Here is a 131344-nt window from a genome sequence, read left to right on the forward strand (position 1 = left end):
CCCCTCTTCCATTAAGTCACCTTACAGAAATGCCCTTTTCTGCCGTTACCGTCCGGTCAAAGGGGTTTGACCGTCCGATGAACAGTAACATGGTGAAAAGTAAATTCAAAAAAATAGCAAAAAAATCAAAAAAATCTGAAATTTTGTGGGATCGAAGATACTCAAGGGAGCAAGGTGCGTATAAATTTTGGCATAGTTTGGACATTCCAGGAGCTCGTGTCAAAGGAAAAACTTTAAAATGTACGCTATAAATAGTAAATTCAGAAAAAAATAGTAAGAAAATTCAAAAAAATATGAAAAAATTTGGCATCAAAGAGGCTGGGGTGCGCAAAGTGCGTGCAAATTTTTGTTGTGTTTCGACACTATAGGAGCTCGTGGAGAAAAAAACTATATTTGGCGCAGAAAAAAACTCTAAAAAATGCACTATTTTGTTTTTTTTTGCTAGAGCACCTCGCATGTCATTTGATCAAAAAAATTGCAAGCGCCTTGCGCACCCAAGCCTCTTTGATGCCAGAAAAATTCATACTTTTTAAATTTTTCTTGCTATTTTTTTGTAATTTACTATTCACAGCGTATAGATTTACATTTTTTCCTTTCCCATGAGTTCCTAGAATGTCCAAATAGCTTGAAAATTTGTACGCACCTTGCGCCCTTGAGTATCTTCAAGCCGACAAATTTTCAGATTTTTTTGATTTTTTTTTGCTATTTTTTCAAATTTAATGTTCACCATGTTACTATTCACTAGACGGTCAAAGCCCTTTGACCGGACGGCAAGGGCATTTCTATAAGGTGACTTGACAGAAGAGGGGTATTTTTGAGCATACCTGAAAATTAGGGGCAAATGCCAGGTGGTGGCTCAAGTTAGGGGGAGAAATGGAATTGTCCCTATATTATCTGTTTTGGATGTCTGATGGGCTTTATTATGCATTTTTATATTATTTTTGGGACTAACCTACTAACCAAAGGCCCAGTGCAAATTGCTGTTTTTTTCCTATTTCGGTGTTTCATAGAAAAGGAATATCAAACAGAATCCAAACGGAATGAAACCTTCAGGAGAGTTATTTTTGGAACAAATGTGATCCAGGAGACTTGGAGTGGACGTCAAGAAAGAAGCGAGGAGGCCACGAGGTAGGAGGGTGCGCCCCACCCTCGTTGGCCCCTCGTAGCTCCACCGACCTACTTCTTCCTCCTATATATACTCATATACCCTGAAAAGATCCGAGAGAACCACGAAACCCTATTTCCACCGCCGCAACCTTCTGTACCCATGAGATCCCATCTTGGGGCCTTTTTCGACGCTCCGCCGGAGGGAGAATCGATCACGGAGGGCTTCTACATTGTAACGCCCCGAGACCGATGTGCCACGTGTCTTCCAGTTATTCGCTGTGGTTGCCTCGTCATTTGCTTGCGTGTCATGCATCTCATATCATGTCATCATGTGCATCGCATTTGCGTACGTGTTCGTCTCATGCGTCCGAGCATTTTCCCCGTTGTCCATTTTGCATTCCGGCATTCCTATGTCCTCCGGTGTCCCTTTCTACCTCTTTTCGTGTGCGGGTGTTAAAAGTTTTCGGATTGGACCGAGACTTGTCATGCGGCCTTGGTTTATTACCGGTAGACCCCCTGGCAAGTTTCGTGCCATTTGGACTTCATTTGATACTCCAACGGTTAACCGAGGGACCGAAAAGGCCTCGTGTGTGTTGCAGCCCAACACCTCTCCAAAGTGACCCAAAACCCACCTAAACCCCCTCCATCATCTCGGTGGTTCGATCATGATCGCGTGGCCGAAAACCGCACCTCATTTGGAGTCTCCTAGCTCCCTCTACCTATAAATATGTGTCTCCCTCCGAAATCTCGTGCACACGAAACCCTAAAATTCCCTCCGCACGCCGCCGGACATGTCTGCCCGCCGCCGGACGTGTCCATCCCGGCGCCACGTCACCCCGGCCAACCGGGAGGAGACACTTCACCGCCTCCGTCGCCTCAGCCAACGAGAGGCCGCCACCTCAGCTCCCTCCGTCGCCACGGCCCGCGGGACCAAGATCGGGCCCGCGCGAGCCCGCAACTGCCGCCGCCTGGCTCCCGTGCCCGCACCGCCTCTCGCTCCCTGCCGTGCCGGCGAGCGCCGCCCCGCTGCTCCGGCGACCGCCCCGCATCGCCGCTGCTCTGGCAGCCCAGCTCCGCCCTCTCCGGCGCTGACCACCGCCACCTCGCCGTCCCTCGCTGCCTCCTATCTCTCCAGCCGGCGAGCCCCTCCTCTCCGGCAAGTCCCACATTGTCGGCTCCGGCGAGCTCCGCTATCTCCGGCGACTACAGTGACTTCGGTGATCTCCTTGGTTCGCATGCCGGCCGATCCGGATCTGGATCTGGAGACTTTGGATCCGGTTGACCTCTTTTGCCCTAACCCTAATGTTTTATGCATTTTTCATCATGGTATAACTCTGCAACCATTGCTCTGATTCGTGCGTGTAGCATATCAAAATGTTCGTCTCGACGAGTACTTCATTTGAGCTCATCTTGATGTCCTAACTGTTGTTGGAAGAGGGCTATGTGATGTTAGTTTCAGATTCTTATCAGCAAATGCACTTTTGTCATTTTTGCCATGATTAATGTGTGCATGCTATGATCTTGAGCTCTTTATGAGTTTTGAAGTATGACATGCCATCTTTACAGGGGTGTATGCCATGTATTTTTGTGATCTCTGTGGTGACTAGCACAAGCATGCAAAGTAGCTTACTTATTGTTGCTGATTTCAGGGACTTGGAAATATTCTAAGTCTCTGCCCTGTCCTTATTTTTATGCCATGTGTTCATGTTGTTACCTAGTGATCCGTGCATCTTTTGAGCATGATCAGTAAGGATGTTTTGTAGATATTGTGGTGCTCTATCAATCCATGTCTTTGTTTGCATTTATGGAGCACCCTAGGTTGAGTCAATCGAGCTCTACTTTTGCTATAAAATATTCCTGGCAGATTGTTAACATGTTTAGCACTTTTCCCGAGGTTGTTGTAGTTGATCCATGCATGCTATGTTGTTGTTCTTGCCATTTCTAGCTTCTATGCCATGTCTACTTGCTGGGTGTATGCTTAGTTTGTCTTGCAATGCTTTGTGGTGAGTGCATCGAGCTCGTAAGCATGCCTACTTGTTATCTGTTTTGCCATGTTCCAGTTTTTTGCTAAGTCTGAATCTGTTAACGATAATTGCTATGTTCACGTGGTTGCAATTATATTTTCTGATCCCTTTTGGCTTATGGTCAGTAAGGGACTTTTGTTTTATGCTTTGAGTCACTTCATGCCATGACTTGCTTTGCCATGATATGTTCCTGTGGCATGTTGTTATCTTGCTCTAAACATTGCTTCCTGATGTTAAATTCCTGACAGGTTGTTATCTTCACTAAGTCTGTAACCTGTTATCTTTTGCACTTTTGCCATGCTTGTTTGAACCTGTTATTGAGTGAATTAGCCGTAGCTCAATGTTCATCTTTTGTCAAGCATCTTGAGTGGATCCCTGCCATGTGTTTTGTTGTTATGTTGGAGTGCTGTAGCATGTTGTTCTTGATGTATTTAGATGGTCTCGTGTTGTTAATCGTAGATCGGTGCCATATTTGTTTTGCTTGCCATTTCCAAACCGTGCATCCGATTCCAGTGATCTTTATATCGATTTCGACCGAAATCAACTCCTCTTTCTAGTGGCACTCTTGGTTTTCCAAGTTGAGTCCAGGTTCAATCTTTCCTTTTCGTAACACGCATATGCATCGCATACCGCATCCCGCATACCATGCCATGTTCTTGTGTTGGTTGTTTACTATGTTGTTTGTTTCTTTCCGGTGTTTCTCCTTCGGGTTAGTTCCGATAACGTCACGTTTGTGAGGATCCATTCGACTATGTCCGTTTGTCTTCTTCATGGACTCGTTCTTCTTCCTTGCGGGATCTCAGGCAAGATGACCATACCCTCGAAATCAATTATATCTTTGCATGCTAGTTGCTCGCTCTATTGTTATGCCTATTCTACGATACCTACCACTTGCTTATGATGCCTCCTATATTGCCATGTTCAGCCTCTAACCCACCTTGTCCTAGCAAACCGTTGTTTGGCTATGTTACCGCTTTGCTGAGCCCCTCTTATAGCGTTGCTAGTTGCAGGTGAAGATGAAGATGAAGTTTGTTCCATGTTGGAACATATTATTGTTGGGATATCACAATATCTCTTATTTATATTAATGCACCTATATACTTGGTAAAGGGTGTGTAACGCCCTCGATGCGGCTATATCTCCCACGTGTCGAGGCACGACTTAGAGGCATAACCGCATTGAAAGCAATGTCGCAAGTTAGGCAATCTTCACAACATCCCATGTAATATAGATAATACAAGGGGAGATAACGTAGTTGGCTTACACTCGCCACGTCAATCAAGTACATAAATAGCATTACAACATTCAAACACTCATGGCCCGACTATGGCGCCAAAATAAAAGATAAACCCAACATGCAACACGGTCCCGATCACCCCAACTGGGCACCACTACTGATCATCAGGGAAAGAAACATAGTAACGGCGTGAGTCCTCGTCGAACTCCCACTTGAGCTCTAACGCGTCATCTGGAGCGGAGTCGTCTGGCCCTGCATCTGGTTTAATAGTAATCTGTGAGCCACAGGGACTCAGCAATCTCGCACCCTCGCGATCAAGACTATTTAAGCTTAAAGGAAAGGCAAGGTAATATATGTGGAGCTGCAGCAAGCGACTAGCATATATGGTGGCTACCCTGTTCGCAAAAGAGAGCGAGAAGAGAAGGCAAAGCGCGAACTAATAACTAGAGAACAACCTGCGACTAGCATTACTCCAACACCGTGTTCACTTCCCGGACTCCGCCGAGAAGAGACCATCACGGTAACTCACACAATTGATTCATTTTAATTAAATTAAGGTTCAAGTTATCTACAACCGGACATTAACAAATTCCCATCTGCCCATAACCATGGGCACGGCTTTCGGAAGTTCAATCCCTGCAGGGGGTCCCAACTTAGCCCATGACAAGCTCTCACGGTCAACAAAGGAATAGACCTTCTCTCGAGACATTCCGATCAGGATCGGTATCCCGGTTCTACAAGACACTTCGACAAGTTAAAACCAATCTAGCAACACTGCCCGAATGTGCCGACAAATCCCGATAGGAGCTGCACATATCTCGTTCTCATGGCACACTCAGATTGTCCTAGGTACGGGTAGGCCAGCCCAGAGTTGCCCCTGGTGGCCACCGGCAGCTGACAGGTGGACCAACACTCAGAGGAGCACTGGCCCGGGGGGGGGGGTAAATAAGATGACCCTCGGGATCCGAAAACCCAAGGGAAAAAGAGGCTAGGTGGCAAATGGTAAAACCAAGGTTGGGCATTGCTGGAAAAGCTTTATTCAAGGCGAACTATCAAGGGGTTCCCATTATCACCCAACCGCGTAAGGAATGCAAAATCCGGGAACATAACACCGATATGACGGAAACTAGGGCGGCAAGAGTGGAACAAAACACTAGGCGAGAGGCCGAGCCTTCCACCCTTTACCAAGTATATAGATGCATTAAGTTAACATGGCAATATAATGATATCCCAACAAGTAAATAATGTTCCAACAAGGAACGGCCTCCAATCTTCACCTGCAACTAGCAACGCTATAAGAGGGGCTGAGCAAAGTGGTAACATAGCCAATCAACGGTTTGCTAGGACATGGTGGGTTAGAGGTTTGACATGGCAATTTGGGAGGCTTGAAAGCAAGTGGTAGGCATCGTAGCATGGCATAGCAAAAGAGCGAGCATCTAGCATAGCAAAGATAGTAGTGATTTCGAGGGTGTGATCATCTTGCCTGCAACATTGTCAGAGTTGACTGGATCCTCGAAAGCAAACTCAACGGGCTCCTCGTTAGCGAACTCATCTCCCGGCTCTACCCAAACAAGACAAACAAGCAACAAGGACACAATCAACCACGTGCGAACTCAAACAACATGATGCAAAGATGGTATGCTATGCGGGATGCGATATGTGATGCATATGCAAGATTTGAAAGGAGTGCATGAACCTGGCCTCAACTTGGAAATCCAAGTGTGCCACTGGAAAGATGAGATGAAATCGCTTGAAAACGATATAAAGAACGCCGGAATCGGAGTCACGGTTTGGAAATGGCAAGCGATTCAAATATGACACCGGTCTGCGATTTACAGCAAGTAGCCATCTAAATGCAACAAGATGAACATGCTACAGCACCCAAACATGGCATCAAAATACATGGCAGGGATCCACTCAAGATGCTTAACAAAAGTCTAGCACTGAGCTACGGCCAATTCATATATTAACAGGTTCAAACAAGCATGGCAAAATGCATTTGGTAAATAGATTTCAGACTTAGTGAAATTAACACTTGTCTGGAATTCAGATCAGATAGCACTCTTTGGAGCAACAAAACTACATGCTACAGGACCTGAACATGGCAAAGTAAAGCATGGCATGGAGCTACTCGAAGATCTTAACAAAAGTCCCTTAGTGACCTTGAGCCAAAAGGGATTAGAAAATACATTTGAAAGCATGTGAACATGGCAAAAACATAATCAGTTCTCAAACTTAGTGAAAACTGGAGCATGCTGAAAACAGATAACAAGTAGGCATGTTTACGAGCTCGATGCACTCACTACAGAGCATGTCATGACAATCTAAACATACACCCATCAAGAATACACAAAATACAAGCTAGACATGGCAAGAACAATGACATAGCATGCACGGATCAACTACAACATCATCGGCAAAATTGCTAACAAGTAGACAATCTGCCCAGATTCACAAAATGACAAAAGTAGAGCTCGATTGACTCAAGCTAGGGTGCTCCATAATGGCAAACAAAGACATGCATGGATAGAGCACTACAATATTAACAAATCATCCTTACTGATCATCCTCAAAAGAGGCACGGATCACTAGGAAACAACATGAACATATGGCATATTGAAATAAACAGATCAAGGACTTAGTGGAAATGCTAAGTCCCTGAAATCAGCATTAACAAATGCTCCACTTTGCAAGCTTGTGCTAGTCACCACACACATCACAAAAATACATGGGTTGCACCTCTGGAAAGATGGCAAAACATATAACAAAACACATGAAGAGCTCAGGGGCATATCATGCACACAATAATCATGGCAAAAATGACAAATATCTAATTGGAGCAGAAGATCTGACAATTATCTCAAGTAGCCTACTTCCAACTGCATTTCGGGCATCAAGATGAACTCAAATGAAAATGATGCAATGAGATGAAATGATGTGCTCTCTGATACGAACATTTTGATATGCTATATGCCCAAAACGGAGCTACGGATGCAAAGTTACGGCACGATGAACAGGAGCAAATTATTAGGGTTTCGGGCAAAGAAAGTCAACCGAGACGGGATCTCAGATCCAGATCTGGCGCGCGTGTACTGTAGCAGTGGTGCGGTTGCCAAAGTTTGCCGGGGAGCTTGGGGCTCGCCGGAGTCGTAGGAGGCCGCCGGAGGAGGGAGAGACGGCCGGGCGGTGGTGGCCGGCGATGGCGATGGCGGTGGAGGTCGGGCGGCGGATCGGCTTGGCGGCGGAGCGGGCCGGGAGGCGGCGCGGCGGCCGGACCCGACGAAGACGGCGGCGACTGGAGGAGCCGATGTGTGGGGCGGCGCGCGGGCTCTCAGGCGGCGTGAGGCGGCGGCGATGTGGGCCGGGAGGGCCCCGTACGGGCCTGCGGGCCGGCGGCGCGGGAGGCGGCGATGTGGGGTGCTCGCGCCACGTGGCGCGCCCCGGTTGGCTGCGGGCGGTGGCGGATGCGTCCGGCTCCGTCCGGATGTGTCCGGGTGGCGGCGGAGACGATTTTTTTAGGGTTTGGACGGGGGCATATCCGGATTTTCGAGGAGGGTTCTTTATATAGGCATAGAGGGAGCTAGGAGAGTCCAAATGAGGTGCGGTTTTCGGCCACGCGATCGTGATCGAACGCTCTAGATGATGGAGAGGCTTTTGGTGGGTTTTGAGCCAACTTGGGGGGGTGTTGGGCTACAACACACACAAGGCCTTTTCGGTCCCTCGGTTAATCGTTAGAGTATCGAACGAAGTCCAAATGGTACGAAACTTGACAGGCGGTCATGCGGTCTACCGGTAGTAAACCAAGGCCGCTTGGCAAGTCTTGGTCCAATCCGGAAATGTTTAATCCCCAAACACGAAAGAAAGGTAGAAATGACCACCGGAGGAGAACGAAGCGCCGGAATGCAAAACGGACAACGGGGAAAATGCTCGAATGCATGAGATGAACACGTATGCAAATGCAATGCACATGATGACATGATATGAGATGCATGACAACGATAACAACACATGGAGACAAAGACCCGAACCCGAGAAAAATAAAATAACTTAAGGCCGGAAACGGCAAGAGTTGGAGTACATATTGGGTAAATCATATCCGGGGTGTTACAGGGTGGAAGGCTTGGCCTTATGCCTGGTGTTTTGTTCCACTCTTGCCACCCTAGTTTCCGTCATACCGGTGTTATGTTCCTTGATTTTGCGTTCCTTACGCGGTTGGGTGATAATGGGAACCCCTTGACAGTTCGCCTTGAATAAAACTCCTCCAGCAAGGCCCAAACTTGGTTTTACATTTGCCTCACCTAGCCTTTCTTTTCCCTTGGGTTTCCGGAGCCCAAGGGTCATCTTTATTTTAACCCCCCCCCCCCCGGGCCAGTGCTCCTCTGAGTGTTGGTCCAAAATAGAGCCCCTTACAGCGCCACCTCGGGGAAACTTGAGGGTTGGTTTTAGTTGTACGGATTGCTCATCCGGTGTGCCCTGAGAATGAGATATGTGCAGCTCCTATCGGGATTTGTCGGCACATTCGGGCGGCTTTGCTGGACTTGTTTTACCATTGTCGAAATGTCTTGTAACCGGGATTCCGAGTCTGATCGGGTCTTCCCGCTAGAAGGAATATCCTTCGTTGACCGTGAGAGCTTGTGATGGGCTAAGTTGGGACACCCCTGCAGGGATTTGAACTTTCGAAAGCCGTGGCCGCGGTTATGGGCAGATGGGAATTTGTTAATGTCCGGTTGTAGAGAACTTGACACTTGACTTAACTAAAATACATCAACCGTGTGTGTAGCCGTGATGGTCTCTTTTCGGCAGTGTCCGGGAAGTGAACACAGTGTTGGAGTTATGCTTGAACATAAGTAGTTTCAGGATCACTTCTTGATCATTAATAGTTCTCGAACGTGCTTTGCCTTCTCTTCTCGCTCTCATTTGCATATGTTAGCCACCATATATGCTAGTGCTTGCAGCAGCTCCACCTCACTACCCCTTTCCTACCCATAATCTTAAATAGTCTTGATCGCGAGGGTGTGAGATTGCTGAGTCCCTGTGGCTCACAGATACTTCCAAAACCAGTTTGCAGGTGCCGATGAAAGATTGCTGAGTCCCTGTGGCTCACAGATACTTCCAAAACCAGTTTGCAGGTGCCGATGAAACCGTGCAGGTGACGCAACCGAGCTCAAGGAGGAGCTCGATGAAGATCTTGTTCGTTGTGTTGTTTAGTTTCAGTTGATCAGTAGTGGAGCCCAGTTGGGACGATCGGGGATCTATGTAGCATTTGGGGTAGTCTTCTTTTATTTTGGTTCCGTAGCTGGACCTTGTGTGTATCTGGTTGATGTAATGTTATATTCATGTATTGTGTGACGTGGCGATTGTAAGCCAACTATGTATCCCTTTCCCTTATGTATAACATGGGTTGTGTGAAGATTACCTCACTTGCGACATTGCTTTCAATGCGGTTATGCCTCTAAGTCGTGCTTCGACACGTGGGAGATATAGCCGCATCGAGGGCGTTAGATACATCAACACCATAGCCTCTCCAATGATGTGTGAGTAGTTTACCACAGACCTTCGGGTCCATAGTTATTAGCTAGATGGCTTCTTGTCTCTCTTTGGATTTCAATACAAAGTTCTCCTCGATTCTCTTGGAGATCTATTCGATGTAATTCTTTTTGCGGTGTGTTTGTCGAGATCCGATGAATTGTGGGTTTATGATCAAGATTATCTATGAACAGTATTTGATTCCTCTCTGAATTCTTATATGCATGATTTAAATATCTTTGCAAGTCTCTTCAAATTATCAGTTTGGTTTGGCCTACTATATTGATCTTTCTTGCAATGGGAGAAGTGCTTAGCTTTGGGTTCAATCTTGTGGTGTCCTTTCCCAGTGACAGCAGGGGCAGTAAGGCACATAATATATTGTTGCCATCGAGGATAAAAAGATGGGGTTTATATCATATTGCTTGAGTTTATCCCTCTACATCATGTCATCTTGCCTAATGTGTTACTCTGTTCGTATGAACTTAATACTCTAGATGCATGCTGGATAGCGGTCGATGTGTGGAGTAATAGTAGTAGATGCAGAATCGTTTCGGTCTACTTGTCACGGACGTGATGCCTATATACATGATCATGCCTAGATATTCTCATAACCATGCGCTTTTCTATCAATTGCTCGACAGTAATTCGTTCACCCACCGTAAATTATGATATCTTGAGAGAAGCCACTAGTGAAACCGATGGCCCCCGGGTCTATCTTCCATCATATTATTTTCCTATCAGTTTGCTATTTCTTCCATCTTTTATTTTGCAATCTTTACTTTCCAATCTATATCATAAAAATACCAAAAATATTTATCTTATTATCTCTATCAGATCTCACTTTTGCAAGTGGCCGTGAAGGGATTGACAACCCCTTTATCGTGTTGGTTGCAAGGTTCTTATTTGTTTGTGCAGGTACAAGGCGACTTGCGTGTAACCTCCTACTGGATTGATACCTTGGTTCTCAAAACTGAGGGAAATACTTATGCTACTTTGCTGCATCACCCTTTCCTCTTCAAGGGAAAACCAATGCATGCTCAAGAGGTAGCACTCTACAATCCAATTAATCTCTCACATTTTGGTTCATCAAATTGGGGGGCTCTATGCAAGGCCTATGGATTTAAGGAGGATATGCAAATAACCTTTGATATTCGTCCTGAAGATGACAGTGAAGATAATATTGACATTTGGGTGGATGTGGATATGCTTCTAGTTCTACCTCTATGTGAGTTTGTTAAACAAATTTCTTAAGTAACTTATATTGTTTATTTCAAAATAGTTTGTGTTCATCCCTACTAATCTTGTTTATTTATGGTTGACAACTTATTCCTTATCTTTAAGAAATACTTGAAAGTTTGTACAAGATGTACTACACTTATGGCCCCGAGCTAACTTGTGATGAGAAAGGATCTATTGTCTCATTTATAAATGATGTTGAGACTTTTAAGACCAATTATCATATCAACCCAAATTTAGTGGATACGTGCCACTAGTCCATGAGTTGCATGATGGTAATTTCATTGCAAAAAACATGGTATGATTTTGTTAACTATGGTTGCATACATTCTTCTTAAGTAAACTACATTGCTAACTGTGTATGTTACTATTATGGTGTTCAACAAAAGCTCCCGAAGGAGGTTGTGCCTGACTTGATGTTTACCGAAGGTCATATTCATATGGTTAATTAGCTTACGACCAACTCCACCGACGGCTTACAACAGCACATACTATATTTCTTTAAAAGATGAAAGCCTCAATATCAAAGAATGGAGCAGATTAATGAATATGCGCAAGCAACCAATTGGATACCATATGAATTTGGGCAAGCCACAAGTTGGAGACAGGTGGATCTCCATTCTTCATTTTGGACATGGACTAGTTTACCTGTTTTATGCTATTTTACCTAAGAGAGGGGAGTAGGTCCTAGGTAGTAAGAACAATTAGCTAGTGTTGATTGTGACTATGATGATGATGAGTTATGTGCTAGAATGTGTTAGAATGATGGGTTGTTATATGACTTATAGGTGATGATGATGATCATTTGTTATGATGATGAGGAGTTGTTATATGACTATGATGATGATGATGATGATGACTTGTTTGTTATGACGACGACGATGATGATGAGTTGTTAATATGATGATGAGTTATTATATCATTGGGTGGAAGAGAAATGGATTAGATTCAAGACGATCCACCCACTTGAATCTAATCCATTTTTTCACCCAATGATATAATAACTCGTCATGATCATAATGATATAACAATCTCTAAATTTCTACTATATGAAAACTTGTATAACAGTGTATAAATACAGTATAAACAAAAGAGAAATGTGATACAGAAGAATAGTAGTAGCGCCAGATTAGGGCGTGCTTAGTAATTAGCAGTAGCGGGGGCAATACCAGCTCTACTACTAAAAGTTAGTTGTAGCGCCCTAGCAGTAGCGCTGGCAAAAAAACCTCACTACTTCTAGCACTACTGGAATCAGCTTCTTTTTCGTCCGCCATGGCGGACGGCAAAGGCACAGATCCTGGACGGCAAACTCCTTTGTCGTCAGCCAGCGGACGGCAAACTGTCCGTCTAAACACGTGATAGCAAAGGCATTCTTTGTTTTCCGCTTTGTAGAAACGGACGGCAAAGGATTGTGCCTTCCGCCATCCGAGGCCAGCAGACGGCAAAGAGAACGGATGAAAGTGGTGTGGGGTGAGAGCCGTTAGGGGGTTAACGGCACTCTTTGTCGTCCGCCAACAAACGACAAAGAGGCAAAGCTCTTTGCCGTCAGCTGACAGACGGCAAAGAGCTTAGCTAGGCCAGCACTAGGAAGCTGCCATGTGGCCAGCTATACCGTCTACCAGCAGACAGCATAGATGGACCTATTTGCCAGGCCTATTTGGTCACTTTGTCGTCTGCTAGCAGACGGCAAAATGACCAAATAGGCAGCCAGTGTTCCCAGTTTGCACAGGTGACTGCCACATGTCCTCTTTGCCATCTGCTAGCGGAGGGCATAGCTCTTTGTCGTCCGCTAGCGGGCGGCAAAGAGGCTATATATCCCCTGTTTTTATTTAAATCCAATTAATTAGACATGGTTTCAAACACAGATATACATGCATACATATCCAACAGCATGTCCAACAACATATTTTATCAAATCCAACAACATAGTTCAACAAAGTCCAACATATCCATATATACATGACCAGAAACAAGTTTCCAACAACATATCCATATAGACATATATATCCAAACAAGTTTTCATAAACAACAAGGAAGCACCAGAAGAATAGTACACTCCATGAATCCAAGCTTCGTCATGTAAAGCAAATCTGCAAATTGGGAAAGATGAAAGTTAGAAGAAGAAGAAGAAGACTAGTTAGAAGAAGAAGAAGAAGATTTTTTTTCTCTTTCTTTTTCTCCTCTCCTCTTCTTTATCTTCTTCTTCTTCTAACTAAGGTAGGTAAAAATGCCATTTTATTGCTAAGCTAGGTAAAATGCTAAGTGTAGGTCATTTTAGAGCTAAGCTAGGTAAATAGGTCATTTTGGAGCTTAGTAAGGTTCTTATGTCATTTTCAAGGAAAATAAGCTAAGTCTATATCATTTTGGAGGTAACAAAGATTATCATGCCATTTTTGACCTAAGTATGCTAAGTATGTCATAAATGAACTGAATAAGCTAAGTATAGCTCAATTTTTATCTAACTTAGGAAATTATGCCATTTAGGAGGAAAATAAGCTAAGTATCCATTTGTAAAGCAAAATACTAGAGAAAACTTACCCTCATCACAACAAATGTGAAGAAGATCGCAACTAAGGTAACAATTGATCCAACGGCATAATGATACCAAGCCTCATTATGAATGGCATATTTTCTAATCTTCTTAAGCTTCAGGCGCATTGCATCCATCTTCAAGCGCATTGCATTCATCTTCATCTTGTGATCATCGATGACATAGGAAACATACAACTCCAACGTCATCTTCTCTTCTTCAATTCTTTTAATTTTTTATTTCAAATACTCATTTTCTTTTTCAACTAAATTTAACTTCTCGACAAGAGGGTCAGTTTCAAATTCCGGTTCACATACCTCCTAGATTAAAATATCTCTATGTCAACTTGATGGCCATAACTGTCATAAATGTGAAATGCAACAAATAGTTATGAAAGAGAATTTACCACATCCGAATCATAAAGCGGGCGAGGGCCGACGGGGACGGACATCAAGACCATGGCACTATGTATAAGAAACAATCATACAAAGTAAGAAAATTATACATACCAACTATATAAATCATACAATCATACAAATAACTATATAAATCAAGTACAACATAAAATTTTGAATACCTAATAATAATCTGGATCGTCGAGTTCAATAAATGCTCCGGGATCAATAAATGCATCATCATCATCACTATTGGTAAGGACGTGATCATCATCATCATTAATAAATGCATCATCATGTGGAAGGCCACCTTTACGTAATCGTTCAAGCATTGACAGGTCATCTTCAGCAGTAACTTCTTCTTCTTCCGGCTCTTCTTGTTCCGGCTCAGGGGTGAAGTCGGATTCACTATCGTTGTCTACTTCAATGTTCTGGGGTGGAGTAGAGCGGTTCTTGAAACGTTTTTTGGAAAGACGTGTTTCTTGGAAGAATTCTCCTTGGTCATATGTGTCTTGGTTAATGTGAGGTTCATAATCTTCTTCATTGGGGGGAGGTGGTCTAACACGTGGCGGCACTTCATAGATGACATCCCAACCACTGAGATTTGGATCACTTTGACAGGCCCGCAGTAGATAGAAAACTTGGGTTGCCTATTGAGCCGTAATATAGACATCAGGAACATCCAAATGGGTGCTTTATTTGATTTCGACTAGCCCTAAATGTTCATCGGTCCTTCTAGTATCCCTCGGCTGGAACCAATAACATCTGAAGACTACGACGTTTGGTGGGTTTTCACCATAGAATTGAAGTTCATAAATTGCTTCAACTCTTCCATAATACTCGATACCTCCTTCGCGATAGTAGAGACACGGCAATTTGTAGACTTTCGGTCGGCCATAGATAGCTCTTTGACATACGTACGAAAGCGATACCCGTTGATGTCGTATTTGTCAAATGAACAGACCTTATAGTCAAAACCATTAGCTACTTGTCTCAATTCGGCATCCATAATCTCTGAATTAGCCTACAAGTTTAATACGAAAGGATTGTTGCATTAGTCGCAAATTAGCCAAAGAAATGAAATGGTCTAATGGAGATTACGGTTATTTTGAACCAAGAGATGAAACCAGGATATTCGCCTCCTTGCTTTGCTAGAAGCTCATACTCTTCGACGGAATCGTTTTGGATCACCGATCCATACGAGAATATGGTGGCGCATCGACTGCATCAAATATCCAGGAATAAGAGCAATTCAAAGGAATTAGAAGTTGTGAAACAATGTACCGAGAACTTACTCGATGTACGGTCGCACTTCTGTTAGGTTGTTGAAGAGATACAGCGAAATGGTCCGCCATTCTTCAACATCAAACGATACTGGTTTCCAACCACTGGCTGGTGTGAGATTCCCTTTGAATAGGCTGAGGTTGGATCGACCCTTTTTAGGGTCATCAGCATTGTACCGAGGCTTCGGATTATGCAAATGACGATTTTTGGCTTCGTAGTGTGCTGTCATGAAGTTTGCCGCCTCCTCAGTGATGAATGCCTCGGTCATTGATGACTCACATCTACGTTTATTTTTACATTTTGCTCGAAGCGTCTTCTGCATCCTCTCAGTTGAGTAGCACCAATGATTTTGCACGCCCCTCCCCCCAATCTTGCCTCGGTCGGGAGATGCAAAATCAAGTGTTGCATTGGATTAAAGAAGCTTGGCGGAAAGATCATCTCTAACTTGCAGATCAACTCCAGCGACAACTGTTCCATTTCTTCTAGGAGTCCAGATGATAGTTCTTTCGCACAAAGAACACGGAAGAAATAGCTCAGCTTTGCCATTACTAGCCATTCATCCTCAGGGATGAAGCCACGCAACATCACCGGCATTATCCGCTCAATCCATATGTGCCAATCATGACTTTTTAGACCAAATATTTTCAATTTTTCAAGACTCGCTCCCCTCTTTAGATTTGCTGCATACCAATCGGGGAACATCAACTGCATTTTCACCCACAAAATAATTTCCCTCATAGATGGCCTTCCAAGATTGAACCATGCCTTTGGCTTCGTCCAGTTCTGCTTTCCTTTCGGTTCTTGCATGTTTTGTAACGGTCTATCACATAGCTCCTGTTGATCGACTCTAGCCTTAGTATTATCCTTTGATTTCCCCTCTATGCCGAACAATGTACCAAAAATGGCTTCCGCGATATTCTTTTCAGTGTGCATCACGTCGATGTTGTGTGGGCAAAGGAGGTCTTTGAAGTAAGGCAGGTCCCACAAGCATGTCTTGTGAGTCCAGGCGTGTTCCTTATTATACCCCTTGAAATACCCTGGACGCTCTGGATCTAGCTCGAGAGCGTTTAACTGATCTAGGGTTTGTGGGCCTGTGAACGCAGGTGGTGCAGAGTGTTTGACAACTCTACCTTTGATGAAGTTCTTCTTGTCTTTCCTGAACTTATGGCGAGAATCTAGAAACGGTCTATGCAAGTCGAAGCAACTATACTTGTGCCCTGCCATCAGCCAACGAAACTCAAGAGCTCCCTTGCATGTGGGACACGGGAACCTTCCATGCACACACCAGCCAATGAATAGCGCATACGCCGGCAAGTCGTGCGTCGAGTACATGTACCAGACACGCATTATGAAGTTCTGTTTGCTAAAGGCGTTGTATGTCTTGAACCCATTATCCCAAGGTTCTTGCAATTCGTCCTTAAGCGGCTGCATGTACACATTCATATTCTTCCCCGGATAGTTGGGCCCTAGAATTATCAACATCGGGAAAAATGTTCTTTCTTTGCATAATCTGCCCGGGGGGAGATTGAGTGGAATGACAAGCACGGGCCAACAACTATATGGGGTTGCCGCCTGACCAAACACACTGAACCCATCCGTGCTGACGGTGACTCGAGGATGCCTTGGTCTGCCTTTTTTCCTTATGTAATGCATCGAAGCGCTTCCACGCTTCACCATCCGATGTGTGCACCATCATCACATTCCCATCTGCGTCTAGTTCGGTTCTTTTGCCTGTTTTGTGCCATGTCACCTGTCTAGCCGTCTCTTCGACCATGAAAAGACATTGAAGTCTTGGTACGATTGGCATATACCAACGAACATTAACGGGTATTTTGGTTTGCGTCTTCTCACCCATACCGTTGTCTACCACAACATACCTGGAAGAATTGCAAATGGGACAATAGTTCAAGTCCTCATACTGAAGCCTAAATAAGACACATCCTTTCTCACAGACATGTATCTTCTCATAGGGCATCTTAAGAGCACGGAGGATTTTGTCTGACTGGTACAGGTTTGCAGGTAGCACATGGCCTTTGGGTAGAAATCATCCGAATATTGTCATCATCGCGTCGTAGCATTCTCTGCCCAAGTTGAATTGAGCCTTCAAAGCCATTATTTGTGAGATGGCATCCAACTGACAAAGCTCAGTGTGCTTGTGGAGAGGATGTTTTGAGGAGTCCAACATTTCAGTGAAGGCCTTTGCAGATTCCTCCATCTCCTCGTCTGAGTCCCGAGCATCGTCAAAGTCTTGCACCATGTCTGTGATCCCGGTACCATGCTCGTCAGTGCGACGACGAACCACCTCGGCTCTGGCACATTGGGCAGACTCACCATGTAATGTCCAGACTATGTAATCAGGCGTAAAACCAAACTTCTGCAAGTCTTTACTCATTTCAAGCTCATCCCTCTTTTTATAGTTGTCGCACCGGGCACAGGGGCACCAGCTTAATTCCTGGCCATTTGCAAATGCGGCTCTAACAAACCCCTTGGTTTTTGTTAACCATTCATCGGTCCAAACTTTTTGACTAGTGTAACCGGTGTACATCCACGCACGATCACTCATATTGACTTCCTACTGGACACACAAGAAATATATACATAATTAAGCAAACCATATCCATCAGTTAATGGAGTTTGTCGGTTTTATTACGTCCATGCAACCTACACGCTAATAGGTAAAGATAGGTCATAATCCCACCCGAGTATGTGTAGATTGGGTTCATTTTCCCATGCTCTACTCCAGATCTGACACAAAATTTCGGCAGCACCTCCCCACTGTTCTCCTGATACACGTCTCGGCAATAGGTAGAGAGGATGTGTACCCGGAGAACTATTGGGGAACGTAGCAGAATTTTAAAATTTTCTACGCATCACCAAGATCAATCTATGGAGTCATCTAGCAACGAGGGAGAGAGGAGTGCATCTACATACCCTTGTAGATCGCGCGCGAAAGCGTTCAAGAGAACGGGGTTGATGGAGTCGTACTCGTCGTGATCCAAATCACCGATGACCTAGCGCCGAACGGATGTCACCTCCGCGTTCAACACATGTACAGTTGGGAAGACGTCTCCTCCAACTTGATCCAGCAAGGGGGAAGGAGAGGTTGATGATGATCCAGCAGTACGACGGCGTGGTGGTGGAAGCAACGGTGATCTCGGCAGGGCTTCGCCAAGCACAGGGAGACGGAGGAGTGTCACAGGAGGGAGTGGGAGAGGCCAGGGGCTAGGGTGCGGCTGCCCTCCCCCTCCCACTATATATAGGGTCCCTAAGGGGAGGCGTCGGCCCTAGGAGATCCAATCTCCAAGGGGGCGGCGGCCAAGGGGGTGGCTTGCCCCCAAAGGCAAGTGGGGCGCCCCCCACCCCTAGGGTTTCCAACCCTAGGCGCAGGGGGAGGCCCAAGGGGGGGTGCACCAGCCCACTAGGGGCTGGTTCCCCTCCCACTTCAGCCCATGGGGCCCTCCGGGATAGGTGGCCCCACCCGGTGGACCCTCGGGACCCTTCCGGTGGTCCCGGTACAATACCGATTACCCCCGAAACTTTCCCGATGGCTGAAACTTGACTTCCTATATATAAATCTTCACCTCCGGACCATTCCGGAACTCCTCGTGACGTCCGGGATCTCATCCGGGACTCCGAACAACTTTCGGGTTACCGTATACTAATATCTCAACAACCCTAGCGTCACCGAACCTTAAGTGTGTAGACCCTACGGGTTCGGGAGACACGCAGACATGACCGAGATAACTCTCCAGTCAATAACCAACAGCGGGATCTGGATACCCATGTTGGCTCCCACATGCTCCTTGATGATCTCATCGTATGAACCATGATGTCGAGGATTCAGTCAATCCGTATACAATTCCCTTCGTCAATCGGTACGTTACTTGCCCGAGACTCGATCGTCGGTATCCCAATACCTCATTCAATCTCATTACCGGCAAGTCACTTTACTCGTACCGTAATGCATGACCCCGTGATCAACCACTTGGTCACATTGAGCTCATTATGATGATGCATTACCGAGTGGGCCCAGAGATACCTCTCTGTCATATGGAGTGACAAATCCCAGTCTCGATTCATGCCAACCCAACAGACACTTTCGGAGATACCTGTAGTGTACCTTTATAGTCACCCAGTTACGTTGTGACGTTTGGCACACCCAAGGCACTCCTACGGTATCTGGGAGTTGCACAATCTCATGGTCTAAGGAAATGATACTTGACATTTGGAAAAGCTATAGCAAACGAACTACACGATCTTTGAGCTATGCTTAGGATTGGGTCTTGTCCATCACACCATTCTCCTAATGATGTGATCCTGTTATCAATGACATCCAATGTCCATAGTTAGGAAACCATGACTATCTTTTGATCAACGAGCTAGTCAACTAGAGGCTCACTAGGGACGTGTTGTGGTCTATATATTCACACATGTATTACAATTTCCGGATAACACAATTATAGCATGAACAATAGACAATTATCATGAACAAAGAAATATAATAATAACCATTTTATTATTGCCTCTAGGGCATATTTCCAACAGTCTCTCACTTGCACTAGAGTCAATAGTCTAGTTACATTGTGATGAATCGAACACCCATGCAGTTCTGGTGTTGATCATGTTTTGCTCTAGGGAGAGGTTTAGTCAACGGATCTGTCACATTCAGGTCTGTATGTACTTTACAAATCTCTATGTCTCCATTTTGAACACTTTCACAAATGGAGTTGAAGCGACGCTTGATATGCCTGGTCTTCCTATGAAACCTGGGCTCCTTGGCAAGGGCAATAGCTCCAGTGTTGTCACAGAAGAGAGTCATCGGGCCCGACGCATTGGGTATGACTCCTAGGTCGGTAATGAACTCCTTCACCCAGATTGCCTCTTGTGCTGCCTCCGAGGCTGCCATGTACTCCACTTCACATGTAGAGTTGGGGAACGTAGTAATTTCAAAAAATTTCCTACGCACACGCAAGATCATGGTGATGCATAGCAACGAGGGGAGAGTGTGATCTACGTACCCTTGTAGACCGACAGCGGAAGCGTTAGCACAACGCGGTTGATGTAGTCGTACGTCTTCACGGCCTGACTGATCAAGCACCGAAACTACGGCACCTCCGAGTTTTAGCACACGTTCAGCTCGATGACGATCCCTGGACTCCGATCCAGCAAAGCGTCGGGGAAGAGTTCCGTCAGCACGACGGCGTGGTGACGATCTTGATGTTCTACCATCGCAGGGCTTCGCCTAAGCACCGCTACAATATTATCGAGGATTATGGTGGAAGGGGGCACCGCACACGGCTAAGAAAACGATCACGTGGATCAACTTCTGTGTCTAGGGATGCCCCCTGCCCCCATATATAAAGGAGCAAGGGGAGGAGGCCGGCCGGCCCCTATAGGCGTGCCAGGAGGAGTCCTCCTCCTAGTAGGAGTAGGACTCCTACTAGGAGGGGGAAAGAAGTGGGGAGGGAGAAGGAAAGGGGGGCGCCGCCCCCCCTCTCCTAGTCCAATTCGGACCAAGGGGGAGGAGGCGCGCAGCCCACCCTGGCGCCCTTCTCTCTCTCCACTAAGGTCCATATGGCCCATTACTACTCCCGGTAGGGTTCCGGTAACCCTCTGGCTCTCCGGTTTTCTCCGAAATCACCCGGAACACTTCTGGTGTCTGAATATAGCCGTCCAATATATCAATCTTTATGTCTCGACCATTTCGAGACTCCTCGTTATGTCCGTGATCACATTCGGGACTCCGAACTAACTTCGGTACATCAAAACTCATAAACTCATAATATAACTGTCATCTAAACCTTAAGTGTGCGGACCCTACGGGTTTGAGAACAATGTAGACATGACCGAGACATGTCTCTGGTCAATAACCAATAGCGGAACCTGGATGCTCATATTGGCTCCCACATATTCTACGAAGATCTTTATCGATCAGACCGCATAACAACATACGTTGTTCCCTTTGTCATCGGTATGTTACTTGCCCGAGATTCGATTGTTGGTATCTCAATACCTAGTTCAATATCGTTACCGGCAAGTCTCTTTACTCGTTTCGTAATACATCATCTCGCAACCAACTCATTAGTTGCAATGCTTGCAAGGCTTATGTGATGTGCATTACCGAGAGGGCCCAGAGATACCTCTACGACAATCAGAGTGACGAATCCTAATCTCGAAATATGCCAACCCAACATTTACCTTTGGAGACACCTGTAGAGCTCCTTTATAATCACCCAGTTACGTTGTGACGTTTGGTAGCACACAAAGTGTTCCTCCGGCAAACGGGAGTTGCATAATCTCATAGTCATAGGAACATGTATAAGTCATGAAGAAAGCAATAGCAACATACTAAACGATCGGGTGCTAAGCTAATGGAATGGGTCATGTCAATCACATCATTCTTCTAATAATGTGATCCCATTGATCAGATGACAACACATGTCTATGGTTAGGAAACATAACCATCTTTGATTAACGAGCTAGTCAAGTAGAGGCATACTAGTGACGTTTAGTTTGTCTATGTATTCACACAAGTATTATGTTTCCGGATAATACAATTCTAGCATGAATAATAAACATTTATCATGATATAAGGAAATAAAATAATAACATTATTATTGCCTCTAGGGCATATTTCCTTTAGTCTCCCACTTGCAACTAGAGTCAATAATCTAGATTACACTGTAATGATTCTAACACCCATGGAGCTTTGGTGCTGATCATGTTTTGCTCGTGGAAGAGGCTTAGTCAATGGGTCTACTACATTCAGATCCGTATGTATCTTGCAAATCTCTATGTCTCCCACCTGGACTAGATCCCGGATGGAATTGAAGCGTCTCTTGATGTGCTTGGTTCTCTTGTGAAATCTAGATTCCTTTGCCAAGGCAATTGCACGAGTATTGTCACAAAAGAGTTTCATTGGACCCGATGCACTAGGTATGACACCTAGATCGGATATGAACTCCTTCATCCAGACTCCTTCGTTTGCTGCTTCTGAAGCAGCTATGTACTCTGCTTCACATGTAGATCCCGCCACAATGCTTTGTTTAGAACTGCACCAACTGACAGCTCCACCATTTAATGTAAACACGTATCCGGTTTGCGATTTAGAATCATCTGGATCAGTGTCAAAGCTTGCATTAACGTAACCATTTACGATGAGCTCTTTGTCACCTCCATATATGAGAAACATATCCTTAGTCCTTTTCAGGTATTTCAGGATGTTCTTGACCGCTGTCCAATGATCCACTCCTGGATTACTTTGGTACCTCCCTGCTAGACTTATAGCAAGACACACATCAGGTCTGGTACACAGCATTGCATACATGATAGAGCCTATGGCTGAAGCATAGGGAACATCTTTCATTTTCTCTCTATCTTCTGCATTGGTCGGGGATTGAGTCTTACTCAATTTCACACCTTGTAACACAGGCAAGAATCCTTTCTTTGTTTGATCCATTTTGAACTTCTTCAAAACTTTGTCAAGGTATGTGCTTTGTGAAAGTCCAATTAAGCATCTTGATCTATCTCTATAGATCTTAATGCCCAATATGTAAGCAGCTTCACCGAGGTCTTTCATAGAAAAACTCTTATTCAAGTATCCCTTTATGCTATCCAGAAATTCTATATCATTTCCGATTAGCAATATGTCATCTACATATAATATCAGAAATGCTACAGAGCTCCCACTCACTTTCTTGTAAATACAGGCTTCTCCAAAGTCTGTACAAAACCAAATGCTTTGATCACACTATCAAAGCGTTTATTCCAACTCCGAGAGGCTTGCACCAGTCCATAAATGGATCGCTGGAGCTTGCACACTTTGTTAGCTCCCTTTGGATCGACAAAACCTTCCGGTTGCATCATATACAACTCTTCTTGCAGAAATCCATTCAGGAATGCAGTTTTGACATCCATCTGCCAAATTTCATAATCATAAAATGCGGCAATTGCTAACATGATTCGGACAGACTTAAGCATCGCTACGGGTGAGAAGGTCTCATCGTAGTCAATCCCTTGAACTTGTCGAAAACCTTTTGCGACAAGTCGAGCTTTGTAGACAGTAACATTACCGTCAGCGTCAGTCTTCTTCTTAAAGATCCATTTATTCTCAATTGCTTGCCGATCATTGGGCAAGTCAACCAAAGTCCATACTTTGTTCTCATACATGGATCCCATCTCAGATTTCATGGCTTCAAGCCATTTTGCGGAATCTGGGCTCATCATCGCTTCTCCATAGTTCGTAGGTTCATCATGATCTAGTAGCATGACTTCCAGAACAGGATTACCGTACCATTCTGGTGCGGATCTTACTCTGGTTGATCTACGAGGTTCAGTAGTATCTTGTTCTGAAGCTTCATGATCATCATCATTAGCTTCCTCACTAATTGGTGTAGGTGTCACAGAAACTGGTTTCTGTGATGTACTACTTTCCAATAAGGGAGCAGGTACAGTTACCTCATCAAGTTCTACTTTCCTCCCACTCACTTCTTTCGAGAGAAACTCCTTCTCTAGAAAGTTTCCGAATTTAGCAAACAAAGGTTTTGCCTTCGGATCTGTGATAGAAGGTGTATCCAATAGTTTCCTTTGGATATCCTATGAAGACACATTTCTCCGATTTGGGTTCGAGCTTATCAGGTTGAAGCTTTTTCACATAAGCATCGCAACCCCAAACTTTCAGAAACGACAACTTTGGTTTCTTGCCAAACCATAGTTCATAAGGCGTCGTCTCAACGGATTTTGATGGTGCCCTATTTAACGTGAATGCGGCCGTCTCTAGAGCATAACCCCAAAACAATAGCGGTAAATCAGTAAGAGACATCATAGATCGCACCATATCTAGTAAAGTACGATTACGACGTTCGGACACACCATTACGCTGTGGTGTTCCGGGTGGCGTGAGTTGGGAAACTATTCCGCATTGTTTCAAATGTACACCAAACTCGTAACTCAAATATTCTCCTCCATGATCAGATTGTAGGAATTTTATTTTCTTGTTACGATGATTTTCAACTTCACTCTGAAATTCTTTGAAATTTTCAAATGTTTCATACTTATGTTTCATTAAGTAGATATACCCATATCTGCTTAAGTTATCTGTGAAGGTGAGAAAATAACGATATCCGCCACGAGCCTCGACATTCATCAGACCACATACATCTGTATGTATGATTTCCAACAAATCTGTTGCTCTCTCCATAGTACCGGAGAACGGTGTTTTTGTCATCTTACCCATAGGCACGGTTCGCAAGTACCAAGTGATTCATAATCAAGTGGTTCCTCAAAAGCCCATCAGTATGGAGTTTCTTCATGCGCTTTACACCGATATGACCCAAACGGCAGTGCCACAAATAAGTTGCACTATCATTATCAACTCTGCATCTTTTGGCTTCAATATTATGAATATGTGTGTCACTACTATCAAGATTCAATAAGAATAGACCACTCTTTAAGGGTGCATGACCATAAAAGATATTACTCATATAAATAGAACAACCATTATTCTCTGATTTAAATGAATAACTGTTTCGCATCAAACAAGATCCAGATATAATGTTCATGCTTAACGCTGCCACCAAATAACAATTATTTAGGTCTAATACTAATCCCGAAGGTAGATGTAGAGGTAGCATGCCGACCGCGATCACATCGACTTTGGAACCATTTCCCACGCGCATCGTCACCTCGTCCTTAGCCAATCTTCACTTAATCCGTAGTCCCTGTTTTGAGTTGCAAATATTAGCAACAGAACCAGTATCAAATACCTAGGTGCTACTGCGAGCATTAGTAAGGTACACATCAATAACATGTATATCACATATACCTTTGTTCACCTTGCCATCCTTCTTATCCGCCAAATACTTGGGGCAGTTCCGCTTCCAGTGACCAGTCTGCTTGCAGTAGAAGCACTCAGTTTCAGGCTTAGGTCCAGGTTTGGGTTTCTTCTCTTGAGTAGCAACTTGCTTGCTATTCTTTTTGACGTTCCCCTTCTTCTTTCCTTTGCCCTTTTTCTTGAAACTAGTGGTCTTGTTGACCATCAACATTTGATGCTCCTTCTTGATTTCTACCTCCGCAGCTTTCAGCATTGCGAAGAGCTCGGGAATAGTCTTATTCATCCCTTGCATATTATAGTTCATCACGAAGCTCTTGTAGCTTGGTGGCAGTGATTGGAGAATTCTGTCAATGACGCAATCATCTGGAAGATTAACTCCCAATTGAATCAAGTGATTATTATACCCAAACATTTTGAGTATATGCTCACTGATAGAACTGTTCTCCTCCTTGCAGCTATAGAACTTATTGGAGACTTCATATCTCTCAATCCGGGCATTTGCTTGAAATATTAACTTCAACTCCTGGAACATCTCATATGCTCCATGACGTTTAAAACGTCGTTGAAGTCCCGATTCTAAGTCGTAAAGCATGGCACACTGAACTATCGAGTAGTCATCAGCTTTGCTCTGCCAGACATTCATAACATCTGGTGTTGCTCCAGCAGCAGGCCTGGCACCCAGCGGTGCTTCCAGGACGTAATTGTTCTGTGCAGCAATGAGGATAATCCTCAAGTTACGGACCCAGTCCGTGTAATTGCTACCATCATCTTTCAACTTTGCTTTCTCAAGGAACGCATTAAAATTCAACGGAACAACTGCACGGGCCATCTATCTACAATCAAACATAAACAAGCCAGATACTATCAGGTACTAAGTTCATGATAAATTTAGGTTCAATTAATCATATTACTAAAGAACTCCCACTTAGATAGACATCCCTCTAATCCTCTAAGTGATTACGTGATCCAAATCAACTAAACCATGTCCGATCATCACGTGAGATGGAGTAGTTTCATTGGTGAACATCACTATGTTGATCATATCTACTATATGATTCACGCTCGACCTTTTGGTCTCCGTGTTCCGAGGCCATATCTGTATATGCTTGGCTCGTCAAGTATAACCTGAGTATTCCGCGTGTGCAACTGTTTTACACCCGTTGTATTTGAACGTAGAGCCTATCACACCCGATCATCACGTGGTGTCTCAGCACGAAGAACTTTCGCAACGGTGCATACTCAGGGAGAACACTTCTTGATAATTAGTGAGAGATCATCTTATAATGCTACCGTCAATCAAAGCAAGATAAGATGCATAAAAGATAAACATCACATGCAATCAATATAAGTGATATGGTATGGCCATCATCTTCTTGTACTTGTGGTCTCCATCTCCGAAGTACCGTCATGATCACCATCGTCACCGGCGCGACACCTTGATCATCATTGTAGCATCGTTGTCGTCTCGTCAATCTTATGCTTCCACGACTATCACTACCGTTTAGTGATAAAGTAAAGCATTACAGCGCAGTTGCATTGCATACAATAAAGCGACAACCATATGGCTCCTGCCAGTTGCCGATAACTCGGTTACAAAACATGATCATCTCATACAATAAAATTTAGCATCATGTCTTGACCATATCACATCACAACATGCCCTGCAAAAACAAGTTAGACGTCCTCTACTTTGTTGTTGCAAGTTTCACGTTGCTGCTACGGGCTTAAGCAAGAACCAATCTTACCTACGCATCAAAACCACAATGATAGTTTGTCGAGTTGGTGCTGTTTTAACCTTCGCAAGGACCGGGCGTAGCCACACTCGGTTCAACTAAAGTTGGAGAAACTGACACCTGCTAGCCACCTTTGTGCAAAGCACGTCGGCAGAACCGGTCTCGCGTAAGCGTACGCGTAATGTCGGTCCGGGCCGCTTCGTCCAACAATACCGCCGAACCAAAGTATGACATGCTGGTAAGCAGTATGACTTATATCGCCCACAACTCACTTGTGTTCTACTTGTGCATATAACATCAACACATAAAACCTAGGCTCGGATGCCACTGTTGGGGAACATAGTAATTTCAAAAAAATTCCTATGCACACGCAAGATCATGGTGATGCATAGCAACGAGGGGAGAGTGTGATCTACGTACCCTTGTAGACCGACAGCGGAAGCGTTAGCACAACGCGGTTGATGTAGTCGTACGTCTTCATGGCCCGACCGATCAAGCACCGAAACTACGGCACCTCCGAGTTTTAGCACACGTTCAGCTCGATGACAATCCCCGGACTCCGATCCAGCAAAGCATTGGGGAAGAGTTCCGTCATCATGACGGCGTGGTGATGATCTTGATGTTCTACCATCGCAGGGCTTCGCCTAAGCACCGCTACAATATTATCGAGGATTATGGTGGAAGGGGGCACCGCACACGGCTAAGAAAACGATCACGTGGATCAACTTCTGTGTCTAGGGGTGCCCCCTGCCCCCGTATATAAAGGAGCAAGGGGAGGAGGCCGGCCGGCCCCTATAGGCGCGCCAGGAGGAGTCCTCCTCCTAGTAGGAGTAGGACTCCTACTAGGAGGGGGAAAGAAGTGGGGAGGGGGAAGGAAAGGGGGGCGCCGCCCCCCTCTCCCAATCCAATTCGGACCAAGGGGGGAGGAGGCGCGCGGCCACCCTGGCGCCCTTCTCTCTCCACTAAGGCCCATATGGCCCATTACTACTCCTGGTAGGGTTTCGGTAACCCTCTGGCTCTCCGGTTTTCTCCGAAATCACCCGGAACACTTCCGGTGTCCGAATATAGCCGTCCAATATATCAATCTTTATGTCTCGACCATTTCGAGACTCCTCGTTATGTCCGTGATCACATCCGGGACTCCGAACTAACTTCGGTACATCAAAACTCATAAACTCATAATATAACTGTCAGCGAAACCTTAAGTGTGCGGACCCTACGGGTTCGAGAACAATGTAGACATGACCGAGACATGTCTCCGGTCAACAACCAATAGTGGAACCTGGATGCTCATATTGGCTCCCACATATTCTACGAAGATCTTTATCGATCAGACCGCATAACAACATACGTTGTTCCCTTTGTCATCGGTATGTTACTTGCCCGAGATTCGATTGTTGGTATCTCAATACCTAGTTCAATCTCGTTACCGGCAAGTCTCTTTACTCGTTTCGTAATACATCATCTCGCAACCAACTCATTAGTTGCAATGCTTGCAAGGCTTATGTGATGTGCATTACCGAGAGGGCCCAGAGATACCTCTCCGACAATCGGAGTGACGAATCCTAATCTCGAAATACGCCAACCCAACATTTACCTTTGGAGACACCTGTAGAGCTCCTTTATAATCACCCAGTTATGTTGTGACATTTGGTAGCACATAAAGTGTTCCTCCGGCAAACGGGAGTTGCATAATCTCATAGTCATAGGAACATGTATAAGTCATGAAGAAAGCAATAGCAACATACTAAACGATCGGGTGCTAAGCTAATGGAATGGGTCATGTCAATCACATCATTCTTCTAATAATGTGATCCCGTTGATCAGATGACAACACATGTCTATGGTTAGGAAACATAACCATCTTTGATTAACGAGCTAGTCAAGTAGAGGCATACTAGTGACGTTTAGTTTGTCTATGTATTCACACAAGTATTATGTTTCCGGATAATACAATTCTAGCATGAATAATAAACATTTATCATGATATAAGGAAATAAAATAATAACATTATTATTGCCTCTAGGGCATATTTCCTTCATGTAGATCCCGCCACAACGCTTTGCTTGCAACTGCACCAGCTTACTGCCCCACCATTCAAAATATACACGTATCTGGTTTGTGACTTAGAGTCATCCAGATCTGTGTCGAAGCTAGCATCGACATAACCCTTTACGACGAGCTCTTTGTCACCTCCATAAATGAGAAACATATCCTTAGTCCTTTTCAGGTACTTCAGGATATTCTTGACCACTGTCCAGTGTTCCATGCCGGGATTACTTTGGTACCTTCCTACCAAACTTACGGCAAGGTTTACATCAGGTCTGGTACACAGCATAGCATACATGATAGACCCTATGGCCGAGGCATAGGGGACGACACTCATCTTTTCTCTATCTTCTGCCGTGGTCGAGCATTGAGCCGTGCTCAATCTCGTACCTTGCAATACAAGCAAGAACCCCTTCTTTGACTGATCCATTTTGAACTTTTTCAATATCTTGTCAAGGTACGTACTCTATGAAAGACCAATGAGGCGTCTCGATCTATCTCTATAGATCTTGATGCCTAATATATAAGCTGCTTCTCCAAGATCCTTCATTGAAAAACACTTGTTCAAGTAGGCCTTTATGCTTTCCAAGAATTCTATATCATTTCCCATCAACAGTATGTCATCCACATACAATATGAGAAATGCTACAGAGCTCCCACTCACTTTCTTGTAAATGCAGGCTTCTCCATAAGTCTGCGTAAACCCAAACGCTTTGATCATCTCATCAAAACGAATGTTCCAACTCCGAAATGCTTGCACCAACCCATAAATCGAGTGTTGGAGCTTGGACACCTTGTCAGCATTCTTAGGATCGACAAAACCTTCCGGCTGCATCATATACAATTCTTCCTTAAGGAAACCATTAAGGAATGCCATTTTGACGTCCATTTGCCATATCTCATAATCATAGAATGCGGCAATTGCTAACATGATTCGGACGGACTTCAGCTTCGCTATGGGTGAGAAAGTCTCATCGTAGTCAACCCCTTGAACTTGTCGATAACCCTTAGCGACAAGACGAGCTTTATAGATGGTTATGTTACCATCCGCGCCTGTCTTCTTCTTAAAGATCCATTTATTTTCTATGGCTCGCCGATCAACGGGCAAGTCAGTCAAAGTCCATACTTCGTTTTCATACATGGATCCTATCTCAGATTTCATGGCTTCCAGCCATTTGTCGGAATCCGGGCCCGCCATCGCTTCTTCATAGTTCGAAGGTTCACTGTTGTCTAACAACATGATTTCCAAGACAGGGTTGTCATACCACTCTGGTGCGGAACATGTCCTCGTGGACCTACGAAGTTCAGTAGCAACTTGATCTGAATTTTCATGATCATCATCATTAACTTCCTCTCTAGTCAGTGCAGGCACCTCAGGAACATTTTCTTGAGCTGCGCCACTTACCGGTTCAAGAGGTAATACTTCATCAAGTTCTACTTTCCACCCACTTATTTCTTTCGAGAGAAACTCTTTCTCTAGAAAGGACCCAGATCTTGCCTCCGGATCTGAGGTAGAAGGTATACCCAATAGTTTCTTTAGGGTATCCTATGAAGACGCATTTCTCCGATTTGGGTTCGAGCTTTTCAGGTTGAAGTTTCTTGACATAAGCATCGCATCCCCAAACTTTTAGAAACGACAGCTTAGGTTTCTTCCCAAACCATAATTCATACGGTGTCGTCTCAACGGATTTCGACGGAGCCCTATTTAAAGTGAATGCGGCAGTCTCTAAAGCATAGCCCCAAAATGATAGCGGTAGATCGGTAAGAGACATCATAGATCGCACCATATCCAATAGAGTGTGATTACGACGTTCGGACACACCATTACACTGAGGTGTTCCAGGCGGCGTGAGTTGTGAAACTATTCCACATTTTCTTAAGTGTGTGCCAAATTCGTGACTCAAGTATTCTCCCCCACGATCTGATCGCAAGAACTTGATTTTCCTGTCACATTGATTCTCAACCTCACTCTAAAATTCCTTGAACTTTTCAAAGGTCTCAGACTTGTGTTTCATTAAGTAGACATACCCATATCTACTCAAGTCATCAGTGAGGGTGAGAACATAACGATAGCCACCGCGAGCCTCAACACTCATTGGACCGCACACATCAGTATGTATGATTTCCAATAAGTTGGTTGCTCGCTCCATTGTTCCTGAGAACGGAGTCTTGGTCATTTTACCCATGAGGCATGGCTCGCACGTGTCAAATGATTCGTAATCAAGAGACTCCAAAAGTCCATCTGCATGGAGCTTCTTCATGCGTTTGACACCTATGTGACCAAGGCGGCAGTGCCACAAGTATGTGGGACTATCATTATCAACCTTACATCTTTTGGTATTCACACTATGAATATGTGTAACACTACGCTCGAGATTCATTAAGAATAAACCATTCACCAACGGAGCATGACCATAAAACATATCTCTCATATAAATAGAACAACCATTATTCTCGGATTTAAATGAGTATCCATCTCGAATTAAACGAGATCCTGATACAATGTTCATGCTCAAAGCTGGCACTAAATAACAATTATTGAGGTTTAAAACTAATCCCTTAGGTAAATGTAGAGGTAGCGTGCCGACGGCGATCACATCGACCTTGGAACCATTCCCGACGCGCATCGTCACCTCGTCCTTCGCCAGTCTCCGCTTATTCCGCAGCTCCTGCTTTGAGTTACAAATGTGAGCAACCGCACCGGTATCAAATACCCAGGAGCTACTACGAGTACTGGTAAGGTACACATCAATTACATGTATATCACATATACCTTTAGTGTTGCCGGCCTTCTTGTCCGCTAAGTATTTGGGGCAGTTACGCTTCCAGTGACCACTTCCCTTGCAATAAAAACACTCAGTCTCAGGCTTGGGTCCATTCTTTGGCTTCTTCTCGGCAGCTTGCTTACCGGGCGCGGCAACTCCCTTGCTGTCCTTCTTGAAGTTCTTCTTACCCTTGCCTTTCTTGAACTTAGTGGTTTTATTCACCATCAACACTTGATGTTCCTTTTTGATTTCCACCTCTGCTGATTTCAGCATTGAATATACCTCAGGAATGGTGTTTTCCATCCCCTGCATATTGAAGTTCATCACAAAGCTCTTGTATCTCGGTGGAAGCGACTGAAGGATTCTGTCAATGACCGCGTCATCCGGGAGATTAACTCCCAGCTGAGTCAAGCGGTTATGCAACCCAGACATTTTGAATATGTGCTCACTGATAGAACTATTTTCCTCCATCTTACAGCTGAAGAACTTGTCAGAGACTTCATATCTCTCGACCCGGGCATGAGCTTGGAAAACCATTTTCAGCTCTTCGAACATCTCATATGCTTCGTGTCTCTCAAAACGCTTTTGGAGCCCCGGTTCTAAGCTGTAAAGCATGCCGCACTGAACGAGGGAGTAATCATCAGCACGTGACTGCCAAGCGTTCATAACGTCTTGGTTCTCTGGGATGGGTGCGTCACCTAGCGGTGCTTCTAGGACATAATCTTTCTTGGCAGCTATGAGGATGATCCTCAGGTTCCGGACCCAGTCCGTATAGTTGCTGCCATCATCTTTCAGCTTGGTTTTCTCTAGGAACACGTTGAAGTTGAGGAAAACGTGGGCCATTTGATCTACAAGACATATTGTAAAGATTTAGACTAAGTTCATGATAATTAAGTTCATCTAATCAAATTACTCAATGAACGCCCACTCAGATAGACATCCCTCCGCGCCATCGATTACGGCTCTTGGGGGATAAACGAGTTTTACCAGGCTAGTGGGGGCGCATAGTTTCGGCCGCCCTCATAAAGGGACAAGGTTTAACCTTTTTCTACCCACGCCTTCTTCCTCCTTGCTCATCCACTCTTGCGCACTCGAGCACCAACGCCCAAGCCCACATCCTTCCCCTCAACCTTCTCCAATCATGTCCAGAGCGGGAGGGAAGTGGATGGCTTCCTCCGTTACGGAGGAACACATCAAAAAGTTGAGCGGAGCCGGATACTTAGCCGCGAATATCGCGCATGCCCGCTGCGGGGCAGATCGTCCCTACCCCGGAACCTCATGAGAGGGTAGTTTTCCACCACCACTTCCTCCGTGGACTGGGGTTTCCCCTTCATCCATTCGTCCGTGGTCTCATGTTCTACTACGAGCTGGACTTTCACGATCTGGCCCCGAACTTCATCCTCAACATTTCGGCGTTCATCGTCGTCTGTGAGGCCTTTCTCCGCATCCGCCCCCACTTCGGTCAGTGGCTGAAGACCTTCAATATTAAGCCGTAGGTGGTGGGCGGCCAACAAGCAGAATGCGGCGGAGCCATGGTGGTCAAGATGCCCAATGTTATATGGCTCGAAGGCTCCTTCATGGAGACCATAAAGGGGTGGCAATCGGCGTGGTTCTACATCACCGAGCCGCGCGACACCAACTGGGTGGCTGCCCCCGAATTCCGATCCGGATTCCCTACACGGCTCACTTCCTGGAAAGAGAAGGCCTTGTCATGGGGTTCATCGGTGGAGCTGGACGGACTCCAGAAATGTATCCTAAACATGGCAAGCAAGAAACTCAAGCTTGTCAACATAGTCCAGGTCATGCTCATCCGCCGGATCCTCCCATGTCAACAACGAGATTTTAACTTCTGGGAGTTCGACCCGACCCGGCACCAAACTCTGAGCGAGCTCTTCGACACGATGCACAAGGACGTCTGGAGGGTGCCGTTCAAGGGCGCCGAGGTCCCTCCCTCTCTTACAGAGGACCGCGGGCTAAGCGCGAAGCGCCGAGCGCATTCAGTGAGTTCTATACATCGGGTAGGATTTTTACGTCCCTTTGCTTAACCATGTGCGGGATCTGAGTCTCCGCGCCTTTGACAGGACTAGGTGGAGACGTCGGGGCAGATTAACTGTCCGGCCCCTCTGCCCAAAGACACTGGGGACGCTCTCCTGACGGAGATGCTGACTTCGGCTCCTTACAAGGTGCCGGAGAAGACCAAGAAGGCCAAGGGAACCTGGAAGAGTTCCCGGCGCCAGGTGATATCGGACTCATCGTCCGATAACTCCGCAACGCACTCCTCCCCCGAAGATGAGGAGGAAGATGAAGATGCTCCCCCTCCAGTCGGGGGAGACAAGAAAAGGAAGGCCGCCCCAACTAGGGAGGCCGAAGGGTCCAAGAAGGGAAGGACTCTCCTTCCGGACTACTCCACCACCACCACCGAAGGCGAAGATGAGTGGCTGCTCAGGGCTAAGCCCCTGGCGAAGTCGTAAGTATTCGGCTACCAGAGTAACTCATAGCATACCTTTGTAGCACTGCCTCTCCTAACGCCGAATTATGGCTATGCAGACCGCCACGAGCCCGTATCGACGTATCGTCGGACGGCTCCCTGGGCTCGTCGGATATGGATAGCGATCCACTTCCGACCGCCACCTCCCCTTGCCCTACGGACAACGCCGAGGTATTGTCTCAAGAGGCACCGGGTCGAGGGGAGACAGTCCTGGAGGCGCCTCAAGGCGACCTTCCGGACTCCGGGAGCAGAGGGAGCAAGGCTCCCGAGGGCTCCGAGTTTGGCCCTCAGCCGAACACCGCGCCGGAACCCCCAGTGGTTCCGGACTCGGGCAGGCGGCCTCCTTCCAAAAGGGGCAAGACGCCTGTGCCAGTGACCTCTGCCCATCCAGAGGCACCAGACAATCTGTTGGGAGCGCTTCACATCGCTTCCGTCGATGAAGAGCACCGTACTATAATGAGTGCGGTGATCAAGAAGGTTCAGTCCGCCAAGAGCGGACTGACTGAAGCCTGTGCCAGCCTTCTAACAGGCTTTGAGGTAAGTTTTTGAAATATAGGAGAAATATTACCGCATAGACAGTAGCCCATGATGCTCTGTTCGGTGTTCACAAAGAAAAGCCGAACAGAGGATCAAACAATATCGCAGGAGTCTAATATAAGTATGTCTATATGTGTATGCAGGCTTCACTGCTGGCCTCTGCCGCACTGACTGCGGAGGTCGTCGTACTAAAGCAGGACCTCAAAGGGTCCAAGGAAGAGCTCGGCATTACCAAGAGGCGGCTCGAGGAGAACAAAGGTAAGTAATACCTAGTCTATAGATGTGTATATATAAAAAAGATGCGATTGCAAAATGACAGGACCATCATAAATTTGCCAGGGGCCACTACCGAAGTGGCGACCGTGAAACAAGCGCTATCCGAGGCCAAAAACAAAGCGGCCAAGGAGTGCACCGAGCGAGAAAAGCAAGAGGCACAGGTGGGCGAGGTGCAACAAGAGCTCCAGGCTCTCATGACGAAGCACGAGGCGTTGGAGCTTGACTCGAAGACGCGAGAGTCTGAGCTTGCCGCGGCCCTTGAGAGCGCGAAGAATGCCAAGGTTGAAGCCCAAAAGGCCCTCCGACGCTTTTATCCCCCAAGTGTCTTTGGGCAGAGGGGCCGGACAGTTAATCTGCCCCGACGTCTCCACCTAGTCCTGTCAAAGGCGTGGAGACTCAGATCCCGCACATGGTTAAGCAAAGGGAAGTAAAAATCCTACCCGATGTATAGAACTCACTGAATGCGCTTGGCGCTTCGCGCTTAGCCCGCGGTCCTCTGTAAGAGAGGGAGGGACCTCGGCGCCCTTGAACGGCACCCTCCAGACGTCCTTGTGCGTCGTGTCAAAGAGCTCGCTCAGAGTTTGGTGCCGGGTCGGGTCGAACTCCCACAAGTTAAAATCTCGTTGTTGACACGGGAGCATCCGGCGGATGAGCATGACCTGGACTATGTTGACAAGCTTGAGTTTCTTGCTTGACATGTTTAGGATACATTTCTGGAGTCCGTCCAGCTCCACCGATGAACCCCACGACAAGCCCTTCTCTTTCCAGGAAGTGAGCCGTGTAGGGAATCCGGATCGGAATTCGGGGGCAGCCACCCAGTTGGTGTCGCGCGGCTCGGTGATGTAGAACCACACCGATTGTCACCCCTTTATGGTCTCCACGAAGGAGCCTTCGAGCCATATAACATTGGGCATCTTGCCCACCATGGCTCCGCCGCATTCTGCTTGTTGGCCGCCCACCACCTACGGCTTAATATTGAAGGTCTTCAGCCACAGACCGAAGTGGGGGCGGATGCGGAGAAAGGCCTCACAGACGACGATGAACGCCGAAATGTTGAGGATGAAGTTCCGGGCCAGATCGTGAAAGTCTAGCTCGTAGTAGAACACGAGACCATGGACGAATGGATGAAGGGGAAACCCCAGTCCGTGGAGGAAGTGGTGGTGGAAAACTACCCTCTCATGAGGTTCCGGGGTAGGGACGATCTGCCCCGCAGCGGGCAGTCGATGCGCGATATTCGCGGCTAAGTATCCGGCTCCATGCAACTTTTTGATGTGTTCCTCCGTAACGGAGGAAGCCATCCACTTCCCTCCCACTCCGGACATGATTGGAGAAGGTTTAGGGGAAGGATGTGGGCTTGGGCGTTGGTGCTCGAGTGCGCAAGAGTGGATGAGCAAGGATGAAGAAGGCGTGGGTAGAAAAAGGTTAAACCTTGTCCCTTTATGAGGGCGGACAAAACTATGCGCCCCCACTAGCCTGGTAAAACTCATTTATCCCCCAAGCGCCGTAATCGATGGCGCGGTTGGGTTACCCACGCCCGTATTGATGAGAATCTCGTAATAAGGGGGACACGAATTCTGCCTTGACAAGACGTGTCAAAAAACTGCCTCGCGTTATGTGTGGGGCTAGTTAAAGGAAACGATTTGAATAATCACCGGGCCATGGCATAACGTCATGTTGCCGAAACAAGTCAGCAGATTAGATTTGTGGAAATATTATTCTCTCTACGGTGGAATGTGGAACTTATTTTGCAGGGTCGGACACTATCCTTGTATTCAAATTTTTCCGTGGTGTATTCGGAGGAGGAACCCGCCTTGCAATGCCGAAGACAATACTGCACGCCGGACTCATCGTCATTGAAGCCTGGTTCAGGGGCTACTAAGGGAGTCCTGGATTGGGGGATCTCCGGACAGCCGGACTATATCCTTTGGCCGGACTGTTAGACTATGAAGATACAAGATTGAAGACTTCGTCTCATGTCCGGATGGGACTCTACTTGGCGTGGAAGGCAAGCTAGGCAATACAGATATGTATATCTCCTCCTTTGTAACCGACCTTGTGTAACCCTAGCCCTTTCCGGTGTCTATATAAACCGGAGGGTTTTAGTCCATAGGACAACATACAATCATACCATAGGCTAGCTTCTAGGGTTTAGCCTCTCCGATCTCGTGGTAGATCAACTCTTGTAATACCCATATCATCAAGAATAAATCAAGTAGGACATAGGGTTTTACCTCCATCAAGAGGGCCTAAACCTGGGTAAAACATCGTGTTCCCTGCCTCCTGTTACCATCCGCCTTAGACGCACAGTTCGGGACCCCCTACCCGAGATCCGCCAGTTTTGACACCGACACCTATACTAGCAAGTTTCATCGGCACGAAGACCGGAACATAGCAAATGAAGGGGGGAGGAGGAGATGGCATTTGTGCTCACCAACAAACGCAGGGGCGGAGCTCGTCGAACACTAGACCCTCGCAGCGACGAAATAACTGCACATTTAAATCGAAAGATGAGTAACATAGCAAGTATTCGACAACCGACGGCCACATGTACCTCGCACTGACGATACTTGCTATTTACGGTACCATCGACACCGAGGAACCCCCTAACCCGCTCGTTCCCGGGTAAACTAAATAGCAACTACCATCGATGCAAGTTACATGAGGCGGTCGGCGTTGAACACTAGATCCACATCCCACAAGTGAAGCCGGCGCCCGGCGTCCCGTAACAATAGTTCTAGTGGCTGATGACGGTCGAACACCTTGGCGAATTTGTCTGGCAGCCTCTACAATGAGGATTAAAGCCAAGTTTTGAAATTTCAAACAACCAAACCGACTTGAGTTAGTTTGGGTGTTTTAAGTTTCAACACTTAGCTTTCAATCGTCATCTTTGAGGCTGCCAGACAAATTCGCCATGGTGTTCGACCGCCATCGACGCCGAGAACTGTTGCTGCTGGACGCAGGACCCCTGTGTCACTTGTGGGACGTGGATGTAGTATTCGACACCAAAAGCCACATGTACCTTGCACTGACGATACTTGCTATTTAGGGTATCATCGATACCGAGGAACCCCCTAATTAACACGCTCGTTTCTGGGTAAACTAAATAGCAGCTACCATTGGTGCAAGTTACATGAGGCGGTCGGCGTTGAACACTAGATCCACATCCCACAAGTGAAGCCGGCGCCCGGCGTCCCGCAACAATAGTTCTGGTGGCCGATGACGGTCAAACACCTTGGCGAATTCGCAATGGTGTTCAACCGCCATCGACACCGAGAACAGTTGCTTTGGGACGCCGGACGTCGGTGTCACTTGTGGGACGTGGATGTAGTGTCGGGGTGTCTTTTTCTTCTTCTTCTTCTTCTTCTTCTTCTTCTTCTTCTTCTTCTTCTTCTTCTTCTTCTTCTTCTTCTTTCTCTTTTTTTCCTTTTCTTCTTCTTCTTGTTCTTCTTCTTCTTCTCCTTCTTCTTTCTCCTCGTCCTCCTCCTCCTTCTCCTCCTCCTCTTCTTCTTCTTCTTCTCCTTTTTCCTCTTCTTAAACCTAGCACTAACCTAAACAAAACATGAAAAAAAACTCCAGCACTAACCTAAACCTAAAAACTCAAAACTACACCTAAACCTAGCACTAATCTAAACCTAAAAACTCAAAACTACACCTAATTAAACCTAGCACTAACCTAAAACAAAACAAGAAAATAGAGAACAAAAAAACAGGAAAAAAACAGAAAAAAATTACCTCTTGCTCCGGCGAGGTCGGCCGATGGGGCGGGGCGGCGCAGAGGCCGCGGGGAGGAGGACGGCAGCGGGGCGGGGCGGCGCAGGGACCTTGGGGAGGGGTCCGGCACCGGGGCGGCCCGGCGCAGGCCTCTCCGGCGACGGGGCGCGGTGGGGCTCCTGTTCGCGGGGGGAGGGTTGGACGACGACGGGGCTGGCCGGCGGCGGGGGCGGGGCTGGCCGGCGGCGGGGCTGGGTCTGAGGGGCGGGGCTGGCCGGCGGCGGGGGCTGGGTCTGGGGGGCGGGGCTGGCCGGCGGCGGCAACGGAGGAGAGAGGCGGGCGCGCGGGAGGGAGAGAGAGAAAGAGAGAGAGGGGAGACGGCTCGGCCCGTTAAGTGGGCCTTATTTGCCGTCTGCTAGCAGACGGCAAAGAGGGCCACCATTAGGGCTGGCCCACATCTCCTCTTTGTCGTCCGCAAGCGGACGGCAAAGGAGTAACATTGTCGTCTGCTAGCAGACAGCAAAGTAGTCACCTCTTTTGCCATCCGCTAGCAGACGGCAAAGAATCTAACCTAGCCACGCCGTGCCCTATGGGGCCCACCTGGCTCTTTGTCGTCTGCCGTCTAGCTCTTTGCCGTCAGCTGCCCGACGGCAAAGAAGCAGCTGACGGCAAATAGCAGTTTTGCCATCTGCACTTTCTTTGACGTCCGCTTTGTGGAAGCGGACGACAAAGAGCCTCTTTGTCGTCAGCTGGCAGACGGCAAAATGCCAGATTCCAGTAGTGTATGCTGGTGGTTGTTTATATGCAGATGTCATCGGATAGTGAAAGTGATGATGACACAAATTATGAATGAAAGAAAGTTATGGTTTTCCAATATCAACATGATATGGACATGCGTTCTTCGGGTGTGTCATCCATAGTTGGGAAGTATTGTAAAGTTGGGTCATGAAGACCGACCCTAGGATATCTAGGTTGAGTGGTTTTGAATGGTTGCAAGAGACTATTGGCACATCCGGAGAGACGTATACAATGTTGAGAATGAATGCAAATGTGTTTTTTGATCTTCATGACATATTGGTGGAGGAGTATGGGTTCGTTACCACTTATGAGTCTCTAGCTATGTTCTTGTGGACCTTGGGGGTGTGTGAATCAAATAGGAGAACCCAAAACCGTTTCAAACATGGAGCGGATACGGTCCACCATAAATTCCATGAGGTTATACAATGTGTGGTCAAGATGTCATCTCACTACATTAGGCCTCAAGACCCTAATTTTCGCATCGTGCATGATAGGATTAAGTGTGACAAAAGGGCTTATCCTCATCTCAAAGACTGCATTGGTGCAATAGATGGGACACATATTAGGGCTTCTATTCCGGAATGACCTTCAAAAGTAAGGTATACTAGAAGAACGGGTGCAACAACTCAGAATGTGATGGCAGTATGCAACTTTGATATGCATTTCACCTACGTTTCAATTGGACAACCGGGTTCTATGCATGATACAAGTGCTTTATTCCATGCAATTGAAAATGACAAGGCCACATTCTCACATCCTCCAAAGGGTTAGCATTTCTTGATATTGCAGCGTATGTAATATATCCTCTAATTCACACGAATGTTTGTTGTTATTGCAACTTATTTCTCATAACCTTGAACTCACAATCATGCTTGTCTTTTTTTGTATAGGCAAGTATTACCTAGTAGACGCTGGCTATCCTAACAAGGATGGCTATCTAGCATCGTACAAAGGAGAACGATATCACGTCCCCGACTTCCAGAGAGGTGCGCCCCCAACTACTTCTAACAGGGATCCGGATTGTGTTCCGACTATTTTAGATAGATACAAGAAGTATGTTATTCCTCTAAATGCATCGGATGCTTCAACATCGGCGGAAAGTACTCCTAATATCGATTTGTTTAGGCATGAACTAGCTACCGCCCTTGCTCTTAGTTGGTGAAGTAATCATGCTCATGTCTTTAGATGGGTGGCCATTTTGATTTGCAAACTTATATGCAAATGAAGCTTTTGTTCTATGGCAAAGGACAAGACTTGTTGTTATTCTATATTATATAACTTGTCTTAACTGGGATAACATGTAGTAACTTGTACTGACTACTTTGTACTCTCCCTATTGCTATAACACAGTACATGATTGTAGGATAATGGATAGACTCCACTTGTTTTGGACTCACCCAAAATCGGGCTATAACAGAGTACGTGATTGTAAGATAATTGATAAACTCGACATGTTTTTTACTCACCCAGAATCGGACTGCATGCCTCTCTGTACATCTCTCTGTGCACTAAAAATTCGCAGAACTTAGTGCCTGTGGAAAAAAATGAAGTACTTTTCAGCCCAGATGTTCTCTGCCTACTGCCGCCCAGCCCCTTTTATCTCTAAAAACCAAGCCAGGCCCTAGCTGGGCTGATTCCAGCCAGCCCAAGCTATAGCCGAACAGGCCAGCAGCCTCCCCAGCAGGCCAAATCGCTGGGAGAAGCTACGACGTGCAGAATGGTTTTTTTTTTTTTTTGAAGTCGACGTGCAGAACGCTTCACAAATCGCTAGGTAGAGTAAGAAGCTAGCGGAAAATCCTATACGCCGCTCGCTGCGTCGTAATGTCGACGCTTCGCACAGGGAGGGGTGCGCGAGCGAACGGCGCAGTGGGCCGGCCCAACTTCTAGCAATGCTTTTTTCTTCTTCTTTTCGTTTTTAGTTATTTCTGTTTCTTTTTTCTTTTCTTCTTTTTTTCTTTTTTCTGCTTGTTTTCTTTCTTTGGTGTGTTATTTCTTTTTCTTTTTCTTTCTTATCTTTTGTTAAAAATATATCAAATTTTGTTTGTGTTTCCATAAAATGTTCAGTTTTCAAAAAAAATGTTCTCAAAATTCAAAAACAGTTCTCTTTACACAAAAAATTCAAAAATTTCTAAATTCATATCATGTACCAGATTTCAATTTTTTTGTTCACATTTTCAAAAAATGTTCGCGCTTCCAAATATGTTTGGTATTTTTCAAATTTGTTCTTCGTTTCAAAATTTGTTCTCAATATTCAAAAAATGTTCATGCTTTAAGACATTGTTTGCGCTTCCAAATTTGCTCTCCATTTCAAAATTTGTTCTCAAGATTCAAAAAAATGGTCATGCTTTAACAAATTCTCCGCGCTTCCAAATTTTTTCGCCGTTTCAAAAAATTTCTCAAGATTAAAAAAATGTTCGTGCTTTTAAAAAATGTTCATGTTCAAATTTTGTTCTCGATTTCAAAATTTTGTTCACTAAATTCAAAAAATGTTCGGGATTTTAAATTTTTGTTCAAAATTAAAAAGTATTCAGAAAGTTTCAACATTTGATCATTTTTGTTCGTAATTTCTTAATTTGGTCCATAATTGAAAAAAGGTGTTTGAAAGGAATTTTTGTTCGTAATTTCTTAAGCAACGTTCAGTTTTCGCCACTCCTTCTTTAAATACGGCACTACAAGTTAGCCAACAACTATCTTTGGTCGCACTAGCAAAGCTAGTTGCCTGCATAGCAGGAGATCAACGGTTTGACTTCTAGTTCTCGCAACGGCTTATTTTTTGCTCATTTTTCTGCCCGATCGCTCGCTTCTGTTCAGCCGCAATGGGCTGGCCCAGTTCAGGCGCGCCCTGTGCGAAGCGACCGCAATTTGCCGCAGAACGCGGCGAATAGGAGCTCCCGAAGCTAGCTTCAGAAGCTGATTTCGAGAAGTTTTGGAAGTTCAGAGATCAGAACATGCCCTTAGTAGTGATGGAGTAGCGGGATGATGTGTGTAACTTCATCGACGTAGTTGCATGAGTTTGTATGGATTTAAGATATGATAATTGAGGTGTTCGAGTGTGAGAAGGCAAATTTGAGGCTTGACCAGTTAGTGTTCGTGGACACGTCTGGGTTCGTCCACGGGCGTTTGAGGGGCTGGATTTGCAAAGCCCGACAATAGATGCTCTTAGTATCGAAGTCTTGTCGAGACCAAATCAACTGTAAAGATGGATCATAACAACATTTTAGGTGTGGGTGTTTGGAGTTTGCCGCCCCTGGTCATACGCTTGATCATCCACATGTGGTGAGTCAGTCGTTATAAGTGAAGCAAATATTAAAGAGTATTCCCACAAAAAGAATGTTTAAAGAGTAAAGTGTATTTACGTGAAGTGTGACTCTTTTTTATATAATCTTAGTCCTGAACTCTTAATACGGCTATCGTCTGCGCAATCCAACGGCTGCGGAGGCGGCGGAACCGATCGGATCATCACCCGAGAGACACGTAGCACGCACCTCAATCCTGACACTTGAGAGGAAGAAAAATGCATGCCCACACATGGATCAGTTGAAGTGGAGACAGACTAACAGCTAAAGGGATGCTTGCACCTGAAAAGTTAATTAAATTGTGTCCGGAAAAAGCAGAATCATGGAGAACACATGCTAAGACTACCACAGTGGGAGTAACTTCAGCAGTAACATCGAGTGCAACTCAGCAAATTTGCTTATGTGGCAATGAGTTAATGAGGAGATAGGTAGTTTGAGTAACTTAGCTAGTTACTTTAACATCACATGTCCCAATGCAATATGAGTTTATAACCTAATAAATGAGGCTTTGCATGTTACTATACTTATGTTACTACTATGAAGGTAGTAACATAGTCTAGGAATATGTGTATGTTACTAGTGTATGCAACTGGAATTGTATCATAAACTTTGCAATTAGAGTCGCAATACTAATCATCAATCTCATCAACGTACTAATAATGCTGTAATGGAAACATGATACTCATGTAGCAGTAGCACACGTCTTCACACGAACCATGTCAGACTTATCACGGCAAGTACTCGGCACTACAACTAAAGTTTCCCACAGCTTCTTCCATGGTTTTTTTTTTAAATAAACTATACCCATCACCGGTTTCATTTAAAGAAAAAAGAAAAATCTGGTCTATTTTTGTGATACAAGTCATTATTTTCCGTATACTATGTACTTCCTCCGTCCGGAAAAGCTTGTCCCTTAAATGGATGTATCTAACACTAACTTGGTGCTAGATACATCCATTTGAGGGACAAACTTTTCCGGACGGAGGGAGTACTCTTGTGGGAGGGCAGAAAGGTTCGCAGTAGGAAGAACTATTGAATTTATTAAACCTCTGGAGAAGGGATACACACTTGAACATGACTGTCAAACTGCACAATACCAAACTAGATAGATCCTTCCCCCTTCCAAACAAGGATGTCTAAACTGAACAATACCAAACTGAGCCGCAACACTGTCATGCCTGCCATGCCACATCTCCCTCATGGAGTAACCCATGCACCTTGAAATAGTTGGCTTACTGTTTTGCCTAAAATCCACTCCAGATCTGAAGACGAAACAGCTGCCTTGCCAGCGACATGAGAGATTGCCTCCTTTGCTCCCTTGTAGCCACATTCGGGAACGACGTAGGGGAAGTCACTGCAAAGAAGAATCCCCGAATATACCATCACACTCATGGAGCTATAGGCGTATAGTGAAAATAGTCTGATGCGATGAAACTGCCATTGATGCGCTGATTGAACTCACCTTCCCCACATTATTCGGTTAGCTCCATAGCTGGAGATCACCCGAGAAAGAAGTTGAGACGTGTCTTCATACGGATAAGCTTCTCTTGTGATCCGGAAAAGAGCACTGTATTTGACGTAAACCTGTTGAAGTCAAGTAATGCGTCATTGCTTCTGCTCATTCAGGCCCCGGACATCATTCTATCTCTTTGCCTTAATTCTTAGTACAGTCACTTGACTATCACCAAGTTACTCCACCTCACGAAATGTTTTTGTTAATCCCTGATCCCTTTGTTCTGGTACTAGAAAATACCAATACTAGCTTTGACATATACTAGAAATATTCCCGCATAAAAAAAGATAAATACTGGAAAGAGCTAACTTGCACAAGATTTATTTTTCAGAGACTATTCATAATCATGCAAGAATATGAATCAGAGTTAGTTGAGCTGACTGTACAAGGGAACAGAATTAAGGAAGGTAGGTACCTGTGGGAATCTGGATAAGTTTAGAAATGAAGAGAATGCCTTTTCTTCATCATCATTCCTGCATGTTGATGCAGAAGAAGTTAATACAGACGACAACATGGTGAGAATTAAATTCTTCCAGTTTATGAACAAGCAGACACACAAGCTTACGTTGGTGGCTTGCAGAAAGCCATGTGATCAAATATAACAGTAGTTGCAGGATAATCCGTACACAGCTCCTCTATTTCCTGAATATATGAACTGATCCCCTGCATGAACAAGAACAATAAAGAATAGGAAAATATCAAGTTCATGGAACAGAAGATTTGAATTCTTTTACGAAGTAGCCGGGGATTTACATTTCAGCGGATACTAACACATAACCGTAACTACTCCCTCCGTCCTCTAGTGTAGTGTCAAAAACGCTCTTATATTATGGGACGGATGGAGTAGCTTTTAATATTGCATCAGTTCTAGCTGCTTAGTGACACAACCAATGATCTCAAGCGTGCATTTTTTTTTGGCTGGAACCTTACTGGAGCCTATGATGTGAACTAATCTTCTGTCAATCTGCTAATTGTTTTATGTAATTACAAAGTTTATAACCACTAGCAAATTTGCAGCAGAAACGCATAATACGAAACCTAAAATTCAAGTGCAGCCATTACATATTTGAGTACACATGCATATAGCATAGGAATGTTTTTTTTACCTTCATCACCATTATTCCAACTGGTGCTCCAAGTTCTCCAGCCTTGGCAAACAATGACCTCCCGACCTCATTAGTCATCTATTTATATGATAAATTTTGTGTTCACAGTCATCTATGCTCGTAAAGCAAAATTCAGAAGTACAAGAAAGCTGCTTCTACAATAAAGCATAGTTACACATTTGCAAACCTTTTGACCTGAAGGCCATAAGTTCGGGTTGAAACGGACAGCACGGTATTTTTCCTGGTGAGAAGCAAATGAAATGCATGTTAGAAAGTAGGATGGACCTTTTTTTATGCTCAGAAAGTTCAAAAAGATTGTACTTGCACAATCAGATGTTCAAGCTGTTTAATGCCGCTCCCATCATCTGCAGGATTTGCGAGGCAGCAACCAATAAATTTTGATGGATACTTCTTCAACACACTACAGAGAAAAATTATAATGCTGAGACATATGAAAGCAGGAATTTCACTGAACTTTTCATATAGATACAAATCATATGACTAGTACAGTTGATATGGATGCAAGAAAAGTTTACCTAGTCACTAAAGAGTGATCAAACATATGATTAATAGGTTGAACAATGAGTGCGCCATCAACTCCAGCTTCATCCATACACTAGGGGAAAGAGAAACAGTTCAAAATAATAATCTGACCGGCATATTAGTCTGAAGTCTCAACAGTTTAATAAAAGAGAAGTGCCGGAATAAAATATGAAACCCATGTTGGAATTAATATTTGCAATACACAGTTAGCAGCTAAGAAACAGAGGTCCTGTCGATACTCGATACACAGAAATTGGGAAGGGGGCATTGGGTGTTTCTTTTCCTCGTCAAATTGCCAAGCTCCAAATAGCTAATTTAGGGCATCTCTAGCCGATCTCTTATAATTTAACTCCTTATATGCCTCCTTATACTTAACTCCTTATAATTCGAGGAGTTAAACGGTGGCTGGAGGACCTAACCGAATTCTCAAATTTAACTCCCTATAGCTTACATTTGGTTCACGCATTCCGTCGAACACTTGCAATGCAGCACTCGACGCACACTAAACCTATGGAACAAGAAAAAGAGGGCACCTCAGCACCCTATGGTCTATGCATTTGTTCAGCCAAATAACCAGTACCACGCAACCATGCCCCAATTATCAGAGAAAACTAAATCATTCCAGGATGCGGTCTACTATCATCATATCCATCTACTGACTACTTTCTTTCGATGAACCATCCAAAGCTACATCCACAAGCAAAGAGGAACAGTGGAGACCTCGAGCAAGAAGTCCACATCACCCCGGAGCGTCGGCTCCTGGCCCGGGAAAAAAGGGTAATTCTCGGCAGCCTGCACAACCACATAAATCTCATCAAGGAAAGGGCCAACAATTGGGAATTGGTGTACGTCCGTCCGTGGGGTGCCTTTTTTTACCTGCAGCGGCGAGGCCCAGACGTGGAGGTGGGAGTCCACGACCTTGCACGGAGCGGAGCCGGCCTTGCCGGAGGCGGCCATGGCGGCGGCGCAAATGGCGGGTGTGGAGGAGAGGAGCAGCCTCCTCCTCGTTGTCGCGGGTGTGGGTAGGATAGATGATAGCAGAGTGCGGGAGGTGGTGGCCAGCGGGGACAGGAATCTGTAGGGCGCGGCCGCTGCTGATGAGGAGGCCATTAAAGCCGAGGGATGGTGGTGGCCTCTGGTCTGGTGTGGTGTCAGGTTTTATGTGAGTGTGGTGTTTTTCCTTCTTCTTTCAAACACAAACAAACTTGAAAATGATCAAAATTCATATTTGTATGTTTCATGAGCATTTAAAAAAAATATACATAGACTTTTTTTGTGAGAAAATGCAAATATACCTGACATAACGTACAAGTGTGTAAATTTTCAGGATGAAATACATAAAAATGAGTGCTACATAAAAAACAAGTACGCGGCTTTTTAGTACATGCACTATTCATCCTAAAAGTCCACGGGTTTTTTTTTGGAATAACTTGCATTTCAAGTTATTTCATCATGAGATTTTTGTCACATTCCTAGTTCTGGTATGACCTAGACTAGCTAGTCATGTGTGCATCATGTTTATATTTAAATAAATTTGAATTGGGGACATGTGAAAGCCTCAGAAATCATTTCTGAAAATGACCAAGATAAAAATTGCTTCAAATAAGTCCAAGAAAATGTTCCTGTGAATCTATGGAAATATTGACGAGGGATAAAATTCGAACCAATATTTTTAGAATCTCAGAAACAATTATTTGGGGCCTTTGAATTAATCCAATAAATATTTAAATTGGATCTATATTTATTATATAATAAATATATGTTCAATAATTCTGAAAATTGTTGTGTGGCTTTGGATAAGACCACTTAACTTACACAATTATTTTCATGAAGTTTCAAATTGATTTGGTATTTAAATCAAATCAAAACAAACAGCAGAAAATTAGAAAACAGAAAACTGAAAGGTTTAGAAAGAGAGAGAGGGAATACCCGGCGCTTACCTAGCCGGCCTGCAGAGCCACCAGGCCCATCTGCCAATCGTCTCCCACCTCTTGCCAATGGACAGGAGGGCGCGTGCTCGCCGCGCGCCAGCACACGCGCGAGGCCACCTCCTACTTCTGCCGACACAGGAAAGGCTCCAGAAGCCACCACGCGCCACCCCGGTCCCTCTCTCCCGCCGCTCGTCCTCATCCCCTTCTCTGTCTCGCTCTTCTCCCCACAGCCGAGCGCTGTCGTCGCCACCGACGCCGTTCGCCGCGGCCACAGCCACCGCCTCACCTCCCCGACGCATCCCAAAGCTCCGCCTCGACCTACTCTTCCCCCTCACCGCGCCAAGCGACGCCGGGAGCCCTGCAGTGACGCCCTCGCCGTCGTCTTCTTCCACCGGACGCCGGAGATCGGCTTCGTCGTTTCGCCCGCACCGGACCACCCCCGAGCCCATTGACCGTCCCTGCGTGTTCTCTGTGAGCCCCCGCATCTTCTTCCCCTCATCCCCTGCTCACGACTGTGCGGTAGCCGCCGTCTCCATGAGCTCCAAAGCTCGCCACCGCCATACCTCATCGCCGCCGTGGGCTGAGCTTGAACCGCTCGCGGCTGTGCACCTAAACGTGCTCCCGGTGCCTCCAGGAGGCCAAAGCAGCCACCAGATGGCCCCCTAGCACCTCGTAGCCCCGTGCCCGCATGCGCCCGTACTCCGGCCGCCGCCCGGCTCGCCGCCACCGCCGCTACATGCCACCCCAACACCTACCGCTGCCACCACTTGATGCGCGCCACTGCGTGCATTCAAACGCAATAGACCGTGACCAAAATGATGCCCTGTGGCTCATTTCCTAGCCCCTCCGCTGCGCCTGTCGTCGCCGGCGTCGAGCCGCCGGCGAGTTGACCTCGTTTCCCCTGGGTCAACGACCGATGTGCCCAGGCCCTTGCTTAATTAGTGTTAGGTTTAATTAGTGCTAATTAACTTAGTTAACCCACTGACTCGCTGACATGTGGGCCCAGCCCTGGTGACATTTAGTTAGTGTTAGCTTAGCGCTAATTAACTCAGTTAATTAACTGAGTCACTGACCAACGGGCCCCACTGGTCAGGTTTGACCTGGACCGGGTCAGTTGACCTGCTGAGGTCAGCATGACACAATGCTGACATAGTAATAGGCTTTTCTGGATTTATTCTTATTCAGGAAATTCTAGAAAATAGCTAAAACTTCTAAAATTCATAGAAATTAATCTGTAACTCAGAATGAAATAAGTTATATATGAAAAATGGTCAGAAAATCCAATCTATCCATCTGTACTGGTTTCATGCATGTTAGAGCAACTTAACCTTGTTGTTTAGGTCAAACATGTTAATGCACTTATATGAACCCATAACTTGAGTTTGTATTTGAATCTTGGGTTCAAATAAGCTCAAAACCTTCTGGTTGTAGTTGCATTAGCCCAACACACTCATATTGCCATGTCATAATCATGCATCATATTGTGCATTGCATTGATTGTGTTTCCTCTCTGTTGTCGGTGGTTGTCCCCTCTCGATAGACGTATCCCGACGATGAGTTCGATGACACCGATGAAGAACTATACTATCTTCAGAAGTGCCAGGCAAGCAAAACCCCCTTGCTCATTCCGATACAATCCCACTCTCTCGCTCCTGCTCTCTTTTACTGCATTAGGACAACAACGATTCAATTGTTACATGCTGCGGTAGTTGAACCTCTTTCCCCTGCATGATCTGTCATTGCCACAGTAAATAGATGAAACCCACTAGCATGAGTAGGAGTTGTTTGAGCCCTGATGTGCCTAGTAATTCATGTTTGTTTGTCATGCCTGCTATTGCTTAGAGTTGTGTCAGGTCTGATTCATCGGGGATGAATTGGAAAGTTGTGAACATGTCCTACTGTGTGTGAGCTAAGTGTGTTGAACATGATTTGGTAAAGGTATCGATGAGAGGCCATGTAAGAGTACATGGTGGGTTGTTTCATTGGAACCGTCCTTAAGCACTGAGATCTGTATGTGTGATTTAAGAATCAGCTACTACCATGCATTGGGATCCTTAATTGACCCTCTCGGCTTCTTAACCACCATAGTCCTCTGTCCAGGAGTTGCAACTAGTTTCTGGTGTTTATAGGATATGTGTTGGTGGCCGTGCGTAGCGCTGACCCCAGGGGTGGGCTATGATGCGGTAGATACACCATGGCCGGGCATGCCGGGCGCCCGTTTGGTGTCTCAAAACCCTGTACACACCGTTCGGGGCCGTATGAGGAAACCTCGGCCAGACTCCTTGCGGATGGAACCTGGATAGGCGATAAACCTAGACTAGAGACTTGAGTGTTTAGGTAGGCCATGGCCGACACCCTCGTTGGGCTTCCGCTTGAAGGTTGTCGAGTACATGTCGTGTAAACGGCGGTAAGTGGTGAGAGCGTGTGTGAAGAAATACACCCCTGCAGGGTTAACATCATCTATTCAAATAGCCGCGTCCGCGGTAAAGGACTACTTGGTTGCCTATACAGTTCATAGACAAGTGAAAGTGGATACTCTAAAATGCGCAAGATAAGCGTGAGTGCTATGGATGGCCTTCTCGTAGGGAGACGGGAGCGGATCCATAGTGGTGTATTGATATGGTGAATATGTGGACTCGTGTGCGCCACCTCAAAAGAGTTGCTTGCAGTCGTAGTTCAGGTTAGTCACTGAGTCAAAGCTGGCTTGCTGCAGTTAAACTCCACTACCCCCTTTGTTGATACCGATGCATCTGTAGTTAGCTCTGATGTAAGTCTTGCTGGGTACATTTGTACTCACGTTTGCTTAATTTATGTTTTGCGGAGAGACTTTAGTCTCGCTAGTAGTTCCATGTGGACTTCGACGTTTAGCTTGTTACCTCAGCTACGATCTTGTGCCCTCGGCAGGATCTGGTAGATAGTCAGACTTCTCAGCCTTTTTCATTTGTAAATGTCTGTACTCAGAAATGTTAAGTTTCCGTGTGTGCTTTGACTTGTATACTCTGAATGTTGGGTCATGAGACCAGTGTTTGTAATATCTCGCTCCTCGGAGCCTGATAAATAAATACTTGAGTCATAGAGTTATGTTGTGATGCCATGTTGTATTTACACATATCGAGCATATTGTGTGTATGATTGAAATGCTTGGTATGTGTGGGATCCGACAACCTAGTTGTTTATCCTTCGTAGCCTCTCTTATGGGGAAATGTAGTCTTGTGCTTCCATGGGCCATAGTAGTCCGCTACAGCCCGGTTCACCGGAGTCCTGCTAGCCCAGTACTACTACTCCGGAACACTTGACTGGCCGGCATGTGATTCACTTCGTTCCTGTGTCTGTCCCTTCGAGGAAATGTCACGCGGTGACATCCGGAGTCCTGTTAGCCCAGTGCTACACCCCGGATTCGCACGCTGCTGACCAGCATGCTCGATGTTGATTCATGTATGTCTGTCCCCGTAAGTTAGTGCCACTTTGGGTTCACGACTAGTCATGTCGGCCCAGATTCTCTATCATATGGATGCTAGCGACACTATCATATACGTGAGCCAAAAGGCGCAACGGTTCCGGGCCATGGTAAGGCGACACCCGTGAAAATACCGTGCGTGAGGCCGCAAAGTGATATGAGGTGTTACCGGCTAGATCGATGTGACTTGGAATCGGGGTCTTGACAATTTTACATATATGCACTTCAAAAAGTGAAATTCGAATTTTAGTACATGTTCTTTTTTACAAATTTTTCTGGATTTTTTTGAAACTGAGAAATTTAAATTTTGAATTTTTAAAAAGTTCCGGCCTCCATGAAGGCCGGCCTTCAAAACTCCCTACTCGAACAAAGTACTTTATTCATATAAGAAAGATACACATGTAGTGTGACATAACGGGCTTTGTAAAACAGAAAAATAATAACCCTTAACCCCAACGAGTTGCTGTTGACGAGAACCACCCAAGCCGAGAAGAGCATCGCTGCAGTGATGTTTGACGCTTCAAACCCCAAAGATCACGCATACCCTAGGTCGGCCGGAACAAATTCACTATTTAACTGGTTCCCTCGCTCCACTCGACCGACCGCTAGCTCGCCAACAGTACGAATGTAAATAATATGAATAATTCCAACGGATATGATTGCGGATACGAATTTTGAATTACCTGATATGATATCTATAATTATCCAATGGATATTTTTGCCATGGATTGTACCAAAGTGTCCCATGCCTTCCATGCCATCACCTCCCATGGCACTCATGTTGCCTCTCATACTTCCTGTGCCACCTTCCATTACGCTCATCAAACCACTTATGAATCCTCACGTTCCTCCCATTGCACCTCCCATTGCACCTCACATGTCGTCACCCATCGCACCTCCCATGCCGCCACCCATAATGTTCATGTTCATCGTCATCATCATGGACTTCCTCGCCAACATTTGATCTTTACATAGCTCAACATAAGCCTTTTGCTTCGCGTCAAGACCTTTTTTTTCTTCTTTCTCCTCGGTCGCCTTGAGAGATTCTCAAGCGCCACCTTCCTCTCCTCTAGCTCCACCTTGCATTGCTTGGCCGTCGCCCTCTTCTCCTCGGCGGTCGCCCTCTCCTCATTAGCCGTCTTCCATAGCTCGGCCGCAGCCCTCTCCTCTATTTCCTTCAACACAAGAGCATCTTCTCCTTGCATCCTCCTTTCTTGCCGAGGCTCTATCGAACATGACAAGGAGGGTAGGAGCAACGGCGATCGTTGCGGGGTCAGGCACGATGTCAAATGCCGGCAAGGGAGGCGGGGAGCCAGTCATGTGCGCGTGGGAGGGGGGGGGGGGTATGACAACCACGGAAGTACCATATATTTGCATTACTTGAAGCCTTTTATTTGGCTGCCCATAATTTTTACACTATTATAGGGCGGCTATTGGAGATGCTTTAACTTCTCTGAGTGGAAGGGGGATTGGTCCCCAGAATTCTTCAAACGAGGAAATCAAAAGGAGAGGGGGTGGATTCATAGTCCAGCGTAAAAAGAGAAAAGAAACGCACGTTCTCATCAGAAAACTGTCCCGAAAAAGAATCATGGAGTGCTGCGACAATCATCAGGATAACTAATCATCATGGGGTAACGAAAATATCATATCCGATGCACAAAAAACATATTCATGTAGCACAACCTCTTCGCATCTTAACACGAACCATGTCAGACTTATCACGGCAAAACCAACCGTGTTTAGATACAAGTACTTGGCACTAAAACTAAAGGTTCCCATAGCATCTTCCATGGGTTTAAAACAAAAATCTATACCCATCACCGGTTTCATTTTAAGTCGAAATGATTGGGCAGTGATATACTGTACAAGAGGGCACATGGCAAAAATTTGGCACCACGCCAATGCTTTCGTTGGGCGCAACACTAAAAAGAATAGCAATGGCTAGAGAAAAAACATATATCTATTGGGTACCGAACTGACAAACCCAAAGGCGGAATGATGTGTTGCTACCAGCACATCCGCTGGCTCAATCACTACTAATCCGGGGGATGATCGTGAAAGGCAATATCAAAACCCATTGCCACTGAAAGGTTGTTGCTGCTCCCCAGAGTGGCTTGATTTCCTAGGCCTTGTTTGCTTCGGAGTCGAATATGGTGAGCTTCCATCGTAAACCCCATGGACCCGTGGTAGACCCGTCGCATCAGAATCCAGGGAATAGCCCCTCTCGACTGTCTCCGCTTCAAGCGGTATCTCGTCCAAAGTCTGCATCAAGAAACACAAGGCACAAAACAGGTCAGATCAAGTATAGTGCGTGACATAATTAGATGGAGATCCGACCAGTTGCGGAAACATACTTTGTAGGCTTGCTGAAGGACCTTAAGAGTATCGCGTATCTGCCTCCTCTTTGTGGTTATTTCGTCAGGTTCTCTGAGAATGTCCCCAAAGAGCTCTTCTCTGCATTGGTATATATGTAAGTATCAATAACTATAATGTACAGCAGCAACAGGAACTAATTTTGCTCTGTTCACCAGACATCATTCAAAATTTCAAGAGTACAAAGTGCCTTCCTCACCTATAAAGGGTAGTTATAAGGAAATTATGCAGCTCCCTTTTCGTGTGATTAACCTGCAAGACAAATCAATCCCTTAAAGAACTGAACTGAAAAACACAACATACTTGGTACTAAGCATTCTGTGCAGCTTCCAGCCACTATGGACTGAGTCACAAGCAAGGAAAAGAAAGAACGGAAGAGATCTGATCAAATCCACATCTTTCTAAACAAAAATGTGTTTTAGAGCAATCTGTGCAATCAAGCTCACAATTAAAACAAATGCTTAAATTAAGAGGAAAATTTAATCATGCTGCAAAGCCACATTAATAACCATGCCCAACAGTGTTTGATAATGCCTCCCAGGGTGTTGAACCTTGCTTGGCAGTAACTGAGACCAGAACATTGCTGGGTTTAATATTTACATTGCTGTGTTTAATATTTATGTACTGTCCCTCTTCTATGCTTACTATGCAACTATGGAAATGGTACAAAAAGAACGTACACAGAAACAGTCATCATACCAGAAAATATAACAGATTGTGCACACAAAAAAAGGTGCAGTAGGCACTCTTAAGTAAATAATTGAGTTGCAAGAATCTTACCAGAAAATGCATAATTGCTTTTGGTACAAAATCCTCGACATTTTTCCTGACTATATTGTAGTATGACTGCAGCAGCAATTTTGTGATTGCTATTTCAAGGTCCTCCTGCTCAGAATGACTTTCTGAAGGCTTGAGGACTAGCGGTGGCTGTTTCACAATGGTCTCCATCAATCACTTAACACGTTCAAATAACACTGGTAGAAAAACTAAAAGAGCATGAATAAGATAGTTCACCTCTTTTAACTGTATTGAAGAGAATGAATGTTCCAGGTTGGGAGTAGCTGAAGCATAAGATTTGTTCGTTGAACCACCTCTTGCTGAAGAAGGTGCGCGGTCTTCGCTTGAGGTGAATATTGAGCCCCAAAAAGAAGTGCTTCCACTACCTGGAAAATAAGCGGTTAAGTAAAATGGGCTGAGGTGGAATTGTACTACTCTTCCAAAAAACACTAAGCTGACATACTGCACTCCAATATAGCAGCATATACATAATCAAAGATACATATCATTTCTAAGACACCCCTTACCTGAAGAACCTGGTCTCTCTGCCTCAGCAGCCGATCGTACCCCCTGCTAATAATGACCACAACAGCAAAGGAGCACAATCTCAGAAACACTCCACCAAATCAGTAGTAACCTTGCTGATTAAAAAATAGCAAGGCAAAAAACCTGGATCTGGTCGGTGATAACTCCATTTACACCAGTGGTTCTACCCAATAATGCACGTGCTTTTTGGGTTTTTTCAGAAGCCTGTGGCCTATCTGCATCTACTCCATCCTGCAATGTAGTACTGTTAAATACTAGGGTGTAGCTCAAAAAATGTGGACTGGTTCGAATTACATATGTAGCTAATGAGTGACAAGAGCATAACTTAGTAAGAGAACATTCATCTGTATATCAACTTGCTAAAGCGTGCCAAAAATATAAATCACATGCCCAAAATCCTTATATAGCACCAGAAATTCTAACATGTACAGCTAGAGTTGGTGTGGCATCCACGCCTTCTCCAAATGATATAAATGGTACACTGACATGTTGATGTGATGATATCCACTGTGGTGGAGCATATAACAGGGTCATCATGAATTGCACTGAGATCATTATAATGAAAAATTCAACATAGTAGAAACATTTATTGAATAATTTCCAGTTTAGCTATATATTTATAGGAATCTTGCCATCGTATATAAGAAACACTATATGCAAATGCATCACTAATTAAGTCTTCTTATAATTCCAAGTTCTGACAGTACATGTCAGTAAGAAATGGAAGCAGTGTGTATCAGTTAAAAAACTCATTTACAAGGCATCACTTGCATAAATTACTTATCTAATACTTAAAAACATATACATACTCTTCTAACCACTGTTGCAGGCAATCTAGCGGCTCTGACTTGTTGCTGTGCTTGTTCTACAGCCTTGCTACCACCGATGAAACTTGGGTGAGATGTGTTTATGTAATCGGCCTGCACAGTTAATATCATCTCAAGTAAAAATAATGAAAAAAGACCAGATATCAGAACAACGAAGGAATAACAAAGGGAACAAATTAATCAGAGCAGAGACTCGCAATAATTTTACAAAATAATCGGTGTTGGGGCTATTAAATAAGAGACGCAGAATTGTGGAGGTGTTTTCATCACTGTATATGGAAGCTCAAGTCAAATAGGGTCAATTCTCATATGTGTTTGTTAGTAGAATCCTTATAAGGCAAGACAGTGTTTACCTCCATCTCAATTATGTGTGCTATCATATCTTGTGCTGGCTTAAGCCCATCCCGTAGAAACTTCCCAATTACTTCATCCATGCTCCTTCTGAGTATAGGAAACTGCTGCAGCTCATTGCTAAGGCAACGGTGGCTCATCTACAGCAGAACAGAAGTTAGCAAGAGAAGTAATAAAATATAGAAAGCTGAAAGTTATTTAACGTTATGTGCAAATTTAACCAAATAGATGCTTAAATTTCAGTTTCCAAGATTTTACAGCTGGACTGACATACCTTAACCAGTTCCTCATATATGAAATCTGCACACTGCAGACTTGGATCAAGCAATCTACTGATTTGCCTGCGCACAAGGACTTCAAATGGCACCTGACAATTTTTTAGCAAAATGAATTATTATCAGCTCAAATGACCAGTATCCAAACCATCTACTCCCTCCGTTCCTAAATATTTGTCTTTCTAGAGATTTCAACAAGTGACTACATACGGAGAAAAATGAGTGAATCTACACTCTAAAATATGTCTATATACATCCGTATGTGGCAGTCCATTTGAAATCTCTAAAAAGACAAATATTTAGGACCGGAGGGAGTATATTAACACAATTCTTACGCGAAGGGCACAAGTGCATCATACCTCAGGTACAAACAAAGCACTCCTAGGACCAGTTGCATTCTGTATAGCCATGCGGATATCTTCATCAGTGACATCCTCGCAAGGGTCAACACCCTATAAAAGACAGAGCTTAGATCTTAATGATAATGGATATGATGAATGCTACGATGTAGCATAACGGAAGATTTGGCAACAAAATTACAAACCTCTAAGCTTTTGACAAAGATAGATTGAAAAATATAGTGAATTCTTGCTCCACCAGAAAGCTCGATTGTTGATATATCTTCATTTTTTCCTTCTACCATAGACGAGAAAGCTGCAGCACACACATGTTATTTAGATTTACAAATAACGAAATATAGCATAATATACATGACTGAAGCAAAGGAGCCAGGAAGGTGGTCATGGTTCAGTTATTACCATCACAGTATTTAGCTAGAATGTTCAAAAGCTTAGCGCCTTGCCCAGCCTGCAAAGATGAAACATAGGGATTGATCATCAAGGCAAAGACCAAAAGAATAACAGAAGCATGATTAAGCAACCAGATTTTACTAGCTGCTAAACCAACCTACTCATATACAAATGTTAACAAAAGAGGTATGTTTCTTATCACTTTGACCAAATAAAATTAATTCACCAGACCTTGGACTCGACTGGGTCACCATAAAAGGCATGCTCCTTAGCAATAGCTGTCAATTGAGAACTTATGCGAGCCTTCAGTCCAGGCAGAATAGTTCTTATATGTTGGACCAAGATCTGAAACCATGTAGATGTATTATTAGTTAAATCACAGCATAAATCTGAAAGTCATATAACATGGGATACAACAGACATCCGCTTCACCAAAATACCTGGTTTAGCTTCTTTGCTAACTGTGGTATCCCACAGTGCTTAGCAAGACCGTTGTATGCCTGAAATGAGTTACATTTCAGAATGATGAAATAAAAAGAAGAACACAAACTGAAGAAACAGTGGACTTCACTGCAGCATACCGGATGAGTACGGAAGAAACTTTCTTCTCGGGCCAGAGCCTGCTTGACACTGACATCTGAATTGATATCCTACATCATTTAGCACAATATACATTAGAAAACTATATAAATGAAAAGGAAGAAAACTTATGTATCACCAAAGACAGTGCTGTGCAATAACAAATTACGTTCAAGACATTCCTACAATCAATACTTACTAGCACAGCATTCTGAAAATGATCTTTGATACACGCTCCGTTCCTAAATACAAGTCTTTTTAGATATTTCAATGTGGACTACATACCAAGGAAAATGAGTGAATCTACACTCTAAAATGCGTCTATATACATTCGTATGTAGTTCCTATTGAAATCTATAAAAAGACTTGTATTTAGAAACGGAGGGAGTACATATAAATAGGGGGCTGTTTGGATTGGAGCCCTGGGCTGCCCGTCCAAAACATTGGTCGTTGACCAGATTTGGTTGCCCGTTTGGATGACTACCCAAAAATTGGCGCGCCCAGACCACCTCAGTTTCTCTAGTTCAATCCTACGCCAATTCGTTGGCGAGTTATCGGCGGCAGATTCGCTCGCCAATCTTTTGGCTAGCCCAGGTTTGGCGGGGCTGGCAATGGCACGAACCAAACAGCCCCTAGGTGTTAAGTTCGCCATTTCTTTTACACCAGGTGTTAAATTCACCTAAGTTAGTTAGGGTTGTTAACAACTATTTATCGACAGGCAACAGTCCACAATGACACAAAATTAGTAAATTACTTCATCTGAAAATGAGCACAGCGACCACAAAGTTGGGCCACTACCAAACTTGCAAAAGAAAGCGATGTCATGAGGATATTAAGTTATTGATGCATGATCCTTAAACTAGCATGCTGCAAACTGAAGTACCTGCTGGCTGCGGTTTACGACACCAACATAACCAAGTCGTAATGGGATGACATTTCCCAACAAAAAATTCCGGGCATCAGTGCCCCTGTCCATTATGTCCAACTGGAAGAAAACAGAAGAGCAGTACAGATCAGAAGTTGGGTGACATTTAAAGGAGTATATTTTAAGGTTCAGGGGCAAACCTTTGTGATAACACCAATTGTTCGAGAACCTACATGAACAAAGAATCCACCAAGTAAGATTTGCATCTTAACAGAAATGGGGTCTATCAAACTAAACACATGACTTCGAGAGGCATACATACCATCAGGATCAGCTTGCCGAGCCATTTGAAGAGCATCAGAGTTCGCTAAATCTGCATTTGCTGGAGAAACAGCCAATATGATGCATGTCTTGTGCTTGATATATGACAATATCATAGTCCTTATTCTGGCCTCGATGTCAGTTGGTTGGTCGCCAACTGGCACCTTGGTAATTCCAGGCAGATCGACCAAAGTGATGTTGAGAACATTTGGCGAATAGATCTTCAGACGTATCTGCCTATCTGAGACGCCCTTGTTACCGCCAGCCTCCCTGTCCGTTTCTGCCTGCATCGATGTTGAGTTTTATCATTAACAGGTATTACCATGATTCTAGTTATTAAAACCAAGTCAGTGCACTACACGATTCTCTGCCCCAGATTATAATTTGTCACTAAACTTTCCAGCACTTCTTTCAAACAAAGAATAGAGTAATTGAACAGTATCAGCCGTTGGATCAACGTCACTGAATATACACAGCAATAATAAAATTTCGAAACAATACTATCATTCGAGGATACCGTTAAGACGTTCAATGTTCAAACGAACAATATACCCCAGAATGCAGCAATACATAAAGGGCACTACATATATCCAAAAGAGGGCAAACCATAGGCTGTAGAAACAACCACAACCACTAAAACTAAAATCGCCCCAGAAAGCAGCATGGACCTAGCATCAGCACAACCAAATCATGATACGGTGCCAAATAACTGGAATTACCACAATGCCTACCCAAAAGCATCATCTCCCAACCCAAAAAATATGGCAAGGCAGCAACAGCTGTGCTATAGCATATAATATACTCATCAAAAACCGCCACCAGCTTGGGCATGATTCGTCCAAACAACCACCAGCACCGCAACTACACAATCGTCTGCAACCCCGGTAATTAATCGGCCGCAATGCAGTACTAGAGCTACCATGCTCGCGAGCACGCCAACCGCATGACCAAATCAACCTAGCTACCATCGGGTCCCCGTTCCATCTGCGGAGACGGACGGATTAACAGGAAGGAGGGGGGGGGGACCTGGATCTCGCGCCGGATGTCGGGGAACTCGTAGAAGCGGCGGCCGGGGTGGTGCAGGAACTCGCCCCACTCGTCCCTCTCGGCGTCGGCGGGGCGGCGCGGCTGGTGCACGAGCTGCAGCACGAGCGGGCGGCGCGTGCAGATGTCGGAGCCGCGCGGGAGGAAGTCGCGGCCGACGAGCGCCTCGAGGACGCTCGACTTGCCGCTGCTCTGGCTGCCGACGACGGCCACCTGCGGCAGGTCGATGGTGGAGCTGCTCCCCAGCTGCGAGAAGATGTCCTGCAGCTTGTTGACGATCGGGATCACCGAGGAGCCCACCACCGCCGCGGCCTCGGCCGCCGCCGCCGCGGCCGGCGACGGCGCGGAGGCGGCGGAGGAGCTGTAGTGGTCGTCGGCCATGCGCCCGCCTCTAGGGTTTTGGGGCGGGAGGGGGGGGAGGGGAATCCCTAGATCGAGAGGGGGGAGGGGGAGCTCGGCGGCGTCCGATTTGGTTCCCCTCTCTGTCTCTGTATTTTTGTGGTGTGGGGCTGCGGATTCGAATCGGGAGGTGTCGAGGGGGGTATCCCGTATTGGGGCGGGTCGGGTCGGGGAAGGAGAGGAGAGGGGAGGCGGGCGGGCGAATTGACCTTTATAGCCCCCATCTTCTTGGCTTAGGGAGCAAGAAGAACGTGGTTCGTTTTCGGGCATCCGATCCAGCCGATGGAATGATGGGTCATCCATCCGTCGTGGTCGTGCTCTTGCCGTTTGCCTCGCCGTCAGTCCTGCACTTTTGCTTGCAGAGGAAGACACCGGGAGCTGTTTTGGTTCGGATAAGTCCTCCGTTCCAAATTACTTGTCTTGGACTTGTCTAGATACAGATGTATCTAGACTCATTTTAATGCTAGATACCTCCGTATCTAGACAAATCTAAGACAAGTAATTTGGAACGGAGGGAGTAGTTTTAATCGCCAACAAGTTATCTATTGTACTCGCAGTAGATAATTTGATTAACTGGGTAATTATGTACAAGTAGCACTACATCTCTTTGTGCGAGTCATACTTCATTGTTTACATGACCTGACATGCAAGAACGATGTGTCATCTACCGTCTCAAAAGAAAAGAAAAAAGTTCGTTGTCGTACTAGTACGATTCTGTACATGTCCTGGCACACAAGTTTGATGGAACGTGTGGCCATGGATGAAGTCGTTGCATTGCTGTGAAAAATCAGCATCATCCGCGTACTAGCGTTGGTCAGTTACGTGGGTCGAAGGATGATAAAATGTAGTGCAAGTCTCTGCCAGACCACCTGTGAATGGTAGAACGGGGAAGGGTCAAGGGTGCGTCGCATTTCTTGCGCGGCGGGTCTCGCCGTTGAAGCCGACCCCGCACCCTGGCCGGCGACAGCAACTTCCTCGCGGGCGGGCGCGCGCACGAGGGGCGGTGGTGCGTGCGCCATCGCCACCGTCCAGGCAAAGCGGCGGCGAGATGGACGGTCCACGGGAGTCCAGCGCGCTCTTCTCACTGCTCCTGGAGACCTGGAGTAGTACGTGACGGTGATGGTGCGGCCATTGACTGTGTACGGCCCACCACCAGGGCGACCCTGCTGATGGCGACCTCTTCGTGGCGCCCACCAGTGCCGAGACACCGTTTTTCTTCTTCTTCTCTTCCGTTGTTTGATTTGAGGTTGCAGCTGTGTTGTGTATTGAACAATCGAGAGAAGTGATCATTGAAGACGTTGATACTGGAGCTGGCTGGCACGATCGTTTCCCAGATCACGCACCGTTGTCCCCCGCTGGAAGTTTTTCTTTTTTTTAGAAATCCGCTGGAAGTTGTTGGGCCTCCGAGCGCGGTGCTGGGCTGGACGTACGATCCAAACCCATGACTGATTGAGACCACCCTTGCCTTATGTAGGATCTATTTCTCGCCAGCTGCGAGACATAAGTTATAGTCTCGCCTATGGCGCGGCGCTACTACGTCGACACACTATTGTAGGTGCCTGACGATTTTTCCTCCTTGTGGCTTTCTTTATCTATTTTTCAGGTTTTTTTGTTTTCTATTTATTTTGGTTTTCTTTTTTTGATTTTCATCGGTTTTCTTCAGTTTTTTCCATACACATTGTGTATTTATTTTTCGTATACATTAGGAAAATTTCTTATACACAAATATTTTTTTTAGATACATGATGATGTTTGGTGTCTACTTTTTTCATGCACATTGTACATATTTTTATATATATGAAACCAATATACGCATTTAACAATTCTCAAATACAAGATTAACATTTTCTAAATACATGTTTTGAGGGGAAATATTCGATTACATGTTAGACAAAATTCAAATACAGACTGTAACTTTTTTGAATGATACAAAACATTTTTTACATTGTGTATTTTTTTAAATGTCACAATTACCTAGACATTTTTAAAATGTAACATACATTTTTAATGGTATGATTTTTTCACATTATATAATTTTCCCAAAAATGTCACGTACAGTTTTTTGAAACACAAGAACATTTTTAAAATGCCACATGCTCTTTTTGAATGGTACAAACATTTTCTAAAAACTGAGCCACATTTTTTTTACTGCATGAACATTTTTTAAATGTGTGGTGAACACTTATAAAAACTTAACTAAATTAATTTTGCATAACATGAGTATTTAGTATTTTCCTTCAAAACATAAACAAAAGTACAGAAAAAAAAGGAAAAAACACGCGTGTGACGACAACGTGACGAACCCACATGGCTACCGGTCTGCCCCACTACCAGCTCCTTGTAGGCGAGTCGAGATACTGTAGGAAGTGTGTCTAGAGAGGAGTGAATAGACTAGTTGCCAAATTTAAATGACTCTTTTCCCATTTAAAATTCTTGGCATATTTTAGCTTTAGCTAGCAAATCAAATAACACACACACACATGCAGTTCTAGAATATAGTGAAGGAAATATGCCCTAGAGGCAATAATAAAGTTGTTATTTATATTTCCTTATATCATGATAAATGTTTATTATTCATGCTAGAATTGTATTAACCGGAAACTTGGTACATGTGTGAATACACAAACAATCAGAGTGTCCCTAGTATGCCTTTACTTGACTAGCTCGCTAAACAAAGATGGTTAAGTTCCCTAACCATAGCATGTGTTGTCATTTGATAAACGGGATAACATCATTAGAGAATGATGTGATGGACAAGACCCATCCGTTAGCTTAGCATAATGATTATTTAGTTTTATTGCTATTGCTTTCTTCATGACTTATACATGTTCCTCTGACTATGAGATTATGCAACTACCGAATACCGGAGTAACACCTTGTGTGCTATCAAACGTCACAACGTAACTGGGTGATTATAAAGATGCTCTACAAGTGTCTCCGATGGTGTTTGTTGAGTTGGCATAGATCGAGATTAGAATTTGTCACTCCGTGTATCGGAGAGGTATCTCTGGGCCCTCTCGGTAATGCACATCACTATGAGCCTTGCAAGCAATATGACTAATGAGCTAGTTACGGGATGATGCATTACGGAACGAGTAAAGAGACTTGTCGGTGACGAGATTGAACTAGGTATGATGATACCGACGATCGAATCTCGGGCAAGTAACATACCGATGACAAAGGGAATAACGTATGTTGTTATGCGGTTTGACCGATAAAGATCTTCGTAGAATATGTAGGAGCCAATATGAGCATCTAGGTTCCGCTATTGGTTATTGACCGGAGATGTGTCTCGGTCATGTCTACATAGTTCTCGAACACGTAGGGTCCACACGCTTAACGTTCGATGACGATTTGTATTATGAGTTATTATGTGATTTGATGACTGAAGATTGATCGGAGTACCAGATGAGATCACAGACATGACGAGGAGTCTCAAAATGGTTGAGAGGTAAAGATCCATATATTGGAAGGTTGCATTCGGACATCGGAATGGTTCCGAGTGATTCGGGCATTTTTCCGGAGTACCGGGAGGTTACGGGAACCCCCCGGGAAAAATCATGGGCCTTATGGGCCATGGGAGAGAAGAGAGGACATCCCACAAGTGGAGTCCAAATAGGAAGGGGAGGGGGCGCCCCCCCCCTTTCCCTCTAGCCCCTCCTCTCCTTCTCCATTTCCCCCTCCGTAGAAAGGAAGGAGGGGGCCGAATCCTACTTGGATCGGGAGTCCAAGTAGGACTCCTCCCTTGGCGCGCCCCCTCTAGGGCCGGCCTCCTCCTCCCCCCTCTATATACGTGGGAGGGGGGCACCCCAAAGGCATACCAAGTCTTCTCTTAGCCGTGTGCGGTGTCCCCCTCCACAGTTACACACCTCGGTCATATTGTCATAGTGCTTAGGCGAAGCCCTGCGCCGGTAACTTCATCATCACCGTCAACACGCCATCATGCTAATGAAACTCTCCCTCGTCCTCAACTGGATCAAGAGCTCGAGGGACGTCATCATGCTGAACGTGTGCTGAACACGGAGGTACCGTACGCTCGGTGCTAGGATCGGTTGGATCGCGAAGGCGTTCGACTACATCAACCGCGTTACTAAACGCTTCCGCTTTTGGTCTACAAGGGTACGTGGACACACTCTCCCCTCTCGTTGCTATGCATCTTCTAGATAGATCTTGCGTGATCATAGGAATTTTTTTGAAATACTGTGTTCCCCAACATATAGGCAGCGGAAATTAGACATTCCAAGTTATAGTAATGTGGAGAGTAGAGTTTGTAGATACACCAACGTAATGCTGACACGGAAGATTTTGACCCGTGGTTCCGATAGGTGGTGCGATCATACGTCCATGTTGATGGAGGCTTCGATCTCAAAAGATTATGGTTGCAAGATTCCATGGAGTAATCGAGTCCACGAAAAGCTCACCCACAAAGGGTCCACGATGATCCCACCATGACTTACGTCCATGAATGACTAGTTTCACTTAGGGTAGATCTTCATGAAGCAGGTGATCTAGAAAGCCAACCACCTGACTTTTGCCTCAAATTTTTGTGCCTCAGCCTTCCCAATGGCAACGTCGTGTAACTCCTCATCGAGAAACTCCATGTTCTTTAACATCTCTTCTAGATTGATCCTTCCTTGCCCGACTACGATGAAGAATCCCTCTATGTTGCCATGGCGGCGCACTAGGTTTATCACAAATTCGACATTGCGAAAAGCTATTCCTTGTTTTGCCTTTTTTATGCAATATAGCCGGTATGTCACTAATTGAGCATTGGAACGAGTATTTGCAAGCAATAAACAACAACATTAATTTAAAATGCAAATTTGTGCAAATAAAATATTGGGACAAATAAAATGCAAGTTTTTGCACAAATAAAACATTAATATATTGGGCAACACGCACATGACATAGATATCAGTAGCACCCTTACAACTTAGCACAACATAGCACGACATAGACCAAAGTGCACGGTAGACACGGCACAACATAGATCAACCCTAACACACAACAGGACCAACACACAACACCGAACACGAGCTGGACCTACACCACCAAGTTCACTTCGGGTGCCCGTTCACTCCTCATCCTCAATGTTGCACGCGAGTGTGTTCATGCCATTGGCGGTGGGGAAGATGTTCTCGAAGTTAGAGAAGATGTTGTGGGTGGTGAAGGCGATGAAATCGCACCCACATCAAAAGACTTGGCCGAGGAGGAAGGAGGCACCGAAGGGGTTGATGAAGTGAGCAAGGAGCCCAATTATAAGGGTTTCGTTGCCACAAACCTCTTCGAGGTGGAACATCACCGGAGAGCCTCGTGGGAGGTGGCGGTAGCCGGCCCCAACGAAGAAGTTTGCTAACTCCCTTTGCCCCCTCCACCTCGTGGGACGGGATCTGTCTTTTGCTTTGGCTTTTGGTGAAGAAGAAGGGGCACAGATGGATGTGAGATCGAGTGAAGAGGAAGAGGTAGACAAAAGGTGTTTAAATAGCCGTGGTGCACCGTTTCACCGCTTTCATCGTGGCACTACCCTCCCCTAATAATGACAATAATAGCCCAACGGAGCCCTAGGCATTTTTCACACTGAATCGAGGCATGTCGATCGGTAAATCGAGGTTGCACTAGTTGCCCTGATGCAATGATTCTGAGTGGCTCTGCATCGAGCGGTTACTGCATTGGCCGGTGGAGCGTGCTTGTGGTTTTGCGGCTGGCATGCGTGGCCGCGTACATGTTGGGTCGGGTAGCTGCACACGCAAGCATGGCAACGTGGTGGTTGCACGTGCATGCATGGCAGGCCGAGCCGGTGCCCATTCTACGACGAACGGACCAAAGAACGACGACCCAATGGTCTGACGAGCGCGCCCAACCGAATCCATGCATTTGAAAAAAAAAGTCCAGCCAATCAGGTCGCAGAACCAGCCTCTCACGGATTGCCCATGTGAATTTTTAAAGTTATTTAGGCCAGAATAAAAAGTTCACATGGCTTCACATGAGTCTAGGGATTTTTTTTATATTTTCAGGATTTTTTCTGAGCTTATTTGGATTTATTTAGGCCCCAAAACCCTCTCTCAGTACGTAAATAAAGAAAACCCTTTTTTTCCAAGACGAAACAATATCCAGCCCAAGCGCTCACTGTCCGGCCCACATCCACTTTGGACCCACGGCCGTTGTCGCTTGCCCCTCTTTTGCCGCTGCCAGACGGGTTTAGAGTTAAGCATGGCATATTTTGTCCAAACGATCCCAATAATAGGCATGGACATTTTGCACACTAGATGTCAAGGTTTTTTTTTGGCTCATTTAGAGAAGGTAGAAAAAACTTGCTTAGAAATGGGGTTGTTTACCCTAGCATTGGAGCTCATTTGAATCACATTTTTCATGACTATGAGTTTTACTTCACAAAAGTGCTCAGATTGATCACCTAACATGCATACTACTTGTGAAAGCATTGAAACATCAATACTCATCAAAGTATAAAGTTAAAATCTGGCTCAAATTTGAAATCTAGCACATAGTTTTCAACGTACAATACACATCAAAGTAAATAACATTACATCACACAAGTTGAGACTCATAGACTAATCGACACTGGAGTTTTCACTACTAGTTTTTCTTACCACTCTATTTCTTTTTCGTCTTCTTCTTACCACTGCTTGTTTTTAATTATACAACACACATTTCAGTAATGCTCTTGGTTTTCTTCACTTGAATAGCTTCAGCTTCCACCACAACAGCAGGAATACTTTCAGTTTGCACCATAACATCCAAAAGAGGCTCAGTTTGCAACACAAGAGCTTGAATAGCTTCAGTTTTCACCACAACATCCAAAAGACGCTCACTTTGCAACACAACAGCTGGAATAGCTTCAGTTTGCAACACATCATCCAAAGTTGGCTCATTTTGCAACACAACATCCAAAACTGGCTTTGCAACACAACATCCTAAATTGTTTCATTTTTTCCACAATATCTAAATCTGGCTCATTTTACACCACAACATCCAAATTTGGAATAGCTTTAGTTTGCACGGCTTTACCATTAAACATGATCTACACACATCTCTTTTTTATACAATCATTGAGTTTTACCTCTTTTGTTGGCCAACAATCTTCAACAACAAGGGGCTGACATGCACGTCTCCTCCTCACAAACAAAGCATGTCATTTGGTTAGTAATTAAAAAAAGTAGCCAAATAAAAATAACTAAAACATGAACATACTTTGGCCTTTCAGGAGTGTAACGACATTTCGGAGATCCTTTAAGGCGCCCAATTTCCTGGCACCACTTGCATCTATTATTTTTTAACCTTTTTGGGTCCTTCTTGGCTTTGTATCTTTCTTCCCTTCTTGCTACCCCACCTTTCTCAAACCATGCCTTGAATCTACTCTCTTTAGGCCCACCAACCTTTCTTTTCGTTATGGGAGGACACATGGAAAATTTGATTTCCACTTCTGGCCACTGAGACTGATTTGTGTTGGAATTGGAGTTGCATACGCAGCCTTGAATCTTGCTACTGAGTAATATTCATGCAAATATGATTGCATGTTTATCTTCAATTGGGAGGCCAAGAAAAGTATGGCATTCTCACATGGTTTCCTAGTGTTTTGCCACTCGTGGCAAGTGCAGACATGCATTTCAGTGTTAACAACATGCCTCCTTCCAGTCTTGGTATCTCTAACTTCAGCACCCCACACTGAAGATTTTTAAACGGACAAATGTGCAAGATTTTTGCTTCTATTATACACTGCAGAAAACTTATGCCCTTGCAGACAATCACCAATCATTCTCAATTCCCACAAGCGCATGATCATGATCCTGATTTGGACAACCATGTCATGCACAGACAAGTTTCTTCACTACTTCACTTTGTTGTTAAAATTTTCTGCCAAGTTGTTGTTGATATGGTCACATTTGATGGCAGTGTTAAATCTTGACTTGTACCATAGTAGAGAATGGTAGGTGTTCACCCATGGACCAAACTCAGTGCATGCTGCCATTATCTTACCAAGATGATATGAATGTGTAGTGTAAGATCTTACTACTGGCCACTGCTACCTCTTGAGCACTGCGTTGGATTTCCCCGAAGAGGAGAGGATGATGCAGCAAAGTAGCGTAAGTATCCCTCAGTTTTTGAGAACCAAGGTATCAATCCAGTAGGAGGCTACGCGCGAGTCCCTCGTACCTACACAAAAACAATAGCTCAACGCAACCAACGCGCTTAGGGGTTGTCAATCCCTTCACGTTCACTTACGAAAGTGAGATCTGATAGAGATGATAAATAATATTTTTGGTATTTTTGGTATAAAGATGCAAAGTGAAAAGTAAAAGGCAAAGTAAAAAAAGCAAAGCAATAATAAAAGTGATAGAGATTGATATGATGAGAAAGAGACCCAGGGACCATAGGTTTCACTAATGGCTTCTCTCAAGAGCATAAGTATTCTATGGTGGGTGAACAAATTACTGTTGAGCAATTGACAGAATTGAGCATAGTTATGAGAATATCTAGGTATGATCATGTATCTAGACATCACGTCCGAGACAAGTAGACCGACTCCTGCCTGCATCTACTACTATTACTCCACTCATCGACCGCCATCCAGCATGCATCTAGAGTATTAAGTTAAAAACAGAGTAATGCCTTAAGCAAGATGACATGATGTAGAGGGATAGTTTCATGCAATATGATAAAAACCCCATCTTGTTATCCTCGATGGCAACAATACAATACGTGCCTTGCTGCCCCTTCTGTCACTGGGAAAGGACACCGCAAGATCGAACCCAAAGCTAAGCACTTCTCCCATGGCAAGAAAAACCAATCTAGTAGGCCAAACCAAACTGATAATTCGAAGAGACTTGCAAAGATAACCAATCATACATAAAATAATTCAGAGAAGATTCAAATATTATTCATAGATAGACTGGATCATAAACCCACAATTCATCGGTCTCAACAAACACACCGCAAAAACAAGATTACATCGAATAGATCTCCACGAGAGAGGGGGAGAACATTGTATTGAGATCCAAAAAGAGAGAAGAAGCCATCTAGCTACTAACTATGGACCCGTAGGTCTGAAGTAAACTACTCACACTTCATCGGAGGGGCTTGGATGATGATGTAGAAGCCCTCCGTGATCGATGCCCCCTCTGGCGGAGTTCCGGAACAGGCCCCAAGATGGGATCTCGTGGATACAAAAAGTTGCGGCGGTGGAATTAGGTTTTTGGCTCCGTATCTGATCGTTTGGGGGTACGTGGGTATATATAGGAGGAAGAAGTACGTCGGTGGAGCAACAGGGGTCCCACGAGGGTGGAGGGCGCGACTGGGGGGGCAGGCGCCCCCGCTACCTCGTGGCCTCCTGTTAATTGGCTTGACGTAGGGTCCAAGTCTCCTGAGTTGTATTCGGTGAGAAAATCACGTTCCCGAAGGTTTCATTCCGTTTGGACTCCGTTTGATAGTCCTTTTCTTCGAAACCCTAAAACAGGCAAAAAACAACAATTCTGGGCCGGGCCTCCGGTTAATAGGTTAGTCCCAAAAATAATATAAAAGTGGATAATGAAGCCCAATAATGTCCAAAACAGTAGATAATATAGTATGGAGCAATCAAAAATTATAGATATGTTGGAGACGTATCAGCCACATGCACCTAAATTCTTCTCCTCTGATTTTTTTGATAAAATTCACCCACTTATGGTCGAAGCACTCCCTATGCTCACCAGGGAAAAAAAAATCATGACTGCACTTTCTAGCCCTTTACATGCATTTGTGTGGACTGTCAAAGGTAACACTGGCCCGATTGGAAAAATTCATGAACCATGTCAATGGAACCTTTGTCTCTAACTAAAACAAGCCAATAGCATCAGGAAACATCCAATTATGGCCATCTAGAGCATTGCATGATGCCAATTGACCTTCCACTTGCCAATCAAAAAAAGATGAGTCTATGCTAAAATATGGACGACACCCTAGTTTGATGCCATCGATGCAAGGCTTTAAAGCTATAAAGGACTTAGAGAAAAAGACTTTGCCATCCTCTGTTACCTCATTATCTATCTCAACAACATTGTCAGGTGACCTCTTCTCCACCTCTGCTTTGAAGTTATAAAACATCCTAAAGGTATTTTCCCAATCACCACATAATTATTTCATTGCCCTTTGTTTTTCCTTTCACACTATGGTATATTTTAGCTTAATGGGGTATTGCTTTTCTAAGTCTACTAAAAGTTTCTTTGTAGTAGTTTTTGGTTTCTTGGCTAAAATATGAGTGATCTTTTCTTCAACCCAAACTGTGATGTCATGGTTAATACTCTCTGTGAACTTGTAATACGATTATGTTAATGTGTGGTTTGATTAATCCTGGTGGTACTTCTATCAAGTTGGCGTCTAGCAGATATGTACCACTTGCAAGGCTTGGCACTTCCATCAAAATCTCTGCTCCTCGCATAAAACTTCTTTCTATCACTCCACTAATTCTTGGCATCAAACTCATGTTTGACTACATAAGTCTTGAAACACATCCTAAACTCATCCATGTTTGGCTACAACTTCCCTACTTCAATAACAAGGTTTCCTTTGTCATAGACATTTACTAGCTCATCATCATGCGCATCATCTACATTATGTGCAACATCTTCCACCAACTGTCCATCCACATCTTCAGATGAATCTCTGTTAGCATCAACAAGCAAACTAGATTCACCCCTTTCCTCCTTACCTCTATCATCTACTAGAATGCTAAGTTTTTTGGCCATCTTAGTGTCAGCCATTGGTGTAATGACCAAATCAGCAGGGTCATCTAATTCTATCCTTTGGTTTAGAGGAATCTTGTAGGAATTTCATAGGATAGGATTTCCATAGGAAAAATTCCTTTAGAGCCCTTTGGTTTGTAGGAATGGAATCCTATTTCTATGGAGAAATTCTTCCTATCCTCCACATTTCATAGGAAAAAAAACATTAGTCTAGACTCAATGGAAAAAATATCCTATGATGTGAATCAAAGGACATCTTCTTTCCTATTTCTACTCATAGGATTTAAGATACATGACATCTTATTTTCTATGACTTTCCTATTCGTATGATTTTCCTACCATATGAACCAAAGGAGGCCTAAATTCACACAAGCAACCCTTGCAGCACCATGATAGCCTTCTTGTGCATTTGCGTCATCCCCTCGGCTAATATTGTCACTAAACCGGTACATATGGGCATTATCTCCCTCTGTGTAGCGCAATCATTATCTAAACATCTGCGAAGCCAACTTTGAAGGCACATATCCAACCTTAGAATCTGATTTCAGATCAATGAGCTCCGCATTAAAGGTAGCCTGTTTGCTTGTCCAGCCGTCTTGCCGGTTGACATCCTCAATTCTCATATACCCGCCCTTCCAATTTTCGAACCATAACAATGCTACCTCTCGCTCTGGATTCCAAAAGATACTCTCTCCAATTTTCTCCATCACATTCTTCACGGCCTTCTCTTTCATGCTCTGTAGGTCTTGCTGCAAATTCAACCTCCCATTTTAGAATTGTATCTCTCTCTATGTTCCACATGCTACCATCACCTAGCTTCGACTTAGATGGAAAGAATTTGATCATGAATTCGAAGGTCCGCGCACCATCCCCCTATTTGTCAATGGTTGGTAGTGTGAGGTAGCGGAAGCAGACGAGGCCCAAATCGCATAGGTTGGAGAAATGTGCATTACCTATCCGAAGTTGTCTCTGGCGGCTCCACCTCGTTCAACCCACCAGTGCCTCCCATAATCTAGATTCTAAATCGGTCAAAAACAAAGACGACGCGGTCAGATCTAAATCGACATAGAGTGGAAAATAAGTGGGACCCACCTTCCTTAACATAACCTCGCCCTGTTGACGACTGTTTTATTTCCCCGTCGGGCCTTGACTGTTTGGCCTTTCTGAAACATCGTACGAGAGTTATTCTGTCCAACTGTCGCTCTCCTTCCAATAGGCGTGAAAAATGTCAAACTGTGGCCTTTGTACACTTTGCAAGCGGGAGCAAGAGTTTGTTGACCACCTTTTCTACAAATGCCGCTTCTCTATCTGCCTATGGGGATTAGTCAAGGACTGGCTGCAACTGGTGAGCATCGATACATCCTCATGGCACCTCTCGGACAACATCGAAGAGTGGTGGGTGGGCCTCTCCGACACATCTACCCCCAACAGGAAGGCGATGGCCTCGCTCACCATGCTCGTCGCCTGGACCATTTGGAATGAGAGGAATGCGCGAGTGTTCCGTCAGAAGAGTGCCCCACCGATAGTCCTACTCGCCAACATAAAGAAGGAGGCCATGCTTTGGGTAACTGCGGGTGCTAGAAAGTTGGGATACTTGATGACGCGAGAGTAGTTGGTCACATTCATTTGTGTTGTTGCGGCGCTGTCTGTGTTGTAACACAACCATAAACTCTATTCCTCTTATTAAATGAATGAGGTAAATCTTTTGCCTCTCTTTAAAAAAAATCACACATTGTAGGAGCTCCAGCTTGGCCCACACGAGCTCCACGTACGGGTCGCTCATGAAGTTGATGGTGGAGCTCAGGACAGGTTCAGAGACGTTTCCTCATCCAAAAAAAGATGAGGTAGTAGACCCGGTGCACGGTCTCGCAGTGGCGGTAGGCGAGCAATGCTACATTCACGAGGGCTTTACGGGCGTTTTATGGGGCTACGCTGACGTGGGTTGCACTAATTGGGCATTAGACGACGCCGACCCATCCTGAAAATCAAGAGGGTTGAGATTAGTGAGAGGGGAAAGGAAAGCCCGTTGATTAAGTAAAAATAGTCCGTGAGTGTAGCATTTTTGGCGGTAGGCCATGGCTTCGGGCTTCCACATCGACGAAGAGCGGTGGTCGAGGAAGTAATCGGTCTTCTCGCCAGCGAAGAAGCTCTCACGGAAGAGGCCCAACAGGGAGCCCCGCCGCGGGAACGCCTCGTTCACCGACGTGATGATAACCGTCCGGTTGCCCGTGGCCACATTGGGCAGAAGCTCAGCCAAACCTGCGAAATTGGACTGGGCATCCTGCGCACTGGATGATACAGTATTACGAGTATTATTGAACATTTAACGCTGGATGTATTTTCCTGGAAAAGATTACACACGTTATTGGAGAAAAATGTTCAGCAATAGACTCAAATATTCGCTAAGGATTTAAAAGATTTTATGCGTTTCTTGCTAATTAAATCATTGGTCACGAGTTAATGTTGTATTCCTCCTTCACTCTACTCAGTTTATTGTTTCTGATTCCGTATTTCTGTTGAGACAAGTCCTTTTGCACATCCTCATTAAATTTTAGATCTAGTCAAATCCCACAATATTTCGATCGATTTTCTAATCAATTGAGAGTTACAAGGCTGATTTGCAGTACTCTACTGCTTAACCGTGCAGGCATGCATGCATGCACGCGGCCGGACCTGGTCAGGGTCAGCGCTGCCTAGCTCATGGACTCCTCGCACTGGGCGGGGGCCGTCCACGTGCGCCCGCTGTCCCTTCTCTCCGGCGGCGCTAGGCTCGTGTAGTTCTTCCAGTCGGCGGCCATGTTGGTGAGGTCGTGCACCTTGTTCTCGAGCCCAATGCAGCAGTTGGCGTGCATGGTGCACACCCGGTCCATCTCGCCGTGGAGCTGGCAGAAGCCGTCGAAGAGCGCCGTGTCCAGGAACACGAACCTGATCCGCAGCTCGCCGCCCGCCAGCTCGCCCTTGATCTCGTCGAACACCGCCTGGTCGTGCTGGGTCGGCGGGAACCGCGACCGCGCCGCCCGCCACCGCCTCACCATCTCCACCGTGCGGTTGGTGGACTTGACGTAGTAGAAGCCGGTGTTGGGCGCGTTCGCCAGGGACTCGGCGTCGCCGTTGAACCGGTCGGTGGAGATGGCCATGTCGGCGTAGAGGCTGATGTGCCGGAACGGGTTGCGCAGCCACATGATGTCCACGTCGGTGAAGAGGTAGCTGTAGCCGAGCTGGAGGACGCGCTGCTGGAGCTCCAGCTTGGCCCACACCAGCTCCAGGTAGCTCCTGGTCATGAAGCGGTTGGCGGAGCTGACGTTGGCGGAGGTGACCTCGAGGAGGTAGCAGTGCGGGTGCACGGCCTCGCAGTGCGCCAGCGCGCCGGGGTCGACGGCCACGATGAGGGTGTGGTTGAGGAGGTGCGCGATCTCCTCGCCGCTATTGAAGCCCGCGCGGAAGAGGTCGAGGAGGGAGCCCGGCCGCGACCACGCCTCGTTCACCGACGTGATGATCACCGTCCCGTCGTCCGTGGCCACCCTCGGCAGCAGCTCCGCCAGCCCCGGGAACACCCTCTCCTCCGTGTCCGTGAGGTTGGCATCATGGGTCATCATCTGCTCATGAGCCGATGACCATCCATTGTTGTTCCCCAAGGTGTAGGTGGAGATGCTGGCCAGCCGCTCGCCGACCCGGTCGGAGGCGAGGAGGAAGAGCAGGAGCGTGGGGAGGAGAGCCCCGAGGAGGAACGAGGCCGAGTGGCTTCCGCCGCCGCCGCCGTGCTGCTTTCTCGGGCTGCCAACCATGCCCATCACCACCAAGTAGGCAATCGACAGGGGTACGCACGGTACGTTGTGGCAGCAGACACGAATGGAAACTGCGCGCCACTGTCGCACGTACCGCCGTCGATCTGCAGGTGCTTTAAAAGGAGACCTCTCTCGGCTCCGCAGGACGGACGCGCGTTGATCGCTTCAAACCTCAAAACGACGACCATATATACAGCCTGATGCGTGCGTGCGAAATAACTAGTCTTCCTGCTTCGATCCGACGTAGGATTCGGCCCTCTGTGTCAACGTGTGTCTTAGTCGTGATTCGGTAAAACAACGGCACACGCCACATGGTTTTGTACAACTTTTCAACGAATGCTAGCATGGAGTTACGTACGTGCTTTGATCTATCTCCAACAAGTAACCGTCAAACTGGCTTAATAAGAGCGTTTAGATAACTACTTTAGTGATCTAAACGTTCTTATATTAATTTACAGAGGGAGTACGTACTAGTCAATATAATTAGCGCGCGTGCCAGTTCTCGATCGACCGGCCGGTCTCTTCCAGAGTTGGAAATGTTCCGGCCGGGCGGCCAGATCCTGGAAGGCAAAAGTCGCGGAGCCTCGGGGTAGAAGGATTGAAGCTTGACAGCAAAGTTCAAAGTCTAGTCAACCTAAGGTGCAACGTTTCCCTCTTTGGCGCCTCTTTCATGGGCTGCCTTTTGACAATGACAACGGTTCAACGCGTCCATTCGTGCTAGTATGAGAGAGCTTTGCTGTACCTACGGACTAATTTTACAAGGATTCAAGAGGAAATTTTTCTGTGGATGCATTCAGTTCATAGGAAAACCGTACACGAACTCCGTAGGAATACTATCCTATGTGTTTTGAGAAAACTAAACATCCATTCAAAGCTTTCTTTTTTTTTACATAAGAACGGGGACAGACAATTCCTTAGGATGGCATTTATCATCCTATCAAATGTTTGTACTACCCCTAATTCCTACGTTTTAGTTTCCTCCAAACCAAATGAGCCCTACATTGTGGATGCTCAAGGTGGAAGTCTATATGTGGGTTCATGACTGAAGTTTTTTTACCACACTCTCTCTTCGTCTCTTTTTTACTTCGCATATAAGATTTGTCATCGCAAATTTTGATCAACATCTACACTACTAAAGATATATACTATGAAAATTATTTCATGATGCATCTAATGATCTTGGTTTGATATTGTGAAAGTTGATATTTTCTTATAAACTTGGTCAAACTTCATGAAGTTGGACTTAAGATAAATCGTATATGCAGAGTAAAAACACAAAGCATAGGAATAATTTCAAAGTATTATGTTAGGGGCCTGATCTAGATCGAGAGGGAAGGAGGTAGGTGGGGAATTTCTTAGAGGAGAAGGAGGCCAGGAAGGAGAAGGACAGCTTCTCTCATGAGTATATTCGATTACAATAATTCTCGATGCCTCTCATCGATGCCCAACTGGCTACTTAACGACCGCCAGCCCGCACCCTCCCAGCCGGACCGCTCACGCGGCCATTGAGCCACCCTGCTTCTCTGCCATGGTGACCCCACTCGTCAGTACTGGTTCCGTGGCCAGGGCCTGCCTGTTAGTCGTGACATTCCCCCCTCTTTGAGAACCGCCTTGACCCCAAGGCGGTGACGACGGAAACTTCTCTTGAAGCTTCTCTGGATCCTCCCAAATAGCCAGGTTAGTAGGCAGGTCGCTCCATTGTATCAGGGTGCGGAGCTTCATCTCGCCTTGGAAGCGAACCATCTTGCATTCCAACACCTGGTCGGGAGAGTGAGATGCCTGCAAAACAGAGTCAGATGGAGGTAATTCTGCACTGACTGGAACTGTTGCTCCCACCGCTTTCTTCAGCAGCGACACATGAACTACTGGGTGAATCTTGCTGGTTTCTGGCAAGTCGAGGCGATACGCCACTGCGCCTACTTTGGCTTGAATGATGTACGGTCCATAGTAGCGGAACGCCAACTTCTGAAACGACCGCCTTGCCACCAAAGTTTGAATGAAAGGCTGTAGCTTAAGTAACACCGCGTCTCCCACCTCAAAAGACCGGTCAGTACAGTGACGGTCTGCCTGTTTCTTCATACGGTCCTGAGCTTTCTTCAGCTGCTACTGTAGATGGTCCAGCAAGATTTCACGCTCCTGCAACCACGCTGCTAGGTCCGGTACAGTACTGCTGTCCACCTGATCGATGCCGAACTCACGTGGCAGTTGCCCATAGATCACTTCAAACGGGGTGCGCCCTAGCGCCGAGTGGAAACTGGTGTTGTACCAGTATTCCGCCAACGAGAGCCATTTTGACTAGTTCCCCGGGCAGGAGTGCACCGAATAGCGCAAGTACGTCTCCAGGCACTGGTTGACTCGCTCAGTTTGCCCATCCATTTGCGGGTGGTACGAAGAGCTCATCCGCAGTTCGGTTCTGCACAGGCGAAACAGCTCCTGCCACACTTGACTCGTGAAGATGCGGTCTCTGTCCGAAATAATTCCCAATGGCATCCCGTGGAGCCTGTAAATCTCATGTATGAAGGCCTTTGCAATGTCCAGGGCCGTGAACGGGTGCTTCAATGGCACAAAATGTGCATACTTGGAGAATTTGTCGACGACCACCAGGATAGCGTTATAGCCACCTGATTTGGGCAAGCCTTCGATGAAGTCAAGGGATATCACAGCCCACGGCCTTTTTGGAATGGGAAGTGGCTGAAGCAACCCGGCCGGTGACACTCTCTCCGTCTTGGCTTGTTGACAGGTCAGGCACTGCTTGACAAACTCTTTCACTTGTTGTTTCATTCCCTTCCAAGCAAACATGCGTTTAATGCGGTTGTATGTTGCGTGAAATCCCGAATGCCCACCCGTGGCACTGTCATGCAGCGACCTGATGACATGTTGTTGTGTGTCAGTGTCCGGTCCAAGCCAAACACGCCCTTTGAACCTCAGCACTCCTCCTTGGAGCTGATAATCTGGTTCGGCACTCGGGTTCAAAGCTACCCTCGCCAGCAATTTCTTTGGTGGCAACATCCTCTTGGTACCCTGCACGCACTGCTTCTAGCCAGACGGGTTTGCATACTGACAAGGCTGCCAACTCCGCATCCTGCCCGTGTGCTTTTCTGGATAATGTGTCCGCTGCTTTGTTCGAAATACCCGCTTTGTATTGGATCACATACTGCAGCCCGAGCAGCTTCGTAAACGCTCGCTGTTGGATGGGTGTGTTCAAGCGCTGGTCGGTCAGATGCAGGAGACTTTTTTGATCTGTGCGCACTATAAACTCTGCGTGTTGTAAGTATGGGCGCCAGCGGTCAATAGCTAGGAGCAAGGCCAAACACTCCTTCTCGTATGCCGACAGTCCTAAGTTGCGAGGAGCCAAGGCTCTACTGAGGTAAGCGACTGGGTGGGAATCCTGCATCAACACTGCACCGATCCCTGTTGCACTGGCATCAGTTTCGACCACGAAAGTTTTGGAGAAATCCGGTAGCGCCAGCACGGGTGCCTCAATCAATGCTTTCTTGATAGCACAAAATGCCGCATCAGTTGTGGGCGTCCAGACGAACACCACGCCTTTGCGCAATAAATCTGTTAGTGGCTTGCTAATGATTCCAAAGTTCTTGACAAACTTGCGGTAGTACCCTGCCAATCCGAGAAACCCCCGTAGCTCTTTCACTGTCTCAGGCACCGGCCAGTCCCTCACATTGCTCACTTTGGTGTCATCCGTTGTTACTCCATGCTCGCTTATAACGTGTCCCAAGTAGCTGATTTTTCTCTGAGCAAAGGCACACTTGGATCGTTTGGCGTAGAACCCGTTCTGTTGCAACAGTCCCAGCACTTGCGACAATAAACTCACATGTTTCTCCAAGGTTCTGGAATGGACTAGAATGTCGTCCATGAACACTAGGACTCCTTCTCGCAGCACGGGTGACAACACTATGTTCATGGTACCCTGGAAGATAGGGGGGCCGCCCGTCACTCCATATGGCAGCACCCGAAACTGAAAGTGGCCATGGTGGGTCTTGAAAGCTGTTTTATGCTCGTCCTCTAGCAACAACCTGATCTGGTGGTAGCCTGCCCTGAGATCCAGCTTCGAGAACCAAGTGGATCCTGCTAATTCGTCCAAGAGCTCGTCGATCACTGGTATTGGATACCTTGACTTGATGGTTATTGCATTGAGGTGTCGGAAGTCAACGCAAAATCTCCATGTCTGATCCTTCTTTTTGACCAGAAGTACCGGGGAAGAAGACGGACTCACACTGGGTGTGATAAGCCCCAGTCTCAGCATCTCTTTCACTTGTGCCTCAATCTCATTTTTCTGCTCCGGAGTGTAACGATATGGCCTAAGGTTCACGGGTTATGCGCCTGCCACCAAAGGAATGGCGTGATCCCATGGTTTCCGTGGTGGCAGTCCTGACGGCTCGTCAAACACCACTTGAAACTGGTCCAAGACTCGCTGGATAGAAGCTGGAAGAGCTTCCTATTGTTCCTCTTGCCCTGACAAACAGAGCATGACTACGCCAACGATTGCATTCTCCTACTCCATTTGCTCCAATTGTTCCACTGATATCTGTGCTGGTTGCTGAACCTCCTGGCGTAATCCTTGCATCTGTATCAACTGCCCTTGGTGGTGGAACTGCAATGTTTTCTCAGTCCAATCGATCAACATCGGTCCACAACTTTCCAACCAGTCCATGCCTATCACCATGTCATAGCAGCCCAGAGGAAGCACCCGCAGGTCAGTACTGAACTTGTGCTGTTGTGCCTGCCACTGACATTCTGGAATGTATCCCGAACAAGTGAGTTTTCCACCATTTGCCACTTTGACTGTCACAGGCTTCAGTTTGTAAATGCGATGGGCAAAGCGCTCTGCCACTGACTCACTGATAAAGCTATGGGAACTGCTTGAGTCAACCAATATCAGAACTTCTTGCTTGTCAATGCGCCCTAACAAACGGACCGTGCGAGGCGTTGTTTGCCCAGTGGTGGCCAGTTTCGAGATAGACATCAGCTGTTCTTCCTGCTCTTCCTCTGCCACTTGCTCCTGATGATCATTTCCCTCAGCTTGAAGCAAATCCAGTAATTCCTCCACCACATGGAGCTGTACCGTGGTGGCACACTGGTGGCCTTGACCCCAGCGTTCCCCACATTTAAAACAGAGCCCTCTTGCTCTGCGGTAGTTGCGCAACGCCGCCATGCGATCGTCGCCCCGTCCTTGATCCGGTCGCCGATCTGCTGCGTGTGCTCCTTCAATGCCGCGCCTGTCCTCTGCGGTGGCTGGTGGAGGAGGCGGCACGGCACGCGGTGGAGGCGCTGCCAGTGCCAGCAGAGGTCGCTGCTGAGCACGCCCAGGCTCCGGGTGCCTGAATTCCTTGTGAGGCATCGCGTCCACTATCTCCTCCTGTAACAGAGACAAGGAAAAGGCAGTATCCAAATCTTGGGGTCGATGTAACGCAACACCTGCTCTAATTTTCACACGCAACCCATCTAAGAATTTAGTGGTGAAATACACTGGATCAAACCCAGAATTATGGGCTAAAATCTGATGCATCAACTCCTCAAAGCGTGCCATGTATTCAGACATTGTCCCAGTCTGACTAAGTGCTGCAAATTGACGGAGCTGCGCCTGGTACTGGTCGCGTCCGAATTTGCCGCACAGAGCAGTGCAAAGCTCCCCCCAAGTGAAGGATTGCATGCTTAGTTCGTGCAATTGCAGCCAACGCGCCGCGTTGCCTGTAAAGTGCAGCGTAGCGACCCGCACCCACATCTCTTTGGGAATTTCGTACACATCGAAATACTTCTCGCATTTGGATCTCCAGAACTGTGGGTTTTCCCTGTCGAATTGCGGAAAATCCAACTTCGGAAGGGCCCAACGAGTCTGGTGCGAGTGGTGGTACTCCTCCTCTGGGACACGACTCAGCTCTAAGCCGCGGGAAGTGGAATTTACGACAGGAGGAGAGAACGCACCCTTGAACGGAGGCGGTGCCAGGGTGGTGACCACCCCGTGTACCATGCCCCCGGAGTTGTTGATGACGCCGTGGCCACTTGGCCCGTGGTGCCCCGGTTCGGGCGCTGGGGGCTCCTCTCCAGTGCGCACCGCTTGCCGGAGATCCACTGCTTCCCGAGCGAGATCCGCTTCCGCGCTCGTCGGATCTGCCAGCGCGGGGTGGAGGGCAATGCGCCCTACTTGGGTGCAGAGCTCGTCGAGCTGATTCTGCAGGTTCATCACCGCCGGGCGCCTTAGCTCGAGGGAGGTCTGGATCGCGTCTAGACGAGCGTCGTTCGCCTTGCGGCCCTCCTTGACCGATTGGATGAGCGCTGCGAGCTGCTCTTCCATGGCCGCCGTCTTCAACGCCTGCTTGGTGGTGTAACGTGGTCGGGGATAAGCCGTCTCCAGGTCGCCGGATCACTGGACCTCTGATACCAACTGTTAGGGGCCTGATCTAGATCGAGAGGGAAGGAGGTAGGTGGGGAATTTCTTAGAGGAGAAGGAGGCCAGGAAGGAGAAGGACAGCTTCTCTCATGAGTATATTCGATTACAATAATTCTCGATGCCTCTCATCGATGCCCAACTGGCTACTTAACGACCGCCAGCCCACACCCTCCCAGCCGGACCGCTCACGCGGCCATTGAGCCACCCTGCTTCTCTGCCATGGTGACCCCACTCGTCAGTACTGGTTCCGTGGCCAGGGCCCGCCTGTTAGTCGTGACATATTATTACTACCTCCGTTCGGTTTATTGGGCCCTTGAGCAAAACACAAAGACCAAGAAAAGCATACACGTAAAGAAATTGAAAATAAATCAGAGGACCGAGGGAATAAAGCGACTTGCTTAAATGCAGAGGCGTAATAAAAATGGTACAACCTTTGGTGGCTTTCTGGCCCAATAAATCCAGACGGAGGAAATAGTTGCCCACGCACCTTCGTTTCTTTACACGAAATTCATCACGGAAAAAAATTACATTGTTAGCGATATTTTCTTCTTAAAGTTAAGTTAAAATTAACATTTTCACAAAGAAAGTTAGAATTAACATTAAGATGCACCAACATTTCTTCTCTCTTACTACCTCCGTCCAGATTTATTGCCCCCCTTGGTATTTTGTGCCCAACTTTGACAGTAGATTTGACTAACAAATTATAAGTTGTATATCACAAAATTTATATTGTAGGATTCATATTTTAAAGATGTTTTCAATTATACTATTTTAAGGTATATAACTTATTTTTTGATATTTAAATTAAAGGTTGAAATTTGATCTAAACTACAAGGACTAATAAACTAGGACGGAGGTAGTACTAATACTCCCTCCGTCACGGTTTAGAAGGCGCTTGGAAATTCTCTAGGACCTGGTGATTATCTATTGGTTGTGAGATGGGCTAAAAAATAACATTCACACTACGCATGCATATAGAAATCTCTACTCCTAATGAAGCAGTTGGTAGTCTCCGCCGGTCAATTTTCGTCCCAATAGAGACGGTTTTTTTCGTCCTCGATCGCACCTCCTAGTTTTGTCGGTTTTCTTCGTCGGGTTTTTATTCGTCCCCGCGCGCCCCTCCACGATCCCTACCCAGGTCGCCGCACGCCGCCGCCGCCGCGAATCCCCGGGGACGCCGCACGCCGCCGCCGCGAATCCCCAGGGACGCCGCACGCCACCGCCGTCGTGAATCACCAGAGACGCCGCTCGCCACCGCCGGGAATCCCCAGGGATGTCGCTGCCACCGCCGCGGATCCCCAAGGGCGTGGTCGCGTGGCCCTGATTGGAGGAGACCCTGCCGGCCTTGCCTTGTTTGGAGGACTGTGTGCGTCAATCCCGACCTTCGCTTTCCCCCTTTTCCATCAAGGACCGCCGCCGCTGCTTCGTCTTCTATCTCTCCGGATCCCCATCAGCACCTGCTGGATGGTGCTCCGGGAACAGGGCCGCACGGAGGCCCTCCTCCCGTAGGTTGTGCAGACGCGGCGCGCCTTGCAGCGGCTATTCGGGATGAGCGCGGGCGCGACAACCTTGTCCCAGTCGATGATGGCGGCGGCGAACGCCGGTGCTCCTTATCGTCCTCTACCTCCAAGGACGCGCACCGGTACAGCTCAGACACCCCCGTCCCCAAATCCCGTCCACCCATCCGGCGTTGTCCAGCTCATCCTCACGCTCGTGGATTCGCCTCCTCCTGTACGCGACACTTGAAACGTGGACGTGGTGAGCTTCCCCTCTCTCTACCCCCAAATCTGGATGGCACTAGCATCTGTTACATACATACATATGGATAAACATCTTGGTTTGGTTCTTTGGTTCAGTTTGTATTCAGTCTGTATGCGTCTAGATGTGAATGGCACTTGCAGTATATGGCTGCTCCTTGGTTGTCCATTTGTATGCGTCCATAGGTATGTAAACGGCCGCTCCTTGATTGTTATTTTGAACAAAACTCCCCCTTAATTCTTCCTGTACTGAAATGAATCCTTGGAAGCTAGCACTACATGTCTGTTGTTGCTGTCATCTTGTACTACATGGCTTTTTCCAATTTAATTTCAGTCAAGTTTATGTGAATATAATCTCCTTTGATCTGATGTTTTGGTCTGACTATTTACATTTTAATTATCATGTACGTACTAATGCATTCTCAGATATTTGGTCGGTGTTATCTTCTAAAATAATAGTAAATGCAATCCTTAAATAGAAGTAGAAGAAGCATGTCCGCAAACAGAATTGTACATTTTCATTCCTTTGTAGAAGTGTAATAGATTATTTCTTGAAAACACAAAGATTTCAAGTATAGCGTCAGAACAAAGATACAAACTATAATTTCAACATCCGGTAAATGATATATACAGCGAGTTGGGCGTGTCAAATGTTGATGCACAAACAGAATACATTGGATTAATTATGTACTTTTTAGAACAGTTCGGAATACATATTGGAAGAACAAATTATGTTATGTTCCCGGCCCATCTCTTTCCGCTATCTTGCTGCTGCAGGACCTGGGAGTTTTAGTGGCTAATATAATTTTGACAATTTTGCTGCAATATCTTCAGTTTCTCTATTGATTCGGATAATTTTGCTGCTCCAATAGTCTGAAGTAGAATCTCCGTCTTCTATCTCAACGTCGGCGGCCCGGTGACGCGACCAGATCACTGCAAATTGTCCCTTCAGTCTTGATCAATAACCAGATATTGGCAAGCTTGAGTTATCCATGGATGCATGGAAAAGATTATTCATTGTTGTGATATGCATATCTGTAGGATTAAATTAATCTGAATTATGAGCTATGTCACACTTTGCAGAGTACAGAGACTTCAGTTCACATAATCTGTTTGTACATATGTTGATGTCAGGTGGAGGTGGTCGTGCTGGCGCCACTGTTTTGCTTCGTGCTGATGCGGTATAAAAGTGCCTCCTCGGCAGATGAGGACCTGAGCGTGGCCGTGCTAATGAGGATGCAGGATCCACCGCCACCGGCCAGTCCGAGTGCGTTGTTGTTTTCATTATTTGGGTCCTAGGGATTTCGAAATCAGGTGTTCGCCCCTGATGATTTCCGGGAGATAAACTGATTTCATTGGCATCATCTATTTCATTGCCTCACCAATATCCATGTGAGCCTGAGTTGTAAGTGGATGTACACATTGCGTGGCTATGTTCCTGCAGGTGATTGCAGAGAACTTGGCAGGCAGATCAATTACGAGGAGGTCAAGGCTGAGCTGAAGTGGGGTGGGCGCCAACATGAAGGAGCTGGAGATATCTCTATTTTTGTCAATCATTATTCAGGCTCTAAGCTTCCCCTTTCCCTATACCACATTACTTGATATTATTAAATTCAGTACGCTTACTCAACTGTGAACAAGTTCATGTGGTAAGTAGGATCAACAAGAGTTGGCTGGCAACTGCTATGTATATGTTATTATGGATCAGCCAAGGTGGTTAAATTTTAATTTTTTTTCCTTTTTCTTAATTTATGCCCTTAAGTTTATGCTGTTAAATGCATACACATAACTTAGTTCCAGATTTAACAAGAGTACATTTTACAATGAACTTCATAGCTGATGTTGATCATAATTAGTAAGTGTACAAAGCATTTCAAGGAATTTCTGTTTTGTGCATATTGTATATTGCAGACTTGCAGTGAAGTAGTGCCATCTAAGTACCAGATGTATGTTATTTTCAAATAAGCTTTTCTTAAAATGGAAAATACTAAAAAGCAAATTGTGCCACACCGTGCAATTAAGGTGCCTTTTACTGGAAACTCAATGCAACTTCTTGTTATTTTCAAATAAGCTTTTCTTAAAATGGAAAATACTAAAAAGCAGATTGTGCCACACCGTGCAATTAAGGTGCCTTTTACTGGAAACTCAATGCAACTTCTTGTTATTCCTTCTGAACCTAGCAATTAAGCCATATCTTGTTTTCACTCCTTCTGAACCTAGCAAAATGACCTGCTTGGACCGAACGAGGACAGGTGTGTGGTGGTGGACATAAGATGCACGGCGAACATTGAGCTACAGAAGAACATTATGAAAGGTATGTACGGTAACTCCATCCATGCTTGGCCACACACCAACGTATGTTTTCCACTGTTGCTAACCTAAACAAATTCGTTTACTGTGAACTGAACAACGGTGCATCGTGATACAGAGGTTGGAGAGGCTGGAGGAGACCATATACCAACACAAAGCGCATCTTGATGGCCATCAATGAGGAGCTGGACCTGCTACACCAGGCTAATTGCAAGCATCGGGTACTTTGTTAGCTATCAATTAAATCTCTTGTCCTGCAAGAACATGTGTTTATTTATGAAAACATTTTACATGAGCGTTGTAGGATGATTTGGACGAGATGACTGATGAGGACATGAGCGTTGTCGGATGATTTGGACGAGAGGACTGTAGCACGACGCAATGAAGAGCTAGATCGTCCGTCCGCTCCCAGCTCACTTCCCAGTTCTGTTGTGCTGCCCCGTGCACCAACCATCCAGTAAAGGTTCTGAGGTTAACATCTCTTTTGCGAGTTTCGTATAACTTTCGTTGTCACTTTATTATCTATTGATCCACATGTTTGTATTTTAGCAGACATGAGTACTTTATCATCTTTCCAGGAAGAAATTACTAGAGAGAAGAAAACCCAGTTTTACAAGTAGTGACAGTCCAACATCATATTGACACGTCTGGTTTCTCTTTCCACAAGCAGGGTCGAGTGGGGTGATATACTAGGCACTTTCTTCTGAATTGTACAGAAAGTCCACTGAGTTATTGTTGTTTGTATGCCACCTTAGAGCGAAATAGTACTTCTTTTAATCATTTTTAGGTGAAATACAAGCATGTAGCTACCTCACTTAATTATTGTACTCACTTGAAGTTTATGTTGATATAATGCACTATTTAAGTAGTAGAGAAACCTCACAAATTTAAATTGATGAATGATATTTAGGAAAAGAAGTAGGCATGTTTCATTATAAAGGGAAAGTCTTTTTCAAGGCATAGTGTTTAATTCACGAATGGTTAAACAGTTTAACGGGGACCAACACTGGGTAGCAGGGGAGTGGCAGTGCATAGAGATATAGTGAGGGGAGCGGGGGCGATGATGGAGGCGGAGATGTTTAGAGAGAGATATAGAGAGTGGGAGGTTTACCATGGTGCAATCGAAAACCGAGGCACACCTTGCTAAGACAAGCACACTTTAAAACAGAACAATACTATGCATTGTTTTGATGTTGGTATCAGGACCAGGTACCATGTGAAGCTCAAGGAATGGTTGTAGATCATTATGGATAAACTAAAAAAAGATCACTATGTAGTACATTATAAACAGCATTTGGTGTCGGCGGCATGTCACTACCACTGACAAAGTTCTCTGAAACACGATTACTATCATGTACAATGCTTTACAGTTCTCTCATATTCAAATGCTAAAATTCTGTAATTTCATATTTAGTAGTTTCTGCGGTGTGAAATTCATGTTTTATTTTGCTTGTGCAGTTGAAAATAAATGCTGGAAAAGATATTAAAATTCAAATCTGGCTTATTTTTCTCAATATGGGTTCAGAAGGAAATTGTCGTTGAGCTTCTATCTAAAGGTATGTTAGATTAACAGGTTGCTATCGCAACTCTTGATTTGGAGTAATGCAAAGCAACTGTGGATCTTGTCGTCGGTACATCTTGGGTTGCCGTTCTTCCAGAACGAAGGATTTTTCCCCTAGATTGTGCTATGAAATAATGCTTGTATAACGCCTTGATCTCTTGGCTACACCATGCTTTCTTGAGAACACTATACTTACAGAAGAATGATGCTTCTATAGAATGTGCCACCATGAGTTCTGGCAGCTCTTTTAATTCTGTGTTCACTATGGACGAATGAACCATATAATTTGTCAATTTGATCAGTACTTGCTGAGTGCTTGCTTTCATGTTGCAATCTCAGATTTAGGCACTTCATAGCCATAGAATAATTTTGAATTGTTATGCTCAGTACACCAAATGTTGTTCCTAGGTAATGCACTGTTTGCAACTAAGTTTTGTCTTTAAGCACCAAGGTGTAGTAGTATGCATTGAAATAAATGGATCATTTCTATCTTTCTGGTGCTCATAATAGACTTTTTCATTTTGAATTTGTATGCTTGAAATTTGATTATTTCTATCAACTGAGAGTGGAAATGAACTGTACCGTAGGCACTTTTTCATTAGATTTCAGCAGCCGGCTGATGGCAGCAACCTCATGGGCCACACATCCCCTTCTTTAATTGCATGCCCTCACAAAATGGATGGGGACTTGGTTCTTTGGTTGTCGCCGCCGGACTCAGTGAAGGACGAAAAATTGAGATGATCCAGTGGAGAATAGATGCCACGGGCTGAAGAAAGGAGGCGACGGTTTCAGAGCACACACCTTGAAGCGGAGAGGCGGCAAGGGAGTGCGTCTGGATGGCAGAGGGAGCGGGACAAGGCAACATCACATGGGAGGCATGGTCAAAATCGGCGCCGTAGGAGCAATCGTGCGTGTGGGGGTCGTACCAGGGAGAAGGAAAAGGGTGGTCGGTTTTCTAGGGCTTTTTTCCTTGCATCGGGAAATGGGTTCGGTTGAAAAAAACGATGATGTGGGGAGGTCACGCGAGTGGTGGATACGTGGGTACCATTTAACGTACCAACTGCGCTTTAATAGTAGAGATTAAGATGTTGATATTTTATTCATTTTCTTCTTAGCTGAACATTCTTTAAACCAAAAATCTATGAAACTTGTAATGTATCATGGTCGCAATTTGTGAAGTAGAACTAACTATCCTTTGACCAAATACCCTTTGACCATTCATCAATTTTTATGTACTTGTCGCCCGTGACAACAAATATGGATCAAATAACTATGCACTATGGGCACTAATATGGTTACCTTCAAATGGGTTTGTTACTGTGTTTAGTTACTATGATGTTTCATATGTTCATCAGAAAAAATAAAGGCTTATTTGCTTGCATGTGCTTTCTCATGTTTGTTTGTTTTTTCTTCTGGTTGTTCCTTTTCTATAATTGTCACATAAAGTGAACCGAAACTCATATTCTATATTTCTGCTGTGTAGATACCCGTGAGCCCGCTGTTGAACTCGCTAAAAATGGAGATAGACATGGATTTAACGGTTCTCATTCATTTAAATCTTAGTGAATTGATACCAGTTTCCATTTGGAACTGAGATAACGAGGAATCGTTTCCTTCATGATACTGCATGTATGAGCTTTTTTCTTTCGGTGTAGGCCAATATTGTACAAAGTTATTTCCTAAAATTATATTCGAAGGTGTCTTCTATGAGAGTAACCATCTCAATCTTTTTTCTATAGTTGTCACAAGGTTCTTGTGCTAAAGTGATTTTTGCTTGGTCAATATGTTTTCTTCTGAATATTTCAAGAATGAATTAGTTTATGCTGCAGTAGTGAGTCACTGTTAAAAATAGGGAGAAAGGTGTTATAAGTGAAAAATTATGTAGTATACTTTTAGCTTCCAAACATTTGTACTTATCTTCTATGCCCATTTTGATTTGGACAAATGTTTGGGAATCACAGTGGTGAAAAGGTAGGATGCAGGAAGAGAAACTTTAGTGCTTGTTGTAACGTGTTTGTGGCATTTTTCGTCTTCTACCCGTAGCAACGCACGGGCGTCCTACCTGGCGGATTGACTAGGTGTTGCAAGTTTCATATCCTTCCTATGTTGGGTGTTAATATGATAGTTTGCAGACAACCCGGACTTATGGTGTTGATATAAGGGGTCTGGTTGGGTCACCTTTTTCCTTCTCTCATATTCGGTCAACGACAGGGCGTGTCCGTAGATTTGAGGGGACGGGCTATAGGTGCTCTATAAGATTATTGTGTTTGATACTATGATGTGTGTTAGCTGATTGTTGAAGAAAAAAATGTGACATTGTTCTCGGTAATCTTAGCTCAGTGAGTAGTATCTTATTTTTTTCTCAAAAGCCCGTGGCAACGCACGGGCGTTCTACTAGTAGTACTAATTAGCTACTAGAAATAAATGCAATGCGCCCTAAACCTTGTCTATTATGAAAACGCACGCAAATTTAACTGTGCCTTCTAAACTGTGACGGAGGGAGTACCAATTATTTCAACAGACTAGACATGGACTCTCAGACCTCTTGTCGGCCCCCACACATGGTCGTGATGTGCCACCAGGTCCTCCACACACCCCCTCCACAAGCATGTATTAATTACATTTCCCTCAAAAGAATGTATTAAGTACACTCCACTCAAAAAATGTATGTATTGATTACATTGAACGTGGATACTTGGAAATATATGGATGATTAAAACAGCTTGAAAAACGTTTTTGTATTATGGGATATAGGGAGTAGTAATTATTACCTTCTAAATATCTAGGCGTTGCAACATGAGGATCTCGATCACCATATGTTTCTATGGGTTTTGATAGATGGGGAGCTTACCAAACAAGATGGGTGTAGGGTAATTCCACTGTCGGTGGCCCCCCTCCCACCACCACCAACTCCCAGACATGCTTGGTGGTTGCAGATGATAGCGGTATGAATAGAAAGATCATCACCTACCTTCCTCCTTCTAACCCATGGCTATCTCGTCGGTCTTTTCTTGTCTTCCAACCCATTGATTGCCCTTTAAACCCGGAGTTCCATGGTGGAAGACTCGGTTGCTATGGATAGAAGCCACCCCCACACTCCTGCTCGCAAGCCGGGAGTGGTCAGTACCAGATGTGATGGTTGTCTTGGCATGGAGATGCTGCCACCACGTCTGTGGGTGGCCACTTCTGATTGGCAAGCTCCATATTGAAGTGGATTGTAATATCCTGATATTGGGAGAACCACCGCAAGCGTCCAAGATTAGATGCACACTTTCGCCTTCCTACCATGCCGCTTGTGTGTCTGTGCGGAGGTGGGGGTGTTGGACGGAGGTAACCAAGGTTTAGGTTTTTCGACATGAAGAATTGCCTCTCATCCCTACCGAGTGCCTTATTTATAGCCTCAACAAAAACATTTACAAAAGTACCCCTACCTTGATACTAGCATCACAGGGGTATTTTAGATATTTCACGTCTACATTTTATTCCCAAGCGATGCTCTAAGACTTTGAGATTGCGGAGCAGAGCGGTGATGTATCGTGATGGCGGGCATGGTTATTGAATCCAAACAGAGTGACACATTTTACCTCGTAAGTTCTGCTCTTTTTTATTAGATGCACATCGCAATCACCCAAGATTAGATGCACACTTTCGCCTTCCTACCATGCCGCTTGTGTGGGTGTTGTGGGTGGGTGGGTGTGTGAGGACGCGGAGGGAGGTAATGGGTTTTTTGAAAAGAAGAATGGTCTCTCATTCAGACCGAGCGCCTTATTTATAGCCTCAACGAAGACAATTACAAAGTACCCCTACCTTAGTGCTAGGATCATAGGGGCATTTAAGATATTTCACGTTTACATCTTATTCCCAGGTGATTCTTGGAGATGTTGTGATTGTGGAGCTGAGTCGGTGATGTATTGTGAGTATCAGCTCTATTCAAAACAGACTTTCGCCCCACTTTATATAACCGAACAAAGTATAACAAATAGATCAGTGGTCGGCACAAAGCGAATTATTCTTTTGCCTTTTTTATATACTTTTAGGTAGTAAAACAAATCAAACACTCCGTCCGTCGCATAATATACTAGTGTCCAAAACGTTTTTATATCATGCTACGGAAGGAGTAGATGTTTGTGAGGCCATACTTGAAGACAAAAGTTCTTGAGCCATGAGCTAGAAGGATTAAGGTATGACAGCAAAGTTCAAGTCTATCTATAGTCAACTTAAAGTGCGACGTAGCTTTATTTTTCTTCTTCTCGTGCTACTGAGGCCTCTTGTCGGACGTCCCGCACTTGGCCGGGACGCGCCACTGGAAGCTCCTCCCGGCGGCCATGGGCTTCATCTTCTCCGCCGGCGCCATCACCGTGTAGTTCCTCCACTGCCCCAGCACGTCCCGGAGGTCGCTGATCTTGTTCGCCATGCCGATGCAGCAGTTGGCGTGCATGGTGCACGCCCTCGCCATGTCGTTGCGGAACAGCTGGCAGAAGCCGCTGAAGTGCGCCGTGTCGAGGAACTGGACGCGTATGCGCAGGTCGCTGCCGGCGCCGGCGATCTCGTGCTTGATGTAGTTGAAGATGGTTTGCTCGTGGTTTTGCGGGAACCCCCGCCGCGCCGCCCGCCACCGCCGCAGCATCTCCACCGTCCGGTTCGTCGACTTCACGTAGTAGAACCCCGTGTTGGGCCAGTTGCCGAGGTCGTCCGCGTCGCCGGAGAACACGTCGCAGGACGTCGCCATGTCCGCGTGCAGGCCGATGTGCCGGAACGGGTCCCGGAACCACAGGATGTCCACGTCCGTGAACAGGAAGCTGTAGCCGAGCTGGAGCACGCGCTGCTGGAGCTCCAGCTTGGTCCACACCAGCTCCACGTACGCGTCGCTCATGAAGTCGCTCGCGGAGCTCAGGTCCATGGACGTCTCTCTTCGTCGTAGGGATGAGATAGCAGAACCGGTGCACGGTCCGGCAGTGGCGGTAGGCCATGGGGTCCATGGCGACGATGAGGAGGTGGTCCAGGAAGTGGTCGATCTTCTCGCCGGCGAAGAAGCTCTCACGGAAGAGGCCCAGAAGGGAGCCCGGCCGCGCGAAGGCCTCGTTCACCGACGTGATGATCACCGTCCGGTCGTCCGTGGCCACCATGGGCAGAAGCTCAGCCAAACCTGAGAAATTGAACTGGGCATCCTGCGCGCAGTTCGTTCAGACACTACGTGTCAATTCAATTGATAATAACCATCATAATTTACCTCTAAGAATATCTCTCCAATTTTTGTTACTAGAGTAGTAGTACTACAGTAGGGCGATACTATGAATATTGAACATTTAACGCTGGATATACTTGGATGGAGGAGTACTGATTTCATAACAATTAGGACAGCTTTCCTGCCAAAATCATGAATTGATCGTCAGTTAATGTTGTTTTCCTTATTTACTCTACTTTCTTATTGTTTCTACCCCGAAAACTCCATTTGCACATCCTAATAATTTTGAGACCCCCTTAAATCCTAGCATAATATTTGTGAGGATTTAATCATGTTATTAAGTCAATGCCAAATCTACCAAGAACTTCTTAGATCTTTCTTTTTTGCGGGAAGAATTTCTTAGATCTTAGCCAGCCAAACTTAGTCGCCTAATTAGCCTCAAGATTTGCTTTGTTTATCTAAACACCTGGAAAGGACGATTAGAGCTCACTACACCAATAGGGAACTAAATGAACAAGCCTACCTAAAGTGCTATTTTTTTTCTTTCTAAAATGTATAGTAACTATACTAATATAATGGCTCAATATGCCCGATGCACAAAAACATGACTAGCCGCGAGTAAAAAAAGCCAGCCTCCTATTCCAAAGAAATACACCATGTAATACAAGGGATCTATCTCGACGAGAAACAATGAAACAAAGCGATTATATGGGATTCAATCATATCATATGTGTTTTCATACTGAAATGGAAACGTCGAAATGCTACACATCGGAAACCTGTAAAGAAACCAAATGGAAGTGACTAGCACAATGAACTACCTACCTCGGTAGAGTTTCCACTATTTTGTTTTGTTGCTCGCCATGGAGACGGCATCATTGCATCTAGTGGTGGCCACCTCTGGCTGGCGAGCGCCAATAGTAGAAAGAGGGTTATAGTGGTTGCAATCCAAAACTTTACAATGCGATGAAGACTTCCGTCATGGAACTCCATGATGATTTCCGAAACAAAAATGAACTTTACCGTGTTGGAGAGATCTACTTCCATTGCATTGGATTTATAGGGTGTCCATGATTAATTGGCATGCAGCTAATGCTGGCAGGAATTAATGACATTATGGTAGCGATTAAAATCCTACTTGGAGATATATACATGATAAAAGAACAATTATTACCTTCTAAAGATGTATGCAATTCAACGTGATGATATGGATGTCCGTAGGTTTCTATGGGTTTTGAGATCTGAGGGTGTCTTCAATCCACAATTTCACAAAGCGGCGGAGACTTATCTCACAGAACTCATATGGTGATGTGAAACTAAAAAATTAACATTATTTGCATCTCAAAATTCGAGTTCCAATTACATTGTATTTATAAGGCGGTCTATAATATATGGGTGATGCAGAATATGGATAATGCATGAACAATAATCGATTAGATTAAAGCAGTGAGTTGCTGACTAATTGGAAATATATGCATGATAAACAACAATTGTTACCTTCTAGAAATGTAGATATTGGATCTGAATGTCCATAGGTTCCTACGGGTTTCGAGAGGTGAGGGGGTACCAAAATAAAACAAGAAGACGGGTGAGGGGTGATTCCGATGTCACTGCTCCCCGCTCCACCAACCGCTACCCTCGATGCTCAACAATTGTAGATAATAGTGGCGGTAAAATAAACACCATTCACCTTCTACCTCGGGGTTACCTTGTCGATCCATTCCTGTCTTCTGGTTCGGCAATAATCACCAGATTTTGAAGTTTTGTGGTGGTAGACTTTGTTAATTTGTCAAACCATGGGTTGCAATCCCCCTAACTCACCTAATGGTATTGCGATATGCCTATAAGATTTGCTTCTTGCAACAAAGACAATGTCATCATGTCAATCGGTGACAACTCCCAGTTGGTGAGCACTAACAGGAAGAGGAGAAAAAGGGAGGTTGCAATCTGCAGCTTGATGAAAGTACCCCATGGTGATGTGGAACATGAACTCCATGGTATTGGGATCGCCATCGCAAGCCCAATGGCACGCTTTTGGGCCAGTTGGGGGAGGGGAGGGATATGACCAAGGGATCTGGGGAGTTTTGGAAACCATGAGTGATCTCTCGTCCTTGCCGAGCACCTTATTTATAGCCAAAACAAAAATATTTACAAAAGTACCCCTACAATGATGCTTGGATCTTAGGGGTATTTGAGAGATTTTTTGTTTGCATCTCACTCCCTAGTCCTTCTCGATGATTTCACGGCGGTATTTGTGGAGCCAGCGTGAGATGTACTATGATGACATCATGGTTGTACAAGGCCATAACTCTTGAACTAAAAGAGAGATAGGACCCACGCAAGTCGGGCCGTGTCCCAGGTCTTGACACCAAAATCCTTTCACACTGTAGCACTATTTGCTACTTTGTGGCACTATTTTCCATGTTTAGCCCGAGATTGGCCTTGGGCCTGGCCCCATCCTAGCTCCGCCGTTGAACAGAGACAAAGTATGTTTGGTATCATTCACCCATAAAGTTGTGTATTAGAACAATTCAAATAAATGTTTTAGTGGCTATAGTTTGTTTCATGTAATTCTTTATTTGGATTGTAGGACCGTGGTTGTTATGAAACACCTATCACCCGAAATCTAACTTAAGCCGGTCCCCTTTCTTTGGGATGCAGATTCCCGAGAATCATTGTGACTATGGATTCCTGAGAACCAGTTCTAGGTGTGAATTCTCGAGAATCAGAAGCAGGTTGTTTGCTTACCATATTGTTGGACAGGTGTAGGAATTGTTGAGATTTTTAAATGTCAGTAATGTCCCTGAAAGTTGGATATGATGTTTATATTGATTACGCACAAATTAAGGTGTTTCGAGTGGTTAAAGTGGAAAATAGTTGTTTAACCATATGGGACATATCTTGTGTCTACAAATGTCATGATCATGGAAACATTTCATTCAAAGTATGCATATGAAACATAACATCGAAAATATGCACCGACCTTCATTCTTACATGCAAAACATATCATCCAAAATATGTACCAACCATGGTAGTGTTACATACGAAACATATCATCCAAAATATCCACCAACCATCATTCTTACATATGAAATGTACGTTATCATCGAAAAAATGCATTAACCATCATAGACTCATCAAGTAATATTTAAACATGTAATTGATCCGCCAACAAGACATTAGCAATTGCTTCACGAGTTTCTTGCATAGTTCCATCATCACCAACCACTATGTTGGAAACATGGCCTATCCGTCGGGCTTGTAAATTTCCTGGCATGTAGTTATCGTCACGGTCACATCTATCAAATTCCAAGTCTCTCAAATGGCTTCTCCAATGCAATTATGAAGTGGCATACATGCAATGGTGATCTGATCTTGCTTCTCACAAGGGTAACTTGACATTTTGAGATAAATATGTCACGTCATCCTCAACACACCAAATGCATGCTCAATGGCATTGCATAAGGATGAATTCACATAGTTAAAAAACCTTTTTTCCCCATTCGGTGGGAGACCTTGGAGAAATTCTGACACATGGTACCTTTTCCCTTTGTAGAGAGCTAGATATCCACCACAATTGGGATAATCCGAGTCACCAGGATAGTACCTCCCTGCATAAAGTAATAGCATTACACATGGAATCAAGAAGATAGCTGAAACAATATTGATGTGCACACGAAAAATGAAATGGATACCTATAAGTGGATGTGTAAATCTATCAAGATACTTCACAGAAGTGTCTCTAAATATCCTCGTGTTGTGTGCTTACTCTGTCCATCCTGCAACTATAGAGGTGAATCTCATGTCAAAGTCACACACTACCATGATATTTCTGTACTTGATATCCATGACCATCAACGTGGTTGACAATATCATTCTCATAACTTGGGGCAATTTCATGAAATATGTGACCCATCAATTGCACTATGCAACCATCAAAGTGAGGTGCAAATCTTGCATCTTGAAGCCTTTCATGAATGATACATCTCCAATGTATCTAAAATTTTTGATTGCTCCATGCTATATTATCTACTGTTTTGGACATTATTGGGCTTTATTATCCACTTTTATGTTATTTTTGGGACTAACCTATTAACCTGAGGCCCAGCCTAGAATTGCTATTTTTTTTGCCTATTTTAGGGTTTCGAAGAAAGGAATATCAAACGATTCCAAACGGAATGAAACCTTCGGGAACGTGATTTTCTCACCGGACATGATCCAGGAGACTTGGACCCTACGTCAAGAAACAAAGGAGGAGGCCACGAGGTAGGGGGAGCGCCTACCCCCCAGGCGCGCCCTCCACCCTCGTGGGCCCCCTGTTGCTCCACCGACGTACTCCTTCCTCCTATATATACCTACGTACCCCCAAACGATCAGATACAGAGCTAAAACCCTAATTCCACCACCGTAACTTCCTATATCCACGAGATCCCATCTTGGGGCCTTTTCCAGAGCTCCGCCGGAGGGGGTATCCATCACGGAGGGCTTCTACATCAACACCATAGCCTCTCCTATGAAGTGTGGGTAGTTTACCTCAGACCTTCGGGTCCATAGTTATTAGCTAGATGACTTCTTCTCTCTTTTTGGATCTCAATACAATGTTCTCCCCCTCTCTTGTGGAGATCTATTCGATGTAATCTTCTTTTTGCGGTGTGTTTGTTGAGACCGATGAATTGTGGGTTTATGATCAAGATTATCTATGAAAAATATTTGAATCTTCTCTGAATTCTTTTATGTATGATTGGTTATCTTTGCAAGTCTCTTCGAATTATCAGTTTGGTTTGGCCTACTAGATTGATCTTTCTTGCAATGGGAGAAGTGCTTAGCTTTGGGTTCAATCTTGCGGTGTCCTTTCCCAGTGACAGTAGGGGCAGCAAGGCACATATTGTATTGTTGCCATCGAGGATAACAAGATGTTTTTTTAATCATATGGCATGAATTTATCCTTCTACATCATGTCATATTGCTTAAGGCGTTACTCTGTTTTTAACTTAATACTCTAGATGCATGCTGGATGGCAGTCGATGAGTGGAGTAATAGTAGTAGATGCAGGCAGGAGTCGGTCTACTTGTCTCGAACGTGATGCCTATATACATGATCATACCTAGATATTCTCATAACTATGCTCAATTCTGTCAATTGCTCAACAGTTATTCGTTCACCCACCGTAAAATACTTATGCTCTTGAGAGAAGCCACTAGTGAAACCTATGGCCCCCGGGTCTATCTTCATCATATTAATCTTCCAATACTTGGTTATTTCCTTTGCTTTTTACTTTGCCTTTATTTTACTTTGCATCTTTATCACAAAAATACCAAAAATATTATCTTATCATATCTATCAGATCTCACTCTCGTAAGTGACCGTGAAGGGATTGGCAACCCCTTATCGCGTTGGTTGTGAGGAGTTATTTGTTTTGTGCAGGTACTAGGGACGCGCGCGCAACCTCCTACTGGATTGATACCTTGGTTCTCAAAAACTGAGGGAAATACTTACGCTACTTTACTGCATCATCCTTTCCTCTTCGGGGAAATCGAACGTAGTGCTCAAGAGGTAGCAAGAAGAATTTCTGGCGCCGTTGCCGGGGAGTCTACGCAAAAGTCAACATACCAAGTACCCATCACAATCCTTATCTCCGCATTACATTATTTGCCATTTGCCTCTCGTTTTCCTCTCCCACACTTCACCCTTGCCGTTTTATTCGCCCTCTCTCTATCTCCCTCTCTTTCTCTATTTGCCTCTTTTTGCCCGCTTGCTTTTGTTTGCTTGTGTGTTGGATTGCTTGCTTGTCACGATGGCTCAAGATAACACTAAATTGTGTGACTTTACCAATACCAACAACAATGACTTTATTAGCACTCCGATTGCTCCTCTTACCGATGCTGAATCTTGTGAAATTAATGCCGCTTTGCTGAATCTTGTCATGAAAGGTCCGTTTTCCGGCCTTGCTAGTGAAGATGCCGCTACCCATCTAAATAGCTTCGTTGATTTGTGTGATATGCAAAAGAAGAAAGATGTGGACAATGATATTGTTAAATTGAAGCTATTTCCTTTTTCGCTTAGAGATCATGCTAAAGCTTGGTTTTTGTCTTTGCCTAAAAATAGTATTGATTCTTGGAACAAGTGCAAAGATGATTTAATCTCTAAGTATTTTCCTCCCGCTAAGATCATCCCCCTTAGAAACGATATTATGAAATTTTAAGCAACTTGATCATGAACATGTTGCACAAGCTTGGCAGAGGATGAAATTAATGATACGTAATTGCCCTACTCCTGGTTTGAATTTGTGGATGATCATACAAATTTTTTATGCCGGATTGAATTTTGCTTCTAGAAATCTTTTAGATTCGGCTGCGGGAGGCACTTTTATGGAAATCACTTTAGGAGAAGCTACTAAACTCCTAGATAATATTATGGTTAATTATTCTCAATGACATACTGAAAGATCTACTAATAAAAAGGTGCATGTGATAGAAGAAGTTAATGTTTTGAGTGGAAAGATGGATGAACTTATGAAATTATTTGCTAGTAAAAGTGTTTTTTCTGATCCTAATGATATGCCCTTGTCTACTTTGATTGAGAATAATAATGAATCTATGGATGTGAATTTTGTTGGTAGGAATAATTTTGGTAACAACGCGTATAGAGGAAACTTTAATTCTAGGCCTTATCCTAGTAATCCCTTTAATAATTATGGTAATTCCTAAAACAATTCTTATGGAAATTATAATAAGATGCCCTCTGATTTTGAATCAAATATTAAATAATTTATTACTTTGCAAAAGAATTTCAATGCTTTGATTGAAGAAAAATTGCTTAAGATTGATGAGTTAGCTAGGAACGTTGATAGAATTTCTCTTGATGTTGATTCTTTGAAACTTAGATATATTCCTCCTAAGCATGATATCAATGAGTCTCTCAAAGCCATGAGAATTTCCATTGATGGGTGCAAAGAAAAAACCGCTAGGATGCGTGCTAAGAAAGATGCCTTTATAAGAGCGTGTTCTTCTAGTTCCTATGAAAATAAAGATGAAGATCTAAAAGTTATTGATGTGCCCCCTATTAAATCTTTGTTTTGCAATATGAATCTCAATAATGATGGGACTGAATATGATCCACCTTTACCTAGAAGGCGTTCCAAAAATTCGGAGTTTTTAGATCTTAATGCTAAATTTGAGGAAAGTGGGATTGAAGAAATTAAAACCCTAGATGTTTCTAAACCCACTATTTTGGATTTTAAGGAATTTAATTATGAAAATTGCTATTTTGTTGATTGTATTTCCTTGTTGCAATCCATTCTAAAATCTCCTCATGCTTATAGTCAAAATAAAGCGTTTACTAAACATATCGTTGATGCCTTGATGCAATCTTATGAAGAAAAACTTGAGTTAGAAGTTTCTATCCCTAGAAAACTTTATGATGAGTGGGAACCAACTATTAAAATTAAGATTAAAGATCATGAGTTCTATGCTTTATGTGATTTGGGTGCTAGTTTTTCCACGATTCCGAAGACTTTGTGTGATTTGTTAGGTTTCCGTGATTTTGATGATTGCTCTCTAAACTTGCACCTTGCGGATTCCACTATTAAGAAACCTATGGGAAGAATTAATGATGTTCTTATTGTTGCAAATAGGAATTATGTGCCCGTGGATTTTATCGTTCTTGACATAGATTGCAATCCTTCATGTCCTATTATTCTTGGTAGACCTTTCCTTACAACGATTGGTGCAATTATTGATATGAAGGAAGGAAATATTAGATTCCAATTTCCGTTAAGGAAAGACATGGAACACTTTCCAAGAAAGAAAATTAAATTACCTTATGAATCTATTATGAGAGCCACTTATGGATTGCCTACCAAAGATGGCAATATCTAGATCTATCCTTGCTTTTTATGCCTAGCTAGGGGCGTTAAACGATAGCGCTTGTTGGGAGGAAACCCAATTTTATTTTTATTCCTTGATTTTTGCTCCTATTTATTAATAACTAATTTACCTAGCCTCTGTTTTGGTTGTGTTTTTTGTGTTTAATTAGTGTTTGTGCCAAGTAGAACCATTGGGAAGACTTGGGGAAAGTCTTGATATCTTGCTGTAAAAAACAGAAACTTTAGCGCTCACGCGAACTGCTGTCATTTTTATTTGGAAACTGCTATTTAGTTAATTATTTTTGCAGATGATTAATAGATAAATTCCTCACGTCCAGCAAATTATTTTAGAATTTTTGGGGTTCCAGATCTTGCGTTAGATACATATTACTACAGACTGTTCTGTTTTTGACAGATTCTGTTTTTCGTGTGTTGTTTGCTTATTTTGATGAATCTATGGCTAGTAAAATAGTTTATAAACCGTGGAGAAGTTGGAATACAATAGGTTTAACATCAATATAAATAAAGAATGAGTTCATTAAAATACCTTGAAGTGGTCTTTTGTTTTCTTTCGCTAACGGAGCTCACGAGATTTTCTACTTTAAGTTTTGTGTTGTGAAGTTTTCAAGTTTTGGGTAAAGATTTGATGGATTATGGAACAAGGAGTTGCAAGAGCTTAAGCTTGGGGATGCCCATGACACCCCCAAGATAATCTAAGGACACCTAAAAGCCAAAGCTTGGGGATGCCCCGGAAGGCATCCCCTCTTTCGTCTACTTCTATCGGTAACTTTACTTGGAGCTATATTTTTATTCACCACATGATATGTGTTTTGCTTGGAGCGTCTTGTATGATTTGAGTCTTTATTTGCTAGTTTACCATAATCATCCTTGCTTTACACACATTTTGAGAGAGCCATACATGATTTGGAATTTGTTAGAATACTCTATGCGCTTCGCTTATATCATTTGAGTTATATAGTTTTGCTCTAGTACTTCACTTATATCTTTTAGAGCACGGTGGTGGAATTCTTTTATAGAAACTATTGATCTCTCATGCTTCACTTAGATTATTTTGAGAGTCTTAAATAGCATGGTAATTTGCTTAAAAAATCCTTATATGCTAGGTATACAAGATTAATAATAAAATTTTCTTATGAGTGTGTTGAATGCTATGAGAAGTTTGATGCTTGATAATAGTTTTGAGATATAAAGATGGTGATATTAAAGTTGTGATAGTGGAGTAGTTGTGAATTTGAGAAATACTTGTGTTAAAGTTTGTGATTCCCGTAGCATGCACGTATGGTGAACCGTTATGTGATGAAGTCGGAGCATGATTTATTTATTGACTGTCTTCCTTATGAGTGGTGGTCAGGGACGAGCGATGGTATTTTCCTACCAATATATCCCCCTAGGAGCATGCGCGTAATACTTTGCTTTGATAACTTGTAGATTTTTGCAATAAGTATATGAGTTCCTTATGACTAATGTTGAGTCCATGGATTATACGCATTTTCCTCCTTCCACCATTGCTAGCCTCTCTAATACCGCGCACCTTTCGCCGGTATCATACACCCACCATATACCTTCCTCAAAACGGCCACCATACCTACCAATTATGGCATTTCGATAGCCATTCCGAGATATATTGCCATGCAACTTTCCACCGTTCCATTCATTATGACACACTCCATCATTGTCATATTGCTTAGCATGATCATGTAGTTGACATCGTATTTGTGGCAAAGCCACCATTCATAATTCTTTCATACATGTCACTCATGAGTCATTGCATATCCCGGTACACCGCCGGAGGCATTCACATAGAGTCATATTTTGTTCTAAGTATCGAGTTGTAATTGTTAAGTTGTAAGAAAATAAAAGTGTGATGATCATCATTATTAGAGCATTGTCCCAGTGAGGAAAGGATGATGGAGACTATGATTCCCCCACAAGTTGGGATGAGACTCCGGACGAAAAATAAAAAGAAAGAAAGAAAAGAGGCCATAAAAAAGAGAGAAAAGGCCCAAATAAAAAAAATAAGAGAAAAAGAGAGAAGGGACAATGCTACTATCCTTTTACCACACTTGTGCTTCAAAGTAGCACCATGATCTTCATAGTAGAGAGTCTCTCATTTCGTCACTTTCATATACTAGTGGGAATTTTTCATTATAGAACTTGGCTTGTATATTCCAATGATGGGCTTCCTCAAAATGCCCTAGGTCTTCATGAGCAAGCAAGTTGGATGCACACCCACTTAGTTTTCTTTTTGAGCTTTCATATACTTATAGCTCTAGTGCATCCGTTTCATGGCAATCCCTACTCACTCACATTGATATCTATTGATGGGCATCTCCATAGCCCGTTGATACGCCTAGTTTATGTGAGACTATCTTCTCCCTTTTTGTCTTCTCCACAACCACCATTCTATTCCACCTATAGTGCTGTATCCATGGCTCGCGCTCATGTATTGCGTGAAGATTGAAAAAGTTTGAGAATGTCAAAAGTATGAAACAATTGCTTGACTTGTCATCGGGGTTGTGCATGATTTAAATACTTTCTGTGGTGAAGATAGAGCATAGCCAAACTATATGATTTTGTAGGGATAACTTTCTTTGGCCATGTTATTTTGACAAGACATGATTGCTTTGTTAGTATGCTTGAAGTATTATAATTTTTATGTCAATATGAACTTTTATCTTGAAGCTTTCGGATCTGAATATTCATACCACAATTAAGAAGAATTACATTAAAATTATGCCAAGTAGCATTCCACATCAAAAATTCTGTTTTTATCATTTACCTACTCGAGGACGAGCAGGAATTAAGCTTGGGGATGCTTGATACGTCTCCAACGTGTCTATAAATTTTTGATTGCTCCATGTTATATTATCTACTGTTTTGGACATTATTGGGCTTTATTATCCACTTTTATATTATTTTTGCGACTAACCTATTTACCGGAGGCCCAGCCTAGAATTGCAGTTTTTTTTGCCTATTTTAGGGTTCCGAAGAAAAGGAATATCAAACGGAGTCCAAACGGAATGAAACCTTCGGGAACGTGATTTTCTCACCAAACATGATCCAGGAGACTTGGACCCTACGTCAAGAAACAAAGGAGGAGGCCACGAGGTAGGGGGGTGCGCTTACCCCCCCCCCCCCGGGCGCGCCCTCCACCCTCGTGGGCCCCCTGTTGCTCCACCGATGTACTCCTTCCTCCTATATATACCTACGTACCCCCAAACGATCAGATACGGAGCCAAAACCCTAATTACACCATCGTAACTTCCTGTATCCACGAGATCCCATCTTGGGGCCTGTTCCGGAGCTCCGCCGGAGGGGGTATCCATCACGGAGGGCTTCTACATCAACACCATAGCCTCTCCGATGAAGTGTGAGTAGTTTCCCGCAGACCTTCGGGTCCATAGTTATTAGCTAGATGGCTTCTTCTCTCTTTTTGGATCTCAATACAATGTTCTCCCCCTCTCTTGTGGAGATCTATTCGATGTAATCTTCTTTTTGCGGTGTGTTTGTTGAGACCGATGAATTGTGGGTTTATGATCAAGATTATCTATGAACAATATTTGAATCTTCTCTGAATTCTTTTATGTATGATTGGTTATCTTTGCAAGTCTCTTCGAATTATCAGTTTGGTTTGGCCTACTAGATTGATCTTTCTTGCAATGGGAGAAGTGCTTAGCTTTGGGTTCAATCTTGCGGTGTCCTTTCCCAGTGACAATAGGGGCAGTAAGGCACGTATTGTATTGTTGCCATCGAGGATAACAAGATGGTTTTTTTATCATATTGCATGAATTTATCCCTCTACATCATGTCATCTTGCTTAAGTCGTTACTTTGTTTTCATGAACTTAATACTCTAGATGCATGCTGGATAGCGGTCGATTAGTGGAGTAATAGTAGTAGATGCAGGCAGGAGTCGGTCTACTTGTCTCGGACGTGATGCCTATATACATGATCATACCTAGATATTCTCATAACTATGCTTAATTCTGTCAATTGCTCGACAGTAATTCGTTCACCCACCGTAAAATACTTATGCTCTTGAGAGAAGCCACCAGTGAAACATATGCCCCCCGGGTCTATCTTCGTCATATTAATCTTCCAATACTTAGTTATTTCCTTTGCTTTTTTACTTTGCCTCTATTTTACTTTGCATCTTTATCACAAAAATACCAAAAATATTATCTTATCATATCTATCAGATCTCACTCTCGTAAGTGACCGTGAAGGGATTGACAACCCCTTATCGCGTTGGTTGCGAGGAGTTATTTGTTTTGTGCAGGTACTAGGGACGCGCGCGCAACCTCCTACTGAATTGATATCTTGGTTCTCAAAAACTGAGGGAAATATTTACGCTACTTTGCTGCATCCTTTCCTCTTCGGGGAAATCCAACGCAGTGCTCAAGAGGTAGCAATGAACAACTTTGAACTCTGGATAATTTGCTTGAATGATGTCTATAACCATAACATTCAAGAAGTTTAATACTAAATTGAATTTTTTATATAACTTCAGTCGATATCTTGAAACGGTTTTCCAGTTGTCTTATGGATTAAGGGCCCCTAACTGTCCAAAACATGCCTAATGCTTCCTCTCAACTCCTCTTTACTATTGCTTTCAAGCCGTATGTGTTAACAAGTGCATAATCCAATCTATCAATACAAGGCTTGTACATCCTGAACATGTTACAGATATATTTTGGAGTACTCAACTTATCTTTAACCCACTATTGTCCAATAATTGTAGGAACCGATTTTTATGAGATACTTCTCATTGTACATGATACCAACAAGAGGAACCATCATGTGTCTTTTCTGCCTTTGCCTCCATGAAATGCAACAACATCTAAATCAGTAGTTTCAGACTCTTCACTATGGTTTCCACTTGTGCTCATCTGCAAATGACAAAATATATTGGAAACAAGCAAGCAACATGATGAACTCTAAAATAAGAAGAAGAAAATCATGGCACGACACAAGAGTTAACAAAATAACAGATTCATGTCATGATCAACACAAGAGATGAAAAAATAACATATTGATGTCATGATCATTACAAGGAAAATGTTGTTAAACACGTCTCAAGTGAAATAACATAAAGGAAGGGAAATATTTTTCGATAAGTCTCAAGTGACATAACATAAACACATGAGAAATAACACATCCATGATCGCACGCCTAAAGTTTCATTCTAATGCCTATTTCGCTCATCATACATCCTCCTAAGACAATTCTTCTTCCCTTTGCTAGTCCTCATATTATTAAGGAAACAGTGATTTTCAACCCTAAACTCTAGATAACTTAGTTGGTATGAAGTACTCATCACTTCTTTCATCTACTCCACATGACACAACTTTTTCCATTATCTGTTGACTATGTTTTAGTAAACAACATTAAAAAATCACATTCCCCTTTTGCTTCTCAGTGGAAGCATGTTTACAAAATTTGTGGTCACTTCTGGATTCCTATTTTCTTTCAACATGTATGCATATGACAATCATACATGAAATTATATGCTACTGATTTTGCCAATGAACAAGAAATCTAACATATATGCCATTGACATGCGACTTAACAAATCTAATGCCTCTTCTCATCCTACTGCCATCCACATTTTTTGACAGAAAGACTGTAAGGGATGCCATCCACATTTCTTTGACATGAAGACTGTAAGGGAGCCTCTTGCAGTATAATTGGTTCAACAAACCCAAATTGCAAGTACCATGCCTCGAACCTGGGTGGGTGGGAAAGCATCAACCCTTTTGACCACTAGGCTACGCCTTAGTATGCTGCCATCCACATTCTAACATAACCAACACATATTTTGCCAATGAACAATTCAAGGATAGAAAATAGAAGATGTCATACTTGTCAACCAGCATCCAAAGAATGATTTTTTGGGGAGTCTTTTTTACCTCATCCCGGTGCAGGTCGGGCATGGGCTAGTGTAGGTTGAGTCGAGCGATGCAACTGGACCATCGGCACAGTGCAGGGATACCTCTGGCCGACGGTGTTGGCAAAAACCAGGGGGGTGCAAGCGCAGATTGGGGAGGTTCGACGCAGGTGGATCCAGGGGACGGTGGCGCAACCCGTGGGTAGTTGCTTGACGGCCGCCCAATTCTCATCCTCCATGAACGGCCGATCGAGGTCAGAGAGGCTAAACTGTCTCTCATCAATGGTCTAGAGATTGATGTTGAACTCGCGGGCCCCTAGGGTACCAAGAATACAGAAGAAAATGCTCAAACGCAGCGGCATCCATGTCCTCATCGATGGAGACAGTCTGATTACCCACCCGAATGTTGAAGATGTGGTTCTTTTGTCTTTGATGTGCAGCATGAATCTTTGAAAACACAGTGTTCGTGTCTCCCTCTTGCAGCCGGACAAACCGCGCCCACTGCCTTGCGATCGAGTGATCAAGAGAGGCCAACCCCAGGTATGCACGCTTTACTTCGCTACGGAGCCAGGCCTCGGGCGGGGAGAGCGGACTCATCCTGTGCCATGTCCAGCCGATAGATAATTAGTTAACGTGCTAGAAGTATCTGTGTGAATATGTTGCTGAGGGTGCGAGCACTCCAACTCAAGAGTCACCATGCAGTAGCTTTGAGAAGAGAATAGATGCGCCAAACGAATATTGATCTGGAGGGATAGACGTCCAGGTGGACTGAACCACCTGCTGAAAGCCAAAAACGCTTGAAGTGGAATCTTCGTCTACTGTGCGCTTGGGAGGAGCAATATACAACTAGCAGACAGTGATCAGATGTGGCAGATGAAGGAAATATGCCCTAGAGGCAATAATAAAGTTATTATTTATTTCCTTATTTCATGATAAATGTTTATTATTCATGCTAGAATTTATTAACCGGAAACATAATACATGTGTGAATACATAGACAAACAGAGTGTCACTAGTATGCCTCTACTTGACTAGCTCGTTGATCAAAGATGGTTAAGTTTCCTAACCATAGACATGAGTTGTCATTTGATTAACAAGATCACGTCATTAGGAGAATGATGTGATTGCCTTGACCCATTTCGTTAGCTTAGCACTTGATCGTTTAGTTTGTTGCTATTGCTTTCTTTATGACTTATACATGTTCCTATGACTATGAGATTATGCAACTCCCGTTTACCGAAGGAACACTTTGTGTGCCACCAAACGACACAACGTAACTGGGTGATTATAAAGGTGCTCTACAGGTGTCTCCAAAGGTACTTGTTGGGTTGGCGTATTTCGAGATTAGGATTTGTCACTCCGATTGTCGGAGAGGTATCTCTGGGCCCACTCAGTAATGCACATCACTATAAGCCTTGCAAGCATTGCAACTAATGACTTAGTTGCGGGATGATGTATTACGGAACGAGTAAAGAGACTTGCCGGTAACGAGATTGAACTAGGTATTGAGATACCCATGATCGAATCTCGGGCAAGTAACATACCGATGACAAAGGGAACAACGTATGTTGTTATGCGGTCTGACCGATAAAGATCTTCGTAGAATATGTAGGAGCCAATATGGGCATCCAGGTCCCGCTATTGGTTATTGACCAAAGAGGTGTCTCGGTCATGTCTACATAGTTCTCGAACCCGTAGGGTCCGCACGCTTAACGTTCGTTGACAATATAGTACTATATGAGTTATGTATGTTGATGACCGAATGTTGTTCGGAGTCCGGGATGAGATCACGGACATGACGAGGAACTCCGGAATGGTCCGGAGATAAAGTTTGATATATGGGATAATAGTGTTTGGTCACCGAAAAGGTTCCGGAAATCATCGGAAGGGGTTCCGGATGTTTCCCGAAATGTTTGGGTACGAGAACACTTTATTTGGGCCAAAGGGGAAAGCCCACAAGGTTTTTGGAAAGCGCAAAAGGAAGTTTTGCGGAGTCCAGGGGCCAGACGCCAGGGTCCCTGGCGTATGGGTCCAGACGCCGGGAACCCTGGCGTCTGACCCTGGAAGTCCGAGAAGGACTCTTGCCTTTCGGGTGAAACCGACTTTATGGAGGATTTTACTCCAAGTTTCGACCCCAAGGCTCAACATATAAATAGAGGGGTAGGGCTAGCACCCAAGACACATCAAGAAACACCAAGCCGTGTGCCGGCAACCCCGTCCCCTCTAGTTTATCCTCCGTCATAGTTTTCGTAGTGCTTAGGCGAAGCCCTGCGGAGATTGTTCTTCACCAACACCGTCACCACGCCGTCGTGCTGTCGGAACTCATCTACTACTTCGCCCCTCTTGCTGGATCGAGAAGGCGAGGACGTCACCAAGCCGAACGTGTGCAGAACTCGGAGGTGCCGTGCTTTCGGTACTTGGATCGGTCGGACGTGAAGACGTACGACTACATCAACCGCGTTGATATAACGCTTCCGCGAACGGCCTACGAGGGTACGTAGACAACACTCTCCTCTCTCGTTGCTATGCATCACCATGATCTTGCGTGTGCGTAGAATTTTTTTTGAAATTACTACGTTCCCCAACATCAGAGGCAAGATATCGTAGCATGAATTGGGGGTGGGTCGTCTCATAGGTGGTGGTCCAAAGAACACGGTCGTTCTGGACCAGGGTGGCGACCGCCCATGGAGATAAATGTCACAACAACACCAGGTCAGTGATGAAGCAACGAAATCGGCTCATTGTGCGGTGATTGAGGTTACTGTTGTTCTTATGATCATGTTAAAATCGCCACAAAGGAGCCAGGGTCCAACCATCATGTCACAAAGGTCATGGAGCTCGGCAAGGAAGGCTAGCTTCTCATCATACCCGTGGGGGCATCTCATACTATCACTCGCTTGGGTTTCAAGATCATGCGTCATACACTATTCATGGATTTGCATTCTCTTGACGCGACATGAACACTCAAACCTTCTGAGCAAACTACGAGTTGACGACATAAACCTTGATCTTGTCTTACGCACAACTGCAGACACATTTGTACATCTCAAACAAAAATGGTCGACTACATGTGCATTGCTATTAACCAATCATCAGTGGATGCATATCCCAGGGACCTTCCACCGCACGGGGCCGCGCTGGCGCTGTGCGTCGTCCATCCCCATGTACGCGCGCCACTCCTTCATCAGGTTCCCGAGGTCGTGGAGCTTGGCGGCGAGGCCGACGCAGCAGTTGGCGTGCATGGTGTAGAGCGTGTTGAAGTCCCGGGTGTTGTTGCAGAACCCGGCGTTGTGCACCGTGTCGAGGAACTGCACTCGAAGCCCGCGCTTGTCGACCAGCTCGAACTTGATCTCGTTGAACACCTGCTGCTCGTGCTTCCCCGGGAAGGACAGCCTCGCAGCTTGCCATGCCTCAAAGACGCCCACCATGCGCGCACTCGACCTCACGTACAGGAACCCCGTGTTCGGGGCGTTCACGGGGCTGTATGGGTCACCGAAGTAGAAGTCCGATGAGGTCACCATGTGCGCCGCCACCGACATCCGCTCGAATGGGTTGCGGAACCACATAATGTCCACATCCTGCATCATCAGGTTGAAAATGCAACAAAAGTTTTAGGGGTGCGATAATGAAGGATAGAAAGTTTGAGAATACTTACATAAATTTAAAAGACATATATGATCTGTGTATCTAAAGAGAATAAAATATCTTAGAGATTTCTCAAAAACTTACACGTACGGCCTTTTTTTTTTGAAATTCCACCACACATGTTGTATTTTGGTAGTATATGTACCCCACATATTTGAAAGGTACGAAATCTATATCTATACCTCTATATCTATATCTATATCTATATCTATATCTATACCTCTATACCTCTATATCTATACCTACTAATAAAGCACCTATTGCTTCTGGTGGTACGTCATGTAATTTACCCTATAAGTTGACAAAAATTACCCATCAATGCCATCCGTAAGTCAAAAAACGATTTGGTATTTCCAAAGTCTCCGCTGCGATTAGTGCTCTTATAGAGAAGATACCACAATAAATCATAAAATGTACACAGTTTCAAAAATATTAGTAATTTAAAAATATTAGTAATTTTACAAAATTGTTCTTAAATTTAAAAAAATCACAATTTGGAAAAATATATCCGATAATAAAACCATGTTCATGATTTTGAAAAAATAATCGTGTATTCAAAACAAATTCGTGAATCTGACAAAAATGTCCATCAAATTTTAGAGCTAGCTTGCCAAGTGTCACTTAACAGACGGTCTACACAGTACAGTTACAACCAAAATATTTTCTTTAAATTTTTTGTGTGCAGATTCAAGTATTTTTAAGATATTCATGTCTTTCAAACCCAAGCTCTAAATTTAGCACGCTATTTATGAAAATAGCTCAGAAAAAAATGTAGATTCTAAATATGATATTATCTTGCATGTTAATTATTTTTATGTGCAAAATTAATTAGTACTTCTCCTTTTTTATTAAAGGCATGGATGTTTCTTACTCCCATTTTTCGCACGTCACTTATTATCAGATTTTCATCCGTCATTTGGTTCGTCCATTTGCACATAAAATAGAAAAATAAAATAAAATATGTTCACAATTTTTTGCAAATAGTATAAAACGTTTATGAATTCAAAAAATGTTCTTTATTTTAGAAATTGTTCGAAGAATTGTAAAAGTGTTCATTTGAAAAATGTTCATGATTTCAAATGTGTGCACGAGTTTAAAAAAATGTTCATGATGTCAAAAATTGTTCATAATTTCACGAAATCGAGAGTGATATTGTATCTCGATGATGCAACAAAATATGGTCATAGCCATTGAAGATTATGAAAAAATCTCCCGTTGCAACGCACGGACCCTTTTGCTAAAATAAGCCTCAAGTTTATTTTTAGCAAGTGTGAGAGGGGTGTTTATGCAAAAATGTGGTCACATTGGGCTGGTTCTTTTAGCATCCATTTTTTGATTTGTCTTCTTTGTTTAGGCAAACTGTTCCACCTGCTCCGACGACGAACACGTACCGTGAAGAGGAAGTTGTAGCCGAGCTCGAGGATCCTCTGCTGCAGCCGGACCTTGCTCCACACCAGGTCGAGGTAGTCCTTGCTCATGAACACCTTCTCCTCCGAGAGGTCCTTGCCGCCTGCCAGGGGCGGCAGGAGGTAGCAGTGCGGGTGCACGGCCCGGCACCGCTCCAGCGCCCCGGCGTCGAGGGCCACGACGAGGAGGTGGTCCACGAAGTGCGCGATCCGCTCCCCGGCGCGGAAGCTCTCGAGCAAGAGGTCCAGCAGCGAGCCCTCCGCCGCCCACGCCTCGTTCACCGACGTCATGATCACCGTCTTGTGCTCGTCCGCCACCGTCCGCAGCAGCCGCTCCAGCTCGTCCCCCGCCGCCTGCCGGACCAAACCAAACATTCAGTTCAGAGACGCTAAAGGAAAAGTAGAGATAACTAACTTAGCAAGAATCGCAAGCTTTGGAAACCTGGCTAGTGTTGTGGTTGGCCTCCTGCGGGGAGGCAACGCCGTCGACCTTGCTTGCGCTCGTGTGGTTAGCCTCGTGCGCAGGAGCGACCGGCACCGCCATGGTTTCATTGACCCAGCTGGATATGCCGGGCGTGGACGGCCCGGCGCCGATCCCGTCCGAGGACATGAAGAAGATGAGCACCCCGGCGACGGACGCCCCGAGGAGGAGCGACACCAGCTGGTTCAGCAGGTTCGGCTGGATCCCCATCATGTGTGTTTCACTGTTTCCACGAGAATCGCCGGCAGGAGCAGAGAGAAGACTCGGGACGATGACGAAAAGAGGAGTGCCGTCCGCGAGAACTGATCGTCGGCAGGGACAGGGAAAATAAATAACTCAGGAGGAGGAGGAGAAGGGGAGTGGCGTGGAGGGAAACTGCTTAGCAGCTCATGCTGTGTCTACTATACTTGCTTAATTAACTCTGAATCTGGTGTTAGATGGGAGGTTGAGGTTGACATATTCAAACCGGGACGTTGCCCAATCAGACCGTTTCTACATGGTCACGGTATATGCACAGATGGCGCAATGTTATGTGATGTGAGAAAGTCAGAGACCCCTCCTGGCTTTGTCAGGGAGACGGCGAATGTGCTTATATTCTTCAGCTCTGCTGGATCAGGAACCTTGCTCCATGTGTGTGTGTGTATGCCGTCAGAATCCAGAAACTCTATTGATCTACTCTCTCTGTTTAGAGATTTCAATACGGACTACATACGAAGCAAAATGAGTGAATTTGCATTTCAAAATACGTCTATATACATCCGTACGTAGTTCGTATTGAAATCTAGGGAAATGACCAATGTGCGGTGCTCTTGGGTACTCGTTGGATCTACTGCTCAATCCATAACCTTCATGGTCTAGTTGGTTTCGATGGGGAGATGGCCAATGTGCCGTGCTCTTCAGCGGTACTCGGTGGAACTGTTGCTCCATGTGGAACTGAACCAGCGGCAATTTAGTACTATTATTCAGTTGCTTTCGCCAACTGCCCCTTGAATAGAATCCTACACGGCGCACGTGGACGAGCGCGCCAGTTCATACTCTCTTTTGAAAATCACATGTCAACTGTGGGATGGCTGCGTGAGGGAGATCGTGTTGGACAAACCAGGGTTACTTGGGCAGCTTGGCTATCCATCCACACTTTGTTTGTTTCTGTACCTTTTTTTCCCAATTATTAAAAAAACTGAACATGATGCCGAGATCTCAATGAGCCATCGCGATGACCTCAGAATTTGGGGTTTCGTCGCAAAGCTTCATATTGGCTCTCTCGTCGGATGAACACGACATCTCTTTGTTTTCTTTTTTATCTTTTTTTACGAGGAACCTCTTCGTTTTCTTGACAACAAGAACAAAAAAAAAAGCATCAAACTGCTTTGGCTCTTTCATACTCCCTCCGTTCCAAAATAGATGACCCAACTTTGTATTAAAGTTAGTACAAAGTTGATCTATTTTAGAATGGAGGGAGTATATCTCAAGTCATATTCTGCCCGCAAAATAAAGGAAAATCTCAGTCAGATCTTTCTTTTTCTACAAGAAGAATGTCAGAGTTTTTTTTAGAAGAAAACATAAGACTTTTGTTTTAGAAAGCCATAACTCTTTTATTTGAGAAATACCCTGCGACCAAGGCAAAGCCCATGGAGAACGGGTGCATCAAAACCGTCCCATTTCGGCCTGGGCCTAGTAGTAGCAGTTGTGCTCAACAACCACTTGTTTTCTTATGTAGCGAGCGAGTGCTCACTCGGGAACCCCACAAGGGTCGCCTGGGGGCACACTCTCAGCAGCTGCAAGTGTCGCGTTTTGGGCGCTTCTTTCAAAAAATTTTCACGCGTGTTTTTGACATTTTAGATGGTTTGTTTTGGCTTTTCGGGTTTTCACCAGCCTTTCTTAGCTTTTGGACAAAAAATTTTGTGTTAAAAACCACGTTTTTTCTTTTGTGAGAGGCACGGCCATGTCTCTCGCAAACGAAAAAAAACTATGTTTTTTTACTTCCGTGAGAGGCACGGCCATGACTTTTGGAAACGAAAAATACATGTTTCCTTTTCTCCGTCTGTGAGAGGCACGGATTTGCTTTCGCGAGAGACACAACCGTGCCTCTCGAAAACAAAAAAAAATGTGTTTTTCTTTTTTCTTCCTCGAGAGGCATGGATTTGCTTTCACAAGGGGCACGGTCGTGCCTCTAGGAATCGAAAAAAAAAGTGTTTGCTTTTTTTCCTTACACGAGAGGCACATATTTGCTTCTCGTGGAGGCACGGCCGTGCCTCTCGGAAACATAAAACAAAAATGTTTACTTTTTTTTCTTCCGCAAGAGGCATGGGTTTACTTATCGTGGAGGCACAGATTTGCTTCCCTGAGAGGCACAGTCATGCCTTTTTTTAGAAAGGAAAAAAGTGCTCCCGGCTTGGTTTTCTTTCGTTTTTTTATGAAAAAAAAGTTCATCAAAACCTATCAAAGTGGGATCTAGTTTTGAAGATCTCGAGCGGGGAATTCAAGGTGAAAACGGTTCGAGATTTAGACACACGATTTAAGAGATAAAACACTTTAAATAAACGAATCTATGAAAAAAAGAAAAAACTCGTAGGTTGCCACTTGTCACTACCTTGAAAGGTGGGTGTGACCTTTGCATAGAGTGTTCCTTAATTAATGATTTCGATTATTTGTCATTTAACTCTTATGTTACGAAGGGGAAGATTCCCTCCACCATACGAAGGTTTTCTAGCATTTCTAAAAAACGAAGGTTTTCTAGCTTTGGATTAGGCTTTTTTTCTTACTTTCTTATATGATTTTTTCCCTCTTACTTGTTGACCATGAAGTTTACTTGGACTTTTGTTGACCGTGATAACTTGCTTGGACTCACGGGAGCTTACTTGGACTATTTTCGGCCTCCTTGACTGGTGTTGACTGGTCTTCACATGTGTTGACCGCACATATGTTGTGCCATGTAGGATAGGTGGTCATAGTAAAGTCCAGGAAAAATGTGTTATATCTATTTTAACTGACGAAATTCAAAACACATTGTTGCGTTTTAAATGAGCTCAGTATGTTTTTTGAAGGAAAGAAAAGAAACACAATCAGCAATTTTCTAATCATTGATTGGATGAGAAACGTGAACAGCTAATTGTCGACGAGAAATTGGATTTTTATTAGGGTATGTCATCATGGCGGTTTATATGGGAAAAATGGATTATTGTTATCCTTTACTTCCACATTTGATAATTAGCCCCCTTCAGAGTGACTGTGGTCGGGTCCACCCTTCACTGACATAAGCTCAGAAAAATCATCCACACCCTAATAAAGTGTGGCAAATCACGAAGGAAGTTCCCTCAGTTGATTTAGGTGTAGACAGACCCAAAGCAGCAGTTTGTCCCTTATATCTAGAATGAGCAAGATTCTACTGCCTGAGACGGTCCCAGCCGAAATTGGGTCGTGCATACGGTTCTCATTCGTTCCAGTTCTTATAGTGAGATTCACAAAAGTAAACAACCTTTTGTATCGAAGTAAGTTTCATATGTAAAAAGGCCCATTATATTTAGAGAAAAGTATACTTTTCGTCCCTAAACTCTTGACAAAGTCTAAATTTAGTCCTCCAACTATGAAACCGGACAATTTGCACCCCTAACTCTCAAAACCGGACAATTTAAGTCCCTCTCCCGATTGCAAGTGGTTTCATGATGATGTGGCATGGTTTTAACCGGGTCTATGTCCACGTGGCTATCCCTGGTGGATCTCCTTCATTCGTTCTTCTAACTCAGCTGGGCATTTTGAGAACAGTGGGCGTGCATGCAGTCGCAGCGGCACGAGAAGGACGTGGGCGTGGAAGCCTCCGGCGAGGTGTCTCTGGTCCTGGCGACACCCGTAAGGCCGCTCCGCAATGTCGGCGTGTCGCTGGCGCGGGAGCTCATGGCGGTGGCCGACGACGCGCTCAACACCACTTGCCCGCTCCAGGCGCTCCTTCCCTCAGCTGAGTCAGCTCTCGCAATCGCTTCAGCCTACAGCCATGCCCGAGCGGATTGCGGCCGCAGCCGCAGCGAGCAAAGTGGCAGCGACAGCGGAGCTCGAGGGCGTCCTCCGGGTTGGGCATGCAGTTGGGGAACATGCCGTCGGGATCGAAAAGCCCAGATAGCGCGGCGGCGATCCGCACCGTCTCTGCGTTGGGAACCCAGCCTACGACGAATCTTGCCCCTGCTCGGCAACTACGTCGCCGGACCCAACTGCGTCCTGGTCTGCGAGCTCCTCGAACAAGGCAGCCTCAACGACTGGCCCGCTCCCATGGCCGTTGTCTGCGAGCTCCTGATGGCCATGCATGCGTGCACGGTCGCGCCTCGGCTTTGCCGGCCACCGTCCGTCGGCTGCCAGCACCGCTGCGAGCTGCTGCACCACCGTCGTCTGCCCCGTGCTCCTACCAAGTTGCTCGTCGACACACCATCTGTGCGTTGGCCAAGCTCGCCGTGCAGAGACATCGTTGGCCCTGCTGGCCGTCGCCACCGCCTCCGTGCCTTCGTCAAGCTCGCCATGCCGAACCGTCCTCGGTCATACAGGCAGCGCCGATGCGTGCAGATGGTTGATCGCCGGGAGATCTTGATGGGTGATGGCCAGGAGAGCAGTATGGACCATGCGAGCGGCACGCACAACACCTATTCGATATTTTGTCTCGATGGAGTTAACATGACCGTTGCGTGTGTGTTTTCTTTTTCTTTCTTTTTTTGTCCGTAAAAGCTTGGCCACATGTCACTCTGGACTAGGGCTGGAAACGAGTAGAGCTTGAGCGAGTTGGAGTTGGCTCAGTTCAACTCATATGAAAATTCGAGCGAGCTCAAACTAAGTGAAGCTCATGATTGAGCTGTAGAACATGCCTCGTGCTCAGCTTGTAACGATCTCGAGTTGATCTCGAGCTAGTTTCGAGTAAAATGAGATGGTAAAAATTATAAATCTATGGATGAAAAAAAATATATGCTAGGAACCTTTGCCAAAAATATAGGATATTTAACACATCGTGCACCACGTGCCATAATTAGGCCGAAATTTTCTCTGCACTTAATTAAGTTTCCATGTTCGTCGATAAATGAAATGAACAAAAATTATAGACAACATATATGATAATAAATTATTTTATTTTCATTTAATATATGGCATGATCATTTAACATAATGATATTCCGTCGAGCTATCGAGCTAAAATTGAGCGAGCCAATATTGGCTCAAGATCGGCTCGTTTCTTGGTCGAGCTACATAAAGTGTTCAAACTCAGCTCGTTTCTTTTCTAATCGATTTCGAGTCGAGTCAAAAAATGAGTTGATCTCGAGCGGCTCACGAGCCTCGAGCTTTTCTTGCAGCCCTACTCTGGACCGGTCAAAACCACCTTGAGTCAGCATAGATACCGCTTGAGGGACAATACTTGTCCGGTTTCAAGAGTTTGGGGTGCAAGTTGTCCAGTTTCATAGTTGAGGGATCAAATTTAAACTTCGCCAAAAATTAAGGGACGAAAAGTATATTTTTCTCTTATATTTATTTCACATGCAGGAGGAGAAATTTGAAGGGCTCGCAAAGCTACTAACCAAGGTAGCGACTGATGACGTGGCGGTGATCATCACATCAGTGAATAAGGCGTGGGCATGGCCAGGCTCCCTCCTAGACCTCTTCCTCGCGGCTTCATGAACGGTGAGGGCATAGTGCACCTCCTCAATCATACTCTAATTGTGGCCGTCGACCGAGACGCCTTGGCCCATTGCGAGGTTGTGCACCCGCATTGCTACCTCCACCAGGTCACGTCTGCCAATGTCAGTTCCGCCAACCGCTTCATGTCCAAAAGCTACCTCGAGCTCGTGTGGGCCAAGCTCGGAGTCCCGGAGCGTGTCCTCCAGCTTGGCTACAACTATCTCTTCACCGTAAGCTACCCGCGTGTATTCGACAGTTTCACACGATTGCGAAATATTACATGCTCCCCTTTTTCTTGTTACATTTTAATATTTCGAAGAGTGAAATATCATACTCTAGATTTAGGTTATGCATGCCCGGTTAATATTATTCTTGGCAGGATGTGGATGTCATGTGGTTGTGCAACCCGTTCCGACACATCAACCTTTACACCAACATGGCCATGTCGACCGACGGCTTTCAACGGCAATGCTGATGACCTGAAAAATGTGGGAAATGGCGGCTTCTACTACGTCAGGTCGACGAACAGGACAGTGGAGGTGCTAAACCGCTGGCTGGCAGCAAGGTCGCGATTCCCCTCCGCCCACGACCAAGGAGGGCTGAACGAGATCAAGGCCGAGCTTGCGGCCGGTGACCTACAGATCAAGTTCGTGGCAGACGTAGGTGGACATGCCCCAACCGATGCAAGGCGTCGATGAGTAAACACTGATCAAGTCCGGCCATATGGGGTGCATGTACACTTGTACTGATAGGTGAATAATATTTCCCCTCTTATTTATTTTGGAGAAAGGCTACTCTTGGATAGAAAATGCATACACTAATTAAGTTGGGCCTGTGTCGGCGATTAGCGGTCAACAGGTATTGGTCAATCATGGAGAAACGACTTTCTATCCTAACGATATTTGTTGGGTCCTGTATCATCATATATAATATAATGTTTCGTTGTGTACCAACAAAACAAGATTGCACTTGTTAAACCACTGCCTAGTTTCATCAGATATTTTTCTTGCTTGAGGGCGCATCTTAACATTCCGTAATGTTTTGTAATATATGATATATATCAGCAAAATCCGGACGCGCGAATCTCCAACATATTTCCCGGTGCATATATAGATGCGCGCTGACCGTTCTCGCCCGTTGAGGCGCAAACAAGTCTCTGAATACAATGTTTCATTCCGTCATTTTCCGCTGCAAACAAGTCTCCGAAACACCGGCTCGTAAGGTACACATCAATTACATGTATATCACATATACTTTTAGTGTTGCCGGCCTTCTTGTCCGCTAAGTATTTGGGGCAGTTCCGCTTCCAGTGACCACTTCCCTTTCAATAAAAACACCCAGTCTCGGGCTTGGGTCCATTCTTTGGCTTCTTCCCGTCAGCTTGCTTACCGGGCGTGGCAACTCACTTGCCGTCCTTCTTGAAGTTCTTCTTACCCTTGACTTTCTTGAACTTAGTGGTTTTATTCACCATCAACACTTGATGTTCCTTTTTGATTTTCACCTCTGCTGATTTCAGCATTGAATACACCTCAGGAATGGTCTTTTCCATCCCCTGCATATTGAAGTTCATCACAAAGCTCTTGTAACTCGGTGGAAGCGACTGAAGAATTCTGTCAATGACCGCGTCATCCGGAAGATTAACTCCCAGCAGAGTCAAGCGGTTATGCAACCCAGACATTCTGCGTATGTTTTCACTGACAGAACTATTTTCCTTTATCTTACAGCTGAAAAACTTGTCGGAGACTTCATATCTTTCGACCTGGGCATGAGCTTGAAAAACCATTTTCAGCTCTTCGAACATCTCATATGCTCCGTGTCTCTCAAAACGTTTTTGGAGCCCCGGTTCTAAGTTGTAAAGCATGCCACACTGAACGAGGGAGTAATCATCAGCACGTGACTGCCAAGCATTCATAACATCTTGGTTATGTGGGACATGTGCATCACCTAGCGGTGCTTGTAGGACATAATCTTTCTTGGCAGCTATGAGGATGATCCACAGGTTACGGACCCAGTCCGTATAGTTGCTGCCATCGTCTTTCAGCTTGGTTTTCTCTAGGAACGCGTTGAAGTTGAGGACAACGTGGGCCATTTGGTCTACAAGACATATTGTAAAGATTTTAGACTAAGTTCATCTAATCAAATTATTCAATGAACTCCCACTCAGATAGACATTCTGTCGGTGTCAAAACCGGCGGATCTCTGGTAGAGGGTCCCGAACTGTGCGTCTAGGCGGATGGTAACAGGAGACAAGGGACACAATATTTTACCCAGGTTCGGGCCCTCTTAATGGAGGTAAAACCCTACGTCCTGCTTGATTAATATTGATGATATGGGTAGTACAAGAGTAGATCTACCACGAGATCAAGGAGGCTAAACCCTAGAAGCTAGCCTGTGGTATGATTGTTGTGTGATGAAGTTGTCCTATGGACTAAAATCCCCCAGTTTATATAGACACCGGAGAGGGTTAGGGTTACACAAAGTCGGTTACAACGGTAGGAGATCTTGAATATCCGCATCGCCAAGCTTGCCTTCCACGCCAAGGAAAGTCCCATCCGGACACGGGACGAAGTCTTCAATCTTGTATCTTCATAGTCCTAGAGTCCGGCTGAAGGTATAGTCCGTCTACCCGAACACCCCCTAATCCAGGACTCCCTCAGTAGCCCCTGAACTAGGCTTCAATGACGACGAGTCCAGCGCGCAGATTGTCTTCGGCATTGCAAGGCGGGTTCCTCCTCCAAATTCTTCATAAAAGTTTGTAAACACCAAGAGTAGTGTCCGGCTCTGCAAAATAAGTTTCCACGTATTGCCACAGAGAGAATAATATTAACACAAATCTTAATCTGCTGACGTACTCCGCAGCGTGACATCACACTATGGCCAAACCTTTATTCGAATCGTTTTCACTTTTCCACCTCAGCGTGTTTTGCGAGGCGGTTTCCTTGGCACATCTTGTCAAAGCAGAGATCATGTCCCCTTTATTTACGGGATTCTCATCAATACGGACGTGGGTAACCCAACCGCGCCACTTATCACGACGCTTGGGAGGCAAGCAAGTTTTACTAGGCTGGTGGGGACGCATAGTCGCGTCCGCCCATATAAGGGGATAAGAATCCATCTTTTTACCCACGCCTTCTTCCTCCTTTGCCTATCCATCTTCTGCGCACCCGAGCTCCAGCGCCCAAGCCCGCACTTCCTACCTCAACCTTCCCCAACAATGTCCGGAGCGGGAGGCAAGTGGATGGTCTCCTCCATCACGGAGGGCCATGTCAAAAAGCTAAGGAAGGCCGGATACTTGTCCAAGGACATCACGCACCGGCTTCCTGAGGAGGGGCAGCTTCTCCCCACCCCAAGGCCCCATGAGAGGGTAGTATTTCTTTCCCACTTCCTCCATGGACTGGGTTTTCCTCTCCACCCATTTGTCCGCGGACTCATGTTCTACTATGGCCTAGATTTCCACGATCTGGCCCCGAACTTCGTCCTTAATATCTCGGCGTTTATCGTCGTGTGCGAGGCCTTCCTCTGCATCCGCCCCCATTTCGGCCTCTGGCTCAAGACCTTCAATGTCAAGCCAAAGGTGGTGCGCGGCAACCAGGCGGAGTGCGGAGGTGCCATGGCGGGCAAAATAGCCAACGTCCTATGGCTCGAGGGCTTCTTTGTGGACACCTTGAAGGGGTGGCAGTCAGGGTGGTTTTACATCACCGAGCCACGCGATCCGAAGTGGATCGCAGCCCCTGAATTTTGATCCGGACCCCCTACGCGGCTCACGTCGTGGAAGGAGACGGGCTTGTCATGGGGCGACGAAGAAGAAGTGACCGGACTGCAAAAATGCATCCAGTCCTTGGTGAACAAGCAGCTCAAGCTTGTCAACGTAGTCCAGGTCATGCTCGTCCGCCGGATCCTTCCGTGTCAAGAACGGGACTTTAATTTGTGGGAGTTCAACCCAGCGCAGCACCGGACTCTGAGCAGGCTCTTCGACACGACGTACGAAGATGTCTGGAAGGGGCTAACCAAAGGCGTCGAGGCTCCCACATCCGCCTCCGAAGACCGTGGATTCAGCTCGCAGCGTCCTGCTGGCGAGGTGAGATATTTCCATCTTTTACAGGATGTTACGTTGTTCTTTCATAGTTTGACTCTATGCGGGATCTAAACTCCCTTACCTTTGACAGGATTGGCAGGCGCAGTCCGGACTGATTAACTGTCCGGCTCCCTTGCCCGAAGACCCAGCCCCTGCTCTCCTAGTGAAGCTGCTGGTTCCGGCACCTTATTTGGTGCCGGAGAAGAAGGCCAAGAAGAAGAAGGCCACGGGGACTTGAAAGAGTTCCCGGAATATGGTGGTGTCGGACTCGTCGTCCGACGAGTCCGAGACGCACTCCTCCCGTGACGACAAGGAGGAGGAAGAAGAAACCTCTCCCCCTCCAGCGAGGGGAGGAAAGAAGAGGAAGGCCGCCCTAGTAGGGGAGGCTGAAGGGTCCAAGAAGAGGAAAATCCCTCCGCCGGACTATGCCCCCGACGCCGACGAGGACGAAGAGGGATGGCCGGACAGGGCCAAGCGTCCGGCGAAATCGTAAGTGTTCGGATACCAGAGTAACTCATGATATTCCTTTTGTTGCACAACTTTCCCTAATATCGAATATGATCATGCAGCCCGCCCAAGGACGGGCTCGACGAGTCGTCGAGCGGCTCCCTGGATTCATCGGACGTGAATTCAGTTTCGCCCGCTGCCTCCCCCTGTGCCGCGGATGACGCCGAAGTGGCGTCCCGACAAGCTCCGGGGCAAGAGGAGGTGGTCCAAGAGGAAGCGCGAGGCGACCTCCCGGACTCCAGGAGTGAAGGGGACAAGACCCCCCAGGGCTCCAAGTCCGGCTTTAAGCAGGACACCGCGCCGGAATCGTCAACGGTTCCGGACCGTGGCAGGCGAACTCCTGCCAAGAGGAGCAAGCCTATTGAGCCGGCATCCTCCGTCCAGCCGGAGGCGTCGGACAATCTGCTGGAGGTGCTTGAGGGCGCCTCCATCGACGAGGAGCACCGTACCATCATGAGTACGGTGGTCCAGAAGGTTCAGTCCGCCAAAAGCGGACTGACCGAAGCTTGTGCTAGCCTTCTAACAGGCTTCGAGGTAAGTAAAATATGTAAAAATATTACCGCGTAGACAGTAGCCCCTGATGCTCTGTTTGGCGTTCGGAAAGAAAGCCGAATAGAGGATCTATTAAATATCGCAGGAGTCTAACTAAAAAGGAGTCAATATACGTATGCAGGCTTCGCTGCTGGCCACCGCCGCACTGACTGCGGAGGTGGGTGCCCTGAAGCAGGGCCTCGAGCAGACCGAGCAAGAGCTCGGCCTTGCCAAATGGCAGCTCGAGGAGAAAGAAGGTAAGAGATACCTTATAGAAAAAATGCCTATAAGAAGGCGCAATTGCAAAAAATGACAGGAGTATACTGCTTATTTGTAGGGGCCACAACTGAGGTGGCGACCCTTAAGCAGGCGCTGTCCGAGGCCGAAAAGAAAGCGGCCACGGAGCGCACCGAGCCGGGGAAATTTGAGGTGCAGGTCGGCAAGGTGCAACAAGAGCTTCAGGCTCTCATGAAAAAACATGAGAGTTTGGAGCTCGACTCGAAGACTCGAGTGTCCGAACTTGCTGCGGCCCTTAAGACTGCTGAATCTGCCAAGGCCGAAGCCCAGAAGGCCCTCCAGGAATTGGATGCGGTGAAAAAGATAGCAGCGGGTAAGGCATTCTCTATGCAAAGCAGACATGTAAAAGTAAACTACTTGTTACTTACCCGGATCTGGAGCTCTCCAGGGGCATTCGCAGATCTTCCCCGCAGCGTATCCGATGCCGCCGCATTCTACCGAGCCGAGGAAGGCAGCTCAACGGAGAAGGTGTTCTGGTCTCAGTACGCTGAGGCCGGACACCCTGTGCCCTTGAGCGATCAGCTGAAGCAGCTGGTCGAGCTCCACAAGGCGGCCGAACAGGCCCTGAAGGGCTTCATAGTTCGGCTGTGGCCTGGAGAGGCCCTGCCTGGGAGCTACTTTGGACTGGTGCGGCAGCTGGTGAAGGCTTGTCCAAGGCTCGAGGTCATCAAGCGCTCCGTATGCATCGAAGGTGCCCGTAGGGCCCTTGCCCGTGCAAAGGTGCACTGGGGTAAGCTGGACGGTGAGAAGTTTGTGAGGGACGGGCCGCCGCCGGGGAAGGAACATCGCAAGCCCGAGAACTATTATAAGGATGTTCTGGCTGGTGCCCGCCTTATGGCGGATGAATGCACCAGGGATGTAATTTTTGAATGAACTCGCTCGTGTTATCCTGTGCGCTGAAAACTTGTTCATATGCACTAAGCAATGCTTGTTGAATTTAAAATATTACTTCTGTGCGGCCGTTTATCAAAAAAAAAATTTGAGAGATGGCCAGTCGTCGGCTTCTGCCCCCATGCCACTAGTGCTGGGGTGTTCGGGATAAACCCGAGCGCTCTTTTTTCCATGATTAGGTCCATCGAGGGAGGCGCTCAGCACAACGAACAAGGCAATCAGACTATAATGCTTGAACACTCTCACTTAGCCATAGAACTCTATAATTTTAAATTTCGGCGAAGCCCCTAGTATTCGGAAGACCGAGTTAGGGGCGCTATCCACGCCTTGGCCGGACATAGCCGGTTCCTCGCTCGACGCGGCATAAGTCTTTAAGGACTCGAAAAACCTCTCGAACAGCGACCCGTCTCTCGCCTCATCATGACAGTCAGTTTTAGCTTTCTCTACTGAGGTGCTCAGCCCAGCTCAACTGGCGCACAATCGCAGTAGTTCTCCTAGTGTTATCTTAGCCGATATAGCGGAACGTAAGGCACCAAAACATAGGAGCCGGGCAAACTCAACTATTGACCCAAATCATGATTCAGAGCCGATGCATATAGTGCTATAAGTTCGGGGTGCCGCACTTGTGAAAGTGTACGAACTTCTCACGCCGTACTGAAGCCCCTGACGTATTTTTGCCGTACCACGGTGTACGGATGCAACATGTTATTAATAAACATATATATAAAAAGAGGATAATGTGAAAAATAGACAAAAAGCTATGCATTGTTTATAGAAAGGCTGCTATGAAAGCGGAACGATACAAATAGTGCGATAAGCAAAAGAAATTGGACTATTTAACATGTCCTGGCCACGGGCAGACCGCGGAGTTGTACAAAAAAACAGGTATACTGCTCGTAATAGAGACCACCTGGGAGTTTCATAATGCGGCGTGGCTTGTCTGCTTTCCTGGATCTTGCATCGTTTGCGCGACAGTTGAATTGCCGAACGGGTCGTCCGAAGTATGGAGTCCTGAGAGTAAGGAAGAAAGAAAAAAGGAATCCGGCAGCCCCTGGTGCGGTTGAGGCCATTTTTCGGGCGTGCCGTGATAGTGCCCCTTCCCCTGTGCCCATGGTATTTCAAGTGCGTAGTTATGTACGCGAAGCACCGGTTTTGCTATATCGTGAGGGCTGGGGTTGGGCCGTATTGCTACGCTAGCTTGGAACGTGCCCGGCGGTATTGTTGTAGGGTGCTCCGGGCGCGCTTGACCATGTTCGGCTTTTTGAAGGCCGAACTGGAGAACTGCCTAGAGAGGCTGCTTTGTACTTCTGCTGCGAGCGCTGCCGTGTGCTCCTCCGTTCGGAGGGAGCGTTCGGTGTTCCCATTGACCGTGATTACTCCTCTAGGGCCTGGCATCTTGAGCTTGAGGTATGCATAGTGCGGTACCGCGTTGAATTTTGCGAATGCGGTTCGCCCGAGCAGTGCGTGATAGCCACTGCGGAACGGGACGATGTCGAAGATTAACTCCTCGCTTCGGAAGTTATCCGGAGATCCGAAGACCACTTTCAGTGTGACTGAGCCTGTACAGTTGGCTTCTATACCTGGTATGATGTCTTTAAAGGTCGTTTTGGTGGGCTTGATCCTCGAGGGATCTATATCCATTTTTCGCACTGTATCTTGGTAAAGCAGGTTCAGGCTGCTGCCGCCGTCCATGAGGACTCTTGTGAGATGAAATCCGTCAACGATTGGGTCTACAACCAATGCGGCGAAGCCGCCGTGACGGATGCTAGTGGGGTGGTCCCTTCGATCAAAGGTGATCGGGCAGGAGGACCATGGGTTGAACTTTGGGGCGACTGGCTCTATCGCATATACGTCCCGTAACGTACGCTTCCGCTCCCTCTTGGGGATGTGGGTTGCGTATATCATGTTAACCGTCCGCACTTGCGGGGGAAATCCCTTTTGTCCACTGTTGTTCGGCGGCCTGGGCTCCTCCTCATTGTCGCTATACAGCCCCTTGTCTTTGTTTTCGGCTCTTAACTTGCTTACCTGCTTGAACACCCAACAATCCCTGTTGGTGTGATTGGCTGGCTTTTCGGGGGTGCCATGTATCTGGCACAAGCGGTCGAGTATTCGGTCCAAACTGGACGGGCCCTGAGTATTTCTTTTGAATGGATTTTTCCGTTGACCGGATTTGTAGCCTCGAAACCCGGCATTAACTGCCGTATCCTTGTTGCTATCGCTGTTAACGCGGTGCTTTTGTTTGTTCCGACGCGACCTGTCGCTTTTGTCCTTGGTATTCAAATTACCATGGTTCTTGGTTAAGTTGTTGCTGCGAGCTAGCCAGCTGTCTTCTCCGGCGCAAAAGCGGGTCATGAGTGTAGTGAGGGCTGCCATAGATTTCAGCTTTTCCTGTCCCAGGTGCCGGGCCAGCCACTCGTCACAAATATTATGCTTGAAGGCCGCTAAGGCCTCTGCGTCCGGACAGTTGACTATCTGGTTTTTCTTTGTTAGGAACCGTGTCCAGAATTGCCGGGCCGATTCCTCTGGCTGCTGAATTATGTGGCTTAGGTCATCGGCGTCCGGTGGTCGCACATAAGTGCCCTGGAAGTTGTCAAGGAATGCGGCTTCCAGGTCCTCCCAAGAACCGATTGAGTCTGCTGGCAAGCTGTTAAGCCAATGCCGGGCTGGTCCCTTAAGTTTGAGTGGGAGGTATTTGATGGCGTGTAGATCATCACCGCGGGCCATGTGGATATGAAGGAGATAGTCCTCGATCCATACCACAGGATCTGTTGTGCCATCGTACGATTCGATGCTTACGGGTTTGAAGCCCTCGTGGATTTTATGATCCATTACCTCATCTGTGAAGCATAGTGGGTGTGCGGCGCCTCTGTATTGGGCTATATCATGACGCAGCTCAAAGGAGCTTCGTCTGTTGAGTTCGGCTCGGCCGGATTCATTGCATCCGGAGTGACGGTCACCGTCACGTGCCGTGGGGCGCCTGCGCGATCCATAGATCGATCTTGTTTGCCTTGCCTTGTCCTCCAGTATGTCGCGCAGGTCGGGTGCATTTTCTCGTGCCTTAGTATGCTTGACGCGGCGCCGGGGCATGGCTTGAGTGGAGGGCCAAGAGGCCTCTCTGTCGCGGCCACGAGGCGGCCGGTCGGTCATGTCATGCGCTGGTGATGCAGGTGCTTCCTTCTCTAGTGGGGGTAGCAGCCTGCGCTTTGGGTAACTCTTGGAGGGGCGTTCGAGTTCATACTCTTTGGCCGCAAGGACTTCAGTCCATCTGTCAGCTAGCAAATCTTGATCAGCTCTAAGCTGTTGCTGCTTTTTCTTGAGGCTACTTGCCGTGGACATAAGCCTGCGTTTAAAACGCTCTTGTTCGGCGAGGTCCTCTGGCACGACGAACTCGTCGTCGTCGAGGCTTGCATCGTCTTCAGAGGGAGGCGTATAATTATCGTCCTCAACCTCTTGGTCCGCCGCCCTCTCGTGAGGGCTGGCTTCTCTATCCTCCTGTGCTGAATCTTGCTGGAGGGGGTGTCCTTCGGCGTTATCCGAAGTAGCATTATCTCCTGTGCCGAAGTCACCGTTTTTGCTTTGGCGGGATTTAGAGCGGCGCCGCTGACGCCGGCGCTTGGGCTGTTTCCTAGAGGTATCGTCCCCCGCTGTTTCATCGCCATCTCCATCCTTTGGAGTGTCCACCATATATATGTTATATGACGAGGTGGCCTTCCAGCGCCCTACAGGTGCTGGTTCTTGTTCGTCTACTGCATCGTCGTCCATGCCGTCGATGTCTTCGGAGTCGAAGTCGAGCATGTCGGTTAAGTCGTCGACAGTGGCTACGAAGTGGGTGGCGGGTGGGTTTTGAATTTCTTCATCGTCCGCATCCCAACCTTGCTGACCGTAGTCCGGCCAGGGCTCTCCTGATAAAGAGAGAGACTTTAGGGAATTCAGGATGTCGCCGAAGGGCGAGTGCTGAAATATGTCCGCGGCGGTGAACTCCATTATCGGCACCCAATCGGATTCGATTGGCAGGGGTGCGGGGGGCTCGGAGTTCGGAGAGGAATCCGGCTCCTCGGAGTCACGGGCCATGCGGAGTGTGGGGTGGGAGTTCGGCTCGATAGCCTCTGAGATCGCAGCCCCTGAGGCAGCGTCTAACCGTTGATCCTCGATCGGCGCAGTAGGCTCCGAATCAATGGTCGGAACCGATGCGCGTGCGGCCTCCAAGGCGTTGTTCGGCGGCAGAACTATATCATGCCCATCGAGACAGTGCGGCGCGCTTGGCTGTGGCTCGAATCCGTCGAAGATCAAGTCCCCGCGGATGTCAGCCGTGTAGTTTAGGCTTCCAAACCTGACCTGATGGCCAGGGGCGTAGCTTTCGATCTGCTCAAGGTGGCCAAGCGAATTGGCCCGCAGTGCGAAGCCGCCGAAGACGAAGATTTGTCCGGGAAGAAAAGTTTAACCCTGGACTGCATCGTTGTTGATGATCGAAGGAGCCATCGGGCCTAAAAGCGACGACACAGAGGAACTCTCAATGAAAGCACCAATGTCGGTGTCAAAACCGGCGGATCTCGGGTAGGGAGTCCCGAACTGTGCATCTAGGCGGATGGTAACAGGAGACAAGGGACACAATGTTTTACCCAGGTTCGGGCCCTCTTGATGGAGGTAAAACCCTACGTCCTGCTTGATTAATATTGATGATATGGGTAGTACAAGAGTAGATCTACCACGAGATCAAGGAGGCTAAACCCCAGAAGCTAGCCTGTGGTATGATTGTTGTGTGATGAAGTTCTCCTAAGGACTAAAATCCCCCGGTTTATATAGACACCGGAGAGGGTTAGGGTTACACAAAGTCGGTTACAACGGTAGGAGATCTTGAATATCCGCATCGCCAAGCTTGCCTTCCACGCCAAGGAAAGTCCTATCCGGACACGGGACGAAGTCTTCAATCTTGTATCTTCATAGTCCTGGAGTCCGGCTGAAGGTATAGTCCGTCTACCCGAACACCCACTAATCCAGGACTCCCTCACATCCCTCCAGTCATCTAAGTGAAGCATGATCCGAGTTAACTAGGCCGTGTCTGATCATCACGTGAGACGGACTAGTCAACAGCGATGAACATCTTCATGTTGATCGTATCTTCTATACGACTCATGCTCGACCTTTCGGTCTTCTGTGTTCCGAGGCCATGTCTGTACTTGCTAGGCTCATCAAGTCAACCTAAGTGTATTGCGTGTGTAAATCTGGCTTACACCCGTTGTATTCGAACGTTAGAATCTATCACACCCGATCATCACGTGGTGCTTCGAAACGACGAACCTTCGCAACGGTGCACAGTTAGGGGAACACTTTCTTGAAATTATTGCGAGGGATCATCTTATTTAAGCTACCGTCGTTCTAAGCAAATAAGATGTAAAACATGATAAACATCACATGCAATCAAATAGTGACATGATATGGCCAATATCATTTGCTCCTTTTGATCTCCATCTTCGGGGCTCCATGATCATCGTTGTCACCGGCATGACACCATGATCTCCATCATCATGATCTCCATCATCGTGTCTTCTTAAAGTTGTCTCGTCATCTATTACTTCTACTACTATGGCTAACGCTTTAGCAGTAAAGTAAAGTAATTACATGACGTTTATGTTGACACACAGGTCATAAATAAATAAAGACAATTCCTATGGCTCCTGCCGGTTGTCATACTCATCGACATGCAAGTCGTGATTCCTATTACATGAACATGATCATCTCATACATCACATATATCATTCATCACATCCTTTGGCCATATCACATCACAAAACACTTGCTGCAAAAACAAGTTAGACGTCCTCTAATTATTGTTGCAAGTTTTTACATGCTACTATAGGTTTCTAGCAAGAACGTTTCTTACCTACGCCAAAACCACAACGTGAATTGCCAATTTCTATTTACCCTTCATAAGGACCCTGTTCATCGAATCCGATCCGACTAAAGTAGGAGAGACAGACACCCGCCAGCCACCTTATGCAACTAGTGCATGTCAGTCGGTGGAACCAGTCTCACGTAAGCGTACGTGTAAGGTCGGTCCGGGCCGCTTCATCCCACGATGCCACCGAATCAAGATAAGACTAGTAACGGCAAGCAAATTGACAATATCGACGCCCACAACTGCTTTGTGTTCTACTCGTGCATAGTAACTACGCATAGACCTAGCTCATGATGCCACTGTTGGGGAATGTAGCAGAATTTTAAAATTTTCTACGCATCACCAAGATCAATCTATGGAGTCATCTAGCAACGAGGGAGATAGGAGTGCATCTACATACCCTTGTAGATCGCGTGCGGAAGCGTTCAAGAGAACGGGGTTGATGGAGTCGTACTCGACGTGATTCAAATCACCAATGACCTAGTGCCGAACGGACGGCACCTCCGTGTTCAACACACGTACGATTAGGAAGACGTCTCCTTCTTCTTGATCCAGCAAGGGGGAAGGAGAGGTTAATGAAGATCCAGCAGCACGACGGCGTGGTGGTGGATGCAGCAGGATCCCGGGAGGGTTTCGCCAAGCGCAAGCGGGAGGAGAGGTGTTACGGAAGGAGAGGGAGGCGCCAAGAGCAAGGGTGCGGCTGCCTTCCCTCACCCCCTTTTTATATAGGGGCCTTGGGGGGGCGCCGGCCCTAGGGAGATGGATCTCCAAGGGGGCGGCGGCCAAGGGTGGCTTCCCCCCAAGCCAAGTGGGGGGCGCCCCCGCCCCTAGGGTTTCCCAACCCTAGGCGCAGGGCAGGCCCAAGGGGGGGCGCACCAGCCCACTAGGGGCTGGTTCCTCACCCAATTCAGCCCATGGGGCCCTCCGGGATAGGTGGCCCCACCCGGTGGACCCCCGGGACCCTTCCGGTGGTCCCGGTACAATACTGGTAACCCCCGAAACCTTTCCGATGGCCAAAACTTGATTTTCCATATATAAATCTTTACCTCCGGACCATTCCAGAACTCCTCATGACGTCCAGGATCTCATCCGGGACTCCGAACAACTTTCGGGTTACTGCATACTAATATCTCTACAACCCTAGCGTCACCGAACCTTAAGTGTGTAGACCCTACAGGTTCGGGAGACATGCAGACATGACCGAGACGCCTCTCCGGTCAATAACCAACAGCCGAATCTGGATACCCATGTTGGCTCCTACATGCTCCACGATGATCTCATCGGCTGAACCACGATGTCGAGGATTCAATCAATCCGTATACAATTCCCTTTGTCAATCGGTACGTTACTTGCCAGAGACTCGATCGTCGGTATCCCAATACCTCGTTCAATCTCGTTACCGGCAAGTCACTTTACTCGTGTCGTAATGCATGATCCCGTGATCAACCACTTGATCACATTGAGCTCATTATGATGATGCATTACCGAGTGGGCCCAGAGATACCTCTCCGTCATACGGAGTGACAAATCCCAGTCTCGATTCGTGCCAACCCAACAGACACTTTCGGAGATACCTGTAGTGTACCTTTATAGTCACCCAGTTACGTTGTGACGTTTGACACACCCAAGGCACTCCTACGGTATTCGGGGGTTGCACAATCTCATGGTCTAAAGAAAATGATACTTGACATTCGGAAAAGCTACAGCAAACGAACTACACGATCTTTGAGCTATGCTTAGGATTGTGTCTTGTCCATCACATCATTCTCCTAATGATGTGATCCCGTTATCAATGACATCCAATGTCCATAGTCAGAAAACCATGACTATCTTTTGATCAACGAGCTAGTCAACTAGAGGCTTACTAGGGACGTGTTGTGGTCTATGTATTCACACATGTATTACGATTTTTGGATAACACAATTATAGCATGAACAAAAAAATATAATAATAACCATTTTATTATTGCCTCTAGGGCA

General features: G+C 45.5%; 4 protein-coding genes, 1 long non-coding RNA gene and 1 pseudogene across 19 annotated transcripts; 1 reads left to right on the forward strand and 5 right to left on the reverse strand.

The window, feature by feature from the left end:
• Positions 1-43844: 43844 nt before the first annotated feature.
• Positions 43845-47136, reverse strand: LOC123063106 (4-sulfomuconolactone hydrolase). Its single transcript, XM_044486844.1, has 10 exons — positions 46863-47136; positions 46707-46778; positions 45980-46059; positions 45765-45864; positions 45631-45684; positions 45444-45521; positions 44903-45000; positions 44753-44810; positions 44287-44408; positions 43845-44178 (listed from the first exon to the last, which is right to left on the reverse strand). Exons 1-10 carry the CDS (start codon positions 47094-47096, stop codon positions 44022-44024), a joined length of 1053 nt encoding a protein of 350 aa, XP_044342779.1. The 5' UTR covers positions 47097-47136; the 3' UTR covers positions 43845-44021.
• A 5904-nt stretch (positions 47137-53040) lies between these two features.
• On the reverse strand, positions 53041-60589 carry LOC123063107 (dynamin-related protein 3B). Of its 2 annotated transcripts, none has more exons than XM_044486846.1 (20): positions 60064-60589; positions 59039-59321; positions 58917-58945; positions 58735-58836; positions 57854-57922; positions 57713-57772; positions 57504-57617; positions 57282-57330; positions 57068-57177; positions 56883-56975; positions 56523-56615; positions 56251-56388; positions 55880-55990; positions 55194-55301; positions 55052-55094; positions 54762-54910; positions 54528-54674; positions 53947-53999; positions 53729-53828; positions 53041-53636 (listed from the first exon to the last, which is right to left on the reverse strand). In XM_044486846.1, exons 1-20 carry the CDS (start codon positions 60460-60462, stop codon positions 53442-53444), a joined length of 2445 nt encoding a protein of 814 aa, XP_044342781.1. In that variant the 5' UTR covers positions 60463-60589; the 3' UTR covers positions 53041-53441. The 2 variants fall into 2 exon arrangements, with proteins under 2 accessions (XP_044342781.1, XP_044342780.1); XM_044486845.1 differs by having other exon boundaries at positions 55052-55097.
• Positions 60590-73782: 13193 nt separating this feature from the next.
• LOC123059032 (uncharacterized protein At4g15970-like) lies at positions 73783-75071 on the reverse strand. The gene has a single exon (XM_044481689.1). The coding sequence runs from the start codon at positions 75005-75007 to the stop codon at positions 73910-73912; it is 1098 nt and encodes a 365-aa protein (XP_044337624.1). The 5' UTR covers positions 75008-75071; the 3' UTR covers positions 73783-73909.
• A 7417-nt stretch (positions 75072-82488) lies between these two features.
• Positions 82489-88769, forward strand: LOC123063109 (uncharacterized). 14 transcript variants are annotated; one of them, XR_006430078.1, is made up of 7 exons: positions 82497-83165; positions 83264-83350; positions 84299-85478; positions 85593-85695; positions 85779-85945; positions 86933-87030; positions 88519-88769. It is a non-coding gene; the product is annotated as an uncharacterized lncRNA (long non-coding RNA). The 14 variants fall into 14 exon arrangements; XR_006430079.1 differs by having other exon boundaries at positions 82500-83350; positions 84299-84431; positions 84609-85478; XR_006430076.1 differs by lacking the exon at positions 83264-83350 and having other exon boundaries at positions 82500-83165; positions 84299-84431; positions 84609-85478.
• Positions 88770-91290: 2521 nt separating this feature from the next.
• Positions 91291-96075, reverse strand: LOC123057128 (uncharacterized protein At4g15970-like; annotated as a pseudogene).
• A 12783-nt stretch (positions 96076-108858) lies between these two features.
• LOC123059033 (uncharacterized protein At1g28695) lies at positions 108859-112083 on the reverse strand. The gene is made up of 3 exons (XM_044481690.1): positions 111485-112083; positions 111028-111396; positions 108859-109569 (listed from the first exon to the last, which is right to left on the reverse strand). The coding sequence occupies exons 1-3, from the start codon at positions 111734-111736 to the stop codon at positions 109084-109086; spliced, it is 1107 nt and encodes a 368-aa protein (XP_044337625.1). The 5' UTR covers positions 111737-112083; the 3' UTR covers positions 108859-109083.
• Positions 112084-131344: the final 19261 nt, after the last annotated feature.

This window comes from Triticum aestivum, chromosome 3A (genome assembly GCF_018294505.1).
Source record: "Triticum aestivum cultivar Chinese Spring chromosome 3A, IWGSC CS RefSeq v2.1, whole genome shotgun sequence".
Lineage (NCBI taxonomy): Eukaryota > Viridiplantae > Streptophyta > Magnoliopsida > Poales > Poaceae > Triticum > Triticum aestivum.

Excerpts from the sequence above, each read along its gene's own strand:
- LOC123063106 (XM_044486844.1), bottom strand. The coding sequence starts at position 47,096 with ATGGCCTCCTCATCAGCAGCGGCCGCGCCCTACAGATTCCTGTCCCCG. Across the intron at positions 44,811-44,902 it reads GCTTTCTGCAAGCCACCAAC|GAATGATGATGAAGAAAAGG; the intron begins GTAAGCTTGTGT and ends ATCAACATGCAG. Across the intron at positions 44,179-44,286 it reads AACCGAATAATGTGGGGAAG|TGACTTCCCCTACGTCGTTC; the intron begins GTGAGTTCAATC and ends TCTTCTTTGCAG.
- LOC123059033 (XM_044481690.1), bottom strand. The coding sequence starts at position 111,736 with ATGATGGGGATCCAGCCGAACCTGCTGAACCAGCTGGTGTCGCTCCTC. Across the intron at positions 111,397-111,484 it reads CCAACCACAACACTAGCCAG|GCGGCGGGGGACGAGCTGGA; the intron begins GTTTCCAAAGCT and ends TTGGTCCGGCAG. Across the intron at positions 109,570-111,027 it reads GCTACAACTTCCTCTTCACG|GATGTGGACATTATGTGGTT; the intron begins GTACGTGTTCGT and ends CTGATGATGCAG.
- LOC123063107 (XM_044486845.1), bottom strand. The coding sequence starts at position 60,462 with ATGGCCGACGACCACTACAGCTCCTCCGCCGCCTCCGCGCCGTCGCCG. Across the intron at positions 59,322-60,063 it reads ACATCCGGCGCGAGATCCAG|GCAGAAACGGACAGGGAGGC; the intron begins GTCCCCCCCCCC and ends ACATCGATGCAG. Across the intron at positions 54,675-54,761 it reads CTTCAATACAGTTAAAAGAG|CCACCGCTAGTCCTCAAGCC; the intron begins GTGAACTATCTT and ends ATTGTGAAACAG.
- LOC123059032 (XM_044481689.1), bottom strand. The coding sequence starts at position 75,007 with ATGGGCATGGTTGGCAGCCCGAGAAAGCAGCACGGCGGCGGCGGCGGA.